The sequence below is a fragment of the Anabrus simplex genome, chromosome 7, assembly GCF_040414725.1.
Source record: "Anabrus simplex isolate iqAnaSimp1 chromosome 7, ASM4041472v1, whole genome shotgun sequence".
Classification (NCBI taxonomy): domain Eukaryota; kingdom Metazoa; phylum Arthropoda; class Insecta; order Orthoptera; family Tettigoniidae; genus Anabrus; species Anabrus simplex.
The window spans coordinates 167,755,521-167,899,699 of NC_090271.1; the positions used below are offsets into that span (position 1 = coordinate 167,755,521).

Below are 144,179 nucleotides of genomic sequence, written 5' to 3' on the forward strand. Positions count from 1 at the left end.
ATATCATGTATTTTGTTTTTGAGGTGCTTATAACTAGATTATTTTTGTTCAGCCCCATATCTTTTTGCATATACTCCATAATCTTTTGTTCGCAACTGCTGTCATAGAATAAAAATATATCATCTGCAAACAGGAATATCTTATCAGTAAACTCAAGATAACCTATATCATTTATAAATATTAGAAACAGTAATGGTCCCAGCACTGACCCTTGTGGACACCATGTTTAGCATTGTGGGCCCTTTAGTCTCATTGATATTAACATATTGCTTCTTATCAGTTGAGTAATTTTAAACCACTCAAAGTCTATTCCTCTAATTCCTGCATTTGCTAGTTTATTAAGTAGTAGGATATGGTTAACTGTGTCAAATGCCTTTGCAAGATCTATGAAAAGTCCTGCTGCTATTTTATTATTATCTAATGCATTATGTATAAGGGACACTATGCCAAATGCAACTGAAAGTGTAGGCCTACTATGTTTGGGTAGGAAGCCATACTGAAATTTGAAGAAAAAATTTGTTTTTATTAGATAATTCAAGACTTGCTTTTTAATTACTACTTCAAGTACTTTTGCTAGTGAAGATACTATACATAATGGCCTGTAATTACTGGGGTCAGATTGTGTTCCTTTCTTAAGAACTGGTACCACTCTTGCAATTTTACATTTATCTGGTATTACTCCTGTTTGCAATGACAAATTAATTATCTCAGTGAGCAAGGGGGCCAGATGATTTACACACCTCTTGAGGAGTATGTTATTTATTCCATCATCTGTGTAGTTATTCTTGTTGGCTAGTGCTTCTATGATTTGTGTAACTTCCTTAACATCTGTCGGCCTAAAGTACAGAGAGTTGCAGAACGTATGATTAGATAGCAAAGATGGGTTACATGGACCAAGATCTTTAACCAAGTTTTCAACTACATTAATGAAAAATATGTTAAAAGTTTTGCAAATATCTTGACTAGAAGTGTGTTAAACATTTTCATACACAAGTTCTATAACTTTTGGTTTACTATTAGTTCTACCAATTATTTGGTTTACTGCCTTCCACATTTCTTTATTAGTATCCCCTTTTCTGATTACATGATTGTAATATGACCGTTTTAGCAATCTTTTCATTTTAATTACGTCTTTGCAACATCTTGTGTACTCTTCGATTATTTCAGTTGAAGGGTTTTTAGCTTTATTTTTTGCGTGTAGGATATGTTTTCTTTTTACCACTTCTAGGAATTTTTGTGCTACCCATGGCTTATGTGTATCTTTTCGTGGTGGTTTTTGCCCAATATTTGAACTAGCTACTCTAAGTCCCTCACTAATAAAAGCACACAGCTTGTAATATGCTTCGTTCACGTCAGTAGATAGATTTGTACCGTACATGTATTTCTAGTGAAAAAATAATTTAGCTTAATGTAATTTATTTTCACGTTTGTTTGTACATTTATGTCATTACTGAATGGAGTACCGGTACTCTCTTTAATTTGTGTTGTTAATTCTAGAATTAGAATATTATGATCACTAAGGTCACTTATTAGATTATATAAATAGTAATCAGCAGTGACAAAGTTTGAGTGTATATGATCAATTAAAGTTGAGGATATGGATGTTATTCTTGTTGGTAGCCTTGTATTGCAGGGGTAAAAATTGTAACAATTCAATGAAGATGTATAGTTCCTATAAATATTGCTATTGCACCAAACAAGTTCAAGGTCTATCATGAAGTTAGTAGTATTACTCTCCTTTGGGTTGTAATATGAAATTACGTTATATCTCCGGGGTTTTTCTAAATACTTCTATTTGGAGAATACTGTGATAACTGTTAATGATCTTAATGACTTTAGTTGTCCATTTTCTTGATACATACACTGACAGTGCCCCTCCAGTACCCTCTCTAGTGTTACGGGCTCCCAAAATTACGCTATTATTTTCATCTTTCGTCTTACCTTCTACCTACGTTTTACATGTGTAGACTCTGTGATATCGTCCGTAGCTACGTTTCGCGAAGGCTTAGCGGAAGCGTAATAGAAGAGTTCACTAGAGCCTACACATAGCGCTGGTGAAAGTTACTCACAATTTTTTAAAATTACATTTCAGTTGTAGTCCGCTTCTGTGGTGTAGTAGTTAGCGTGATTAGCCGCCACTCACGGAGGCCCGAGTTCCATTCCCGGCTCTGCCACGAAATTTGAAAAGTGGCACGAAGGCTGGAACGGGGTCCACTCAGCCTTTGGTCAACTGAATAGAGGTGGATTCGATTCCCACCTCAGCCATCGTTGAAGTGGTTTTCCGTTGTTTCCCACTTCTCCTCCAGGAAAATGCCGGGGTGGTAACTAACTTAAGGACACGGCCAATTCCCTCTTCTTTGCCTTCCCTTCCAATCTTCCCATGCCTTCACAAGGCCCCTGTTCAGCATAGAAGGTGAGGCTGCCTGGGCGAGGTACTAGTCCTCCTCCCCAGTTTTATCCCCGACCCAAAGTCTCACGTTCCAGAATACTGCCCTTGAGACAGTAGAGGTAGGATCCTTCGCTGAGTCCGAGGGAAACCTACCCTGGAGGGTAAACAGATTAAGAAAGAAAGAAAGAAAATATTTCAGTTGTAAATCTCTATTTTTACAGGAAATTAATCAGTGTTCAAAATACATTTTTAATGTTCATCCACTCTGTGACAAGAGACCACCAGCGTTCTAACTCCTCGTTCAGTAATTAAATGATCATTTACATTTTAGCAATATAAATTATTGAAAGTTCACGACTAATACAGCATTGCAACAAAACAACTCCCCACAATACATAAATTAATAGGCCTATAAATGCTACACTGAAATGCGATCGTAGTTCAATCACAAAAAAGAGAGATAAAAGGAACAAACGAACTTAACACCTTACAGCAAGTTTGGCAGAAGACTACCCTTCCATACGTAGTGAAATCGGGATCCCCTATGATCCACCGCTTCAACCAGTAGGACTTCGACTATTTTTCTTTCCAATTTCAATTTTTTGTACGTCACGCCGATACAGATATGTCTTATGGTGTCGATGGGATGGTAAAGGCCTAGGAGTGTGAAGGAAGTGGCCTTGGCCTTAATTAAGGTACAGCCCAGGCATTTGCCTGGTGTGAAAATGAGAAACCACGGAAAACAATCTTCAAGGCTGCCGACAGTGGGGCTCGAACCCACTGTCTCCCGGATGTAAGCTCAAAGCTGCGCGCCCCTAAGCGCACAGCCAACTCGCCCGGTGATTTTTCTTTGGGCATTGCCACAGACACACTTCTTTTTCACAACAAATCACGACACGTTCTGAAGATAAAGCATACGCGTACAACAGTTCACATCGAGAAGGTATAAGGTATATGGGTTGTGCAACGTAGTTAGACGTCGATTGGTTCTCGCATAGTCCTATGTCTTAAAAGGTTGGAGGGGTTGAAGGCTTCGAGGTCAAATTGTTGCTTGTTTTTCCTGACGGAAATTTCCCAAGAACTATTTCTGGTGACTTCCGAGAATTCCCATTTTGGTTCGTGGGGTAAACAGATCTTGAGAAATAAGAAGATAATTCATTCGAGGTCCGCCTATGTGGTGTAGTGGTTAGTGTGATTAGCTGCCACCCCCGAGGACCGGGTTCGATTCCCGGTGCTGCCACGAAATTTGAAAAGCGGTACGAGGGCTGGAACGGTGTCCACTCAGACTCAGGAGGTCAACTGAGGAGAGGTGGGTTCGATTCCCACCTCAGCCATCCTGGAAGTGGTTTTCCGTGGTTTCCCACTTCTCCTCCAGGCAAATGCCGGAATGGTACCTAACTTAAGGCTATTGCCGCTTCCTTCCCTCTTCCTTGTTTATCCCTTCCAATCTTCCCATCCCCCCGCAAAGCCCCTGTTCAGTAATGCAGGTGAGGCCACCTGGGCGAGGTACTCGTCATCCTTCGCAGTTGTAACCCCTGACCCAGAGTCTGCAGCTCCAGGACACTGCCCTTGAGGCGGTAGAGGTGGGATCCCTCGCTGAGTCCGAGGAAAAACCGACTCTGGACGGTAAACAGATAAAGAAGGAGAAGAATTCTGTCGAGCACATCAGTTACAATATAATACACTGGGAGAAACTCGGCTTCTTTAAAATACATTCAAAAGGCATCAAATGGGCAATTATACTCCAAATTGGCACAAATCCGGGAAGGTATATAAGCCCGGGACGCGGGGAGCCTGGCGAGCAGGAGTCTTCTTCTTTGTTCTACACGTCTTGAGATGATTCACCAACCGGAACTGACTTCGTATTACGAAGAACAGAAGAAAGGCAAATCAAAGGAGACTGGATCGTCTTCATCTGCTCCCGCAGGCACCCCTGGGATACCGCATCTCACTCGTTCTCAGCTGGATCTCCTGAAGGCCCAAGCCATGTCGGATCAGAAAACGCAACAGACTCCAGTCCAGCGCATAGAAACACGCCTCTTTCGGCAACCCGAAAAGTGTCCCTCCATATGGGGCGACGAGGACGACCACGGAGGGCCGAAAGTCAGAGTTCCTATCAACTGGCCGGCTCTGGCTCCGGCAACCTACCCCAAGGCTCTACCAGTTCCAGACGATCAGTGGGTCCATCGACTAGCAGAGGCACTTCGACAACTTGTTCCGGTCAATCTACAGGGTCGAGACGAGCATGAAGGACAGGCCCTACTGTGGGCTTTCTCCATGTGGCCAGCCAGGGACGTCGGGCAACGGCAGTTCTTTTACATCAGGGCATCCCTGATCTACGTCGCCCTTACTAAAGGGTGGAATTACGCCGTGAAATTGGACTCCGCCACTAGAGACGAAATCCTGAACCTGCCGCATGGGTTCCAGTTTCAGGTGTCCACCAGATCGCTCAGGATCAGCCGCGGGACGACACATCGTGGCAGGGGCCGCGGCACACCTGGCGCTACGGGAGCTACCTCAGGAGGTGCAACTTAGGAAGGACTGCAGCATCTTTCCTGTCGATGCTGTCCCAAACCTCCGCCAGTGCTCATTAGGATACATCATTTGTACTGTTCTGTTTCTTGTTGGATTGTCTGCCTTATTGTACACTGACTGACAGAGCAAATGCAACACCAGAAGGAGTGGTTCGAAAGGGATGAAAGTTGGGGAAAAAACAGAGACGGCACGGACGAATAATTGATGTTTATTTCAAACCGATATGCAGGTTACACAATGCGCACGGCATCGACTCAGTAGGATGTAGGACCACCGCGAGCGGCGATGCACGCAGAAACACGTCGAGGTACAGAGTCAATAAGAGTGCGGATGGTGTCCTGAGGGATGGTTCTCCATTCTCTGTCAACCATTTGCCACAGTTGGTCGTCCGTACGAGGCTAGGGCAGAGTTTGCAAACGGCGTCCAATGAGATCCCACACGTGTTCGATTGGTGAGAGATCCGGAGAGTACGCTGGCCACGGAAGCATCTGTACACCTCGTAGAGCCTGTTGGGAGATGCGAGCAGTGTGTGGGCGGGCATTATCCTGCTGAAACAGAGCATTGGGCAGCCCCTGAAGGTACGGGAGTGCCACCGGCCGCAGCACATGCTGCACGTGGCGGTGGGCATTTAACGTGCCTTGAATACGCACTAGAGGTGACGTGGAATCATACGCAATAGCGCCCCAAACCATGATGCCGCGTTGTCTAGCGGTAGGGCGCTCAACAGTTACTGCCGGATTTGACCTTTCTCCACGCCGACGCCACACTCGTCTGCGGTGACTATCACTGACAGAACAGAAGCGTGACTCATCGGAGAACACGACGTTCCGCCATTCCCCCATCCAAGTCGCTCTAGCCCGGCACCATGCCAGGCGTGCACGTCTATGCTGTGGAGTCAATGGTAGTCTTCTGAGCGGACGCCGGGAGTGCAGGCCTCCTTCAACCAATCGACGGGAAATTGTTCTGGTCGATATTGAAACAGCCAGGGTGTCTTGCACATGCTGAAGAATGGCGGTTGACGTGGCGTGCGGGGCTGCCACCGCTTGGCGGCGGATGCGCCGATCCTCGCGTGCTGACGTCACTCGGGCTGCGCCTGGACCCCTCGCACGTGCCACATGTCCCTGCGCCAACCATCTTCGCCACAGGCGCTGCACCGTGGACACATCCCTATGGGTATCGGCTGCGATTTGACGAAGCGACCAACCTGCCCTTCTCAGCCCGATCACCATACCCCTCGTAAAGTCGTCTGTCTGCTGGAAATGCCTCCGTTGACGGCGGCCTGGCATTCTTAGCTATACACGTGTCCTGTGGCACACGACAACACGTTCTACAATGACTGTCGGCTGAGAAATCACAGTACGAAGTGGGCCATTCGCCAACGCCGTGTCCCATTTATCGTTCGCTACGTGCGCAGCACAGCGGCGCATTTCACATCATGAGCATACCTCAGTGACGTCAGTCTACCCTGCAATTGGCATAAAGTTCTGACCACTCCTTCTTGGTGTTGCATTTGCCCTGTCAGTCAGTGTATTTCTTTGCGGTCGTCTATGGCCGCATTCAGTGGCTTGTCTTTTCTTGTATTCATTATTATTTGCCTGTGTTATACTGCTTGTTATTACCTCCTATGTATATCTGAAATTAGAATAAAGCACGCGAGGGGCAGCGCCGACTGAGGGCGGAGGTGCCGGATCGGATGGGTTTAGGGAGTAGTCCGGCCGAGTTCGGTTCATCTCTCCTCCTCGGACTGCTCGCTCGCTCCTCTGGCCGCTGCGGCTGCCACCAGTGCTGTCCCTATTACACGCGTCAACCGGGAAGGTATATAAGCCCGGGACGCGGGGAGCCTGGCGAGCAGTCGTTTGGTGGTCGGGGAAGGAGTCTTCTTCTTCAACCAACGAGATCTAGCTTAAAGGACCCTACAATGGATGCATATCTCAAAAGCCTACGTTTCTAAACACAGGAATAAAATAGGCAAATTCCCGTCTCTAGATAACTACTTAAACCCTTTACAAACTCTAGGTGTTGTATAAATAATTGTTTACCACCCTCAACTCAGAAATATTTGGTTGTTTATAAAGTTAAAATTAAACAACTCGATATTTAAGAAGAGTTATACAGCGTGATTCAGCCGGCCCTTCCAATGTAGTTTTATGCAACCCACAATATTCATTCCGCTCTGAAATCATCTGCCCCGCTAGTATGCTCAGAGAACACCACCGGATATCTTGGTATATACCGCCTCACCATGATAGGACGCCGTAATGTTATACTCGTATTAAACACTGGAAGACATGCGTGTACCTTCTAGATCATATGAATCTGACACGCCGGCGAAACACTATATTGATATTGTGACCGCAGTAAACCTAACACTTGCTATAAGCTGCTCAGTGTGCCGTACGGAACCGTACTGTAATTGGTAAAGGCGTGGCGGAGCGGGCTTGAAAGTTAGGCGGGAGGGTCGAGTCCGGGGCGAAGATCACAAATTTTTGAAATATTTGTTTAATACGTACCGCACGCAGTGTAAGTTCAATACTCGCTTTCATGCAATTTTGTGTGTGAATGAATGTTTTGTGACCCTAAGAAGGGCTGATTAGTTATTAGGCCGGACACATACAGACCGGAAATAATAGGAACACAACTGCCCTGACAATGTTTTATCGCAGCAAATGCTCGATGTGATGACCGTTTTGGTTTATGCACATCCTGGTCCGGTGTCTAATAGATCGTCTTGCGCGCTGAAGCATTCCAGGTGCTATTGTTTGGCAGGCGTTCGTGATGAGCTGCCGGAGCTTGTCGGGGTTTACCGACGCTTAAGTGTAAACGACGTTCTTCAAATGTCCCCACAAGGATAATTCTAACGGCATTAAATCCGGTGAACTGGTGGGCCAAGAAACAGGGCCTCCTCGTCCTATCCATTTACCTGGCAGTTGCTCGTTTAGATGGTTACGAACAGGCAAAGTCGAATGTGATAGAGCTCCATCCTGTTGCAACCACCTCGTCAAACGATCGTGCAAGGGCACATCCTCCAGCAGCTGTGGGAGTTCCTGACGCAGAAAGTGCAGGTAGCGTGGGCCAGTCCAATGGCCCTCAAAGAAATAAGGTCCAATCAGGCGATCCCCCAAAATTCCACACCAAATATTCACTCCCCATCGTACTTGATGGGCCGCCTGTTGCACCTAGTGAGGATTGCCTGGACTCCAATAGTGCATGTTGAGGCGATTGACGTTCCCATTATTGTGGAAGCGCCATTCGTCCGAGAACGAGATAAGCGACACGAATGCTGCATCATTGTCCAACCTGCCTAATAGCCACCGACAAAACTCCATTCGAGCTTCGAAATCCCGGCCATGGAGCTCTTGGTGTAGCTCAAGATGGTATGGGTGAAATTTATATTCGTGCAGTATTCGCCAGATGGACGGCTGGCTGGTGTTAATCTGTCGTGAACCGAGCTCGATAGCTGCAGTCGCTTAAGTGCAGCCAGTATCCAGTAATCGGGAGATAGTGGGTTCGAGCCCCACTGTCGGCAGCCCTGAAGATGGTTTTCCGTGATTTTCCCATTTTCACACCAGGCGAATGCCGGGGCTGTACCTTAATTAAGGCCACGGCCGTTTCCTTCCACTTCCTAGGCCTTTCCTATCTCATTGTCGCCAAAGACCTATCTGTGTCGGTGCGACGTAAAACACATAGCAAAAAAAAAAAATCTGTCGTGCAATCGCCATTGTACTGATGTGTGGACTATTCCGAGCTGCCTCCAGAACGGCCTCTTCTATTTCACCCGATGTAACGGGCCTATCGCGGACTGGTGGCTGATTAGAAATCACGCCTGTTGTACTTAGGCGTCTTTCAAAAACGGCGGAATGTCGTAGCAGCCGGGTGTCGTCTGTCGAGATACCGTTCCTGGTACAGACGTAGTGCCTCGCACGCGTTTTGTCTTGCTTCCCCATAAATGAGGAGCATATCAACGTATTTCTCTGTGGTAAACATGCCGAATGACAACAGAGATTACAGTACATTCAGATCCTCGGAGTAGCCTATGCGCAGGGCACAAGATGAATAATAGCGTAATTCTACTGTTTGAAAGTGGCAAACGTCATCATACCGATGCAAAAATTCTTTAACGATGCAGGATTCGAATCGCCGCTGGCACATTCAGTCGATTACTAGGCGAACGCCTAACCACATCCGCTACGCTACACTGCTGGAAACACGCTGGTAGTACGACGAGAGCAGAGTACATACGCCATCCGGTTCGGTGTTCAAGACATTAATTACTACACTGTTCTTCTTCTTCTTTTTTATCTGTTTACCCTCAGCGAGGGATCCCACCTCTACCACCTCAAATATTCACTCCCCATCGTACATGATGGGCTACCTGTCGCAGTGTCCTGGAGCTTCAGACTCTGTGTCTGGGGATACAACTGAGAAGGATGACCAGTAGCTCGCCCAGGCGACCTCGCCTGCTATGCTGAACAGGGCCCTTGCGGGGGGATGGAAAGATTGGAGGGATAGACAAGGAAGAGGGAAGGAATCGGCCGTGGCCTTAAGTTAGGTACCATCCCGGCATTTGCCTGGAGGAGAAGTGGGAAACCACGGGAAACCAAGGGAAACCAATGGCTGAGGTGGAATCGAACCCACTTCTACTCAGTTGACCTCATGAGGCTGAGTGGACCCCGTTCCAGCCCTTGTACCACTTTTCAAATTTTGTGGCAGAGCCGGGAATCGAACCCGGGCCTGCAGGGTAGCAGACACTAACCACTACACCACAGAGGTGGACCTACTACAATGTTACCCAGTTTTATGTATTAATTCCCCTCTTGTCCGCCTCTGTGGTGTAGTGGTTAGCGTGATTAGCTGCCACCCCCGGAGGTCCGGGTTCGATTCCCGGCTCTGCCACGAAATTTGAAAAGTGGTACGAGGGCTGGAACGGGGTCCACTCAGCCTCGGGAGATCAACTGAGTAGAGATGGGTTCGATTCCCACCTCATCCATCCTGGAAGTGGTTTTCCGTGGTTTCCCACTTCTCCTCCAGGCGAATGCCGGGATGGTTCCTAACTTAAGGCCACGGCCGCTTCCTTCCCTCTTCCTTGCCTATCCCTTCCAATCTTCCCATCCCTCCACAAGGCCCCTGTTCAGCATAGCAGGTGAGGCCGCCTGGGTGAGGTACTGTCATACTCCCCAGTTGTATCCCCCGACCAAGAGTCTGAAGCTCCAGGACACTGCCCTTGAGGCGGTAGAGGTGGGATCCCTCGCTAAGTCCGAGGGAAAAACCGAACCTGGAGGGTAAACAGATGATAATGATGATGATGATGATGATGATGATGAATTCCCCTCTTCGTTACACCCGGTCACGAGGCACGACACATTAACATAGTTGGTAAAAGAATGTTGCTACATGACTGCAAGGCGTCATGTTTTGCAAAAGGATGATATAACATTTCGCTCGTGTTCACAATCGTGTGCAAAATGTGCTAACTGTGCATTAGTACCATACAGTACGCCTGCAGGGGAATAGCACCCCTAGAAAGACGCGTACGTTAGTTGGGCTGCAGCGTACGATATTGGAAGGGGCTGCTGAATCACACTGCAATACTCCGTAATGTGTTAAGTAAGCTAGTTAACTTGTAGATTATTTTATTATCAGGGAAGTTAATTAGCGATATCAGTAAAAACATTTGGTCACCAGAGGAAAGAAAATATGGTAAGATGTTCAACACATAATCTCTTGCCCAATGCAAACTTTTAAAGCCGAGAGTACTTCCAGGAAATAGTAAAATATAAGTTTAGAAAGGAACAGCACAGGAAATGGTAGATGAAGATAGAATTTATATATACATGACAAATATTTTATTGCATTCACAGAATAAATTACATAATGAATAAATAAATAAATAATTAAACTTAACATCTAAATTCAATAAATAAGACAAATATACAGTCAGAGTGTAACGTCAGTTCTACATTTCATACACAGCAAGTTGGTCAAGTGCGGTCCGAGTCACGGACCAAAAACATGTAATCGCAAAGTCATGTCACTCCACACGCTAACCTTTGTAAGTATACCCCAGAACATCTGCCGTCAAGCGCGGCGTCCTCTTTATTACAACCACCCATTAACATACCCATACCAGAACATAAGATTTAGAGGGGTTATGGCGGGTAAAGGAAAACAAGCAATGAGGAGATGATCTGGCCTTTGCCAACCGTAATGTTTAGATACAATTTACTAAAGCAAGAGGTTTTATTGAGAATGTGAACGGTGCAATGAGGGAAAGGCAATTTCTCCCATAATGCTGCTCGACTTGTTCATCGTGGGAGAGTAGAGAAATGAAACAAATAACGAAATTATACGTAGAATCTTCTTGTATCAATGGTCGAATACTTCAGTTCTTTGGACATATTGCGAGACGACCTGGAGAAAATCTATAGAAATCTTGGAAGGGAAGGTTAAAGGCAGTAGACCATAGGTAGGGGTATTAATTTTTCGCATCAACGATAAACGCGACAAAAAAATTAAGCAATTTTCAGATATCTCGGCGAATCATATGATTCTGATTAAGAAAATAATTATTTTATTTTTGCGAATTACTGCGAATTAAAACAATAAGGCAAGTTTAAAGCGAAATATATATATATATATATTGCAATAAGTGTGAAAGTGCTGCGAGATGGAAAATAATGAACTCGTATTCCTATATTACTTATGTGAAGAGAAATGGAAGACATAATAGGGATTTGGAATTCGACAGAAGTACCTGTATTAAAATTCTAGGAAATCTCTTACTGGTAGGGCCATATAAGGTGAAAGGGTAATTTATTTTGTAATTTTGGTTTGGACTGTAATAAAGGAATAATTAAGCATTCGTTGCTATTTATGTATCTATCTTTCACATAAATAATTCACTAATTAAATGAATGAAATTTTTAGGACTAATTTTAGAAAATGTTTAAACAGAAATTCAACCTATGACGCAAGCCCTATTTCGCGAAATAATGCGAAAAACTGTTCCCTTTTTTGCGAAATAATGCGAAAATTTGCTCCCGTTTTCGCGAAATAGTGCAAAAAATTGTTCCCGTTTTTTGCGAAATAATGAGAAAAATTGTTTCTATTTCGCGAAATGCTAGATAAATTAATGTGAAAAAAAATCATGTCTCCAACCATGGGGAAGGACTGCAACCAGACAGATGGAACAAGTGAAGACTATCACCGGTGTCCTGAGGAAAACCGAGGATCGCACGGGATGGCGACGCTACGGGAGAGATGTCACCGGAAAAGAAAAAAGCCAGTGGGAACACGACTCTCAGAAATTAATAAATCGATTAGTGATGATGACGCAGAATATAGAAAGACAAGGAAGTACTGCCCTCCAAGAAAACAATAAAACTCCATTACCTCCGTCTCATTATGAAGAACAGAAGGTGATATCAGCTACTTCAACCCATTCTGCAAAGGGAGATACCAGCTACTGCAAGGGAAGATTACCAGGAAGGAGAAGTGTTGAGAGAAGGATCTCCTGGTTAAAAACTATGAGAACGTAGACATCGTAAACAACCACGGCGTCATTAAGAGCAGCGGTGCACATGAAGGACACAGCTATACTGGATGATGGTTGCCAACATCTGAAACGGGTAGGAACCAGGGGAAGAAGAGAAATGAAAATGGTGGTGGAAGAGACTGATTTTTTCTTTTGCTACTTGTTTATTGTTTAACGTCACACGAACACATCAAAGGTTTTTGGCGACGGAGGGATGGGAAAGGGCTAGGATTGCGAAGGTAGCGGCCGTGGCCTTAATTAAAGCTGCCCACGGTGGGATTCGAACCCACTATCTTCCAAACGCAAGCTCACAGCTGCGTAGCACTAACCGCATGCCAAACTCGCTCGTGTAAGAAATTATCAGAAGAGCTGAGAAATGATGCTATCATTACAATTCCCTTTACACCACAGCACCTCGTTTCACATTTGGAAATATTCGACGGACCCTTATGAATTCCATCTCAAGTAAAAAAGAAAAGCCATCGTCCCGGTGTGCTGCAGTTCTTTCCAGGCACACCCTCAATAGAGGTGAAGTGGGAGTATAATTTTAACCACACACAAACACTGCTACCATTCTTAAATATCTGGCAGTACCCGCAAACGAACCCGGGCTTCCGAGGACGGCAGGTAATAACGCTAACAATTACACTACGGAGAAGGACTGAACTCAAGGGAAAATGAGTTTTCAGTCTTTTCTATCGCGTTGGTGGACTAGTCCCAAAAATGTCATTACTGCCACTCTCTATAGTCCAAGATGTATTGATCGCTGAGTCTCTTTAGATCAGTACTGGGTTAAAGGTCTTGGTCTGGCAAGACAACTGCTGCCTAGCTAGATGGCCTACAGATATTGGAGTATCACGTGGTCAGCGTGACGGTTTTCAATTTGTAATGCTTGACTTTCATGACCGGGTCCGCTGCTGTTCATGTCAGATAGCTCCTCACAATCAGTTGAGTTTACGGGGCTTACTGAACACGTTCCAACCCTTGAACGATCCGAGGATCGTACCTGCAAATACATAAGCCCTATACCATGGTGCTGGCATAAGTCGAAATATCAGAGAAGTAGGTTGGAATTTTGTTTTCGAAATAGTTACAAAGATTTCGAAAATTCTAACGATATGTATTCTTATAATGACAATGAAGTATTTTGATATAACTTTTACTTAATATGAACTACAGTATTTTATTTTATTGTTAGATTCTCACGCCATATTCTTTGTCTCACATTTCTGATTTCTGTAGTATTTTAGAAGTGTTTATATTTTCTGGGAACCTTTTCTATATTGATCCTTTTGACATTTAACATTACAGAGCGAGTTGGCTGTGCGGTTAGGGTCGCGCAGCGGTGAGCTTGCATTAGGGAGATAGTGGGTTTGAACCCTACTGTCGGCAGCCTTGAAGATGGTTTTCCGTGGTTTCCCCCATTTTCACAACAAGCAAATTCTGGGACTGTACCTTAACTAAGACCATGGTCGCTTCCTTCCCACACCTAGCCCTATCCTATCCCATCGTCACCACAAGACCTATCTGAGTAGGTGCGACGTAAAGCAAATAGTAAAATAATAATAACAATAACAATAATAATAATAATAATAATAATAATAATAATAATAATAATAATAATAATAATTTGATACTATGGACCTCCGTGTTAACAATAGGTATAGTATTTTGGTCAGAGTAAGTTGTGAAAGAGTTTGTTTCTTCGTTCTGATGCGATTTGGTTATTTTATTACTACGGGAGTGATCTTCCGGAATACGAATACAATTATATTCAAGTGACACATTTCGAAGTGACCTTTTCCCCAAACGATATTTTCATTGTTACTTGAAAATGTGAGTCCTCACAGGAAACATGTCACGTTAAGATGGAACCAATAGCTAGGAACGGGGTCGAATCGCCTGGACATTCTATACTCAACGTGAATAGCATGACGTGAAGATAGCTCGTATGGAACGAGATGGAAAATAGCGCATGCGTAATGCTTATGTTAATAAAGTACGAGCGCTCGTGTGTGTAACCGACACTTAGTCGTGACACCGGACTGGAACGATATTCGCATACCATGTGGCACTTAGTGGCCCTAACCTTCCTCTCTAGTGGTAGAGGGGCAGAGAAGGAAGTGGCGATCCCGAAGGTGGCATTTATACGCTTATTACTATGAATGTAGCGCTACATTTAGTAAACAATATTCTACCTGAAAGTTTGAAACACGAAAATGAACACTGTAAGGCAGCACGATCATTACTGGACCCGAGTATTTTAAAAACAAAAATAAAATAAATTAAAAATCAAACGTGTAGGCAACGCGGTATTTCGCTCGCCAAATTCCGTCCGAAAACTACCCTATAGGCAGCGTGCATAGTATTTAGCGAGCCCGAACGTTTGAAAAAAATATCCAATTCAAGAGTATGGGTCAACGTGGTGTTTAACTGGCCAAACTTCACCCATTGGTGTTTTATAACAACCCTTTACATGAATAGCGTAAGCAACGCAATTGTTGGCTTGCCCGAAAGTTTGAAAATTAAACAAAGTGTTCGAATTAACAGTGTGATTCAGTGCGGAATTACCAAGTCTCACAGTTTGAAAAACAAAAATATATCATATATTTCGAATCAAGAATGTGGGGAAGTGTGATGTTTACCAAGACCGCAATTTTGTAAAGAAAAAAGAAAATATCCCCCGAGTCAAAGTTTTAGGTAGCATAATGTTTAGCAGGCCTGAAAGTTTGAAAAGCGCAAAGAATATATACTCTGAGTTGAGGATGAGGCAGCACAGTGTTTGGAAAGGGCGAAAGTTTGAAAAGCAAATCATCATTGCGCCTCGAAATACCGTTAGGTGACAATGCTGAAGGGAGAAATACTGTCCCGCAGCACATGTATTACAGTTCATGCAATACTGAACCGTAGATGACAGTATCTTTATGGTCAGAGTTCTAAGCTGAAATATTATCACATAGCGGTTTTCTTTCGGCGCAACGATGAAATAAGCAATAATCTCTTCGATCTGAGTATCCAGATAGTATCCAGATAGCATATAAATAAATAAATAAATAAATAAATAAATAAATAAATAAATAAATAAATAAATAAATGGCTCAGAAAAATGGGCGAAATTTTCTCCCTGTAAGCACAGCTCTCTCTAATCAGGCTATATGAAGTTAGACTGACGGAAACTAGGTACTAGAAAACAAAATTAGGGACTTATTTTCAGATCATTTACATTCAGCATATATGAAATTTAGCTTCCAACTCGAATTATTCCTGCTCCATTTACTCTTCAGAACGGAGGTGTTGTATATGCCTACATGAGATGGCTAAAATTGGGATCTATCCTTCAGATAATGAATAGTGTGGTTGATCGCTGTTACTAGTCGGTGAGAGAGCTTTAACATGGGAGCCACAACTGCCCTTGACGAAGATTTGAAGACAGATAGGTAGACTTATATACGTTACAGTAAAATCATGTGAATGGGTTAGAAGAGAGTCCAGGGAAGTGCAGGAAGAGCACTTCGACTAAGTTTTGAGATTCCAGTGTGAAACGTTTAACAGCTTAGCCTATATGAACTCATTCTTAATAATCAACCAGAATGGATTAATGAGGCAGGAATTCTAACAGAGTGCTCTCTGAAGGGCAAAGTACGCTTTGAGCCCTGGGGAGCACCCGACAGCGGGAGAAACAGCTTCTGGCACTATTTGCCCAAGTTTCGTTTAAAGGTAGAAAGCATCTGAACTAACATTGTTGAAAACAGCTGCGCTTCATCTAGTTCACGGCCCCATACAATTTTGCAGTGGCTGGATTGCATTTATATTGTGCTTTTCTGACTAATACTTTCTCATTTGTGCTTTATACCAGTCCATTGCATAGACATGATATATACTTTTAAATAGATACATAATTATCCCAGTAAGGATTTAACTGGAAAGGAATACATCCACGATACCAATACTATTAGTAAATGGGACGAATGAGCAAAACCAGTGCGTTTCATTCTTAGCTACGATACATGCAGATCAATTGCATTTTGATCCACAGTGTAACTAAAAGAACTTCGTACATTTCTTTGGGATTTTTAAAAGAAAAAGACACGTGTGTGTTGTAGTTAAAATGGTATCAGTTTCCTTTCTGAAAAAGACAGAATTAAACTGATATAGTGAGATTTCTCCTCACCACAAGGGTTCAAATCGCTCTTCGCACCGTATATGCCAGTTGAGACTTCGTGAATTATGGGATCCGGAATTCGTAGACTGATGAAAAGTAGGGCCGTTGTACGATGATGATGAAGAACATGATATGTGTATCCATATTTGTAGTTATGGATATGGCTATTTCTTCCGGAAAATGGTCAAGTAATAGTCCAAATTCAACCCTGTTCCGGTCCCCTCAATTTGGCGGTTATCCCGTATGAGACAAGTGTGCTGTACATAACATCGATTCGTGTCGGCCGTACCAAACTATTATCTCTTTGCGGTAACTTTTAAACTGAAAGTTGAAGGGCATTGTTCTTGATGCCTCAATCTTCATAGCTTGAGACGGCGAGCCTGCACTAGTTTGTTGATCTCGTTGTAAGTCTTGATCATGGGTGTTGAGCCGTTGCTCCCTACCACACAGCCGGGGTGCAGCGTGAAGCAGTCACGGCCATCCTGGCCGTCCTTGGCGGCTTTCATGTAGCGGAAGAATCTCAGGATTTCAGGATTGTCCGAAGAGGGCTTACGTAGTTCGTTCAGCTCCCTGCAACAGATGTAAGACAAGTTGTCAAAACTAAGTTCGTTGTTCAGAGTTACTTGAAAAATGAATTAAATCAATCATTCGTACTTAAGAACTGCTCTGGATATTGCGAAGAGAAAGCTCATACAGGACAGGCTTCATAAATAATAATAATAATAAGAAGAAGAAGAAGCAGAAGAAGAAGAAGAAGAAGTCTTAGGAGGCAGAATGACGGCACACCCTTCTGAAAAGAGAATCTTCGACGTGCTAGGAAACCCATCGACTCAGGTCTCTGACGTGTAAGAACTCTTCAGATTCCAATGGGTTGTGTCCAGTATCGAAATAAAACCTCCCACTTACGCGTGTTCTAATATTAGACGTCTCCAAACTGATATATGCACAATTAATGATACCATCAATAAGATATATTATCATTTGATCTGTTTTCTGAATAAAAGTACGATATAAATAAAATGATGATTTTGTCAACACTTCAATTTTAGCCTCATACTTCGTTTTTTTAAAATCTCGGGTTGGTTCACAGCAGTCCAAATTAGGATGATTTAATTTTTTGCCTGTCTGCCTGCTTGCTTCTTAAGATATCACGGGAAGCACAACAAAATTTCTCGAAGTTCGGTATTTATGTTAAGTAGTAGTCGGATTAATTGGTACGCAGTGGCATAGGAATATTAAGGGGTCCAAGACTGGAAATGTCAAATTTCTCCGATAACATTAGATGTATCGAAAATCTGTTCGTAATCAATCAATCAATCAATCAATCAATCAATCAATCAATGATCTGCATTCAGGTAAGTCGCCCAGGTGGCAGATTCCATATCTGTTGTTTACATAGTATTTTCTTAAATAATTGCAAGAATTCGCCACCTGATGATGAAGCGAAGTCTCTGAAACGTGTTGTGGAGTAAAACATTTTATAAAAATTGTGACTGGTAACACTCTTAATTATTCATACAGTATTAATTCACAGTCACGGACAAGGCCTGCATAAAATTATGGTTAGGTTTAAGAAACGGTACAATTTTACCGTACCCCGTACGATATTATTAATAATTTGTTTTCCACGAATGTAGATTTTTGTCATGTCCATCAACAGCAAGGATCGCTGACTTGGAAATATTGTTCAGTTGTCACAGTAACGAAGCTACTGGCGGTGGCGGTGATTGTTCTTATAAGTTACAAAATGCGTGTTCATTAGAGCCTACTCATCAGGAAGATGACCATCCAAATGGGAAGAAAAATACGAAGGAACGATCACTCGAGGAATGAAGGAAAGGGTGAGGGGGACGGGGTTGAAATCCTATGCTCCAATGCCTTAATATCGCTGAACTAGAAGAAAACAAAATGCGAAGTACCACAACGTCCTAAGCCCCTGAAACTTATCAACAATAAGATTACACTGGCTACTGTTGTTCGTTGAGGTGCGCTCTGTTTTTTATTCAGCCACTCATCTCCGCTAGATTTCATTCATTACTCCTGCAATTTCAGAAAATTAACGCGTCCACGAAGGGCACGCAACAGTTAGTCCATCTATAAAAATCAACCCCACCTACAGTCTGACTTGCCCTGTCCTGAGAATGGTTTACTGTAGTTTCCCATTTTAATTTCCAGGCAAATGCCGGGGTAGTTCCTATTCATTGGCCACAACCGATTCTCTCAACCCCCTTACCCAATTTCATTCATCATCTTTCGTTTCATCTTCATTAGTTCCTCAACTGAGGTTGGTGACAGGAAGGGCATCCGGCCGTAAAATCATACCATATACATTAATCTCACTTCATCCCTGACCCTGTAGCCTATCAGGAAACGGGATTAAGGGGTAGAGATTCATTATTATTATTATTATTATTATTATTATTATTATTATTATTATTATTATTATTATTAGAGCCCGGATGTTTATGCATTGATAGGTTAGAATGCAAACTTACTGAAGCGAGTAGCAGTAATATAGTCTACCTTCACAGCGACTATGCTTTGGGGTTTGTATAAGCATTAGGGGTACGGCCCATCAGAACCCCCATAATTTCTGTTACTCTTGCTACATTATGGAATAGCGGGTGGCCGACATTTCCTACAATCTAACCTGTTTACTGCATAAAAATCCGGGCTTTAGTAGTAGTAGTAGTAGTAGTAGTAGTAGTAGTAGTAGTAGTAGTAGTAGTAGTAGTAGTAGTAGTAGTAGTAGTAGTAGTAGTAGTAGTAGTAGTAGTAGTAGTAGTAGTAGTAGTAGTAGTAGTAGTAGTAGTAGTAGTAGTAGTAGTAGTAGTAGTAGTAGTAGTAGTAGTAGTAGTAGTAGTAGTAGTAGTAGTAGTAGTAGTAGTAGTAGTAGTAGTAGTAGTAGTAGTAGTAGTAGTAGTAGTAGTAGTAGTAGTAGTAGTAGTAGTAGTAGTAGTAGTAGTAGTAGTAGTAGTAGTAGTAGTAGTAGTAGTAGTAGTAGTAGTAGTAGTAGTAGTAGTAGTAGTAGTAGTAGTAGTAGTAGTAGTAGTAGTAGTAGTAGTAGTAGTAGTAGTAGTAGTAGTAGTAGTAGTAGTAGTAGTAGTAGTAGTAGTAGTAGTAGTAGTAGTAGTAGTAGTAGTAGTAGTAGTAGTAGTAGTAGTAGTATCTAACTGTTTAATGTCGCTCTAACAGGGATGATCAGGTTGGATTCACGGCCTTGAAGCAATCATCACGTTGAGTACCAAGAGCTGTGCAATGGTGCAAATTGACTAGTACGTTCCGACGCTGAGGCAGACTGTGTTGTTGATATTAGAGCACATAACGAAATACAGACAGGTACTCCGCGCGATTCGTATTATATTATATTATATTATATTATATTATATTATATTATATTATATTATATTATATTATATTATATTATATTATATTATATTATATTATATTATATTATATTATATTATATTATATTATATTATATTATATTCCGAGCTTCCAACCTGGTCAACCCTGCAAGCACATACATATCTTCGGTGACGATGGGAAGAAAAGGGGTTGGACTGAAAAGATAGCGGCTATGGCCTTAATTATGGTTCAGTGACGTTACAGACCCATCATTTGGAAGTTAAAGTTGTCATCACATTTCCGGACAGGGTATGGTGGACCACCTATTCATCTCCTGAATGCAAACTTACAGCTAAACGATTCAGAGCGCTTAGTAGTCGTGACTAAAATACGTGATCCCTGGATATTTGGGCACTGTTTCTTACTGTATTATTTAAAAAACGAGATTTCTACTTTCGGAGGTGCACACGGCCTTGAGGTTCACTCAGCCTACACCAAAAATGAGTATTAGGTTAATTCCTTGGGTGCAAAGGCGGCCCGGCGTGGAGCTAATCCCACCAAGTCCCGAGGTTCCGGATATTGGAAGCCTTTACCTTCCACCCTTCCCAGGGCCTTCATAGCCTATACGGTGATGACTTTGCTTCTTGTTTTTCTTTCTTTTCTTTTTTCCTTTTGCTGTATGACAATGCACGATCACTTATTGCTGCTGGTGGTGGTGATAACTGTTTTCTTTTTTTCTAGTGGTTTACGTCGCACTAACACGAGGGAATGGGAAATGGCTAGAGTTGGGAAGATAACGAGCGTGTCCTTAACTGAGATGCAGTCTCAACATTTTCCTGGCATGAAAATTAGAAACCACGGGAATCTTCAGAGCTGTCGACGGTGCGATTCGAACCAATCATCTCTCCAACGCAAGCTCACAGCTACGTTACCCGGACCTCGTGACAACTAGATCGGTAATTATTGTTTTAAGGGGAGTTACAACTAGGCTACCATTCCTTCCCAGCGCATTGCTCTGGTGACACAACACTATCCTGCTATGTCACCTTGTCATTATTTTCCCTATACCAGTTGGACAGAATGCGGGAACAAAGGTGTCAAAGATATTGTAGCTTTAGAAAAGACAGTAAGAAATGAGCTGAAAGACATACCGGAAACAGCTTTATCAGCCTGCTTTCAAAATCTTCCGATACGTTGGCAGCAGTATATCGTTTGCGGAGGAAACCAGTAGCGGTTCGCGAGTTGAAGCAGGGAGTCTGCGACAACCCCCCACCCCGCGCAAAATAAATAAATAAATAAATAAATAAATAAATAAATAAATAAATAAATAAATAAATAAATAAATAAATAAATAAATAAATAAATAAATAAATAAATAAATAAATAAATAAATAAATAAATAAATAAATAAATAAATAAATAAATAAATAAATAAATAAATAAATAAATAAATATTGAATTCACGTAAATAAAAACCAACCTAAGATAGTTTAAAGTTGTTTGAAATTATATTTTAAACAGTATGCAAGTCAAGTCCAATATTCCACGTCCATGTTGTCATATAGTAAGATACTAATTAAATATGAAATATTTTTTAACGTCACAGAGCAATAGCTAATTTTAACAAATACTTGTGAACACATAATTCGCCCTCCTACTTGAAAGAGAATCATGGAATTCATGTACTGGGGGTAGAATGAGATATTTGTAACGAGAAACACACAGGCATTATTTTAATTGTATCATTACTTCCTTTTCGGCTGTGTCAGTGAACCAGACTTCTGAAGAAGGCTACAATGAGCTTCTGAATCTGAAAATAGAGATGCACTTCGATTTGAAACTTGCTGTAGTCAAGCATAAATTCTTTTTGGTTGTCAAGGCAACCAACCGTAAACATACAACTCCATCGCGGTTGTAGAAAAAGTAAGCAGGAAGTTCTAAGAATACAATACTCTCCTCCTATCAGTATCCCCGCCAGCCTTAGAGGTTCCCACTGAACATAATGCGGAACGAAAAATGCTAAGTTTTAACATATTTCTAATACAGATATTTGGACAGTGGAATAAAAAGTTTAAAAATAATGTGGAACCAAATTTTGTACTTAAATATTTATAATTAGGTGAAGTGGCACTTCATTAGCTGCACTCCAGTGGCCGCCACTGTAGGAAACTACTTTAAAAGGGACAAGGTCCATAATCGTAAGTTGAGTACTTTATTGCTCATAGTGTCGTACTGAGATGTTATGGCAAAGCTTTTGCGTAGTATGTGATATTCTGAGTGTTTTCTACAATACAATTACTGGAATTCGTTCAGACACGAGTTGTTAGTGATAGTAATGGTGGCCACTTGTTCGATCCTTCGAAGAATTAAAATATCGGTTAAATAAATTGAAGGGTCATTAAAGGTAGAAAAATACCCGATCATACTCTGACCATCTATGACTTTATAGCAACAGACCACTTAAAACAAAAACAATCCAGTCGCTAGCTTAAAACTCAATCAAGAATTAGCACTCAAGGCCTCAGTAGGCCAGTAGGCTAAATTTCACACGGTCCAGGCCCTTCCTGAACCAACGAAACGGCGCTGAGAGGAAAATATAAGGCATCCAAGACCATGTGAGTTAGAACAAGAATTCACCAAAAGAGGTTTTATAGGAAGGTAAAAGAGAAGCCTTAGACAAGTGAAATAATGCCAGATTAAGCAGGTAACCTGTAGTCATCACGCTACACTGAACAGTTATGAATGAGTCCCTGGTGGGGACTGCTTCTTTAAAACGTTCCAGTAAATCTACAACCACACGGTTTCTCTTCCATCTTGTAGACAAAATAGAATGTTATAACTGACAGGCAAGCAGCCTAAATAGCGTCAAAGCAAAGTGCCTGCACACGATAGCTGAGGCCATACGAATATTACCTTGATCATTGGAGGCAGATCACTAAGTGAAAAAGAAAGGGAAATCCTTAGGAAAATCTGCGACCCAATATGCATAGAAGGAGTGTGGATGAAAAGTAGGTCTCCTGAATTATACCAGCATTCTGATAACATATAAGACATTATAAGAAAAAGACGACTGAAATTGTATGGCCATATTCATAGAATGGACTGTGAAAGACTTATTAAAAATACATTTAATTATGCTTCCTTACTAAAAGTTAAAAGCCTCCGTGGCTCAGACGGCAGCGTGTCGGCCTCTCACCACTGGACACCGTGGTACAAATCCCGGTCACACCATGTGAGATTTGTGCTCGACAAAACGGAGGTGGAACAGGTTTTTCTCTGGGTACTCCGGTTTTCCCTGTCATCTTTCATTCCAGCAACACTCTCCGTTCTCATTTCATAACATCTAACAGTCATTAATAAATCACCTTGGGAGTGGCGACCCCATTGTAATAATAGCCTATATATGGTTCATTCATTTCATCCCTGACCCGGTCAAGGACTGGAAAACAGGTTATGTAGGTTTTCATTTTCATTTTCACTAAAAGTTAAGTCTACCTCCGTAGCGTAAAGGTTAGTGTTATTAGCTGCCGTGTTTGGGGGTCCGGGTTCGATTCGCGGTAATGCCAGAAATTTAAGAATGGCAGGAGTGCTGGTATGTGGCGCTGAAATGGTACATGCAGCTCACCCTCATTGGAGCTGTACCTGAAAAGAGCTGCACCACCTCAGGATGAGACATGAGTTTACTTTACTAAAGGTCAAGAAAAACTGGATAATCGAAATTGGATAAGACCTTCAAGAAATCAGCATAACAGGTAAAATTATATGGGACAAGCCTAGCTTTAGAATGTTGGTGAACAAACATTATTTTTCTGAAAACCCCACGATGAAAACCACTACTGCATGAATGGAAGAAAAACAGCGAGAGGATGAACAAATTCTGGGAAGAGAAGAAAGTAAATTCATCTAATGAATCTCTTGCTTTCAAACACTATTAAATTCCATTCGACAGATCTGAATTCGAACTGACTACAATGCGCAGAAGAAACGATCGTCAAACCATGCGGCAGACTTTGTGATTAGTGTTGGTGGTTTATGTCGAGCCTTTAACATGTTTTAGAGAGATAAGTCTGCGACACAGATCAACAATTTGAGTGACGATGGTACCACCTGACGTCAACACCGTCCCATGGATAATTTCATTGCGCATAATGTGAATTTGTTTCGTGAGTATGGAGAAAGTGTGTACAAATTGCTATCCTTCAATCGAGGAAAATTCACCACAACTGGTATCAGGATATGAACCAGTGTGCTGCAGGAGCTCTCAGTCTAGCGATTGCCCTCCGACAGAAGTAGTCTACAGCCTACCTACACAGATCCGAAATATACACTGGACTGCTATGATGATTTGAGAATACACAATAAATTAGGTCCTCTGACGTTCGCGAAAGTTGGCGAGTCTTAAGTAGAACGTTCTGTGACATAGATCCGTGTTTACCAAACACTTTGTTAGCGAGTGCCACATAGTAAATTTCTTGGAACCTCATGATCTCATCATGCTGCCCTACCCATAGTAGTACTTTTCTAGACAAATTTTCTATGACAAGCTACACCATGCGATATTGACCCAGGAATCATTAGTCAATAGAGAAGGGATAGAATTCTGGTTATGCCAAATTCCAGCACCGTTCCTGAGACTTTTGTTTCCAGGATTCGTCTACTGTGTTGGAAAACACTGTGATCGTATCTTTATTTCCAGCTCACCGACACTCCATAATTCTAGACTTAAGTAATTAGTGACATATATACGACATTTACACACCCTAAGCACGCATGATTGATGCCTGTAGGATACTAGCGCTCTAAATGAAGCGGCAGATATAATAAAAACAACTTTAAATCCAATATCCTCTAAATTTCTGTACTGTACCGCAATTGAGTGACTAGGTGATTTGGTACCTTAAAGAACCCTTTTTCGGAGATAAATTCTGGTACTCCAATGTCTCTTAAAATATTGGGTGGTTACTGTTAAACTTTTTCTGTTTAACCTACTCTGGACAAGACGTTATTCATAATATGCATACCAAAGTCGGTAGGAAGAATGTAAAGATTATGGGCTACAAGATTTGTTTGGTTCACTGTACCTGAAAGAACAGGTTTATCACCTGCGCCGATCTGAAAAGAAACACGTCAATAAAAGTATCAGACATACCAAACGAGTTGCTTCGTACAGCCGAGCAACAAGCTTTCAGAGTGTCCTGGTCACAGGTGAATACCATTCCGAGCATACTGTGAGGTTTAATTGACGCTATGTTAAAAAATAAATAAAAAACAGTGTTTCATTAGAATGGCTTAATCATTGTTTCTCCTCCCTTGGCAATGTTCATGTTAAGTTTTCTGTTCATACTATCGCTCGTTAGGTAGGGAAAGTTTAATTGTAACTACCCGGTATATGACAGCCGAAGGGATATTAAACATTATTATTATTATTATTATTATTATTATTATTATTATTATTATTATTATTATTATTATTATTATTATTATTATTATTATTATTATTATTGACGACCTGGAAAATGTTGAAAGACGTATCCTCCGGAAAATTCATGGGCTATGAGTGCTACCGGATGGAACCTACCGACTAAAAGCGAACTCTGAACTGTACCAATAGTTGGAAACGGCTGACACTAGCACGCGACGCAGGCGGCTAAAGTTTTACGGGTACCTTCTGAGAATGGACAACGAGCAGGCTTACGAAGAAGATCGTCTCACTCATCAAAAGCTACAAGCTTGTGGCTAAATGAAGTAAAAAGAGACTTAGCAGCTGGGATTTCTGGCACTGATGTCTTAGACCGCCCTATTTTGTAAATTGGTTAATTCGTGGTCTCCTCTACCAAAGGTTGTTAAATCTCGCAAACCTCTTTCACAGGAAAGAAAGGAAAAACTAATAGCAGAACTCGAGGTAATGGGAACGAAAGTAAGTATCCAAAAATAATTAGTCATAAGTGCTCCCTAGTGGGCTTAAATCACTAATAATTAAATAAATAAATATTACTATTGGTATTATTTGTCTTTCTTTGCTGGATACTGGTCGCTTAAGTGCGGCCAGTATCCAGTATTCGGGAGATAGTAGGTTCGAACCCCACTATCGGCAGCCCTGAAGATGGTTTTCCGTGGTTTCCCATTTTCACACCAGGCGAATGCTGGGGCTGTACCTTAATTAAGGCCACGGCCGCTTCCTTCCCACTCCTAGCCATTTCCTGTCCCATCGTCGCCATAAGACCTATCTGTGTCGGTGCGACGTAAAGCAACTAGCAAAAAAAAAAAATTCTTTCTTTGCACACCTGGTGTGAAAATGGAAAACCACGAAAAACCATCTTCAGGGCTGCCGATAGTGGGGTTCGAATCCACTATCTCCCGGATGCAAGCTCACAGGTGCGTGCCCGTAACCGCACGGCCAACTCGCCCGGTTGTATTATTATTAATATTAGTAGTACTATTAATATTATTACTGGTATCTATTTAGGGGGCTGTCTAGCCGATTCAGTCGAAAGGACGTCGATTCGATTTCCCGTCAAGAAGTTGAGGAGGCAAATGGCCTAGAGGTTTACTCAGCCTATACCAGACATGAGTGCCGGTTAATTCCTGGGGCAAAGATTGCAGGCGTTAAGCTATCCCACTGTCTTAAGTACCGAGGATACAGATGGTGGAAGCGTTACCTTCCGCTTCTCCAAGAGCCTTCAGGCTTGCTTAGTGGTTTTTATAATTTACGTTGACAGTAAATGACTTGCATTGAAATGAATCTTTGACGTTCATATAAAGAATCACAATGAGGAAGCCTTTAAAAGAGGGCTTATATGTTACACTCATACAAATACAGTAGAGACAATACGCGACACTCAGCGAGATATCGAGGGACAGCTATTAGAGCTCTCTCTAGTGGGTAGACCTGAGAACTACTGATTCTGTCATAAGAGAACGTGTATTTGTGGGTGAAGTTTTTGGTGTTATTTATGCATTTCCAGTGAGTTGACATAATTAAATAGTAGCGTGTGTCATTCCTTCATATCTCCTCTCAACATGAGGAGAAAGGTATGTGCTGTGTTTGGCTGCAATGACTATGAAGTAGAGAAGAATCCGCGGCCTTTCTTTCGCCTCCCTCGTGACAAGAAAATGTAAGTAATATTGTGTTTGCATATATATTCATCCAGTGACAAAGAGAATTTTATAGTACTTCATAATCTTCTGACCTGTTCGACCCATATTTTAACTGGCTTAAAATATAATACGCATATTTTATTGTATAGTGCAGCAGTTAACCTTCAATACCGATGTGTTGTTGTAGGTGTGATATGTGGGTTTTGAAATGTCACAGAAGTGATTTGGTTAAGGTGTACAAGAAAGGAGGGACGTTACGCTTATATAAGAATTATAAGATTTGTTCAGATCATTTCCAGGCCAGCGACTTCAGAAATCCTCGACTATACAGCCAAGGGTATGTTACCTCTTTACTGTAATTGTACGTAAATATTCCTCAAAGCATCACTATCGACAACATTTTCATACTTTTCTTTCTTTTATCCCTCTTCTCAAATTAAAACCGGAATTTTATAGATTTCCTTTCTGTTAGTAGGCTTCATGTTAAGAGGAAAATTGTGCCGATATTTTTAATGACAAGTGTCTTAATGTCATGATACAATGTTTTTTAAATGAGAAAAAAGACAAATCTAACCGTAAAAGTTCAGGGAGGAATGCTAAAGCAAAAAAAGTAATGCATAAATGAAAGATCAAGCCACTTCACAGCAGTCCATTTCACATCTTGTTTATACGTCTAATTTCAGTCTTTAAATAATAACCTTCTAAATAATTCTTCATTCATTTATCCAGAATTGTTTTAGCAACTTCGAAGTTAATATCTCAATAATACTTTCTTTCTAGATGTAATTTATTTATCCATTTTCGTATATGCATTTCCATTGATATTTGAATTTAGCGCGACTTTTCAGGTCAAGTCACTAGGAACGCCACCGTCGATTTGTCTCCCATTTTAACAAGGCTAAATCCGTAAGTGTCGCGTATTTTCTCTTCTGTATTTGACTCATACAATCAACTGAAATAAAAATTGCAACGCACTAATTGGTGGATTTAATGTTTTAATTTCATTAGTCAATACTAATACATTTGACATCTTTCTCCTCCTCCTATGCTTTTCTTTATCATTCTTTCCTTTATTATTTTCAAATATATTTTATTCTTCACTCATTCGCTGAATATATCCAAACGCTTTCTCCATACGACCACACGACACTTCATCAGGCTTCTGGGCCGAGCAGCGGACGCTTGGTAGTCTGTGACCGTTCAGGGCTGTTACGTGATAGGTTTTGGTTTGGTTTACCTCATCATAGTTTCTTTTCCATATTAACTTCTCCTGATTCATTTTTTCTCTAGGCTGTGTCTTTATATCTTACCCTAATTTCTACAAAATTACTTTCAGATATTAAATGAATAAAATGTCCGGTGAAAATTGTGGAATTCTCAATTGTCACAGTGGTGGTGGTGGTTGTGGACAGAGATGTTAAGATGGTTCTGTGTATTGTACTTCGAGTCTCGAGAATAAATTCTTAAATACCAGGCTGAATGGTTGACACGGTAAATCGCTAGCCTTCTGTACCCAGGTTTGCGGGTTCGATCCTGGTTCAGTCCAGTAGTATTTAAAGGTGCTCAAATTCGTCTTATAGCGATGATGATATGAAAGGGCTAAGAATGGGAAGGAAGAGGCCGTGGTCTTAATTAAGGTACAGGCCCAGCATTTGCCTGGTGTGAAAATGGGAAACCACGGAAAACAATCTTCAGGGCTGCCGACAGTAGGGTTCGAACCCACTATCTCCCGAATGCAAGCTTACTGCTGCGCGACCCTAACCACACGGCCAACTCACTTGGTTGTAAAAATAAAAAACCCTACTATTTTGGTATATTCATAAGCGTACGTACTAGTGAAATAGGTTTGAAGAGCGTAAACTTATGTTCGTGGTGTTAAGATCTCATGTTCGGTATAAGTACTTGACGTAACTTTAAAATAGAACTATCGGTATATTTCTACAGTGCGTATTGTTTCGTGGTGATGTGACCGTCAGACCCCTTTGTTATTTCCTGGAAGGGATGAGTGAGTCAGGCTGGAGAGCTACCGGTCAGCCTGAGGGCAAGTGACCACCTCGGCTTCTATTGTCTGTTTCGTCTGATGTCCCCGTGAATATTCTGAAAAGCGAAACTAGAACAGTCGTATTCTAGCCACACCGTGAAGATGCTAGTACTTCATCACCAGACATATAAAGGCAGGCTCGCCGCAAACAGGAGTTGTTGGCGTTATGTTGTGTTACCGTCTTGTCAAGTGATGCAGTGTGTAGTTTATTGTATAGAGCAGTCTCGTGAGTTGACTGGGTTAGTTATCAGTCATGTTTGCAGTCGAGCCAAGTGCACCGTCGTCGTGCGTTGTGATAGCCAACGGGCGAGCATTCGAACCTGACTAATTGGAACTGCTGTGTGAAATGACTGTAGTGCGTGCAAAGCGATACGAAAGTTAAAGTTGAAACCTGCCAATCAAGGTTGCGGAAGGATCGCCCGTTCCAGATAAAGACTGCCAGCTGAAGACCCACTGCGAGGACAAGAGGCTTTTGTAAATAGTAATTAACTGAGTGTTGCCATTCATTGTGGAGTATAATTGTGTGTATATTTACATATCTCTGTGAACGTGTACTGATTGGGTTATCCTAAATTAAATATAAAACAGCCACTGTTTTATTCGTAACGATTTGCAAGGCCATTCTACGTCATCATCAGCCATCCGAGCCATTGTAAAGTTGTTAGTTTTCCTTTTTTTACATATTTTTTAAATTTTTACAATTTGCTTTTCGGCGCACCGACACGGATAAGTCTTACGGCGACGATAGGAGTATAATTTGTTGTTCAATTGCAAGAATCTTCCGGCTAGCTTTTATTTGCTATTACTAACAAAAACCCGTTTTCATTCCTCCTCTGAAGGGGGAGGCGGACCTCTCAGACAGTAATGCCGTCTCTCAGGCTGGGAGATTTGTTACAGTGAAGGAGATGCAGGGAGAAGGTGAGGGAGTTGACGGCCGTGGCCTGAACTTGGAACTCTCCCGGCATTCGCCTTAGTGCAGGAGAATGGAAAACCACGGAAAACCATTCTCAGGACAGCCGACGGTTGGGGCCAGCCCTGTCCCGTCTCCCGAATGCAGAGGCGTAGAGCCACGGTAGAGCCGTGGCCACCCCTTCTCTACTCGGTTGGCCGGACGGAGTGCAGAGCTGTTGGGCCAAGGACCAGCCGTGGCCATGTGTGGGCAGAGACCCACTCTGCATCCACCGATTTTGATTTGCCCCGCAAGATATAGGTAATCCTCAACAGAGCGCATACTAACCATGGGAGATGCGGATCAATGATGTTTAAGCGGGGTATGAGACCTTCTCCAGCCTGTGACTGTGATGCAGTTAAGCAGGGCATTCATTGGATCAACACAGGACTTCGTGAAGGCTTCCACTGGGGCCATACGATGGCTAGAAATGTTAGATCTAATTCTTTGAACACCCTTGTACTTGCATGATTGTTTCAGCTGTTATAATGTGTATATTTTATAGTTATAATGTATATTAGTGCTTACTGGTATGTATGTTGTCTTGTGTACTGTACGATACGCTGCTGTTAATCATAATAATAATAACTCCGAGCCGCCAAACTATTTTTTAGCAACTAATTGAAGACCTCCCCGAAATAAGGATGTAACCAACAAATTTTTGAAAAGTGAGATTTCAGTGGTGTATCATCACGCTTCTATGCTATGGTGTCATCTTATGTCTTACATTTGAACTTCAAACTGGTTTTGAGCCAGCAGAGCTTTGTCCACCGTGGTAAATGCCGTGTGGCCCCCGGAGAGGCCTGGTGCAGGTCTTTCGATTTGACTCCCGTAGACGACCTGCGCGTCCTGATGAGGATGGCATTATGATGAAGACGGCACATACACTCAGTCCCCGTGCCAGGAGAATTAACCACTTATGGTTAAAATTCCCGACGCTGTCGGGAATTGCACCCGGGACCCCTGTGACAAAAGGCCAGCATGCTAACGATTTAGCCATGGAGCCGTGGTGTAAGGATGGAACATCAGTGAAGATGGTGGACTGTATTAGTTAATCACCAGGTGTAACAGATCGTTTAAATAAATTCCATAGACTAAATCACATCTATATTTTGAAAGATTTTCGTGGCATTTTCATTGTTATTGTTGTTACTTTTATTATTACACTAATATAATTTGCTATAATTTGTGTTCCAAGTACATGCACACGATTTCTGTTAAACACGAGTATAAGACATACTTGCAGATTATTTTCCATCGTGTCACTTCCAATTCACACATTATTTGTAAAACCTTAAATTATAACAATAAAATATGGATTTTAATCGATGACTCATTTGTACACTTGCATATGTAACTGGTTCAAGTAGTGATACCATGAAATGAACCCCTCTCCTGAAAAGTTACTGATCTGTAAGTTACATCCTTATTCCGGGGAGGTCTTCAATTATATCACTACTATTGATTTTACGGCGACATGTTTATTACTATTAAACGTAGGATACGTTAAATAATTATTTCCCCAAGTTTCATTGAAATCTATCAGGTTCAACCCAATGCTCCAGCATTTCTTTAGAAATGAACGTCGGTGACAGACGGCTTTCTTTCCCCAGTACAATGCACCTTTATGGAGGAGCCTGGAGCAGATAACCTACGACCGTGGCCGCGACCTTGAACACTTCACACGAGAGACCATGACGGCGAAAGTGAGGGACCAACAGGCAGGCGGGCAATCCGAAGGAAGGCCCCATACTACCGGCCTACATTCCTAAGCGTCTTGTTCCGGCCGAGTTGGGTACCGGTTGAACAAGTAGGCCGGGCCGCCTATTGCGTCATCAGGCCCACTTATACCGTACAGTCGCAGTCACGAACAACTGAACACAACAATCAATGAACCAAGACTTCAACATAATGCTCTATACATTTTGAAAATGAAACCTGCCGATAAGGAATACATACGGATAGAGCCCAGAGCAGAATTTAGCGCCATTACAACATCATTACGACAGGAAGTGTGCAGAAGAGAGGGTGACCCTTGAATATGATTGAATATGACTATTCGAGGTTTTGGTTGCTATTTTACTACATTTGAACGGTAGCTGTCAAATCTCAAGGTTACAAGATAGAACTCGGCACAGCTGAGTGGCATTTAAACTTAAATACGACGGCCCCGTATGAGTAAATTTGCTGGCACAACTCATATTCAGAACAAAATTCCAGCAACGTCGCTTTTCTTCAAATCATTATTAACTGAGGGAACATTAGCATGTAATTATTATTAGTATTGTAAATTAAGGAAGACTTCTAAATTTTGTTTTAGACATTATTGTTTCATGTTCCACTATCTACCATACATTAATTTATAGTTTACAAAAAACGCGGAGGCACCGGAATTTTGTCTCGCAGGAATTCTTCCACATGCCGGTAAATCTACCAATTTCTCTACTGAACAACTCAGCTCTGTGTATAAGTGTACAGTTGCGAGATTTTCTGATCACTAAGGGACACCTCCAGATACGTCCCTTATTTTCAGAATTAAATTAGGGAGACTTGCTATATATTTCCTCGTTGTTCACCCAGGCATAGGTCCGTTAAAGATTCTCTATTTTTGAATCGCCACCATCTCATTTTTCTTATACTACTTCTGTGTGTGTGTGTGTGTGTGTGTGTGTGTGTGTGTGTGTGTGTGTGTGTGTGTGTGTCTAAAGCTCAGTTTGCAAGCCTCTGTGCATTAAAAACATTAGAAACTGTGTATAATCATCGTCACTCTGCTCTCCCTCTGCTTCTCTTACCCTCTATTACAGAGTCTATTATTCATCTGAGTAACCTAGGTATCCTGCTCCATTCGTCTAGTATGACCCCCAGCGTCGCAGCCTGTTTTAGACCAACTTCATTCATCGAGTTCATTCCTAACCTATGTTTCCTCATTCCGATTATCCTCCTGTCATTACTCCCACGTGTTTGTACAAGCAATGATTTTCACTGCTTTCGTATCTGTTACTTCCAACTTATGAGTAATATATAACCTGAGTTCATCCAGCTTTCACATCTGTATAGCAGAATCGGTCTGAAAACAGAATGATTTGAAGACGGTTTCGTCGAGAGGTCACTTCTTTCTTCCAGAAGAGCATCGATTGCAACTGAGAGCTCACTGCATTAGCTTTGCTAGACCTCGATGCATTTCAATAATAATAATAATAATAATAATAATAATAATAATAATAATAATAATAATAATAATAATAATAATAATAATAATAATAATAATAATGCCTGTTAGGTCATTAGCCTCGAGGCTGATTGGATCATCACCAGAGTTTATATGGTTATACGTGGTGGTGGTGATGGTACAATTGGGCAACCATCCACTCTTAACACTAATCAGAAAAAGTAAAAAAAGTAAGTTCCGATCTTTTAAAGAATAAAGGTATCGGCAATAGAAGGGAAAGGGCCACGAAGGCCATAAAAATGAAGGACATCTTAGGTCCAGCAAACCTGATATCGCCGGGGTCGGAAAAGAACACACGTTGACCAAGGGAGATCCGACAGGAGTGATCGAGGAGCGTGGCACAACTAAACTAAAGCAATGGCAGGCTCAGAAAGAAAACTGTTGTTGCCGACCCACAGTCCCAAGACCAGAGCCCCTTGTACGCCTTTTAGTCCATAATATATATAATATAATTATATGTATATATATAATATACCAACCTCACCCACAGGGGTTACTGCTATAGAGAAAACGCAAAAACAAAAACAAAAAAAGATGGAGGGGCCAAAATGAGGCGTACTAGGCAAGATGCTGAGTGAGGTAGTTCACCATTGCTTTCATCACTGAGACAGAAAGTGCTATCGCTGCACATCGGACCCTATGGGTAACACCTTTCATAACACTGAGATGCACTAGTCCTGATCCGAATGTCATTATTGAACACCACCCACACCTCATCAACTTCCATACTGTCACAGCCTTGGTTGAGACTGGGACTTCGGGGAAGCTACACTTTGTTCTGGCCTGTGCCAAGAGACAGATACAAAAGTGCAGTATTCCATATGAAATGGTGTATGGCTTTTAGTGCCGGAAGTGTCCGAAGATAAGTTCGGCTCGCCAGGTGCAGGTCTTTTGATTTGACTCCCGTAGGCGACCCGCACGTCGTGATGAGGATGGAATGATGATGAAAACGACACATACACCCAGCCCCAGTGCCAACGAAATTAACCAATGATGGTTAAAATTCGCGACCCTGCCTGGAATCGACCCCAGGACTCCTGTGAACAAAGGCCAGTAGGCTAACCATTTAGCCATCGAGCCGGACAGTATTCCATAACGAAATGGCAACAGGCGGAATAACAATAACAATACCTGGTATATTTTCTGTGTTAGTCGTCATGGATTCATGTCTCGTTAATGAGGAGCTTCTTTTAAATGCTAGACTACAACCAATACATCCTGCCCTTCGTGCGTCATTGTCAGTGATATCACCAACTTTCACCACGTTTACAGTTCTGCCGGTAACCAGGAACTCATTGGGGCGAGTGTAGGGGTCACGGATACGACATTGCTTTCACTGCCAAGGTGCTCCTTTTCATCTTTCGTCTATACCAAGAAATGGAAGTCGAGTGCAGAAGAGTGGTCGGTGTCTTATGCTTCGACTCTCGGATTCCGGATTCGATTACCGGCTGAGTCGTGGTGTCTCAATTGTAAACGATTAAGTTCCTTACCTCCGGTTCTAGGTGTTTGTGGTGTTCCCAACAGCTCGTAACTCGCAAAAATCTATCTTGTACCGCAATAACACTTCGCCACAACAGACGCCGGCCACCCCCATTGGAGGGTCTGTCTTACAAGGACTACTTACGGCTGTAATAACCACACGAAATTGTTATTGAAAGTCAAAGTGTAGCGATCTATAAAGTAGGTACAAACATGAAACATGAGGTACTTCCAAGTGCTCTGGAAAATTATAAATTGGTACCGGCACCAGAGTCCTTATGCCTACAAGATCCCTGGAACAATCGAAAATTCCGAAAACTTCCCGAGCTGAAGAGGTTCGAAAATGAGACACAGAATCAAAACATAATAAACGTTGTTTTTATCCAGTGGAATATTTTTCGAAAGATATAGGATGTATGTTTTGGAACGAAACCTGTTGCCGCTTAAAGTAATACAATTTTGAATAAATCTAGGGGAAATGTTTGAATGCATTTTGGCCCGCTCAGGCGGTAGAGCGCTGGCCTTATGAGTCCAACTCAGCAGGTTCCATCCTGGCTACCGAGAGAGTTAGCCGTGCGGTTAGAGTCGCACAGCTATGAGCTTGCATTCCGAAGATAGGGTAGTGGGTTCGAATTCCATCGTCGGCAGCCCTGAAGATGGTTTTTCCATGGCTTCCCATTTACACACCAGGAAAAAAGCTGGGGCTGTACCTTTATTAAGGCGGAGGCCGACAACTTCCCACCCTTGCGTCACACAAATGTAGAGCTTAGCCCCATAGCCGTAGCGTGTTAACATGTGCGGCCATTCTCCAAGAATGGCTGAAGAAGGTATCGTTAAAGGGGTGGGGGAGGTGGGAGGGGGGTTGAAAACCGAGACGTCGAATGCTGAACCGGAAGAAAACAGAACGTGATATCCTAAGCCAATAATAACATTACACTGACTGACTATTTCAGTTGTGTTTGTGATACGGATGAGTGAAAATATTCTGGTCCACTATTTTCGAAATAGTGGTTCAACTCCACATAAAAACCAAGGACTAGGGGAACTGCCCTGCTTATTGGCCATGGCCACTTCCAGTTCTTAGTCCAACCTGTTGTACTTCGCTTGGAACAGGAAGGGAGAACGAGGAAGTTCGATACCCCTCGGCTACGGCCAGGTGTAAGGCATCCACAAAAAATAAATTACCGAATCACTAGTGTATTGTGTACGAACTGCCTGAGATGATCAGCTATTTGACGATGGCCCATGGTTTAATCTCACCTCTGGCATGAATATTTGAACTAGATCTCGCCTGTCTTCCGCACTACGGTGACTGTAGGCAAACCTGCAACTCCAACCAAATGTGGTACACATATGACTGACTTAATTCTATCTGGAGAAAAATACCGTGGGAGTAACACACCCCAAGGGTGGAGAGGGGAGGGAGTGACATGTAAAAATAATGGACAACGACCTATATTAGTGTTGAATCCATAGTTTTTGGGGTTGCTGAGTTGAATAGTTAGTGACACTCTGGATTATATTTAAGTCCAAGTTCAGCCACATTCTGCATGGAGGTGAGAAAAGAAAATGTCCAAAATGACCGTGCTTATGTATGTTTAAATGTTCCAGCATAGTTCTCAACCAAAGTTGGTACATATATCACTTACTCTCTGGAAAAAATCTGCAGATATAAGACACCCGTATCATCCCAAGGCTGGAGGTTGGGAGGGAGTGACGTGTAATAATAATCGAAAAAGGCCAATAGTAGTGTGGAATATATACTTTTCGGTCACTGTGATGAATAGTGACTCCCCGGGTGCCATTTCAGTCTCCATCGGCATGGGTGTGAAAAGGGATGAAAAACGCCCAAAATGACAGAGATCTGGATGTACGTGTATATGTTCCAGCATAGCTCTCACCTAAACTTAGAACACATACCATTTACAATCTGGAGAAGAAACACTGTGGACTAAGGCATCCCTTTATGGGTTGCGAGGGAGTGAAATAAAAGAAATATCGAAAACGACCTATGGTAGGGTCAAATCCATACTTTTCGGGGTCGCGGAAATGAACTGTGACAATCTGGGTTGTTGTTGTTGTTTTTTGTTTTTTTTTTGCTTTACGTCGCACCGACATAGATACGTCTTATGGCGACGATGGGATAGCAAAGGCCTGGGAGGTGGAAGGAAGCGGCCGTGGCCTTGATTCAGGCACAGCCCCGGCATTTGCCTGGTACGAAAACGGGAAACCACGGAAAACCATCTTCAGGGCTGCCGACAGTGGGGTTCGAACCCACTATCTCCCGATTACTGGATACTGGCCGGACTTAAGCGACTGCAGCTATCGAGCTCGGTTGGATGCTTTTTAAGTCTAAGTTCACCCTCCATCGCTGTGGGAGGTCAGAAGGGGTGAAAAAGAAAAATGTCCAAAATTACCGAGATTAGTGTTGAATCCACAGTTTTCGGGTTCGCTGGGCTGATAGGCGACAGCCCCAATGACAGTTGAAACCTTGTACATCATATACTGTATACAGCGCGACGTGTAAATTCGTACAGTAATCACTTTATTTTTTATTTTTTGAAAACAATAAAAAATGTACCCAGGTAGAGCATGGAGCAATTTCATATCAAGACACGTTGTCTGGCCTATTATAAACGTATGCTTCGGAGCAGCACGGGTTCTCTGGTCATAATTTATTATTATTATTATTATTATTATTATTATTATTATTATTCTTCTTTCTTCGTTATGCCCGTTTACAGAGCGCGTTGGAACTTGTTAGCTTGATGATGGTTTTCCTTTCTTCTTCTCCTCCCAAAATCTCTTCATGAACTCGCTGTGCTGTTTCTTGCGTTCTTCCGTTCATTGTTTCCCTGTGGTTCTTTTAGGCTTTTCCGTGAACGTGTGCTTTGCAACCAGATTCCCAAAAGCCTTGCGATCCCTGATATCTTCTGTGATCTTCATTTCTTTTAAGTCCTGCTTTATTTCCTCAAACCAGCTTATTTTGACCTTCTTTGAATTAATTATACCAAGCAATCTTTTTACATATCTAGTGTCGTCCATTCTACAGATGTGGCCATAGAATTTCAATCGTCTCCTGCGTACGGTATCGGTGAACTTGTCGATTGCTTTGTACAAATCTACAGTTTTCCTTTTGATCCATATACCATTTACATGAACGGGGCCATATATTTTCCTCAGAATTTTTCGTTCTTGTTTTTCAATTTCATCAATTTTAGAGTGGCCTCCTAGAGATGTGTTCTCTGAGGCATACAAGGCTTCCGGAAGAACAACAGTCTTGTAATGCCGAAGTTTTGCATTTCGTGACATCACTCTTTTATTGTAGTGGTTCCATGTTATTCGGTATGCTTTCAGGAGTTTGGTGGCTCTTTCTAAATTAGTTTTCCTGTCCAATCCGGATGGTACAATGATTTCTCCTAGATATTTGAAGGAAGGGACCTGTGTGATTATTCCATAATTTGTCTGTAGTGGGGATCTTTGGATATTCTGGTGTCCATTAGCCATGATATGAGTCTTCTCATACGATATTTGGAGGCCTGTCTTTGATGCTATCTCATGCAACTTCTCTATGGCATACCTGGTTTCTTCACTAGTCTTGGTAAAGATAGCTAGGTTATCAGCAAAAGCTAGGCACTTCACGTTAATTCTTTGTCCCCGAGTACCAATGTTTATACCTTCGATTTCTTTTCCCCATTCCCTGATGACTTTGTCTAACACTAAGTTAAAAAGGATTGGGGAGAGGCCATCTCCTTATCGAACTCCTGTATGCACTTCAAAAGGCTCTGATAGTTCACCTAGAAACTTCACTTGAGATGTTGTGTCTGTGGGCGGATTAATTCTGTGGTCTTCTTGTCCACACTGAGCTTTCCTAGGATGTCTATTATTATTATTATTATTATTATTATTATTATTATTATTATTATTATTATTATTATTATTATCGTCATCTACTTTAAGTCGATAAGTAAATTCCCAGCACTGGTAATACTAGAGATCTGAAACATTCTCATCAGTTTGTAGATATCGTTTTTATATAACGTCAGGTCCTGTGTGGTGTGTTTTGCCAATAAAATGGGTCAGTGCAATCTACTTATATAAACTCTGCCCGATATATTGAAAAGACACCGGTCTGAGTATCTCAGGTGGTACAGCGCTGGCCTTCTGAGCTCAAGTTGGCAGGTTCGATTCCGCCTCAGTCCGGTGGTATTTGAAGGTGCTCAGATACGTCAGCCTCGTGCCGGTAGATTTACTGGCACGTTAAAGAACACCTGCGGGAAAACATTCCGGCACCTCGGCGTCTCCAAAAATCGTAAAAGCATTTAGTGGGATGAAAAACAAATAACATTGTTATGCATTATTGTTGAAAAAATGTTCAATCTATTTGTCGATCAGTTAATCAGCTAACTCTCAGATGAATCTGTGCAGGACTGGTCACGCCAACGGGAACGTCCCTGGAGACATTGTATTACATGGATTCGTATAATAGATTTCATGAAGCAAAGATAAAATCGTAAATTTGTAACAACAAAACTTCAAGTCACAGGTTACGCTACCGTCTATTTTTGTTAATTGCTTTACGTCGCACCGACACAGACAGGTCTTATGGCGACGATGGGACAGGAAGGGGCTAGGAGTGGAAGGAAGGGACCATGGCCTTAATTAAGGTACAGCCCCAGCATTTGTCTGGTGAAAATGGGAAACCACGGAAAACCATCTTCAGGGCTACCGACAGTGGGGTTCGAACCCACTATCTCCCGAATACTGAATAGTGGCCGCACTTAAGCGACTGCAGTTATCGAGCTTGGTCGCTACCGCCTTAACAGAATGTTAACACATTACTACTTGAAGCAGGTGATAGCGCTAATAGCGACGCCACGCGGTACATAGCGGAGGTCCCTGGAACTATGCCAGCTGCCATACGGTACCTAGCTGCGTACTACGATGTAGGGAAATCGGCAAACCTATTAAAACTAGCTTTTTTCCCCGAGGATTTCCAGGTTGTATACTTTAAAATGAGGAGCGTTGGACTGAAATCCGCTTAACTGTTTTCTCACTATTCCCATTACCGTAAACTAATTTAAAAATTATATATAAATGAGATACAGTGTGTTGTATTTAGAGGCCGATGTCCTGCTAGATCCCTGTGTGTGATTTAATTCGGTAGGGTGTGCTGAAGGGTAAGCAATCCTAAAATTAATGAATAGCTTCCAACGTAACATTTCCGCAGAATTGTTCAGTTCACACAGCCTCAAGCGGTATTCCACAAAATGCTGCTACATCTACTTTTGCCGAGGGGTAGAGGAAGCTTATTTGTAATACTTGCTGTAGGCAATGTCCCGTCATCTATTGCACTCAGTGATTTGAAACGTGCGTGCATATCGTCGGAAGTAAGTAAAACTCTTGCATGCATGCATGTTCCTTTCATTGGGCATATATTTATTTGGCCCACTCTGTATAACCTTAATACTGAAGCTAATTATTCAGAGAATGTGTAAGTTCTTATACCCATTTCTAAAGAGAAACCCGATATTTGCTAGTTAGTAATTACGAAGCACGCACATCTCTTCTAATCACGAAATTACACGTAGTGAGCCATAAATGACAGGTTCTGTCTTCATGTTTTGAGGGTACGATATATTCTACTTAATAGCAGTCCAGTGCACTTTGACTGCATAAGGTACATCTCTTACTTCCTCTTAACACCCCCTGTGGGTCCGTGGTAGAGTGTCGGCCTCCGGATCCCAAGATAGCGGGTTCAAACCCGGCAGAGGTAGTCGGATTTTTGAAGGGCGGAAAAAAGTCCATTCGACACTCCATGTCGTACGATGTCGGCATGTAAAAGATCTCTGGTGATACATTTGGTATTTACCCGACAAAATTAATTAAATCTCAGCCATAGACGCCCAAGAGAGATCCGGTTTACTCTAGGTCCGCTAGATGGCAGACAGAGTAAACCGGAACGTCGAAATTGACGAGCAGACAGCCAGATGGCGTCAAATCGAAATGTCTGCAAACGGTAGCTGAGGCCATACGATTATTATTATTATTATTATTATTATTATTATTAACACCCACGGTATCCACTGCCTGTCGTAAGAGGCGACTAATAGAGGCCCCAGCGGCTCTGAACTGTGGAGCGTGGGTTGGCGACTACGGAGCCCTCAACGGAGTCCTGGTATTGCTTTCAGTTACTTGTGCCCGGCTCCTCACGTTTATGTATCCTATTCGACCTCCCTTGATCAACTCTTATTCTTTTCCGACGCTGACGGTATTAGGTATCGAGGCCTAGGGAGTCTTTCATATTCGCGCCCTTCGTGGCCCTTGTATTTCTTTGGCCGATACCTTCATTTTTCGAAGTGTCAGATCCCTTCGATTTTCCCTTTCCTTAGTGTGTTTTTTTTTTTACAATTTGTTTTACGTCGCACCGACACAGATAGGTCTTATGGCGACGATGGGATAGGGAAGCCTAGGATTGGGAAAGAAGCGGCCGTGACCTTAATTAAGATACAAACCCAGGATTTGCCAGGTGTGAAAACGGGAAACCACGGAAAACCATCTTCAGGGCTGCCGACTGTGGGACTCGAACCCACTATCTCCCGGATGCAAGCTCACAGCTGGGCGCCCCTAACCGCACGGCCAACTCGCCCGGTCCGATTAGTGTTACATAAAGGATGGTTGCCTAGTTGTACTTCCTCTTAAAACGATAATCACCACCACCACACTTCCTCTTCTTATCGAAATTGAACTAACTCCTCATTGTCCATCATCAACATAGTTCTTTATTACCGCAAACAAATTAACTCGTTTGAAACGCCGTAATTATTTAAATACTTGAGATTAACAACATATACATTATGTTAAATATTGTAGTTTATGCGCCTTTGCTTAGCATAGGATGCAGACTAATATTGTACCTGCAATTTCACCCATCAATGATAGGTGGCCATCTTCATTACGTTTAAGGGATTGGTGGAGCACTCGGTATAATATGGTACATACAGTATTCGGTTCTTTTTGTTTTGTTTTGTTTCGTTTCGTTTCGTTTCGTTTCGTTTCGTTTCGTTTCGTTTCGTTTCGTTTCGTTTCGTTTCGTTTCGTTTCGTTTCGTTTCGTTTCGTTTCGTTTCGTTTCGTTTCGTTTCGTTTCGTTTCGTTTCGTTTCGTTTCGTTTCGTTTTGTTTTGTTTTGTTTTGTTTTGTTTTGTTTTGTTTTGTTTTTACATCGCATCGGCACAGAAATGTCTTATGGCGACGATGGGATAGGAAAGACCTAGGAATTGGAAGGAAGCGGCCGTGGCCTTAATTAAGGTACAGCCCCGTCATTTGCCTGGTGTGAAAATGGGAAACCATGGAAAACCATCTTCAGGGCTGCCGACAGTGGGGTTCGAACCCACTATCTCCCGATTACTGGATACTGGCCGCACTTAAGCGACTGCAGCTATCGAGCTCGGTACAGACAGGTCTTATGGAGACGATGGGACAGGAAAGGCCTAGGAATGGGAAGGAAGCGGCTGTGGCCTTAATTAAGGTACAGCCCCAGGATTTGCCTGGTGTGAAGATGGAAAACCACGGAAAAACATCTTCAGGGCTGCCGACGATGGGATTCGAATCCACTATCTCCCGGATGTGAGCTTACATCTGCGCGCCCCTAATCGCACGGCCAACTCGCCCGGTGGTACATATTCGAATCGTTAAAGTGATATAATTAAAAAGTAATTAATATTAAATCTATGTCCGACTCGTTGGCTGAATGGTCAGCGTACTGGCCTTCGGTTCAGAGGGTCCCGGGTTCGATTCCCGGCCGGGTCGGGGATTTTAACCTTAATTGGTTAATTCCAATGGCCCGGGGGCTGGGTGTTTGTGCTGTCCCCAACATCCCTGCAACTCACACACCACACATAACACTATCCTCCACCACAATAACACGCAGTTACCTACCCATGGCAGATGCCGCCCACCCTCATCGGAGGGTCTGCCTTACAAGGGCTGCACCCGGCTAGAAATAGCCATACGAAATTATAATTATAATTATAATTATTATTAAATCTATTGCTATTCATCTTGATTTTGTAAAAACATATTTAATTATATTTGGAATATTTGCTTTACAACATCAATTCTTATTTAAAGGAATTAATAGCTGATTAAAGGACAATTATAAGAGCACCGTAAGTGAATAGTTACCAATAAATCAATAACATTCTTTCCTAGTGGTTTAACTTCGCACTTACAAGTGCGGACTTTCCGTGACACTGGGACGGCAAAGGCGTAGGACTATGAAGGTAGCACCAGAGACTTTAATTAAGATACTGTCCCGTCATTTTCATGGTGTGAAATGTGAAACTATGACTGTTGAGTTCGAATCCACCATTTCCAGAATGTAACCTTAGTGGTAGAAACACTGACAACAATACCAGAACTGTATATTGTGCCCAGAGAACTAACTTGGAAATTACAGTAAGAACCACGGCGAGAGTCCGAAAAATCGGCGTTGTCCCAGTCCTCTCATGGCTATATAGTTAGGTAACAGATTTTGTTGTAGAGTCATCGGTTCACTGGCTGGTTTGATGCAGCCCTCCATGTCACCCTATCCTAAGCTAACATTTTCATTTCTATGTAACTACTACATATTTCATCTAGACTAACCTGTTTGTCATATTCATGTCTTGGTCTACCTCTACCGTTCTTACCGCCTACACTTTCCTTAAAAATTAACAAGTCCTGGGTGACTTAAGATGTGTCCCATCATTCTATCTCGTCTCCTGGTCAAATTTCGCGAAATCGTTCTCTTCTCACCAATTTGATTAAATATCTCTTCATTCTAGATTCGATTTACCAATCTAACCTTCGGCAATCTTCTGTAAAGCCACATTTGAAATGCTTCTAGTTTCTGAGCTAGTAATTGTCCATTTTCCACTTCTATGCAGTGCCATGCTCCAGACGCAAATCTTTAAAATCATGTTTCAACGTTCCACCTAGTTTCTAGTGACTTAAACCAAGTAACAGTATTCATCTACTTCCTATAATACTTAATTTCGTAATGTAATATTTCCTTGATCATGTAACTCCACTACTTTTGGTTTGAGTTTATTGATAATTGGTTTGCTCCGTTTCATTCAGCTGATCAACCACTGAGAGGAAGGACGAAGCAGGAGCGTGTCTGAAGAAAGTGACCGGGCTAACGGGACCGAGGATGTGGCACACATTCCCAGGGATCGCCCTCCTTCCACACATGAGACATGTCCAGAGCACCCATGTGAAGTCTCGCCTACAGCACTACTCTAAACACCTTTAGCACCTCAAGATTTACTTTCTTGATCATAGTAAGACCGTGCTGTAATAACTTGGAGTTTATTATGTGGCGGACACGGATTTTGTCGACTTTCGCGAGGTGATCTGCATACGTACACACTAAATGCTCCTTCTTCCCAAACTTTTTCATATGTATCTGGCGTTGGCACTGTGGGGGGATTACGCGGAGCTATATGGCAGAATTCCCTCTCTGATGCCAACCTTATATTCACGGATTACAACTTATAATGTACAGAGATTCAATTCTTATAAAATAATTTTATTAATAGGTCCAACTGTTCAATACCATCGTGTTGATTACAATAAAAGTTCTTTAAAACACCAGGACATGTTTCAGCCTATCTTATTTCGCCATCTTCAGCTATAAACAAAATGGATATGAACACTTTAAAAAAATGAAATATCTTTACTAAATACATGTAATAAACATATTAACACTACATATTGATTTTGCACTGAAATGAGTGTCCATTTTTTTTCGGACGTTGCTTTACTGATTTATGAGATAGAAAATGTTCTAGACATAATAATAATAATAATAATAATAATAATAATAATAATAATAATAATAATAATAATAATAATAATAATAATAATTTCAGTTTATCGAAACGAATTTATGATTAAATAAAATTTAGAAAATACCTGGAGAATAAAACAGTTAACAACATTAAGTACCTGTACCCTGATCCTTTTAAAACCTGTCAATGACGGGTGTGTGCAGCTAAACACGAATGTAATAAAATAAATGCACCCTTCTATTCAAACCCATACCGGTACGTGTTTATTTTTTAACGTACTCTTTTTACGTCTCGATGCGGTCGCTGGAACATCCAGACTCAATTTAGGTTTTGGCCGAGTATTCAAGGTCGACGTCGTTCCTATCGCCTCGTACTGGCCCTACTGAAAACTCACATGACGTCGTCGGGATTAGATTCCGGGACTCTGGGGTTGAGAACTGTGTGGCTAGACCACCGAGTCAGTGTCCCCAGCCGTTGCAACCTTTTCGTCAATAAAAAAAAAAAATGTCTTTGCTCACGAAGACCCACATGACCATACTCACATTGTATAGGACATACAGTTCACGACATCGCAAAGTACAAGTATAGCAATGTAGAGTACGTAAATTAATGAAGTAAGATCCGAGGGCAGTGAATATATCACTGCATGCTTATATTAATTTGCGTATATTTTTCAAATTATGAAAGCCCACATGATGTGTCTGCCATTACTTGTTCTGTTTTAATAAACGTTAAGACTAAAAAAATATTACATTCTTACAAGGTTACAATGCTAGTGGCTTTACGTGGTTTCCCACTTTCACACCAGGCAAATGCTGGGGCTGTACCTTAATTATGGCCACAGCCGTTATCTTCCCAATTCTAGCTCTTTCCCAACCTTCCGTGGCCGAAAACCTTCGATGTGTTACTGTGACGTTAAATAAGTAGCAAAGGGCTCACTTGATGGTGAAAGGCTTTATATTCCACTCTTGTAAGGCATTTCATGGCTCTACAGTGCTAGCTTATTTCTTTGTATGAACTATACTGTATATTGCAGTAGAGACGTGGTTACCTGTCTACTTATTCAGACGGATAACGTCAATTACGAATCACAGACCAGTGTTCACAATGGGGGATAGTTATTGCTACTAGTTCCTTACTCACCTTGATTGGCATTCTCCGAATTAGGTGAAATGCTCAGAGTTCCAGTCTGGTTTGAGGTAAGGACGAGTTCGACAGCCGTAGTGGAAGGACGTGTTCCTCCCGCTCGCTCTCTCTCTCCTTGCCAGGCGCTCTGTACTTTCCCAGTACTAGTCAGGCAGCTGTACTTGTTAGTACATCTTCGAAAGAGCATTGTCTGAGCTGAGCACTTCTCAGTGCTCGCTCTTTCTCTTTCAGAGTTTGTTACAGGAGGACCAGGATGGACAACCAGGCGGATACGATGACGACCCAGGAACGGGCGGTGGCGATCGGGCACTTGCTCCGAGATCTCTTCACCGGCATGACACCGACACCGGAGAGCAACACGGAGCCGCAGACGCTGGAACCTGTGCCGGAGACCCCGGCACCCGAGCCGGAGCTGCCACAGGAGGACCCGGAGATCGAGGTGGAGACGGAGCCTTACAGGGACGGGTGTGACCCCCCTAACGGCTTCTTCTTCTCCGAAGGCTACACCGACCCGGCGCACGAAGCGCTGCTCGTGTACTACAGGCCGGGGCGCCCTGTAACTTCTGAACGGGGCCTCGTCCTGGACAGAATGCGGCGCCCTCGCCGAGGAGGCAGGATCATCTCGACAACCATGGCCGTCGAGAGCTTCCTACCAGGAGGCCTCATCATCAGGCATCACGACCAGGAGCGGATGCGCGACGCAGAGAGGGAGCTTTCTTCTCTGTTCCAGGTCATCCGTCTACCAGGGAGGGACGGAGTGCCAGGGATGAACACCGGCGCAGTCAGGGCCGCGACGGAGACCAGGGAGACGCCGAGGAGGTTAAGGAATAGGGCGGTTAATACCGACCTAGTCCTGGCCACCCAGCCGGCGACCAGCGACGCCACCACGGAGATGGGGCATGACGCCCCTTGGCGTCGCGACTGTGCGACTTCTGTGGAGGAGGACGCCCCCTGGCGTTCTGAGGTTGCTGTCCAGGCCCAGCCTGACAGCACGTCTGTCGAGCTGCAGACCTCGATGTGCGCCCCACAGGACAGGGAACGCAGTCAAGCGTTAGCAGCGACCGACGCCGCCACCGCCAGCCAGGAGAAGGAAGAAGACGGCGACGCAGCGGAACCATCAGCTACCCTGGGGTCACCAGGCCGGGAGGAGGGCCACCAGGACGAGGCCTCTTCCCCCGCCGAGAAGCAACCCCCGGGAAGAAGAAGAAGACGACGCCGCACCAGGAAGCAGAAGGCGTCGCTGGCTCACCAGGAGAGGACCGCCAAGCCGCAACCCAGGACTGCTCCCAGGACAGCAGTCAACCGAGGAGCCAATCAGGAGAGGACCTCAGCGGGTAGCGGCAGTCAGGTGAGAGTAAAACGTCCCCCTCAGCAGCTCTTGCAGTGTTTCCGCTGTCTGAGGTGGGGCCACCGTCAAGTTAGCTGTGGACTCCAAGTGAAGTGCAACCGCTGTGGTGGTGATCACCACTACACGGCCTGCGCAACACTTAAGGAGGCGCCGGTGTGCGCCAATTGCGCGGGGGGCCACCCGGCCTCCCACCGCAGTTGCCCAGTCTACAGGGCCATGGCGCGGGCAGAGAGGAGGGAGGCCCGGCGCCATGACCCACCCCATTCCAGGAGGCCCCCGCCTCGGCGGGCTTGGCCTCATTCTCCGGGATCGGAGACTGGGTACGAGGTACCCCAAGGAGGTGGAGTCGTGCGACAGGCCCTAGTGGTACTTGACGCATGGCTCCGCAGCCGGCAAGGACCGCGCTAGTCCCAGCAGTGCCCAGACGGACTGATCCCCAGGCGATGGAATGGCGAGGAATTGGTTTATGTTTTGTGCATGTTACCTGTTCCTAACTAACACAACCTCTGGTCTTTTTCCAGCCCACATCCTTGCATGTGCTATCACAAGATGTCAGGTTTTACATGTAGGCTCTTTCTTCTTTCTGCCTATGTGGTTTTTCCCTGACCCTTCAATACCATACCTTAACACTATCCAACCAACACAAACTTTGCCGTGGTAGCGAGTCTGACTCGGAAACCGGCAGATACTCCTTGTATCACTTCCCACTCTTCCCTGCTATCTCTTTCTTCTTCTTAGAAATAATAGCATGTCGGAGGCCATGTAGATTGAGTCGTTGGTCACGCGGGGGGAGCGGGCTTCGGGGGCCCCCCCGAAGAAAAAAAAACTGGTTTGAGGTACGGCTGAATGTGGGGCGAGTCGTCTCACTCACCCGGTAGCGTGTGCGTTCGTGCTGTACGTACAGTACATAGTGGAACAATGCATTATAGAAGTGAATGGTAGGCCTACCATTTTTATAGAACATTGCGTAGGTTTATAAAGTGTAATTCGAATATTCCATTAGGATACATAGCGAGGGTAGCGAGCTTCCTGCCCCACATGCCCTATTGGAATCTACACCATCCATGTCAGATGTCTCACAAGCGGTGGTAAGTGCTATGTGTTATAACCAGACATGGGATTTATATGCTGTATAAATCACCAATATAAGCATGAAGCTATGCTGCAAAATTGGTGAAATATGCAGTAAAATATGTACTTATTTTCATGGTATTAAACAATTGTATGAAGTCTAAACGTAACATTCCTTTACTAGACACACACGATTCACCCTTACCAATAGATAAAATCATGATTATGAATAAACAACTGAATGGAAAACGAAAAAATCACACTACTTATAGCTGCAGGTTATTCCCCTAGAACAAACTACCCGTGCATAGTTCGTGAGACGTATCACTCTATCAGTGTTGACTGTTAAAACAATATGCACACTTCTCCATGATAAATGATAATTAGTAAGGTTGTAAGAATCGTCGGTAGATGCAGAGTGGGTCTGGACCCATAAGTAGCCACGGCAGGTCCGTGGTCCAACAGCTCTTCACTCTGACCGGCCAAACGAGCAGAGGAGAGGTGGCCATGGTTCTACCATGGCTCTACGCCTCTGCATTCGGGAGACGGGACAGGGCTGGACCTCACGGCTGGCCCCAGCCGTCGGCTGTCCTGAGAATGATTTTTCGTGGTTTCCATTCTCCTGCACTAAGACAAATGCCGGGACAGTTCCTGGTATAGGCCACGGCCGCCAGCCCCTTCACCCTCTCCGTGCATCTCCTTCACCATAACAAATCTCCCGGCCTGAGAAACGGCGTCCCCGTCTAAGAGGCCCGCCTCCCCTTTCAGGGCAGGAATGAAAACAATTCAGTAGTAGTAGTAGTAGTAGTAAGAAAACCGAGTAAAAACACAAACGTGAAGAAACACATGTAAATACACCTTCCTATTCAATTTACACTACACATCCTACTTTCCCTGTCCACGATTTGCTTTGCAGTACATTCCGGTACATTATCAGTACCAGCCAAATATTTGTCGTAGCCCTGATTTAATTTAAAGACATCAGATATTTCGTTTGCAAACGGAATCCGATGTTTCCTGGGATACCTTCTATCTCACGCTTCACGTTCTCCATAATGTCCAGCGAATTACCAATATCCAATCCACGTGTTTCTAGCTTCTTGATTGATTCTGGTATGATTTGGAAATTTGTCTTGATAAGTGCTAGTTTCCTTTGAACCGTTTCATTGCCGAAAGAGTTCACGGTGTCAGTTACTTTACATGTTGCGGAAGACTGCTTGTAAAACACGTTAAAATAAAGGTAGAAAACATGCACAATAAATCCAAATCCAAAGTTTGGAATGTAAGCATTAATCTCAAATACAGTATATGCAAATATGCATATTCCTATATGCACTATTAAACTTAATAATTCGTCCGATGTCTAGTTATAAGAGACTCTGACATGACCGGGGAAAGACAGCGCTCTTTCAATGACGATAAATTCGTGTATAATGCTAGCTCGCTCTGGTACCAAGCTCCAAATACCAACTAATCGGGAGTTAAGAGACAAAATCTCTCAACTCACAACGCCCTTCCTAGCCATTGTTTTCTTGAAATGGAAATGGCCTATGCCTATTAGTGCCGGGAGTGTCCGAGAACAGGTTCGGCTCGCCAGATGCAGGTCTTTTGATTTGACGCTCGTAGGCGATCTGCACGTCCTGATGAGAATGAAATGATGATGAAGACGACACATACAGTACACCCAGCCCCAGTGTGAGCGGAATTCACGAATTATGGTTAAAATTCCAGAACTCGCCGGGAATCGAACCCAGGATCCTGTGACCAAAGTCCAGCACGCTAACCATTTAGCGTCCTGAAATCAGCCAGTTATATGGGCTGATATAGCTTTGTCTGAGATTATTTTCTTTAAGACTGGTCACACCTCTCAACCATATGCAGTTCATCAGAACAGTGTTCGTTGTGTTCATTTTCCTATGTTAAAGTGTAAAGTAAAATAAACGTTAAATACGTACTTTAAATGCGTAGAAAGATCATGCAAATATATATTCCTACAATGCGGTACGGTAAGGTTCATTTTCCTTTATGGTTAACCATAGAAAAATGAACACAACAAACGTTGTTCTGATGAACTACATATCCATACGTGGCTGGGATGTGTCTTAAGGGAAATAATGGTTAGGAAGAGCATTGTGAGGTGAGAGATTTTGTCTCTCAACCCCCGTAATGTGACTAATGAAACAGTAGGAGATCCAGTAGGCAACGCACACAATATTGAAGATAACAGTGCAGACTCTTCTAGTAAATAATCGTGTGAACCAGTGCGAGTGTTAAATAGCTCAAGAGTTAATAAAACAAATTCTAATCCAGAATATCTTACTCAAAACAACAGCTATACTCCATTCTCATGCGTATTAATAAGAGTATTAATAAGCAAGTAGGATTACTTCATCCGCTGGCTTTCTGTAAGCATTTTATAGCAAATATAATAATTTGAGAAGTAATATATTCAATATAACAGCCATTGGTAGAAACCGAATCCGCATAGAACTGATATCAGATGCTCTGGCAAAAATAATTGTAGCACTCGACTTCTTCGAATCTTAAAGTCTGGAAACGTAGATACTGTACATCAGTTCTTAACTGCCCGTCAAGGTATAATAAGAAACATGGATATTTCGCTTTCGATAATTGAACTAATGGAATGTATTCAGTCAGAAATCAGGGTAGTCAACTTGAGTCGTTTTACCAGAAGAATGATAATTCAGAACAAACTGATATAGGAAGAATTCCCGGTATGCCAAGTAACTTTCAGGGAAAGCAGTTGCCAGCATACGTATCTACTACCTGACGTACCCGTGCTACGCTACGGGATTCTCAGAAAGACTGTGGTTTCTCTAACTATAGTACAGTTAACTTAGGCCATTAAAAAGAACGTCATTAGGAATGTAGGGATTACAAGCAATGTTATCATACAAAATACTCGCTCAAATGAAAAACCGCATTTATTCTCACTTTTAACGAACAGCACTATGATGCCGATCTAACAGTCCAAAGTTCCAGTGCTGGAATGGCCAGGCCGCAGGCAGCCGTGAACACTCCTCTTCCATTGTTCCGTTAAATATACACACTGCTCATTCCAATCAGTGCCTCAGGGTAGGGACTGAATAGCTCGAATGCTATGATGAACCAGTTTGTTACGTACCAGCAGTATCAGAAATGTTATGAACCAGAGGAATGGCATGCTTAAGAAGAAAGTTATCTAACTCCCCAGTTACTTCCCGCCAATATTCAGGCAGACTGTTATATTCGGTACGGCCGGGCAAGTTGGCCGTGCGGTTAGGGGCTTGCAGCTGTGAGTTTGCATCCGAGAGGTAGTGGGTTCGAAAACCACTGTCGACAGCCCTGAAGATGGTTTTCCCTGGTCTCCCATTTTCACACCAGACAAATGCCGGGGCTGTACCATAATTAACGCCAGGGCTGCTTCCTTTCCACTCCTAGCTCTTTCCTACGCCATCGTCGCCGTAATACCTATCTGTGTCGGTGCGACGTAAAGCAAATTTAAAAAAATCCCTCAGTATACAGAAGCAATGCCTTGCCTGGCAGGACCTAGTGTTTACAGTGCACTATGTCTTCTGGTATAGGCTAGAGCAATTTTGTTACTTTCATTGATCTGTCTCTGTCTTATCCTTGGCTTAGACAATATGAAAGTGACTGAGGTATAAGCGATGCTGGTAATGCCATTCCTAGTGCAGCCAGTCCCTGCTATGAATGGTGTGAAAATGTTGCTCACAGGGTCGGTTGGTGCATGCATTTCAATGGGCTTGGCAGACTCATATGTAATACTAACTTCTGACACGGTGAGGAAAGCAACGGGAAACTACCTCACTCCTCATTTCCCTAGTACGCCTCTTCAGTGATGCCTAGGCCATCTATGGCAGCTGTTGGCAGAGCTGTTGAGGATCCAACCAGCCTTAGGGCTGAAGACTGAACATACAGCAGCAATCCCATCTATCGGACATGACTGGCAACAGAAGACACAACAAACAATGGTCAATGTAAGGTTATTGTTGTTCAATGTTATGAGCTGTACTGTATTGTAGGCCTTCATATTTAGTTTTCTTTCAACTCTGTGATATTAGGGCGTCTTACGAAATTATAGCGAAGACTGTGGTTCCTTATTCCCCGACTTTTCATTATATTCTGTTTACCCATTTTCTCGGTACTTGGCGCTGATATGGACTTAGCAACAAAAATCCAAACAATTCAATTCAATTCAATTCAATTCAATTCAATTCAATTCAATTCAAACACTCAATCAATTCAATCACTACTGATCTGCATTTAGGGCAGTCGTCCAGGTGGCAGATTCCCTATCTGTTGTTTTCCTAGACTTTTCTTAAATGATTGCAAATAAATTTGAAATTTATTGAACATCTCCCTTGGTAAGTTATTCCAATCCCTAACTCCCCTTCCTATAAACGAATATTTGCCCCAATTTGTCCTCTTGAATTCCAACTTTATCTTCATATAGTGATCTTTCCTACTTTTAATGGCATCACCCAAACTTATTCGTCTACTGATGTCCTCCCACGCCATCTCTCCACTGACAGTTCGGAACATATCACTTAGTCGAGCAGCTCGTCTCCTTTCTCCCAAGTCTTCCCAGCCCAAACATTGCAACATTTTTGTAACGCTACTCTTTTGTCGGAAATCGCCCAGAACAAATCGAGCTGCTTTTCTTTGGATTTTTTCCAGTTCCTGAATCAAGTAATTCTGGTGAGGGTCCCATACACTGGAACCATACTCTAGTTGGGGTCTCACCAGAGGCAAATATGCTCTCCTTTACATCCTTACTACAACCCCTAAATACCCTCATAACCATGTGCAGAGATTTGTACTCCTTATTTACAATCATATTTATGTGATTACCCCAATGAAGATCTTTCCTTATATTAATACCTAGGTATTTACAATGATCCCCAAAGGAAGCCTTCACCCCATCAACGCAGTAATTAAAAGTGAGAGGCCTTTTCCTATTTGTGAAACTCACAACCTGACTTTTATCCCCGTTTATCATCACACCATTGTCTACTGACCATCTCACAACATTATCGAGGTCATTTTGCAGTTGCTCACAATCTTGTAACTTATTTATTACTCTGTACAGAATAACATCATCTGCGGAAAGCGTTATCTCTGATTAAACTTCTTTACACATATCATTGATATATATAAGAAAAGATAAAGCTACTCTAATTCTCTGAGTTCTATTTTCTAGAAACAGAGCCACCCATTCAGTCACTCTTTTGTCAAGTCCAATTGCACTCATTTTTGCCAGTAGTCTCCCATGATCTACCCTATCAAATGCCTTAGACAGGTCAATCGCGATACAGTCCAATTGACCTCCTGAATCCAGGATATCTGCTATATCTTGCTGGAATCCTACAAGTTGAGCTTCAGTGGAATAAGCTTTCCTAAACCCAAACTGCCTTGTATCAAACCAGTTATTAATTTCACAAACATGTCTTATATAATCAGAAAGAATGCTTTCCCAAAGCTTACATGCAATGCATGTCAAACTGACTGGCCTGTAATTTTCAGCTTTATATCTATCAACCTTTCCTTTATACTGTATACAGGGGCTACAATAGCAACTCTCCATTCATTTGGTAAAGTTACATCATGCAAACAATAATCAGACAAGTAGCCTACTTCAGATATGGTACTATATCCCAACCCATTGTCCTTAGTATATCCCCCGAAACCTTATCAATTCCAGCTGCTTTTCTAGTTTTCAACTTTTGTATCTTACTGTAAATGTCATTGCTGTCATAGGTAAATTTTAATACTTCTTTAGTATTAGTCACCTCCTCTATCTAGACATTATCCTTGTAATCAACAATCTTTACATACTGCTGACTGAATACTTCTGCCTTTTGACGATCCTCGCATACACACTCCCCTTGTTCATAATTATACCTGGAATGCCCTTCTTGGAACCTGTTTCTGCCTTAAAGTACCTATACATACTCCTCCATTTTTCACTAAAATTTGTATGGTTACCACTTATGCTTGCCATCATGTTATCCTTAGCTGACTTCTTTGCTAGATTCAATTTCCTAGTAAGTTCCTTCAATTTATCCTTACTTCCACAGCCATTTCTAACTCTATTTCTTTCCAACCTGCACCTCCTTCAAATCTCTTTACTTCCCTGTTATAATATGATGGATCTTTACCATTCCTTACCACCTTTAAAGGTACAAACCTCTTTTCACATTCCTCCACAACTGCTTTAAACCCATCCCAGATTCTGTTTACATTTTTATTTAACGTTTTCCACCGATCATAGTTACTTTTCGAAAACAGCCTCCTGCCTGCTTTATCAGCCATATGATACTACCTAATAGTCCTACTTTTAAGACTTTCATTTCTATCACATTTATTTTTAACTACGACAAAAACAGCTTCATGATCTCTAATACTATCTATTACTTCGGTTTCTCTATAGAGCTCATCTGGTTTTACCAGCACCACATCCAGGATATTCTTCCCTCAAGTTGGTTCCATCACTTCCTGAATCAGGTGCCCTTCCCATATTAACTTATTTGTCATTTGTTGGTCATGCTTCCTGTCGTTCTCATTACCTTCCCTATTGATATTTGGTAAATTGAGAATGAATATCTCTGTTATCATAGGCGGTACGGTAAAATGTATAAGACATAAATGATCGGAAATTTAATACTATATAACTTAAGTAATGTAGTATTTGTCGATAGGACCACTAATAACACAAATATTTGAGAATTAAATTTTAGGCCTTCCCCTAAACTACCATCTTTCAGCGTGAATAAGATTATTTATGGCCTAGATTGTAACAACTTATTTCCCGACTTTGAATGCCGATTTTCATTAAGATAGGACCACTAATAACATAAATATTTGAAAATTAAATTTTAGGCCTTGCACTAAACTACCATTTCTCTCAGCGTGACTAAGATGATTTATGGCCTAGATTGTAGCGAATTATTCCCAGACACTACATACCGATTTTAATTAAATTGTCTCAGCCGTTTTCTCGTGATGCGTGTACAGACAGACAGACAGACAGACAGACAGACAGAAATTACGGAAAATTAAAAAGTGCATTTCCTTGCTACTATGGGCACGATATGATCGCGTTGTTTTTGAGGTTATGTCATGAAATGTGCACTGTATATAGACATTTATATCAGTTCAGTTAATGTAAATGCCTCTAAATTAATATTATAATTTATTCTTACCTGTCTATATAAATTGTAATCTACAATTGTGAAACACGCTGTAACTTCCAGAATGGCAATAGGCACGAGAACTATTGAGAATATTCTGTACATGATAACCTATGTACGGTACTAGACACTCTAGAATTTTTACGAAGATATATTTTGTAATGTAACTTTCTAGAAGCCTGGGCAGGCACATGTATAAGGGGACGATCTTGACGGTAAAAGTTAGTTGTTCTTTAGTGGAGTTATGGTGTAGGAAGTATATATCCCGGACTGACATGCAATATTTGCAGTCTCCATATTGAAATACGCACTCATCTGGTTTTAACTGTGTTTCAAAGTTGTAACCTCCATATTGAAATGTTGGCAGTTGTTTTTAATAATGGCGTCTTTGTTGATATTCTCGAAGTGAAGTGTTTTGATACTGTGATTAAGGTTGTGTGTGTGTTAATTTGTGAATATATGTGAATAAAAATAACTGTACCAATTGACAGCATCTCGTGTGCGTCTTTGTGGATACGTTAAAGTTTCTTTCTTTAGCTGGTACTAACAAGCCAGCCTTAAGGCACGTAATCATTTAGCAACACCGCCTAGCAAAGGCCATTACAATTCCCTGGCGAAGCGATCTGATTGGCTAACTTCAACAGCTGATAGCACGACAACTCTGTGAGATAACGATTTTTAAAAAAATATATATTTCTCAGTATGACCATTCGTCTAACCATCAAATACCCGGTTCGTGTTGTTTGCGACCACCCTGTATGCTGCCCTCCGTAGACTGCTCGGGTAAGACAATCCTTGATCGTCGTTTGCATTCTGGTTTATTCTAGACTATTAATGCATGAAAGTCCTGGCCTTACAAAATCTTGGTGTGATATTCTTTTACAGGCATAAGCAAATTCCTTGTTTTTTTTTTGTTTTTTTTTTTAATTTTCAACTTCTTCAAGTCGGAATAACAACTGTGTCAAAAGAAGTTTACAATTCTCAATATAAAATAAATGTAGCTGGCTCTATGATGTACACGTGAACTGCCAATAAAGAATTTAAAAAAAATCCTCTCTTACCTACTAAGCTGTGCTGACACGAGGTTGCTGTAGGGCGCGAACTTGGCGGGGTTCTTGTACATGGCACAAACCAGCCTCTCCCGACACGCCTCGCTGTCGTAGCCAAGCTGCTTGAAGATGCTGTCCAAACGAGACAGGAGAGGCGAATAGAAAGGGTCGTAGTTGGTGAGCAACATGGAGGACGAGGGGATGTTCTGGAACACCTTGTAGTCCTGCTGTTTGTGTCGCGTATAGTAGTTCTCTGCGCGCACGGGCGACACGTAGCTCACCTTAGGAGCCGCCACTGGGCTCTGGTACCTGTAAACACAACCACAGCTAAAGTACTCGTCACGTAAAGCCGTGCAAATTTATTTATTTATTTATTTATTTATTTATTTATTTATTTATTTATTTATTTGCCCTGTGTTATATGGCGGGACTCAGGCTATGAAGCCTGCTATTCTGTCCGACCATACATACACCTACATGAAGAGTTAAATATACACTAAATTATCTACAGTTTAATATCTTAAAGTATCAATCAAGTGTTTTAATTAACCAAATAACTTAGCTATGATCTAATCCTACTATATTATAAGAAATTATTATTATTTATTTATTAACCAGGTTTGACAGAGTTTCTTAAAGCGGAGGTGGTTTGACACGCTCCTAATTTCAGCAGGTAGCGAATTCCAAATTCGGCTGGCGGCGACTACAAATGATCTACTGTAGCCAGTTGAACGGTGAATGGGAATGCTTAGTACTGAGGTGGATGATGATTTGGTAGGAATACTAGAAGGTGATGCTAGGTAATGGAATTGTGTGGCAAGGGGGTGTTTAAGGTTCAGTATACGATGTAACAGGGAAACAGTGTGTAAATTTCGTCGCTCTCTTAAGCGTAGCCATGAAAGTCTATCAAATACGGGGGAAATATGGCTCAACCTTGGTATATCTGAAATAAATCGAACACATGTGTTAGGTTTTTTTGCTATTTGCTTTACGTCGCACCGACACAGATATGAAATGTGAAATGTCGTATGGCTTTTAGTGCCGGGATATCCCAGGACGGGTTCGGCTCGCCAGGTGCAGGTCTTTCTATTTGACTCCCGTAGGCGGCCTGCGCGTCGTGATGAGGATGAAATGATGATGAAGACAACACATACAACCAGCCCCCGTGTCGTAGGAATTAACCAATTAAGGTTAAAATCCCCGACCCGGCCGGGAATCGAACCCGGGACCCTCTGAACCGAAGGTCAGTACGCTGACCGTTCAGCCAACGAGTCGGACGACACAGATATGTCTTATGGCGACAATGGGATAGGAAACGTCTAGGAATTGGAAGGAAGCGGCCATGGCCTTAATTAAGGTACAGGCCCGGCATTTGCCTGGTGTGAAAATGGGAAACCACGGAAAACCATCTTCAGGGCTGCCCACAGTGGGGCTCGAACACACATGTGTTATGTGCCTTTTGGAGCTTGATGGAAAGTGAGGCGTTCGGGTTACTGTATACTACGTCACAGTAGTCGAATATTGGCATTACCATACTTTGGATAAGCAGTTTTCGTACATTTTGGAGGAGTAAATCTCTGAGTTTCTTAAGGGAATATAAGGAATAAAACACTCGCTGACATATACCTGTTACATGATCGTTCCAACTAAGGACATCCCTAAGTTTTTAACTGTGTCTTTGAATTGTAACTGAGTGCCTCTTATTATTACTGAGTGGGTATGCACGTCTGTAAGTCTTGCGTGGGTTTTTTGGTTAGCTAAAAGAATACATTGCGATTTTTGGGCATTGATTTTTAGTACATAGTCATCGGCCCACCTACATATTCCTAGGTCGCCGCCCTATTCTCTTTTTTCTTTAATGGCTCATCACTGCTGCCAACTTGACTAGGTATTGAAATTACGAGACATAACCATCAACAAACTAACCTCAGTGCACGTAACTTATTAATAATGGAGGTTCTCTTACCCAAATAAATGACCAATCAAGACATTCATAATTATGTCGGTTTTCAAGCTCAATGAGGAATTAAGGAAATACACACTCTTTCTCACCATCACTTAATTTAATGTTGTATATTTCTGCCTTTATTTTGATATACACTTTACTATAACCGTATTCCTCAGTGTTTGCCTGGTGTAAATAATTCAGCTCCCTTCCTGATATATGAAGCCTCCGTGGCTCAGGCGACAGCGCGCCGGCCTCTCATCTCTGGATACCGTGGTTCAAATCCCGTTCACTTCATGTGAGATTTGTACTGGACAAAGTGGAGGCAGGTCAGGGTTTTCTCCGGGTACTCCGGTATTCCCTGTCATCTTTCATTCCAACAACACTCTCCAATAACATTTCATCTGTCAGTCACTTATCATTGCCCCAGAGGAGTGCGACAGGCTTCGGCAGCCGACACATTGCCTATCCTAGCCGCTAGATGGGGGCTTCATTCATTCCATTCCTGACCCGGTCAAATGACTGGAAACAGGCTGTGGATTTTCATTTTCTTGAAATGTCCTATTGCTTGTCGGACTTACTGAATACACGTCTGCAAACCGTACGAAAAGTCGGGACAAGCTTAGGTTAGTTGATAACGAAATTCCCTTCCATTTCAACTGAACTGATCTTTATGGAGGAAGTAATGTTTATTTCCTTTTCGGAGGAGTTCTTGCAGATTAGTCTTGCTTCTTATAACGTACATCCTAATTGCTTCCTGCACATAAGAATTGGAGGAAATAAGACCGTATTATTAAAATGCTGCCACAATAATTCTACTTATCTAAAAAAAAAGTCATCTCCGTACAGGCCATGAAGGCCCTTGGAGGGCTATCCGTAACCTCGGCACTTGATAGGGTAGAGTGGTTACGCTCGGCCGCCTTTGCCCCCAGGAATCAACCTAGTAGGGCCTACTCATTTTTGGTGTAGGCTGAGTGAACCTCAGGGCCTTAAATTTTACGACTTCCTGACGGGGATTCGAACCCACGTTCTTCCGGGCAAACCGAGCACGCCTTTACCGCCTCGGCCAGGCAGCCCATATTCTGTTTATAGCTGGGGACAAAACATGACGACCTCGCCTCACACCACTACCCTCCAGCGGCAGCCCGGTGGCTATTAGGGGCTAATAGGATTTACTACATCTGCCGTAGTCAGAGTTGCCAAATCGTCTACTTCATTAGCACCAAACGAGCGAGAGCAGGAATAAAGCATTTTAAAGGAATTTATTTGTCATTTCGATGTAAACTGAATTATTATTATTATTATTATTATTATTATTATTATTATTATTATTATTATTATTATTATTATTATTATTATTATTATTATTATTATGTGCGTATGGACCCAATGGATCACGCAAAGCTCTAACGATTCTGTTTTCTGAGTTGCCAAACAGCTCCCATCCTTTCTCCGTGGATCCTTTTTCGTTCTTCTGTCCACTTTGCTCCGGTGTCAGTTGAGTCCATATGGGCTTTTTCCAGATCCATTATTATTATTATTATTATTATTATTATTATTATTATTATTATTATTATTATTATTATTATTATTATTCTGTTTACCCTCCAGGGTCGGCTTTTCCCTCGGACTCAGCGAGGGATCTCACCTCTACCGCCTCAAGGGCAGTGTCCTGGAGCTTCAGACGTTGGGTCGGGGATACAACTGGGGAGAATGACCAGTACCTCGCCCAGGCGGCCTCAACTGCTATGCTGAACAGGGGCCTTGTGGAGGGATGGGAAGATTGGATTGGACACGCAAGGAAGAGGGAAGGAAGCGGTCGTGGCCTTAAGTTAGGTACCATCCCAGCATTTGCCTGGAGGTGAAGTGGTAAACCACGGAAAACCACTTCCAGGATGGCTGAGGTGGGAAACGAACCCATCTCTACTCAGTTGACCTCCCGAGGCTGAGTGGACCCCGTTCCAGCCCTCGTACCACTTTTCAAATTTCGTGGCAGAGCCGGGAATCGAACCCGGACCTCCGGGGGTGGCAGCTAATGATTTCTCAGCGAGACATCAGGTTCACGTTTGTGCATCCCTGCTTTTAAAATTTAGTTCTGGAAATTCGAACTTAAAAAAAAAAATCGGGATTCGAGGCAAACTAGTTCATTCTCGGCCCACGCTACGATTATCGTGTTCCTTCGCGAACTGAATCACTCGATTTTTCTTTTTAAGTTTTCATTCCGTATCCTGAAGGGGTACGGCGAATCAGTTAGAGGCTGATGTCCTTTCTCTAGCCAGAAGATGTGTGATGGTGATTTGAGGTGCGGTGAAGGGTGAGACGGGATCGGCTGTGAACATGCACGTATTTTGAACTGTATCTCGACCATTGGTCCGATTGAAAGTCTGAATACAATTTAAATTTAAATCAGCGCATGAGATTAATATTGACTTTAAGACGATGGCATTTTTGGACTGTACTAATGTCGGGCTGAGTGGCTCAGACGGTTGAGGCGCTGGCCTTCTGATCCCAACTTGGCAGGTTCGATCCTGTCTCAGTCCGGTGGTATTTGAAGATGCTCAAATACACCAGCCTTTTGACGGTAGATTTACTGGCACGTAAAATAAATTCTGTGGGATTAAATTCCGGCACCTCGGCGTCTCCGAAAACCGTAAAGTAGTTAATGAGACGTAAAGGCATTATTATTATTATTATTATTATTATTATTATTATTATTATTATTATTATTATTATTATTATTATTATTATTATTATTATTATTATTATTATTATTATTATTATTTGGATCTACTACTTCTGGATAGCGCTTGCTCAAAACCATAATATTCTATGTCCACTCGGAATTATCACACACTGAGAACTGTCTATTTCTTGGTTTGGGTAATTCTGCTTTTTATATTAATTTTGTTTCGTCTATCTGCTGCAATTTTGCTCCCTGCATATGTAAAAGTTTTCATGTGTTTTAGTGGAATCCCTCTAAATTGAATATTGATGTTCTTCAGCTGGCGATCACATACCGTTATTTCTGCGTCTTTTTAAAGTTAATCTTAATTTTTTTTGTTTTTTGTTTGCTATTTGCTTTACGTCCCACCGACACAGATAGGTCTTATGGCGACGATGGGACTGGAAAGGCCTAGGAATGGGAAGGAAGCTGCCGTGGCCTTAATTAAGGTACACCCCAGCATTTGCCTGGTGCCACGGAAAACCATCTTCAGGGCTGCCGACAGTGGGGTTCGAACCCACTATCTCCCGGATGCGAGCTCACAGCTGTACGCTCCTAACCGCATGGCCAACTTGCCCGGTTTAACTTTTGTTGTTCAAGACTAAACACAGAACTACATACTTAGAAGCGGAACTCGACGTAGATTTAACTGGCTGAGTAGGCCTGGGGATCGGTCTTACTTTCAGAGTATAAACGGTTATCAAAGGCATGGCTATGTAAATACTTTTAGGTGTTCATTGTGGCGCCACCACGAATGTCGTTCGTAACAAACCTGACTATGTACAGTGCACCTGTCCAGTCGTTGTATGGAATCCTTTTCTGACATAACTATGTAGATCTTCATGTAGATGACAGTGGAGAAGTCCGCTGACACAGATACAGGGTCTCCCCATCCACGGCGTAGTGGACTAGTTTAAGTGACACCGAACACTTTCAGCCCAGGGTCTCGAGTAGGAGTTCAACGACCCATTTGAACATAATGTGGAGTAGTCCATGATTACAGGATCATTGTGGAGGATAAAAGTGTATATCTGGTTTACCTTCTGGGTAGGACAACCTAACCTATAGCAGCCTCAGTGGATCAGTGGTCTGTCTGCCTGCCTGTCTGTCTGTCTGTCTGTCTGTCTGTCTGTCTACCAAGTCATCAGCCTGGAGGCTGATGGGATCCTCAAAGGGAACCATCAGAGGTTATGTGGTTATAGGGAAACCGCAAGAACCGATGGCGGCGCCAAAATGAGGTGTATACTAGGCAAGGTGAGGAGTGAGGTAGTGTGTCGTTACTTTCCACACTGGACCGGAAAGTGCTGTTACACTACAACTGACCCTAAGACTTTTCATAACACTCGGACGCACTAGTCGTACTTCAAATGTCATTATTTAGGGTACTTTACAAAGTCTACTTCATAGACGCTACTTTCTCTAAAGTCGACTTTGGCTGAAGTAGACTTTGCAAAATCGAGATTTTATGAACTGTATTTGAGGTTGGCAATGATAATTTCTGTAATAATAATAGAAAACAAGATAAGAACGGCCTCTGTCAAGTACTTTTAGTTCTTTCTGATCAGGCCTAACGTATCGTAATTTTTGGTGTTTATATTTTCTCAACCATAGAAGAAAATGAAAAGATTTTCTGCTTGTGAAAACTAGAAAAACTGAGGTCTTTTCCTGGCAATCAGTACAGATACCGTCCGGCTCCATGGCTAAATGGTTAGCGTGCTGGCCTTTGGTCACAGGGGTCCCGAGTTCGATTCCCGGCAGTGTCGGGAATTTTAACCATCATTGGTTAATTTCCTTGGCACGGAGGCTGGGTGAATGTGTTGTCTTCATCATCATTTCATCCTTATCACGACGCGCAGGTCGCCTACGGGAGTCAAATAAAAAAGACCTGCACCTGGCAAGCCGAACCCGTCCTGGGATATCCCGTCACTAAAATCCATACGACATTTCATTTTTTCAGTACAGATACCCTTCTAATAGTCTGCTGACAGTTGGCTGGCTTACACTACGTAAGCCAGCAGAAACTAGCTGAAAATTGCCTATAAAAATAAAATTAGGCCTATAACTAGAACATTTATTCATTTATTCATTTAACATACCCTCAGTAAGTTACGTGTGAATGCATTACAATCTATACGGTATATTTAAAGAGTTTACTAAAAATAGCTTTGGCAAATCCGTCCGTCCGTCCGTTCTACTGGACCGATTTGCTTCAGTTCTGTTTTATTCCCTCGGGAATTTTGTTTTTTGCTATTTGTTTTACGTCGCACCAACATAGATATGTCTATGGTAACGATGGGATAGGAAAGGCCTAGAAATGGGAAGGAAGTGGCCGTGGCCTTAATTAAGGTGTGAAAATGGGAAACCACGGAAAACCATCTTCAGGGCTGCCGACAGTCGGGTTCGAACTGGATGCAAGCTCACAGCTGCGCGCTCCTAACCACATGGCCAACTCGCCCGGTCTCTCCCGGGAATTACCTGCCGGTGAGACATTGATAGGTATCTATGTTCATCCAACTTTGAGTAATCATCAAATCAAATCATTAAATGATCACTCCAATAATTGCAGGCGAAGGCCTCCTCTATCCCGCAATACATTCTGTACTTAGCAGGTTGCTAAGCGACTAACACTTTCACTTTGGTATATTTGACGTTAATAGACTCAAAAACTACTGGACCGATTTCGCTGAAATTTTCACAATTTGTTCTTATTACATTTGAAAGGGATTATGAAGTGGTTTGAACGAAATCGGTAAGGTAGTTTTATTATTATGAGTAATTTTATGAATTTTTTTTTAAATTGCAAAGCCGCACCAAGATTGGATCGACTTGATGGACAGATTGTTGCTAGGCGACAGCAGCTTACGTTATACCATGATAGTCCGCTAAATGAAATGGCGTATGGTTTTTAGTGCCGGGAGTGCCCGAGGACATGTTCGGCTCGCCACGTGCAGGTCTTGTGATTTGACACCCGTAGGCGACCTGCACGTCGTGATGAGGATAATATTTGCTGTATATAGGAGGATGAAAACACGCCTCATTGACTTACAAAAGTACCTTTCTTGATAGGAGGTGCATTCTTATGCCTATTATTTTGAAATAGCAATCCAACATGCCGTGATCGAAATGTACTTTCATGTCATAGTACCAACATTGATAGGTCTGCCCATTTTGAAGAATATAGCTGTGTATTAGACGTGTAAAATATTTAAGAAACTTTTAAAAATATAGAATATCAACAATGGAATGGCAAGAGTTATCAGCCCCCTCCTAACGAAGAGCAACTGGAGGTTCCCAACGAGCAAAGGCGAGTCTATGTAATCTATAGGTCTATAGGTGGGTATGTAGGTAGGTATGTATGTATTGCATCTCCTCCTATACCATTCGAGCGATTTCAACCAAACTTGGTACACTTATAACTTAGTATCAGGAAAAAACCTCGTGGGGGAAAGACACCACAAGCACCCTTAAAGGGGGGGCCTTGGGGGACGAGTTAAAAAAATAATCGAAAATAGTGTTGAATTCATAGTTTTCGGGGTCGCTGAGATAAATAGTGACACGCCGGATTTTAAAGTCCAATTTCAATCCCCTTCGGGGCTGGAGCGAGGGGGAGTGAGAAATAATAATAATAATAATAATAATAATAATAATAATAATAATAATAATAATAATAATAATAATAATATTTATAAGAAGAAGAAGAATAGAAAGTAGAGTCGAATTCATAATTTTTAGTGTGGCTGAGATGAATAGTGATACTCCGGAATTTGTTGAAGTCCAAGTTCATCTCCCTTTGGGGTGGTAGGGACGAGGGGGGAATGATATATAAAAATAATCGGAAATAGTGTTGAATCCATAGTTTAAGGGGTTGCTGAGATGAATAGTGACACTCGGGATTTTTTTAAGTCCATATTCAGCACCCTTAGCGGGGAGGGGGGCGAGGGGGAGGGAGATATAAACATATTAATAATAGAAAATAGAAGTCGAATCCATAGTTTCGGGGTCACTGAGATGAATAGTGACACTCCGTAATTTTTGAAAGTCCAAGTTCATCACCCTTTGGGGGTGGGGGGCGAGGGGTAATGAGATATAAAAATAATCGGTAATAGTGCCAAATCCACAATTTTCGGGGTCGCTGAAATGTACAGTGACGCTCCGAATTTTTTAAAGTCCAAGTTGGGGTGAGGGACGAGGGGAGAGTGAGATATAAAAATAATCGGAAATAGTATCGATTCCATAGTTTTCGGGGTCGCTGAGATGAATAGTGACACTCCGGATTTTTTTAAAGTTCATATTCAGCACCCTAAGTGGGGGGGGGGGACGAGGCGGGAGTGAGATATAATAATTATAGTAATAGAAAATATAAGTCGAATCCATAGTTTTCGGGGTCGCTGAGATGAATAGTGGCACTCCGGAATTTTTTAAATTCAAAGTTCATCACCCTTTGGGATGGGGGGCGAGGGGTAATGAGATATAGTGTTCGGCGTTGCTGAGATGTATAGTGACACTCCGGATTTTTAAAAGTCCATGTTCAGCATTAAGAGATAAGAATTTCGTAGTGTTCCCTATTGAAGCGAGTTCAGCAACCTTTGGGTGGGGGGGGGGGGGGGTGAGTGAGACATAAAATTAATCGAAAATAGTGTCGAATCCATACTTTTCGGGATGGCTGAAATGAATAGTGACACTCCGGATGTCGTTTAAGTCCATGTTGAGCCACAGTAAGCAGGGTTGTGAGAAGGGGTGAAGAAAAGAAAATGTGCAAATGACCGAGATTTTGGGTGTTTGTATGCATATTCCAGCATAGTGTCAACTAAACTTGGTACATTACTAAATTTATTTTAAAAAATTCACACTATCTGCAAAAAATACTGCAGGGGCAAGACACCCCTAGAAGACCTAGGGAAGGGGGCGAAATATAATTATAACTAAAAACGACCGATATTAGTGTTAAATCCATAGTTTTCTGAACTACGGGAGAGATTTCAGCCAAACTTGGTACATTTATGACTTACTATCGTGAGACAAACTGCGAGGAGGTATGGTAGTCCTAGCACGCTAGAGGTGGAGTGGGAAGGGCTGAGATGTAAAAATAATCGAAAATAGTGTGGAGTAGTGAGACGAATATTGATACTCCGGGCGTCGTTCTGTGTATGTTTCTTCCAACATAGCCCTCATACAAAATTGGTACACATATGACTTACTATCTGAAAAAAAATACTATTGGGTAAAACACCAGTAGCACTCCTCGTGGAGGTGGTGAAATATAAAAATAAACGAAAATGACTGATATTAATGTTTACGAGTTCGCTGAGTTGAACTGTGACACTCTGGATGGATAAGTCATACTTCACCACAATTGGTATGGAGGTTGAGAAGGGGTGAAAATGAATGTAAAAATAACCGTCAAACATTTAAAAATAATAGAAAATAATCGATATTAATGTCGAATTCATTGTTGTGACTCCCTGAATATCGTTTAAGTCGACGTTCAGCCTCCATTGGGACGGTACACTGAAAGGGGTTTTGTAGTGTATAGTATAAAATGACCGAGATTAGTGGTGAATCCACTGCGTTTGGGGTCTCAAGGCTTATTGATGAGAGTCTCAATGACTGTTGAAATCGTGTAGATCATATCTATACCGTGACTGATAAATACATGAAGTTATCACTTATTATCTTTTTGAAAGGATCAAATACTTCCCAATCAATTCGAGCTTCCACAAGGATAAAATTGTACCCAAAAATGAAATCATTTAAAACTTGAAATCAAACACATCTAAATAACTCTAAAACTCTATAATAGATGGTAAAAGTCCATATCCCAGAAAGGAATTCTATAAAAATTCACTTTAACATAACTAACTGGTGATACTAATCTTAAAAGTAAACATCCTAATCCAACCGGGCTACGCCGGGTAGTCAGCTAGTATAGTATAGAGTTCAATTCGGAAATATTTTTTTTTCGAGAGGAGAGGTGAAAAGAAGAGATAGGATAAGGTAATAAAGGAGGAGGATTAGTAGATAAGAGAAGATTAAAAGAACTGAACGTTAAAAGAAAATGGGAAAAGATAGGATAGGGAAATAAAGGAGGGGTTTTTAGAGTGGGTTAGGAGGATGGATTATTGGAGGTAGAAAACGTGGCTCGGAAGTGTGTAAGGCATGGGAAATTGAATTCGTGTTTTTAAATTTAGCATTTTTGAGAAGGATTAGGAAGTCGAAAAGAATATTGGGTTTTTCAGATATGTCGTTTAAATTGAAATTAGGGTTGAAGTATTGGTCAAGGTGAATAAAACGATTTTCAGTAGTGTTTAGAAGGGGGCGTTTGTTAATGATTTTAAGTATTGTTATGTCTTTTTCAATATTGGTGAAATTATGTTTGGAGTCTCGTATGTGTTGTCCTATAACAGAGAATCTGTTGTATTTAATGGCGTTGATATGTTCGGAGTATCTGATATTAAAGTTGCGTCCAGTTTGACTGATGTACGAGGAGCTGCAGTTGTTACATTTGAATCTGTATACTCCAGATTTAGAAAAAACACTGGATTTATTTTGTGATGTAGAGTTGTGTAATATATCAAAAGGCTCCCTGGTCGCCAACCCACGCTTCCAAGTTCTTGTATAAGCTTCACAGAAATTGTGAAAGTATGTGATGGAGAGTTAAAAAAGGTTAACTGTTATATTAATATGAGATGTAGCTCGTGGGGGAAGATTTTATATAGCAATGTAAGGTAGTATTTAGAATTTATGGGACATGCATGTGGACTCTCGGGTGGATGAAAGCCTCGATACGGCCTGTATATCACGAAGGAAGTTCTCTGAATAACTGGAAATGATATTACGATGCAGTTTTTGGAAGCTTGACATGTCGGATTTGTTTCTAAGGAAACGTATAATCTCATTATTGTCACAAAAAACGTATTAATATATGAGAAAGTGGCAGCTTCTCATACATGCGACACATAGTAATCACTGATCATTGAGCGTGATGCACCATCTCCAGGACTGAGGTAGAAACATTACTACAGAATTTGATATCCTTAAAGGAAAAAGTGTCCAGAACAGAATGCGAGGGCAGAAGTTTCACAGCCCAATTCAACAATCCGCCGTAAGGAAACAATATAATATACGAGAGAAACTGAGTTCTATTTTCTTACGACCTTATTCCTTAGTGTAATATACCTATATAAGTTCTGGTAGGAAATAATGGAATTGGGAGAAGCTTTCATTCTGCTCCATAATCGCAACACATTCGGTGCACAGTCAACAATAAGATGCGACAGAAACATACTATTGTTGAACAGGTCGCTTACTGTGCAGTCCGCATTCAGTTCATATAAGAAGGATAAGAAAAGTTGTCGCTATTCCCCGTTCACCCAGCACGCGTCCGTAAGGATTTCGGGGGCAATCAAGCGTGCTGACTCTCTGGATGGTTGCCACGGGTGATGGCGGGGAGGGGCCATCACTACGGGGAAGCCTGCTGCGATCGCAGTTGGTACTACCCCACTGTACTTGTTAATATCGTCGGGGTGACAGTCGAACTCGACACGAGGTACTGCTCCTCAGAACAGGTGTTTTCTCTGTTTGGGGATTCAGTCCCGAGTGTCGGAAACGACTGAAACTTCGGAGATATTAACAAATACGCGGGATGAGGTGCGCGTCCGAAAGGATTCCGGGGGCGACAAAGCGCATCGACTTTCTGGATGGTCGCCACGGGTGATGGCGGGGAGGAGCCATCACCTCTACGAAAGCTTCCTGCGTTAGGTCAAGGAGGCATGGTGGAGAAGTTCTACCCACTATCTGACAAGAAAGAAGAAACGTGCGGTGAATCGACAAAATGACGCATGTTCAGTTGATGTGAAGAGTTTCAATTGTAAAATGTTGGTATCAATGGATGGTAATAAAATCTATGTATGGATGATTTTGTATATCCCTATGATATTCGCTAAATAAAATTCATCATCACTGTTCTTAACTGCAGTATTTTTTAATATTCAATCAAATAAAGAAGGCTAAATGTATTTACACTGATGGGTTATTGAAAAGCTCACACCCATAGTATTAACGGGAGATTAAAGATAAGATAATACACACCTTCCATAATTTCGGAAATCACAGAGCCGGGAGATGGTATTGATTATTTTAATCTTAATTTTCGATACATGCAGTTTACAAAAATGATTATAGTATAATTGAAAAACGTGCACTAAAAGCACAAACAAAGAATAACCTGTCCGGAAATATGATGAATAAAAATTTAATACAAGTATTTGTGAGTAATTTAGAAGTTGAACAGAAAATAGAATGGCCTAAGAAGTGTGTTAGAAATATTATTGTAAGAAATGGAACTTCTCGGACATGCTATCGAGGAAACATGGCACCCGCCCCAAAGAGGTCAGCACAGTAGTTATCCTCAGTCCCTCCATATGTCCGACTCCTGAGATGAATATTAATATTGACTCTCGAAAGAAAAAAAAAAAAACGTGCAGATTAATATAACTATTACGATAAAATTATTATATGCTTTATCTATAATCTACGTACCTAATTGCTCTACTCTTCAACGGAGTTATATTTTCTAGTAGATACATATAAATGAATGTTTGTATGTCACAAATGGACTCAAAACCTACTAGACCGAAATGTCACAATGTTTTCATATTACTCTTGGGAGGGTTTAGGAATTCATTTGAACGAAATGCGATGGGTAGTATTTTTGTAATGAGTAATTTTATGTAATTAATTTAAATGCAAACCCGCACCAAGATCGGATCGACTTGATCGACAGACTGTCGCTAGGCCACAGCAGTTTAAGCTAAATGAAATGAAATGAAATGGCGTATGGCTTTTAGTGCCGGGAGTGTCCGAAGACACATTTGGCTCGCCAGGTGCAGGTGTTATGATTTGGCTCCCGTAGGCGACCTGCGCTTCGTGATGACGATGCAATGATGATGCTGACAACACATACACCCAGCTCCAGTGCCAGCGAAATTAACCAATGATGGTTAAAATTCCCGACCCTGCCGGGTATCGAACCCGGGACCCCTGTGATCAAATGGCTAATCATTTAAGCCATGGAGCCGGACAGTTTACGCTATATCATGATAGTTCGGTGAGAAATGCTGTACATAGGAGGATGGGAACACTCCACCAAGCTTTATAAAGTACATTTCTTGCTAGGAGGATCATAACCGTGCCTGTTATTTGGAAATAGCAACCTAATATGCGGCGATGGAGATGTACTGTACTTTCATGTCATAAGACCAACTCTGATAGGTCTGCCCAGTTTGAAGTATATAGCTGCGTATTAGATGTGAAAAAATGAGGGTAATTGTAGCCTATCTCAAAACTGAAGGTCACAGGCATGAAAATTGGTACTTGGAATCTCCGTTAAAAAACGAAAGATGTATTCTTTTGTTTTAGGAAAATCTACTTAAGGGGGTGCGTGAAAAGAAGTGAAAAAGAAGTTGAATTCTTTTTATGAGGATAAGTATATCTCAAAAAATGAAGATGTTATAGACGTGAAAATTGGTACTGGAATCTCCTTTGAAAATAAAGAAACAAGCATATTCTTTTTTTTTAGGAAGATCCACTTAAGGAATGGGGGAAGGATGTGACGAAAAGGAGGAATGTGTTGAATTATTTTTATGGGGAAACTTATAAAACTCATGTTACAGATATGGAAATTGTTATTTGGAATTTTCTAAAACAATGTATTATTTTTCGACTTGAGAGTGGGCTGTTTCTCACATGGACAGTTCCATGTCGCAAGATCCAATGCCACACGCGGTTTTTAAATGGCTACTGGGGTAAATGAACCTCACTTTCCCGGTGAGTTTTTGTGCCTTAGGAAGTTTCAGAAAATCTCTTAGTGCAGTAGCGAGGAATGATTACTTTTATCAAAGTACGAAATTAACGCGAGCAAAGCCGCGGGTAACAGCTAGTATATATATAAATAAAGTTGTAGGGGATCCGCTGTCTGTAATTTCGTTTGTTTTGCCAAATTTAGGTCAACTCAAGACCGAATCGGTGGTTTTTATTTTTCGTGTTTGTTTGTCTGTTTGTCCGTTTGTCTGTTTGTCTGTTCCACCATCACGGTGAAACGGCTGGGTGGATCTTGACCAAACGTCATATTTAGTGTATAGCCTACTCATCCCGGGGAAGGTTTTGATATGCAAATCATTTTAAAATCTTTGAATAGACGGGGGGTTTATAGGAAACCCAGAACGGTTTTCTTCCATTTTCTCTTATACTATTGATTTCTGTAAACTCCGTGGACTGTATGTGAAACAACTCTTCATTATGAACAACTTTTGTTACGTTCATAATTTACCTTACTCTTCAAATGACGGAGAAAATTACTATTTTCTGTGGGTAAAATGCACTGTATTGACTGATCGACAGACCGACAACGAAACTACAGGTTACCATGGCTACGTCTCTGACTGCTTGCCAGCAGGGAAGTAACATATTACCATTTTCGTCATCATTCCTGTAAATTCGTGGTTGTTCCTTGGGTAGAAAGCAAGAGAGACGTCAATCGGCCATTCTGCGGGATACTGGCGGAATATCGTTGGAGGTTATAACCCTCCTCGAATAGCTAAAGTAATAACACCATTATTCATCTTCTTATCTGTTTACCTAAGAATCCCTGCGCCTAAATTTCTCCTCTGTTACCGCTTTCTTATATCCATAACGTATACCATCATAGTTTATTGAGGGACATTTGATTTTCCAATACATCCACTTGGTATTTACATATTTGTCCTATCCGGCTGACGTCAGTTATAATCCCATTTTCTATTAATTTCAACTTTCTCAACTGTATTACTTTCTTCCTAAATTACTCCGTATATATGCGAGTGCTAATCCTGAAACCTGGACACTCTTTTCTTTAACGAAATATTCCAAGATATGCAAATGTATAACTTTTGGCCCCGGAAAATATCGGAATATGGATGCAATTTTAACGACGGTGCAGATCTTCGTTTCGGAATAATTGGTGACTAAACGGTAATTGTATCAAAAAAGAGAAAGCACAATCGGGTTTCAACTTGGAGTGATCTACAACTTTGGCTCTATGACTTGTTGTCGTATCTCTGTCCCTTATACGTTAAATAGAACTGCATTTCTCGAGTTCAAGTTACTTTTGTACTTTTTACATGTATAATATGTTATCGTTTGGCACACTTATAGGAAAGATGCAATCATGACATTGGGCACAGACATTGACATGACCAGTTGCCAAATGTTCGCCAAATTTTATGATTCCAGTGTCACATGAGTATCAGAAAAATAAAGTAGTATGTGAAAACTGTACCAAATTTTACCCTGTTTAATGACTTTCAGATTACGAGATGACATGTGGTCAGTGACGAGTCCTCTCTGCCATGATTCTTGGCTTTATAGACGAGGGCTGTTGTTTTAGAAATAGCCCCTCAATTGCAGCAATAATAATAATAATAATAATAATAATAATAATAATAATAATAATAATAATAATAATAATAATAATAATAATAATAATAATAATAATAATAGTTTTACGTCTGGCGAACTACATTTACAGTTTTCGGAGACGCCAAGATGCCGGAAGTTTGTACTGAAGGAGTTCTTTTCCGTGCTGGTAAATCTACCCACATAAGGCTGGCGTCTTTGAGCATCAAATACTACTGGACTGAGCCAGGATCGAACCCGCCTACTTGAGCTCAGAAGGCCAGCGCTCTACCGTCCCAGCTACTCAGACCGTCCTCCTCAATTGTTCCCAAGTAGACCGAGTTCCAGATAAAAATCCTTAGCATGACTGGGAATCGAACCTCAGGCTGCCGCTAGATCGTGAGTCCGGTATGAATGACATAAAATGTATTTTAATTTAATAAAAGCATGGATAGGGCACATCATTTTTCAGTGTAAATTAAATTAACTACCGATTAATGTTAGTCGAACGGAATCTGTATTTTGACTTGACGTAGTTCATTTATGAAAACAGTTGCTCACACAAATTAGAAGTAAAAAGCAAAGCCATCTCCGTACAGGCCATAAAAGCCCTGGGAGGGATGGAAGGTAAGGCTGGTGTGAGCCTACCACCATCCGTAACCTCGGCACTTGATGGGGGTAGAGTGGTTAGCTCTATGCCCGGCCATCTTTGCCCCCAGGAATTAACCTTGTACTGACTTTTGGTGTAGGCTGAGTGAACCTCAGGGCCATATGCACCTCCGACAGTGGAAATCTCGTTTCATAAATTTTTCGACTCCCTGACTGGGAATCGAACCCACGTCCTTCCGTGTGAACCGCCTTTACAGCCACTCAAATTAGAAGTAAACATAGCCGAAATGTTTACCTGGAATTAATCTTCATTTCATGTGCTTAGCGACTGAAAAATGTTTCAGTAAATCTACACCAACTTTACCTTGGCAGATGTTAAAGAACGCATCGTTTTGCACATATATTAATTCGAGCTGCAAATCCAGTAATTCAACATAATTCTTCTTCTCCCGAGCGAGTTGTCTGCGTGGTTTGAGGCGTGCTGCATGGCAGATAATTGGTTCTAACCCCACTATCGGTAGTCCTGAAGATGGTTTTCCGAGGTTTTCAATTTTCACAGCAGGCTGTATCTTAATTAAAACCTCGTTCTCTTCCTTCCCAGTCCTATTCCATCGTCGTCATAAGACCTTCTGAGTCGGTGCAAAGTAAAACCAATAGCAAAATAACCTCCTCCTTCTTCTTCTTCTTCTTCTTCTTCTTTGCGTTATTCTCGCACTGCAGCGGGGTTCGTATGTCCAGTCTAACTTATTTCCGCCATAACAATCAGCCATACTCACTAAGACCAGAGCTCCGCAAATTCAGAAACCAGTTTCAGTAATTCAGTATAACTTTCAAATTACAGAAAGAAATTCATTCATCTTGTTTGATATAAAGTCTTGCTTACTTACATTTACAACACGAAAGTGTGAGGAACGAATGAAGACTGAGCTCGCACACAGCCCTCTCTCTTAGTTTGCGCGAAGGTCAGGGAAGTTTTGTGGTTCGTGAATCACTATCTGCCTGTACTAGGTTAATTATTACTTTAGACACACTGTATGAAGAAAAAGTGTAACTTACTTGTTGGATGAGGAGGTCGCCGGGACGTAGACGGCGCCCGGCATGAGCGGCGCCTTATACCCCGGGTCGGGGTATGTGAAGGTTCCAGAGTACTGTGACTCCGAACCCGCAGCGTCATCTTGCATGTTGTCCTTGAAGTCGAAGTCGTCCACAGCGTTGGTGTGGCCGCTGCCCGAAGAGCCTGACGCCGACGCGAACGTGGAGACGCCCTTACCCACAAGCTTGCCCAGTCCACCCAGAATACTGGGCAAGAACATGGCAATCAGCACAGACTTGACGATCTGTCCACCAATGATGAGCGGCAGTAGCAGCTTCTTCAGCCCGAAGGCGAGGAAGCCCAGCCCGAAGCCCGTGAGGAAGGAGCTCTTACCGGCCACTACTGCAAAACAAGACAGAGGATGAGTTAACATGACTTCCGAGTTGGCTACAAGTTAATATCTTTCTACCTGCTCTTAAGAGGGCTGAGTTGATTCTACATTTGTTTTTTCCACCCTTTCGGATGAAAGGTACGATTACTCTGTTTCTTTCTTTCTTTCTTTCTTAATCTGTTTACCATCCAGGGTTCGTTTTCCCCCGGACATAGCGTGGGATCCCACCTCTAACTCCTTAAAGGTAGTGTCCTGGAGCGTGAGACTTTGGGTCTAGAATAAAACTGGGTAGGGGGACCAGTACCTCGCCCAGGCGGACTCACCTACTATGTTGAACAGGAGTCTTGTGGGAGATGGAAAGATCGGAAAGGATAAACAAGGAAAAGCGGCCGTGGGCCTAAGGTAGGTACCATCCCGATATTTGCGTGGAGGGGAAGTGGGAAACCATGGAAAAATACTTCTAGGATGGCTGAGGAGGGAATCGAACCCCTCCTCCCTCTACTCATTTGACCTCCCACTTTTTTTTTTCAAATTTCGTGGCAGAGCCGGAAATCGAACCCGGGCCTCCGGGGATGACAGGTACTCACACTAACCACTACAGCACATAGGTGGACTACGATTCCTCATAATATCTCGCGAGTGCAGAAGACACATAGGTGTAGTGCATTTAGGCGTAGCCTACTTGATCAATTTTCAAACAAATTTAGCATTATCGGCTATCCTCTACTTAATTCTGTTTAGCGAATAAAACCATAGTCCGCCTCTGTGGTGTAGTGGTTAGTGTAACTAGTTGCCACCCCCGGAGGCCCGTGTTCGATTCCCGGCTCTGCCAGGAAATTTGATAAGTGGTACGAGGGCTGGAACGGGGTCCACTCAGCCTCGGGAGGTCAACTGAGTAGAGGTGGGTTCGATTCCCACCACAGCCATCCTCGAAGTGGTTTTCCGTGATTTCCCACTTATCCTCCAGGTAAATGCCGGGGTGGTACCTAACTTCCTTCCCTCGTCCTTGTCTATCCCTTCTAATCTTCCCATCCCCCAACAACGCGCCTGTTCACCATAGCAGGTGAGGCCGCCTGGGCGAGTTACTGGTCATTCTCCCCAGTTGTATCCCCGACCCAATGTCTCACGCTCCAGGACAGAGGTGGGATCCCTCGCTGAGTCCGAGGGAAAAGCCGACCCTGGATGGTAAACTGATTAAGAAGAAGAAGAATAAAACCATGCTAAAGTTATTTAAATAAATCGTAAACGTGTATTGTGATTATAAATAATAAACAAGTTGAAATGTTCATACAGTTTTATTTGTTCATTTAAATATTTAGGTCCTCAACTTTTAACAATGTCAAAATGTTATTGAACAATGGTGAATAACGTAAGAAGTAAAAGATGTATGATTTACATTGTACATCCATGTTATTACTAGGGCTCGGATGTTTAGGAAAACTGATATATTTTCTTTGTCTCCATTTTATTACCTGATTGGATTTTGGTGCAAATCAGGTGATTATCGTCACAATTAAGTGACTTTTATTTGTCATATAAATGCATATTTTGGCTATTTTTTGTCATAATGTCATATTTTGAGTTATTTTCGTAGGAACGTCATATTTCATATTTGGGCGGTTTGACGATAGCTGTAGCTGTGCAAAATCATCGTCAACTTTCCAAACGAGAACTAGCATTCACAAAACTGCTTTTTCGTATCACATCTGTAGTTAATACAAGTGGAATACTCTGCCGCTTCTATCAAGATTGCGCAGGAATTGTTTTCCTACAGTTTGTCGGAAAGTCTGGCATATATTAAGTCGAACTTTTGAATTATATCGAGTGCAATTACTCTTTTAGAAACTGGTAACTTAGAAAACCATGCAAGTATTGAAAATGTGAGAAGTGTTGAACTTTCAGCACAACAATCACATGGCGTCAGTGTAAAATGGAAACTTTAAAATGTGCTTAATCGAAGTGTGTGCAAGATAAATGATGTTCTTAGAGGAGAAGGTACAAGTACATTTCAAGATGAGTGATACTCGACAGTAGTGACGTGGTGCTCAATTTAAACGCATTTGAGTAATATTAATGCAATCTGGGGTTAAACGTTCCAAATATTTTTAAAAAATAGATTGATTTCTAGTTTTCTCGTATTTTAAACCAACAATGAAGGGTGCAAACATGTTTTGACATTCAACATGTTGTGTGATCTGATGATCTTAGCGAACTTAGCACTTTATAGGTATGTATTGACAAATGTTTGATGAGTAAACCGAGGACAATAGCCTGTGAATAACTGCTAAACATGTATATTCAGAAAATTAATATGAAAGTAAGAATAAACAATTTAGTTAACAAATATGTATCAAAGGAATTGCCGTTTCGATTTATAACTTATTTTAAAATGGCCATATTTAGCTCAATCATTTTTGGGTCATATTTTGCAATTTTACGTCATATTTTGTTGCTTTTGAGGTCATATTTGCTTGCTTATTTGGGCTATTTTTAGGTCTTAAACATCCGAGCCCCAGTTATTACATATGTTAAATCTGTAGACGTTCTATTCAGTGTAGTCAGAAACCAGAGTGAAATTGAAACGTTTTCGTAGAAACTCTAGCAACCTTAAATTTGTCGACTCTTTCTTCTGGTTTGGTGATATTGAGCCTTTCTTTCTTTCTTTCTTTCTTTCTTTCTTTCTTTCTTTCTTTCTTTCTTTCTTTCTTTCCTTCTTTACCGAGCGAGTTGGCCGTGCGGTTAGGGGCGTGCGGCTGTGAACTGCATCCGGGAGATAGTGGGTTCGAACCGCACTGTCGGCAGCCCTGAAGATGGTTTCCCGTGGTTTCCCATTTTCACACCAGACAAATGCTGGGGCTGTACCTTAATGAAGGCCACGGCCGCTTCCTTCTTACCCCCAGCCCTTTCCTGTCCCATCGTCGACATGTAAGACCTATCTGTGTTGGTGCGACGTAAAGTAACTTGTAAAAATAGTATCTTGTATTTAAAAAAAACATGGAAATTGCATTCTTTACACGTGTTAGATAGAACTGATATTTGCGGAGATTACTGGACGTTTGTGAAAATGGTATAATCGCAATTATCTCTGTCATAATTCCTCGCGAAGTAAAAAAAAAAAAAAAAAGAACAGCAGAAATTGTATTTTGCACAACTTTTACCATATTTTTTCGATGAATATTAACAAAGAAAGTGGACATTTGTCGTTTTGACCCTTCAGTACATGTACACACTGTATACTGATGAAATAGTATAGGCCTATAACCTACTACAAACACTACTTATCCCTGGTATTAAATACCGACGTCTATTTAGCCGTTTCCCATAATGTGATAGACAGACAAAAATTAAACAACAAATTCCCAATCTTTGTATACCTAATCCGAAATAAGTTCGAAGTATGAGACAACAATTTGCAGAGTACGTATTTCATTTTGTAGTAGATTGAAGTAGCAAGTCTCCAGCACAGAGCCTGACTTATAAGGGCTGTTCCAGGCTTCAATAGTCGTACCAAATTATTATTAAGGAGAACCTGGTTTCCACACAGCAGTTTGCTGAATACGAACAGAGAGAGTTATTACAGAACAAAGTAATGTTCTCGTTGGTCTTGTTGCGTGCTTCTGATAACATCTGTGAACTTGATGAACCTGTGCACCACTTCCCAGAGCAGAGTGTGAAATGTGTCACTATTAACTAAATTAGCTTCTCAGTAACTGGCTGATTAAATTGATTCTAGGTGACATCATTTTTTATAACTTCTGAAAGACGTAATTGTAGTTGATGCTCAGAAGACTCTCATTAGGTTTGCCATGCGTACCGTAAAACCGGAACTGTTCACATGTTATTCCCTTCTTATTCTCCTTGGCTTTTTCCTTATTATTTGGGATCGGCGCTAATGTGGATTAAGCCCACTTTTACGGTCGTTGCCCTCCTTGGCGCCATTTCCATAGGGAGGAATATATTCACTATTGCGTGTTTCTGTGGTGGTTGGTTGTGTTATATGTAGACGTGTATTAAAGCGATCACAAACACCCAGATCCCGAGCTATAGGAATTAACAAGGCGTGGCCAAAATCTCCTGACTGGCCGGGAACTAAACCCCGGACTCTTCGAACCGAAAGCTACTACGTTCACCATTCAGCCAAGGAGCTGGACAGAACTGCCCCGATCTAAAGGGCCAAATTTACTGTCCTGACAAGATGTCCAGAAAAATGTCAAAACCGAGCAAGTTGGCCGTGAGGTTTGGGGCGCGAGGCTGTGAGCTTGCATTTGGGAAATAGTGGGTTCAAACGCCACTGTCGGCCGCCCTGAAGATGGTTTTCCGTGGTTTCCCATTTTCACACCAGGCAAATGCTTAAAGGCCACGACCGCTTCCTTCCCACCCCTAGTCCTTTCCTGTCTCATCGTCACCGAAAACTTAATGTGATTTTTTTTTTGCTTGGGGCTTTACGTCGCACCGACACAGTTAGGTCTTATGGCGACGATGGGATAGGAAAGGTCTAGGAGTTGGAAGGAAGCAGCCGTGGCCTTAATTAAGGTACAACCCCAGGATTTGCCTGGTGTGAAAATGGGAAACCACGGAAAACCATCTTCAGGGCTGTCGACAGTGGGATTCGAACCCACGATCTCCCGGATGCTTAATGTGAATTTATGCAAAGTTAAACCACTAGCGAAAAATCCCATTTCAAGATCTGCAAAGCACAATGTTACAATTATCGTTGAAAGCGCACACAACGTCTGCGGTGCGAGCAGCGAAATAAGAAGATAATCTACAGGAAACACTATTTACGTTTCAAGAAGTGTTTATCGTCAACGTTCACAAAATGATCAGGGTAAACTTTTAACTTGCACCGTGAGCAGCGGATGAAGAAAGTTCATTCCATCTAAAACGAAAGCGAATTCCTTCGATGTGGTGAACCATTCAGGATGATCATATTTGTATACCATACCGGTAGTAATTCGATATACATTCTTCAGGAGTTTACACATCTAATGGTTTAAAGTCTCCAAATTGGTGATTTGACGTGACAGATGATCGGAGGTTCAACATGACGTTTATACAGCGTTATTCAGAATGAATGCGACAACGCTTAGTATGTTGTGCGGAACGGCTAATTGATCATTTTCAAGAGTGGGTCCATATTCAAAATTCATGCTTTGGGCTCTCTGTCATATCGAATGCGTTTTCAATTATTTTGAGGCCATTTATTGACAATATGTTACGACATTTTCCCAAAGAAAGAACATTTTCAAACTTCTTCGCATCACAATTTCCTCAGATGGTTCCTATTTTTGTTATTTTGACAAAAGAAAGTAGAACTAATTGAGGTATAACAAACAACACCTCACGCGACGTGCTATCACGCTTGAATCCAGAACTACACTAAAAATGAGTGCAATTGGACTAGACAAATGAGTGACTGAATGGGTTGCTATATTTCTAGAAAATAGAATTAGAGTAGGTGAAGCTTTATCTGACTGTAATAACTAAGAGGGGAATTCCTCAAGGCAGTATTATCGGACCTTTATGTTTTCTTATATATATCAATGACATGTGTAAAGAAGTGAAATCGGAGATAAGGCTATTTGCAGATGATGTTATTCTGTACACAGTAATAAATAAGTTGCAAGATTGTGAGTAACTGCAACATGACCTCGATAATGCTGTACGATGGACAGTAGGCAATGGTATGTTGATAAACGGGGTTAAAAGTCAGGTTGCGAGTTTCACAAATAGGAAAAGTCCTCTCAGTTTTAATTACTGCGTTGATTGGGTGAAAGTTCCTTTTGGAGTTCATTGTAAGTATCTAGGTGTTAATATAAGGAAAGAGCATTTGGGTAATCACCTAAATGGGATTGTAAATAAAGGGTACAGATCTCTGCACATGGTTATGAGGGTGTTTAGGGGTTGTAGTAAGGATGTACAGGAGGGGGCATATAAGTCTCTGGTAAGACCCCAATTAGAGTATGGTTCCAGTGTATGGGACCCTCACCAGGTTTACTTGATTCAAGAACTGGAAAAATTCCAAAGAAAAACAGCTCGATTTGTTCTGGTGATTTCCGACAAAAGAGTAGCGTTACAAGAATGTTACATAGTTTGGGCTGGGAAGACTTGGGAGAAAGAAGACGAGCTGCTCGACTAAGTGGTATGTTCCGAGCTGTGAGCGGAGAGATGGCGTGGAATGAGATTAGTAGACGAATAAGGTTGAGTGGCGTCGTTTAAAGTAGGAAAGATCACAATATGAAGATAAAGTTGGAATATAAAAGGAAAAACTGGGGCAAATATTAATTTATAGGAAGGGGATTTAGGGATTGGAATAACTTACCAAGGGAGATGTTCAATGAATTTCCAATTTCTTTGAAATCATTTAAGAAAAGGCTAGGAAAACAACAGATAGGAAATCTGCCACCAGGGCGACTGTCCTAAATGCAGATCAGGACTGACTGACTGACTGACTGACTGACTGACTGACTGACTGACTGACTGACTGACTGACTGACTGACTGACTGACTGACTGACTGACTGACTGACTGACTGACTGACTGACTGACTGACTGACTGACTGACTGACTGACTGACTGACTGACTGACTGACTGACTGACTGACTGACTGACTGACTGACTGACTGACTGACTGACTGACTGACTGACTGACTGACTGACTGACTGACTGACTGACTGACTGACTGACTGACTGACTGACTGACTGACTGACTGACTGACTGACTGACTGACTGACTGACTGACTGACTGACTGACTGACTGACTGACTGACTGACTGACTGACTGACTGACTGACTGACTGACTGACTGACTGACTGACTGACTGACTGACTGACTGACTGACTGACTGACTGACTGACTGACTGACTGACTGACTGACTGACTGACTGACTGACTGACTGACTGACTGACTGACTGACTGACTGACTGACTGACTGACTGACTGACTGACTGACTGACTGACTGACTGACTGACTGACTGACTGACTGACTGACTGACTGACTGACTGACTGACTGACTGACTGACTGACTGACTGACTGACTGACTGACTGACTGACTGACTGACTGACTGACTGACTGACTGACTGACTGACTGACTGACTGACTGACTGACTGACTGACTGACTGACTGACTGACTGACTGACTGACTGACTGACTGACTGACTGACTGACTGACTGACTGACTGACTGACTGACTGACTGACTGACTGACTGACTGACTGACTGACTGACTGACTGACTGACTGACTGACTGACTGACTGACTGACTGACTGACTGACTGACTGACTGACTGACTGACTGACTGACTGACTGACTGACTGACTGACTGACTGACTGACTGACTGACTGACTGACTGACTGACTGACTGACTGACTGACTGACTGACTGACTGACTGACTGACTGACTGACTGACTGACTGACTGACTGACTGACTGACTGACTGACTGACTGACTGACTGACTGACTGACTGACTGACTGACTGACTGACTGACTGACTGACTGACTGACTGACTGACTGACTGACTGACTGACTGACTGACTGACTGACTGACTGACTGACTGACTGACTGACTCATTCATTCATTCATTCATTCATTCATTCATTCATTCATTCATTCATTGATGTTAGCCGGGCGTCATGGCGATTTTATTACCTCAAGATGGAGGCGCTGTCGCATCACCCGATGACGCCATACCGAGGTCAGACTCTGCTGCTAGATAAATTGGTCCTTTCTCTCTACAATGAGATGTTGAACACGATCGACGCAATAGTTGCCTAGGCATTATTTCGATTTTTAAACTTTCATGATTTTGTAACACTAACCAGCACACGCATGGCTCTAAAACTATAGCCATATCTTAGTCCCAAAGCAAGCTTGCAGTTTAGAGACCGAATATCATAATCGTAGTCACGGTAACTCCAGTTTCACGTCAGTGTTAAAGTCGTGATTATAGCCATGGTAACTCCAGATTTACGTGATTGTAAATATCGTGATCGTAGTCACGGTAACTCCAGTTTTACGTGGCTGTTAATATCGTGATCGTAGTCACGGTAACTCCAGTTTTACGTGACTGCTAATATCAAAATCACCGTGATAGTAACTCCAGTTTTTCACGATTGAATATCACGATCGTAGCCGCGGTAGTTCCAGATTTTCTTGAAATCCAAACCACAAGGATCTGACTCTTCGTTTCAAAAATCCAGCGTTCATTGATCAAGATTTGAACTGCAACCACTTGTTAACAAGCCAGTATTTATGTCACCTGGCTATCATGCACTTGAAGGAAGTCAACCACGCCAGGCTGAAGTGATAGAAGCGCTGTGTTCTGAGTTCAAATTGTTGGGTCCGATTCCGATTCAGTGCGGTGGTGTGTGAAGGTGGTGAAATACATCAGGCTCTTGTCGGTAGATTTACCGGCATGTAAATGAACTCCTGAGGGACAATGTTCTAACACCTCAGCGGCTCCTAAAACCGTAAACGTAGTTAGTAAGACGTTAAACTTGTAACATTTTATGACGTCAACCATTCTTCAATAAGCTTTGGATTTACTGACTTGGTATTGGGAAGCATGAATAATTTTTGGTGCTGAATCATTCCTAAAGACTTGTAGTATATCCGTCCAATGCGTACGACTTCCATTGCTTCCGGATCCAACACGAGTTTACTATCGGCATTTTCTGCTTTCTCCGGGTGCTAAAGGTTATACTAGAGTCATGCTACTGTGGGCTCCAACGAAGTAGGTTTTACATCTGGAACTGTGAGGGAATCCAAATGGAACACATTATGGTTATACTAGACAAGGTGAAAGTGTGCACATAAAATATACGACCTTGTAGAGATGCTAAATGTGAGAAAAGACGTCATGTTACCAAGTGGGTTAATGAAGACGTCGAGTGCGAAAGCTTGTTTGGAACACGGCTTTACATGAAGCTGAACACAACAGGTTAGGTGTTCATTGAGGTACTACGCATTTCTGTGAATTGTGCGGGGCGTCCTTTAGAGCCAATTGCTTGAGTGAGGTATAGCAATCTTCGGACTTAATTCCGAAATAATTATTATAATTATAGACAGGAGAAAATTGAAAATGCTGGGGCTGTACATCAATTAAGGCCACGGCCGCTTCCTTCCCAGTCCTAGCCCTTTTCCTGTCCCATCGTCGCCATAAGACATATCTGTGTCGGTGCGACGTAAAGCCAATAGCAAAAAAAGAAAATCTTATTCTGAATCCTGGATGGATAAAGAAAGTGTTTTAAGTCTTAATCCTCAACATCTTCTGCCTACAATGACGCATGGAAGAAATTTGTATGTTTGAGGTATACATATGTAGAAGTTTAGAAAATTTAATTCACGAAATTTGTAATTATGAAGTGAATTATGAAGTAGTTAGAGGAAATGTGTCTTAAAGTTCGGAAGGAACAGTACGTTATAATTATTTATTTGCCGTATGGCTTTTAGTACCGGGATTATCCGAGGGCAAGTTCGGGTCGTCTGGTGCAGGTTTTTCTATTTGACACACATAGGCGACCTCCGCGTCTGGATGTCGGGATGATGATGATGTAGGCAAAGGTTGAAACCCAGTGTCGGCACATAGCCTACTCCTGTCGAATAACACCAAGAGGTCTGCTCAAGGTTGAACGTCGCCATCCGACTGACGCGTCACTATCAACAGCGCCATATGTCCTCACTCCATCTGAACAATGCGGAGATGTTTGGAATTGAATCCAGGCTTTTGGTACTCAATCTAGTGATTATAAATTGTAGGCTATACCACTACCTCTCCTTCCCTGCCGGGCAACATTCTGATGGTGAATGTCTTTTTTTTTTTCCCTCACCAACGGGACTCAAACCAGCTAATCACGGTGTCGGGCTATACGGTATAGACTTCACGCCTTGACGATCATGGCCACCAGGCGGAGAAATTTAGTGATGCAGGTAATTATCCACAGAAGGTCCGGTTCCATGGATAAATGGTTAGCGTGCTGGCCTTTAGTCACAGGGGTCCCGGGTTCGATCCCCAGCAGGGTCGGGAATTTTAACCATCATTGGTTAATTTCGCTGGCGCGGGGGCTGGGTGTATGTGTCGTCTTCATCATCATTTCATCCTCATCACGACGCAAAGGTCGCCTACGGGAGTCAAATAAAAAGACCTACACCTGGCGAGCCGAACGTCCTCGAACACTCCCAGCACTAAAAGTCATACGCCATTTTATTTCTCATCCACAGAAAGCAGCATTGCCACTTCTGAGACACTTTTTCACGTAAATCGCCCTCTAAAACTCTTCCATAAAGTATGCGTGTAATCGTCGAGGCCTCTTTATTGGTGTACATGGTGAAGTCATTCGAGTTTCGCCATGACAATGGACTTCCTACCAGCTCAAGAGATGACATCGCCACTATTGTCCTTAAGAGATCATATCAGATTTTATTCCATAATCTGAGTGCCCATTCACAAGTGGCGTGTCACTGACATACATAAATACTGCACTTACCATTACTTTACCACTGTTATAGGAGAGTATACTCATATAGAGTCCGTAAGGCGGTGGGGATACCCGCAACACAAGTGCCTTCAGACCTTTGCTCCCTTATTTACGAAAACACTACCTTTGCTGGCGATACCTATTATTCGCAGTGCACCATGTCTTCTGTTACTTTCATTTTTCTGTCTGTCTCAGTCTCAACCTTGGTTTTGACAACGTGAAAGTGGTTGAGTTCCGAGCAATGCTAATAATGCCGTTTCTTATGCAGCCAGTTCTGGAGTGAAAATGTCGCTCATAACGTCGATTGATGGGTACATTTCAGTGGACTTGGCAGACTGATACGTAATAGCAACCTCTGCTCGGTGAAGAAAGCAACGGGAAACTACCTCACTCCTCATTCCCTTGCATGCCTCTTTAGTGACACGTAGGCCATTTATGATAGCGGTGCTGTTGATGAGCCGATCACCCTTCGGGCTGACTACTCAACATTGTGCATTACTAAGGTAATCCTATGAGATACTATTTAATATTGACTGGAAGGTTACATTTTGGAGGGTTACCAAGCTGGATCAGTAAAGACGTCCTACGTTTATCAGGAAGCACGCGGTTTCAGTTCCCGGATAGGTAGTCGAGAAATTTAGAAACCTGATTTCTAGTTAAGCCCTGGAGTTCACTCGGCGCTAGGTTATTTTGTGTCTGTTGAGTGGGGAGGTGGAGGGCGAAGGAAGTTCACCACGCTTAGCGCTAACCATTATATTCCACTTACGAGGGAAACCCGCTAAGTACAACAACCCGATTTCCCAGAAACTTCGCTTAGCGAAAGAAAGGCCGTTTCTGAAAGGAATGACTGTAGAAATTTCCGACGTGCTTTACGTGAACTTTTAGAGCGGAACAATTTCAACCGACGCGGTGGTGCAGCGACTATCGCCGCGGCTTCACACTTTCGCGCCCCGTGTTCAAATCTCGAGGAATTTGTTTGTTTGTTTGTTTGTTTGTTTGTTTTATCTATTTATGTCCAATGACGACGACTGCACGAATGTTTCTTGTCAAGTTAGTGGATGCAGGGACGTTATGTTGATTGTAAAGTTACAACTGGGTTTCACTCTAAATGTTATTTATCACATATATATAAGAGCCTCCGTGGCTCAGGCGGCAGCGCGGCGACCTCTCACCACTGGGTTCCGTGGCTCATATCCCGGTCACTCCAAGTGAGATTTGTGCTGGACGAAGCGGAGGCGGGACAGGTTTTTGTCTGGATACTCCGGTTTTGTCCTGTCATCTTTCATTCCAGCAACACTCTCCAATATCATTTCATTTCATCTGTCATCATTTCATCATTGCCCCAGAGGAGTGCGACAGGCTTCACAGCCGGCACAATTCCTATCCTCGCCGTTAGATGGGGGCTTCATTCATTCCATCGCTGACCCGGTCGAATGACTGGAAACAGGCCGTGGAGTTCCATATATATATAGTATTTGTTAGAAATTACAGTATTTTGTACGTTCATTCTTATATTAACGCTTCAGGGAGATACGGTACATTCACCGATCGTAGAAACATTCGAAACAGACATTTCGCACACCACGACCATCGCGCTAAGGCAGGTTTGTCACAGTTACATTTCCAGGTGGGAATGTCACTCGGGAAAGAAACGTCGTTATCATTGCTGAAGATTTCACTATTTCGCAATAATTTTGCGACAAACTCCGCATAACGGATCATTTTCTAAAAACTTACACTTGCAATTGATTCTAAATGAATGCGTGGATTTTTATTTAATCGCGTCTAGTCGTGATATCCCTTTTCTGTGCAATGAGTGTACGACACTTGATGTTTTAAAATTCATTGACCAGACAGAACATTATTGGACGAAAAAGGAAAACGATGTTTCAAAATACATTGAACAAAACCATTCGTGTAGTAATCGTCAATGGAGCAAAGTAAATAAATGAAACCAAAACGAAGTTCATTGTGATTTGAACACGGGGTGCAAAAGTGTGAGGTCGTGGCGAAATCCACTGTGCCACCGCGTCAGTTGACCTTGCTACACTCTAAAAGGCAGGTAAAGCACGTCGCACACTTCGACCGTCATTTTCTCGGAAACGATCGAATGTCTACGAATAAGCCGAACCCCCTTTCACCGAGCAAAGTTTCTGGTAAATCGGGTTGTAACACTTGACAGGTTCCCCTCGTCAGTGGCATTCAACAGCTTCGGAGGCTTTCATGGCCTGTTTTCACTTGGAAGGTTATATTTAGCAAATTTGCATGTTGTTCTTTAATAATAATGATAATAAGAAGAAGAATTAAAGAAAAATTAAGGAACAGTAAGAGCAACATTGTCCACCTCTGTAGTGTAGTGGTTAGTGTGATTAGCTGCCATCCCTGGAGGCCAAGGTTCGGTTCCCGGTTCTGCCACGAAATTTGAAAAGTGGTACGAGGGCTGGAGCGGGATCCACTCAGCCTAGGGAGGTCAATTCAGTAGAGGGGGTTTTGATTCCCTCTTCAGCCATCCTCAAAGTGTTTTTCCACTTCTCCTCCAGGCAAATGCCGCTTCATTCCCTCTTCCTCGTCTATCCCTTTCAATCTTTCCCTCCTCCACAAGGCCCCTGTTCAGCATAGCAGGTGAGGCCGCATGGGTGGGGTACTGGTCCTCCTCCCTAGTTGTATCCCCAACCAAAGCTCACGTTCCAGGAGAAAGAAAGAAAGAAAGAAAGAAAGAAAGAAAGAGCAACATTGGATGAATCACAGAAATCAAGGAAGATAATGAGGAAACCAGACATTACAATAGAATATTTTTTAAAAGAAACAAAACCTTGTGAATCAAGAAACTCACAAACAAACCAGACTACAAATCAAGATCAATAGACGGACACTGGGACGGGTGATTTCAGACGAAGAAAGATCCGAGAGAATGAAGACGTACTGGGCTGACAGAATAATTTAAAAAAGAACCTTTTTATAAGATTTATTAAAGTTGTCCAATGAAGGTCGTAAATTGTAAATAAATAACTAAATAATAAAGCGTGACTGTGTTGTTTTTCGTGATCATAGCCACGAGGTCCGACTCGTTGGCTGAATGGTCAGCATACTGGCCTTCGGTTCAGAGGGTCCTGGGTTCGATTCCCGGCCGGGTCGGGGATTTTAACCTTAATTGGTTAATTCCAATGGCACGGGGGCTGGGTGTATGTGTTGTCTTCATCGTCATTTCATCCTCATCACGACGCGCAGGTCGCCTACGGGCGTCAAATAGAAAGACCTGCATCTGGCGAGTCGAACCCGTCCTGGGATATCCCGGCACTAAAAGCCATACGACATTCCATTTCATAGCCACGAGACTTCCAGTTATGTGGAAGCCGATCCACAGGGACATGGACTTTCATTTTAAAAATCTCATTCTGTGATGGGTTTCATTTTCGCAATGTTGAACACAGAAATTCCTAACCACCACCACCACCCTCTGCGTCCAAATGAAAACGGAGGTCAAGTAGAAGCGCCAGTTTTACGAATGATAGATCCATCTCCTACAGGGGTGATAGCCTCATAGTCAAGCTTCCTGAACCAACAATTCTGCACGTCATACTAGACAATCACAATGGACATTGCAAGTTCTTGGTTCGCTTCCCGAAGGACTCGCTCTAATTACGAGAGCTCAGTGACACAGCACTCCTGCAAGGGAGACTTATGTTTTACAAGGATTCTTTTTTTAAGAGACTTGAGTTCATTCCCTAACGGTACAAGTGTCTGGTCTGGTCCTTTCTCATGAAGGGAAAGTCAGCACGATATTGCACACTGTTCACATCTAAGTAGTGCACCGTGTCACCTGCGACCTTAAAGCCAAGACGACTCGTAAAACATTCTACAAACACTACCAGGCTCTCTTCTCTATGTACATCAGTCCTACTGCTATTAGTTTCCCTGGTACAATAGGACTTGTCTTTTCACGTAAAGTAAAAGGAAGACTACAGAAAACAAACTAAGGTTCATATTCGTTTGTAATTCGGAGAACTGATCATTGGAATGCAGTCAGTCTTAAGAGCCTTTCCCCGAAAATATTAAATGTTTAGAGAAAATGCTTCAATTTCCCGAAAGCTTTGTATAGGCCTACATTTTCGTTCAATGTTGTAATTTCTTGTACTTGGGTAGTAGAATAACTAATCATAAGGCTAAATCTTACATCAAATTTTTTAAATTTTGTAAAATTTGTGTACACTTTATGCATTGTTTCTGTAACCTTGTCATTGTATGTTTTGTAAGCTTTTATAAGTTTATGGCTGATGATGATGCACACCAGCATCGAAATCGGTCCTAAGAATAATAAAATGTTATAAATTATTTTATAACATTGTCTGGTATTGAATAGGTGGACCTTTCTTGTTCCCACTAGAAGTAAAGAAAACATAAAATATAGACTAGCACAAGCAAGGAAGGATTTTCTTAGGAAAATAAATTTGCTCACTTCGAACATTGATTTAGGAATTAGGAAGACGTTTTTTAAGACTTTCTTCTGGAGCGTGACATTGTATGGAAGTGAAACATGGCCGATAACTCGCTCAGAAAGACAGAGAATAGAAGCTTTTGAAATGTGGTGTTACAGAAGAATGCTGAAGATGAGATGGGTAGATCGAATCACAAATGAAGAGATACTGAATCAAATTGGTAAAAGCAGAATGATTTGGCGAAATTTGACCAGGAGAAGAGACAGAATTATAGGGCACATCTTAAGATACCCAGGTCTTATTCAGTTACTTTTTGAGGGAAGAATAGGTGGTAAAAACGACAGGGGCAGACCATTGTATGAATATGACACACGTAGTAATAGCAGTAGTAGTAGTAGTAGTAGTAGTAGTTGTTGTTGTTGTTTAAGTGCGGCCAGTATCCAGTATTCGGGAGATAGTAGGTTCGAACCACACTGTAGGCAGCTCTGAATATGGTTTTCCGTGGTTTCCCATTTTTACACCAGGCAAATACTGGGGTTGTACCTTAATTAAGACCACGGCCGCTTCCTTCCCACTCCCAGCCCTTTTCTGTCCCATCGTCGCCATAAGACCTATCTGTGTCGGTGCGACAAAAAGCTAATTGTAAAAAAATAGGATGTAGTAGTTACGTAGAAATGAAAAGGTTTACACAGGATAGGGTGGTATGGAGAGCTGCATCAAACCAGTCTATGGCCTGATGACCCAAACAACAACACGTTGTAATTAAAATGTTAAGTCAATAGTAAATCAGTATTTAAGTTATGTTAGATAATATGCAATTGCATTGTAATTATTATACCACATTATTTGTAACGAAATGTTTTAATTATATTCTGTAAATCTTGGGCGAATTACTGTACAGCCGAGTTGCAATTATTATGTTACGCTACTTGTAATTGGACGTTTTAAGTTATATTTTTGTCGATTTTGTGTGAATTCCCATGCGTTTGATTGTAGTTATATTTCGCTACTCGTATGTAACTTTTTATTTTTATGTATTACGAGTAATCAAAAATGGCTTTTGTAGTCATTATAGGTGAAATACTTGTAAACATTCTGGTAAGAGGAATATTGGGGCTCTATAATCTTTTCCCACTTTCGCTGTTAAATTGAGAAATACAGCATCAAAAACTTAAAATTACAAAATTCGGTTATACTTTCCTTTAAATTAAAAACTAGGCGGAGGTAGCGACAAATGCCTGAATGTTTTTGTCTGAAGGCTCAACTCACCTGGCTTGAAAAAGCTGGGCACCCAGTTACGAGCGGAAGACATAAGTCTCGGCAGCTGTACGGCGAGTACATAGTCCTTGTTGTCGACCTGCCGTATCTTCACCCCGTCCATAAGCTCGCAGTCCACGGGACTACTCTCCAGACAGCTGGCCGTCGCATTGGTCTCGGCAGTGGTGGCGCACACCACCATCAGAGACAAGAAGAGAAGCGCTGTTTTCAGCATCGTAGAGCGATCCTCGTCAACACATCGCACCTAAAATAATAATAATAATAATAATAATAATAATAATAATAATAATAATAATAATAATAATAATAATAATAATAATAATAATAATAATAATAATAATAATAATAATAAAATAATAATAATAATAATAATAATAATAATAATAATAATAAAAGGGAAAGGAAGATCTTGCACAGAACAAATCCTTAATCTTAAAAACTAGCCTACTAATAAGCAAAACCAGACAAACTGTCATTACTTTTGTAGATTTCAAAAAAGCATATGACTCTATAGACCGCTAAACACTTTTCAATACTCTATAAGAATTTCAAGTGGATAAAAAAAACAAGGGCATTAATCAGACAAACATTAACTGGCACTACTTCAAAAGTTAAATTACTAGGGGAAGGATACGTCTCAAAACTCACGGGTTAAAATTAGTAACAAATAGTATCAAAACCGGGCGAGTTGGCCGTACGGTTATGAGCGCGCAGCTGTGAGCTTGCATCCGGGAGACAGTGGGTTCTAACCCCACTGCCGGCAGCCCTGAAGATGGTTTTCCGTGGTTTCCCCATTTTACACCAGGAAAATGCTGGGGCTGAACCTTAATTAAGGCCACGGCCGCTTCCTTTCCATTCCTAGGCCTTTCCTATCCCATCGTCGCCATAAGACCTATCTGTGTCGGAGCGACGTAAAACAAATAGCAACAAAAAAAGTGTCAAAACTCACGACAACAAACGAGTAGATAAAGTAAACATTCTAATGAGTCTCAAAATTCACGACTCCGGGCAGCAGGTGCTTGCGATGACCGCAGGAGCGATGAAGTGCGCGGTGACTCACGCTTCCCGTTTTAGTCGCGTCTTACGACAGGCAGGGGACACTGTGGATGTTATTCTGCCACCCCAACCCACTGGTGAAAGTAATGGTTGGTGAATGGAAGAGACCGAGGTGTATTTATTATCTTATAATTATAAAAAGGAAGTGTTTGTCTGTGTGTCTGTGCGCGATGCCCAGCAAAATCTACAGCACGCAGAGATCTGAAATTTTGAACGTAGGTAGAGGGAAAGGGGTCCAAATGCACCTCGAAGCCGGAATTTTCATTTTCGCTTTCGTTGGCGAGTTATGAACGAAAACCCATCGGAAAACGTGCATTGGGATATGACAATCCAACGTGCTGTCACCAAGATTAAATGCATAGAGTCGCTGTCGCTAGGCAACGTACATAAGATAGGTAGAGAACACAATATTCAAGGAGCCATTTTACGTCCAGGGCGTAGGAAACCGTTCTTGGTCTTATATGGTGTGAGGGCATATGACGCTGTTGATGGTGATTCGTCCGTCGGATGGGGACGTAAAGTCTTGAGCTATTCGAGAGGAGTGGGCTATGTGCCAGCGCCGGGTTTCATCCTCTTCATTCTTACTATCATATACAGTATAATGTCATTCATTTCATCTCATTAACTCATCTGATTAGGTTGATGTCATGAAAGGCATCCGGTCGTAAAAATTCGCTACGAAGATTCATCTCACTTCATACCCAAACCCCGTAGAGAAAGGGGGCAGGGGTTGGACACTTATACTGTACATTTAGAGGAAACATATATGACACAATATAGACGATAATAATAATAAACAAGGAATAATACATATATCAGGCAGGATGCCATTGTAAGTCCGTGGATAGGAAGCCATTTTCCTTCAATCCATGATGTCTGTCTATCTGTCTGTGTCCATGTGTGCGATGCCCAGCCAAATCCACGGCAAACAAAGATCTAAAATGTTTGTCATAGGTGGGCACAGGTTTTCACCTAAGACGCATGGCTGTGTCTGAGAGCAATTCTTGCACCAAGACATGAAGCTGTCAACGTCATCAACAAGCAACACTCACAAGAATTACCCGGTTTCCTATAAATTGAAAAGTCTATCGACACGACATGTCATACAGATGAGGCTGTCAACTACACGACAGAGATTTTGAACAATTTGGAGTCACCTGGAGTACCCTCGAACATCTTGGGGTGGACGATTGTGGCACCGATTATCCTTCTCAGGAATATGAATCCTTCCCTCTGCAATGAACACGGCTCTGAAACTGATGGCGAATATTATTGAAGCCACCATCATGACTGAGCATGCCGCGGGCGAAGTAGTATTCCTCGGACTGTTAGTCCATTGAGTAGGAAGCCATTTTCGGTCCGCGGCACGAGAAGCCATCAGCCCGTGTATATTCCAAAGTGTTTGTGTGTATGTATGCGAAGCCCAGTCAAATCTACGACACACAGAGATCTGAAATTTTGACATAGGACAATCGCTTAAAGTTGTAGGACTCCATCTTCGAAAACGGTGTTTTTGCCATTGTCAACTGTACGTGGATTGTTCAAGAGTTCGAAAGGCAAACACAATACAGTATACATCTTACCTCCAATGGAAGTACATTAATATAGTTTATTCCGAAGCTCTAAGGAAACAATATATTTTGTATTATATAACATGGTCTTTTACATGGTTTTAATATTATTTGTACCATCCATCAACCCGGTATCTTAAGCATTGAAAGTAACAATATAATAAAAATAAAATAATGTATTTCATGCAATTTACGTCAAAAAGATGTTAGTTAATAAATATAATGCTTTAATTTGCTTTAAATAAAGAGTTTAGAAACATCTAACGGTTGAATTACTAAACGCGGGCAAAGCCGCGGGCACATGCTAGTTATTATTAAAATATTTTGCTGTTGTCTTCAAGCTAATATAATGCATGTTTTCCCTTTCACATAAATTTATAATAATGACCTGTGGCCTCCGGAGAGGTCTGGTGCAGGTCTTTAGAGTTGACGCCGTACAGGTGACCTGCACGTTTGTGAGGATGAGCCCTACCTAAGATGAAGTCTGATGCTGAAAACGGCACGAACACCCAGTCCCCGAACCATAGGAATTAACTAATTAAAGTTAAAATCTCCAACCCGACCGGAAATCGAACCCTGGATCCCCTGGACCGCTTGGACCAAAGGCCAGCATGCTGACCATTTATGCATGCAGCCCGACGACATAAAATTAAAGTAGACATATTGCCCGCTGCTAGTTAAAAGGAACTGTCAGTTGGTAGTACTAGGGTTTAGTTCCGTTATGCGGCCAGAAGGCGGCATTTACTTAAATAAGGAATTATATTTAGAAATATTAAAAATCAAGACAGTTAATTCACTCATTTAGTTTCAACACTTGGAGATTAATTTGAAAAAAATGCGTATTTCTATTTTTCGTAAGAGTCCATCTATTCGCTTATTTCAATCGATTTTCTATCCGACACACTTAAACCGAAATAATATTCATGACGCATCCGATTATTCTGCGCGGTATAACTGAATTATATTCGAAACTCGTTCGATTGTTTGAATTGATTATTCATTGGATTATTTAAGTAATCGGATTGAAGTTATTCGGTTATTAAAGGCATTCCATTATCCCCTCACTAATAGGGTGGACATTTATCCATTCAAAGAAGAACTGGCCCTGATCGTGAATTTTGAGACTGGCCGAGGTAGAGAAACTTACTCTTACTAACCCTCTCCCTAGAATTCATGAGTTTTGAGACGACGCGTAGGCGAAATATCTGATCCTTTTACTATTAACACCAGGGTCCGTCAAGGAGACGGATTATCTCCGTTACTGTTCAGTCTCGTACCTGAGAAAGTAATCAGGACCTGGGAAAGGGAAATTAAAGGAATAACCTTTGGCAGACTACTTAAAGACAGGATTCACTTGCACTGTCTGGCCTTTGCGGATGGCATAACAATCCTTTCCAATAACAGGCAAGAAGCGATTCATTCCATTGAAAAATGACATGAAATTGCCATCAAAATGGGACTTCAAATCTCGTATGAGAAAACTCAATACATGGAAGGAGCTTCACGATATTTAGATGGACAACCTATGGTAACTAAATTTGGCAAAATCTTTCAGGTGAACCAATTCAGATATTTGGGAGAAATTAGCCCTCTGGTTTAAACTGCGAAGCAAATAAAGAAAGAATTTCCAAGTTACAGAAAGCTTACAGGATCACTTGGAGCAGGTACAATAAAAAAATCAATATCTCGGAAAGCAAAACTTAGGCACTATAATACAGTAATCAAACCTCAAGCGTTGTATGATTCAGAAATCTTGATCATTGGTGACGGGTCTCTAACCAAAGACGCAGAGAAAGAGGAAAGGAAAATTTTAAGAACAATTTTCGGCCCAGTTTGTATAGAGGGATTATTGAGGAAAAAAATCATCCCAGGAAATATATTGTCATTCTGAAAAAATATCTCAGGCTTTTCAGAAAAGACGACTGAAATTGTATGGACACATTATCAGAATGAACAGTAACAGACTAACTAAAAGAATTCTCAACCTGGCCCTTTCATGTAAAACCAAGAACAGCTGGCTTCGTGAAATTGAAAAGGATCTACAGGAAACCAACATATCAGAAGACATGATACAGGACAGCTGTAAATTCAGAACCAAAATCGACAATCACCCGTTTGAAGACAAACCCAACACCAGAGCCACTGTTACTTGGACAGAAGAACGGAGGAAGCTCAGCGAGAGGAAGAAAATATTTTTGGAGGAGAAGAAGGCCAACACATCAGCTAAGCTGCTTCAATCGAGCTCCTAGGTAGGGCATAACGATGTAGAAAAATATAAATAATAATAAACAGATAATTTTATGGGAGAGATCTTAGGTGAATTTAAAACTGGTGTCCGGCAGGAAGATGGACTTTCCTTGATTCTTTTTAACCGCGTCCAAGAGAAGGTAATAACAGTATAGGAAGAGAAACAAAAAGAAAGTTTCTTCAGTAACATAACTGAGCATACAAAATTAATGGTCAGCCACGTTTACAAGACCAAGAGTGGCAGCCATTTGATGAGGATAACAGACAGAACAATTTTCGGACGATTGATAAAAAAATTCCAAAGATTTCCAGGAGAAGAAAAGGAAAGGAGGTAATTTCTGACCGGAAGAAAGGAAGAAACAGCAAAGTGAAACGATGAAGAGCTATTCAAATAGCAAGAAAGGAAATGCTAAGATAAATGTATAGGGTTACTTTGTACGGGTCTTAGATGATCAGATTAGGTAACAAGAAGAATAGACGACTAGTTCTACTCTCGTCTCGACTTTGGACCGGTTAACCGCACAGACAGGTGTATCCTCCCTACTGAACCCTAGTTCAGTCAGGTTCTACAACAATAACAAGAAGCTTCAGCAGTTTTGATGTGCAAGCATTTCCACAAAGTAAAGCTTTCTTCAGATATGATGACCTTCATGTCCTCCAAAGACATCGCTATACTCGCCAACGAGTGAATCCTATGAAGATGTTGAGTTCGTTGCCATACCCCCGAACTGTTTGGTATGAAAGTCAAAGTCCAAATTATGACACTGAAAGGTATATTTTCAGTAATTTTAGTCTTATCCACACGAAATTCGTGTAGCACTCACCGGCTTTAGGCGTATCCTAAGTAAAAAAAGGGCATGAGGGGCGTGAAAAGTTGGAAGTTAACAAGGGTAGACCAAGGAAGGTAGAATAGGAAAAGATGGACATTGGCACAAACAGGAAGAAATGCCAGCTGTTTCCAAAATTAGAGCCCATGAGGATTCTCTTACGACAGGTAGGGAATATTGTGCATTCATTCTACCTCCTCCACCCACGGGAAGGGGGTGTACTTGTTGTGAAAATAGGGAACAAGTGTTCCTACTATTGTTTCTGACATGATGTACATATGCGTATGGAAGACGAAGGGTAGTGCCACCTGTACAATAGAACTTGCCGGGCTGAGTGGCTCAGACGGTTAAGGCGCTGGCCTTCTAACCCCAACTTGGCAGGTTCAATCCTGGCTCAGTCCGGTGGTATTTGAAGGTGCTCAAATACGACAGCCCCGTGTCGGTAGATTAACTGGCACGTAAAAGAACTGCGGGACTAAATTCCGGCACCTCGGCGTAGTTAGTGGGACGTAAAACAAATAACATTATTATTAATACAATAGAACTTGGTTATAACGACAACCAAGAGATTTGATAAATTATGACGCTGTAACCGAGATTCATGCTATCAGTCGAGCAAACTGTATAGAACAAAACCTAATTAGGCTTATTTTAGATTTAATTTTAAGCCTAACATTAAAGTGCAAGATTGAAATACTTGTACAAAAAGACAGTATTCAATTCATAAAAGAGACAGAGAGAGACAGAGAGAGAGAGAGAGAGAGAGAGAGAGAGAGAGAGAGAGAGAGTGTGTGTGTGTGTGTGTGTGTGTGTGTGTGTGTGTGTGTGTGTGTGTGTGTGTGTGTGTGAGGGGGGACTTGCCTGCATCAATGTCTGAAAGTAGATGGCAGAAGGGGAGAGTATGGAATTTCTCTGAACTCCAACCTCAACTTACGAATCTTCAAGTGACAATTGGTTCCTAAGACAATCCTAATGCAAATTGAGGTTTAAAATAACGTTATATGTGAGGTAGTATTTATTTGTCATATTAAACAAGCTTGAAAAACACTCTCTTTCTGAAAAATATGTTGGCACCACAGAATACCTGATGTTATAGACGAGGTGTCTCTGAAACCGATGTCACTATAACAAAGTTCATACACAAGTTATCCATCTCTCCTTTCACAGAAACATGAACGTTATCTATCATTTATACTCATTCGTAACATTGTATGTCTCCTTGGTTAAGTGGTCAGCGTCTTGGTTTTGTGTCCTCAGGACTCCGCGTTTGATTCTTAAATGGTTGGTGTCCTTGGTTTGGAGAATGGGAGTATGTGGTATCCCCAACATTCTTTCAACTCACACACCACACACAACACTATCCACCATCGCTGCAACACGCACCCAGCATCGTCAGAGGTTCTGCATTAAAAAGGCTGCACCAGGCCACAAGAAATTAAATTCGTAATATTATTTTGAAAGGGAAATCATTTATGCAGTAAGGATGTTTAACACAGTTTGTCCGTAATCCTATTATGTGAAGTATATTTAAATGCGAATGATGATATTGCTTTTAATATCACCTGCAACACCATCGGAAAATTTTTGGCAATCGGTGTTTATTTGTCTCATGATTTGCGTTTCTTGGTTTATGAATAAGTACTCTACGAATATCCTATTGATTATATTCTGTGTGGCCAATCTATCCATGCCCTTTACTGTTTCCACCGCTTGACATGGTCGCTTGCAGTACATTCAGGAACCACACAAGTCATATTCGTAGCAAACTGCTTATTTACTGTTAACCTATTAAAGCTACTTTCAAATTAATTAATCATTATACTGTCCACGTGACAAATTTTATATACAGCATGAATAAGAAATTTCACTTATGGCTCAATATCCCAAGGTTATAGTTACAGTTACTCCCATAAATATTCGGCCACTGATAAAATCCGCGAAAAAGTGATGACAATAACGCAACCATGAGCAGGGTGTGAAACCAAGTGTGTCTAAGTAATGGAACTACATGTGGTTGCTTATGCCGAAGAGGAATCAGGGAGCTTTGATTTACATTATGCTGTAAAAGAAAGGATATTGCTCACATGGGTGAAATGACATACCTCAAATATATTCGGTCACCTGGAAAGGCCAGGATTGCCGCTGTGTTCATTGACAGAGACAGGGCAGATAGAGTTGCAAAACTTTTAGTTCAGAAATGCGGTGCCGCAAGAGACGTCGTGCCGAAGTCATTCGCTGCAGTGTTGCGGACAGGTATCAAATAGGGCGCAAAAGACAACACAATACTGCGTTTGAAGAACGCCAGTGCGAGATATTCCATCATGCTCGAGGTAAATCGCATAGAAGGATATCGCAGATGCTTAACATAGCAGAATAATAGTTGGAGACATAATCAGACGATTCAAAAATGAAGACAGAATTGATTCAGTTCCTCACACAGGCAGACCAAGAAGGCTGACAGAATGACAGGAGCGGTTTGTGCTTCGGAATGGGAAACGAAATCCAAAAATTAGTGCTCAGAAAGTGGTAGCAGCTGTCTTAGAGGAGTGTAGAAAGAATGTGAGTACTGCAACCGTGCGAAGAGCACTGCGAAGGAATGAGTTACTTGGGAGAAGACCTAGGAGGAACCCATTCATTAGCGCAGTATATGAAAAGAAGCGGTTAGAGTTCACAAAACCTACGTAAGCAAACCCAGTGCTTGGTGAGAGGATGTGTTATTTGTTGATGAGTCAAAGTTCAACGCGTTTGGGTCCGATGGAAAGCAATTGGTATGACCGAAACGTCACGAGGAACTGAAAACAAGCAATTTACAAAGAACGGTAAAACATGAAAGAGAAAGTGAAATGGTGTGGGGATGTGTTGCATCGAAAGGGGTTGGTGCATTGAGTTTCACTGAACATATTTTTACAAAAGAGGGCTATTTGGCTATCCTCAAAAACAATTTGCGACAATCTGCGGAACAACTTGGTACACAGCGTACTTTCAAGTTCTACCAAGATAATGACCCCAAGCACAAGTCGTAACTTATCAGGGAGTGGCTGCTGTACAACTGCCCGAGGGTTTTGTAGATTCCACCACAATCACCCGACCTGAACCCCATCGAGAATGTGTGGAGTCAAGTGAAGACAGCTCAGCAATTGCGGTCGCCAAGTTCCCTCACAGACTTGAAGAGGAGACTGCTACAAAAATGGGCGATATTAAGCCCTGATTATATCAAAAAAGTTATCGCCAGTATGCCGAATCGACTGTAAGAGGTCATAAAACATCAAGGTGGACCTAGAAAGTACTGAATGTGTAACAGAGTTGTGAATTATGCGAGTTTATGTTGCTTTTTTGTACAGTGGCCGAATATTTTTGAGGTGGCACGGGAATTACTGCTTTTATTTAAATGTACGACAGATGGCGTACTAATGACTGCCAGAAGAGTTTGACTTACATCACAATGTGTCTATAACGTTATATTATGTTTTCCTACATGTTTCTTTGTATTGTGCATGATCATTATAGTGTAATAATTATTATCCAATAAAAGTGTGTCAAAAATTAAAGTGACCGAATATTTATGGGAGTAACTGTATGTCTATATTGCAGAAAAGCATGTACTTGCCCCGAGACTCTCATAAGTGGTCATCCTCCTTGATATGCCTGCCTAAAACAATTACCGCCACCGCCACTGTGACAAAAGACAAAGACTGGTACCTCACCTCCCTTTCATCCGTCAATAGACTATTACTGTAACTATTAGATCAGAGAATCGGTCAAGAAGAATTCCAAATTAAAGGAAGTCTAACTTTGTGAATTTTTTTCTTTTTGGAAATATTGTTTAAGAATGCCAATTTGTGTAGGTAAGTAGAGTGGTGATGACCTTTGAAGGGCGGAGTGTATCCTCTGGAGCGTGCCCTACCATCAGCTACTTGCTCCACTGGTTACATGTCCTTTGAGACCCAGGTCACGGGCAGCACTACAAAGAGTCACGGTGTCTGGGTCAACGCCTATCATTTACTACATATACCTCCATCGTAATCTCGTTTAACTCGTGCTTTGTAAGCCGACGGAATTCCATTGAAAAAAATATGTACCGACACTTTGGAGTAGTGCCCCACATTTAAATTTCTGTTCTAACATACTGTTAGTAGCCAGGGTTTTTGGCCGTGTAGAAAGGTAAGCAACTGGTGACGTTGCACGTCGCGATGTACTCATTTTATGGTGACAGAGCAGTACTGTTCAAAGTAGTGTTCACAAGCAATATATCGTACGCCTGACCACACTCCAACACGATGTTTTCCGAACTGCGAATAGACACGCTGACGCAAGCAGGTAGAGACTGCCCCTCTCTCCTCGCACCCGGGCCTCTGGGGGTGGCAGCTAATCACACTACCCACTACACCACACCCCTCTAGCACGGCCACGGAACCCAGCAACTGACAGTAATGGCTGGATATCTTCATGTTTACAGTATGTGGTGAATCTGCTACGTCTTATCTGATTTTCTTCATGCTGTTTCTCAATTTGTCGAGATTTCGACCATGCCACATGAGTCTATCTCTGAAGAGACAAAGTCGACTTATAGCTCACTGCTGTCTGTCTCCGAAAGCTTGAGATTCGACTATTGTAAACACAACCTAGCCATGTGCGTATAGTGCTACTGACTTCTACGAAAACATTCATTATCTTACCCTGCACTGCTTTGCACAATATTGTACTGCAATTTTCCAGATCACTTTGAAACAAAAATGAATCTAACAAACATATACTATTGAACACGTTTTATTAGTTTTACGGAGACTCCAGTAAATCACACGACTGAACCACTCATGAGGAAACGTTGTGTGGATAGGGCGGTACTTGCGCGGGGGCTATTGTAGGTCGTTACTGTGTGCCCCCCCCCCCCCGTCTTCTACAGCTTCACAGTCACTGTAACGAATTTCTTCAAGAACACGAATTTATTTAAATAAATATAACATGATCATGATTAATAAAAGTGAAAATAATATTCTCGCCTCTGTGGTGTAGTGGGTAGTGTGATTAGCTGCCACCCCCAGAGGCCCGGGTTCGATTCCCGGCTCTGCCACGAAATTTGGAAAGTGGTACGAGGGCTAAAACGGGGTCCACTCAGCCTCGGGGGGTCAACTGAGTAGACATAGGTTCGATTCCCACTTCAGTCATCCTCGAAATGGTTTTCCGTCGTTTCCCACTTCTCCTCCAGGCAAATGCCGGAATGGTACCACGGCCGCTTCCTTCCTTCCTTATCTATCCCTTCCAATCTTCCCATCCCCCACCAAGGTCCCTGTTCAGTATAGCAGATGAGGCCACCTGGGCGAGGCACTGGTCATCCTCCCCAGTTGTATCCCCTCCCCAATGTCTCATGCTCCAGGACACTGCCCTTGAGGTGGTAGAGGTGTGATCCCTCGCTGAGTCCGAGGGAAAAGCCAACCCTGGAGGGTAAATAAATTAAGAACGAAAGAAAGAAAGAAAATATTCTTCGTGCACGTTATTTGCACTCACTATCAACTACATTCAAATAATGTTTACATTACCTCACTTGAGAGGGTATGTAATTCAGTGTCAGCGAATCTTTTATCCATCTTCCTCAGACCCTTCTTCTAACTTGACCGTATCTCAAGCTTTCTAGGATACAAAGAAGTGGCATTTCACCACTCTGATTGGAATAGTCGGTAAGAGGGAAGGTACAGTGCGCCTTCTGGACTCGTGACCTGTGAGGGGTGCTGAGGTATAAATAATAATAATAATAATAATAATAATAATAATAATAATAATAATAATAATACGCTTTTAACTTTCCATCTGATATCTGAATATCCCTTAAGAGATGACGGAGTGCCGGAAAAGGCTTTCTTTCACGTGTCAGTGAAGATATTGACACGGACTAATTGCATTCAAGGAGTCTTAAATGGCAGCGGACTGCGTCAGGTTTGGTCGCGCAACTTTTCAGCATGGGGGACGAGCACTTACATCTCCGGTCAGGGCAGTGGTGGCGGTGGTGGTGATCATTGTTTTAAGAGGAAGTACAACTTGGCTACCATCATCTCTTAATACAAATCAGAAATGAAATGAAATGGCGTATGGCTTTTAGTGCCGGGAGTGTCCGAGGACATGTTCGGCTCGCCAGGTGCAGGTCTTTCGATTTGACACCCGTAGGTGACCTGCGCGTCGTGATGAGGATGAAATGATGATGAAGACGTCACATACACCCAGTCCCAGTGCCAGCGAAATTAACCAATTATGGTTAAAATTCCCGACCCTGCCGGGAATCGAACCCAGTACCCCTGTGACCAAAGGCCAGCACGCTAACCATTTAGCCATGGAACCGGACACTAATAAGAAAAGATGGAACAGTTTCCATCTTTCGAAGAATAAAGGACCAACAAAAGGAAAAGGGGGGCCACGCAGGGCACGAAAATGAGACTCCCTAGGCCTCGCAAACCTAATTCCGTCGGGATCGGAAGAGAGGAAGAGTTGACCAAGGGAGTTCATACAGGAAAGATGAAATTTAGGAGCCTGACATAAGTTTTTTTAATTTGCCAGGGGCTTTACGTCGCACCGACACAGATAGGTCTTATGGCGACGATGGGATAGGAAAGGCCTAGGAGTTGGAATGAAGCGGCCGTGGCCTTAATTAAGGTACAGCCCCAGCATTTGCCTGGTGTGAAAATGGGAAACCACGGAAAACCATCTTCAGGGCTGCCGATAGTGGGATTCGAACCTACTATCTCCCGGATGCAAGCTCACAGCCGCGCGCCTCTACACGCACGGCCAACTCGCCCGGTCCTGACATAAGTAACGCCGGACTCAGCTAGGGGTGTCGTGATCACCATCCCACGCTCCCAGATCGAGAGCCCTGGGGTCCTCCTTTTAGTCACATCTTACAACGGGATGATGTATGCGGTCGGGGTGTGTAAGATAAGGATCCACTATATTTACTTCCGGTACAAGAGATAAGATTAGGTAGTTAACGCTGCACCTCGACCGCTGTCTATCTGAGAGAAAATCTGCCGTCGAGAAGTACCTTACATTATTCTTTTATATAGGCTAACCAAGTTGACTGGAAAATAAGTGAAAAATGAAAACCTACAACCTGTTTTCCAGTCATTGACCGGGTCAGGGATGTAATGAATGAAACATATAGAGGCTGTTATTACAATGAGGTTGCCACTCCCAAGGTGATTTATTAATGAGTGATAAATGCTATGAAATGATAATGGAGAGTGTTGCTGGAATGAAAGATGACAGGGAAAACCGGAGTACCCGGAGAAAAACCTGTCCCGCCTCCGCTTTGTCCAGCACAAATCTCACATGGAGTGGAAAATAAGTATCAGTCTTAATATTTTCGTCACTGCTGGAAATCGAACATCGGCCTTCCAAGCAAAGCAACACGTTTGTAACCGTAAGCCATGGGAGTTACAGTATTAACGTCACAGGATTATAAACTACAACATCCTCAGTGTTTCACGGGAACACGAACCACAGGCGGATCTCGTATATATTGGCGATGATTCGAACTGCGTCGGTGAGAAACTCAGCCTTACACACGCATTACTCTGCCATTCAGTAGGCCTGCAGTAAAACGGAACGCCGAAATTGATGAGCAAGCAGCCAGATAGCGTCCAATTAAAATGACTGCACACGATAGCTGAGGATATAGATTATTATTATTATTATTATTATTATTATTATTATTATTATTATTATTATTATTATTATTATTATTATTATTATTATTATTCAGGTCACAAATTGTAAAGCAAGGAAAGTTGTTACTAAATTTGTAAATTTAAAGTTACAAAGCTGTGGCAGTACAATTAAATTATTCTGGTATCGTCTGCGAAAATACTATATTTTTCATTACTACGTTATAAGGAAGGGTTTAAGGGGAATATGCGTTGAAATGGTCATTTTGTTGAAATTTTTCAATTTTTGTTTTTATGCAGAGACATTATTTGGAATTTGCTGATTAATTCGGTGTATGATTTATTACATTTGGTTGACTGGAAGTATATTTTATTTTATTTAATTTAATTAGTTGCATAGGACATTTTTAGGATTTCATAAACCATTGGTCAGTCAAAAAAAATGTATCTCAAGAACCATAAGGCCTAGAAGGCTGTGGTTTGATTGAAATTCTAATGGAAACCTTGCTGTGTAAGTTGGTAGGATTGGCATGAGAGTTGAGATGTTTGTTTAAGTTGTGCATGCTATATTCTGGGTGTGGAGCTAAAGTGCTGGGCGAACTTTCATTCCTAACCTCACTCGCAACCTCTGATAGGCTACACCAGGACAAGTTCTGTAGTACCGATCTAATTTCTTGGACCCTCCTTTTGCTCTTGTCATGATGAAATGTAATAATTAACACACAAGATAAATAGTACTCTAGCACAACAGCACAATTTTTTTTTTTTAAACACGTACAGTTTGTACTTGTGTTCGTTTCTCGCTCCATTCTGGTTTTCGTTTTTGCTGATTTTGCTGCCAAAACTCTGAGGAGGAAGAGGCGTTGGTTCTATTAAAAAGCGAGTTTTAATTTAAATTAATTTTTAACTGCAGTTTCTGAAAAACTCATTTTTTCCAGACAAATAACCCGTTTTCTCAGGAACTATAGAGGATAGACTCTTGTTTTTTTTCACAATTCATTTATAATACCCTTATCATACTATACCTCTACAATGGTAGAGATAACTAGTATATTTGCAGTAAAATGCACAAAAATGTATGGAAAAATTGTAATAAAAACAACAGGAAAAATCTATCCTAGTTTCTAGAATACTGTATGTAGCCTACAGCAATCAAACTAGAGAATTAAGTACATAAAGCACGTATAAGTAACCTTCAAAACTTTCATTAAGTTGCATGAAGTACTTTTTGAGAAAGTGGATCATGAAATTAACAAATTTAATATGAGCGGGATAGGCCATTCAAACTACCCTTAATTCGTTGCCCGTAGCAACCTTAAGAATAGGATTATTCGAAGAAGTATTTTTTTAAACATGGGTACTTAAAACGTTTCAATTCCCTTCTAAAACTATTACAAAGCAAGACAATTGCACTTTTGGACTAACGTACTTACTCATTTCTGATAATGTGTAGCTATTTACTCCAAAATGTTGGCGGAAATGTTCATTTCAGTGATACGTTTACTAGTTACATTTGCGGTTTTAATAAAACGGGTTTTTTTAGTGCTACTACCATCGATAACAACAGACTCCCATTGATGTAATGATATACGAATTTATTTTATGAAAATGCTAGCAAATGTACCCGTGCTTCGCTACGGTATTCTACATCGTATACGGATATCGAAGTAAATTACTGTACATGCAGTGAACACGATATTTTTTAAATTACATGACTCTTAGCGTTATTCAGAAACATCAGGGAGATGTTCCCAAACGTTATTTCCAATGTAAAGTGCGAGTTGCGGAGTTGCGGAGTTGCGATGATAACAACAGTCTCACTTGCCTACTGCCATTCACAATGGGAGGCCCCATTACCTACTGCGTGCTCACAATCGATTTGGGGAGTTCTCGTTACACTTCCAGACAGATTAGAGTTGAGGAGTTTTTATTATAATAGCAGACACCTTCCCTACTGCCAGTCAAAATTGAGTTGTGCTGTTATCATTATAATGAGAGTTGGTGAGTTTCCATTATAATAGCAAGGCCATTATGCCTAATGCCCGTCACATTTTAGATGGGTAAATTTGTTTATAATGGCGGGCACACTTGCCTACTCCCAAACACAATCTGTTAGGGGAGTTTTGAACAAAATTTCATGCTCCCTTGACTTCTTCCAGTAAAATCGAGAAGGGAATTATTAATTACAATGGTAGTCCCTCCTCACTAATGCTAATTACAAAGGAGTTGGGGAAGCATCCCATTCCTACTGCCAGTCAAAGTCTATGTGGAGAGTAATGATTACAATAGCCCACCTGCTGAGAGTCACTATCGATGTAAAATATTAATTATAGTGACAAACATACCCTTTTCTACATCACCACAAATCGTCATCAATGAATATACATATAGATCGACATACGAAGTATGTGCATGCTTAAAATATTGCAAAACTTCATTTACAGATTAACTGCTGCTAAACGATACATCATATCGACAAACGGATTGTACCATAAGACGCCTCATTTAGCGGTCTAAATGACTGGTCTTAAGATATTTTCTTCTGTCTCATCTATTTATGGGTAAAATTGAGTTATAAACGTTGAGTAGAGAGAAATTTGGGTAAGGTTTTCTCACAGTACATTACTTTTGGGTACTAATGTGGCAGCTACAAACATAGAATTTGGCTCACGTATGGATACTGGATGGGCCAATGTTCGTGTAGAATTATATGATTCTATCTTTCGTATAAGTTATTCGAACTACGAATTATACGTGTACAAAGAGCAAAATGGAGGTATAATCGAGAAACAGAGACACATCTAATATGTAGGGAATAATATACGACGAAACGTCATAGTGAACCCATAATTCTACAAGTTTAAGGGTTCAGTAAGACCAAAGTTGTAGATCACTCCAAATTGAACTGAGATTGTGCCATCCGTCTAGTGATACGACTTACCGTTTAGCCTCGAAATATCTCGAAACGAAACGAAGGTCTGCACCGACATTAAAATTACCTCAATTCTCCGATACTTTTCGGGGGTAAAAATTGAAATATTTAAAGATCTTGAAAGCTTTCCGTAGATTACAGGCTAAGACATATAATTTTGCCAAATTACAATTTCCTAGATCGTCTGGCAGATTGTGCCTCAATCTTGCTTTTGGGGGAGGGGTCAGGATTAAAAATGAGGACTTTCAGGAAAATAAAGCTAACAGATATGCAGATGGTCATTATTACACCTGAATACGAAAATTTCGCCGAAATAGTCAATGTACAGACACACGGTCGTTAAGATTTTGTTTATATAGATAAAGAATCTGCTCCTCGTACAACACCTTTTGGGCTATGTACGCGGGAATTAGCCTGAAAAGCCGACCGTTCATGATATCTCCCCTATTAATCCTCCTATCGAAATGATGCACATGAGAAACAAGTTTTAGAAATTGATTTCCATTAAGGATGGTAGATTCCATTCATTTCGGATGTGCATATTTTGTGGGAGAGCAAAATCATGGTTTCCGTTTCGGATAAACCCCCAGTAAATTTAGATATTCAGAAATAATATTGCCCTAAAACCTACTCAAGGAAAGATGGATTCTAAATAACAAGTTTCGTAGAAATATATCCAGTAGTTTTTAAGTTATAAGAACTCAAACAAACAAACAAACAAACGAAGAGACAAACCGACAGAAACCAAAGCTAAAAAATATGCAGATGGTCATTATTACGATTTTACTTATGCAGATATCAAATGATGTATATAAAGATTACTAGTAATGGAAACAAAATTATGTCACATGAGAGTAAAAGGAAAATTTATGCATTCGTGGAAATTCCTAATTTACACTCTTATAACATAAATAACCCTTAAACAAGTTGACGCAGTCCAAATCGGAAAACATATCAAACAACGTACTGCATTTAACAAAACAAATGTTAATTCTGTCCGGCTCCATGGCTAAATGGTTAGCGTGCTGGCCTTTGATCACAGGGGTCCCAGGTTCGATTCACGGCAGGGTCGGGAATTTTAACCATAATTGGTTGATTTCGCTGGCACGGGGGGCTGGGTGTATGTGTCGTCTTCATCATAATTTCATCCTCATTACAACGCGCAGGTCGCCTAAGGGAGTCAATTCAAAAAACCTGCATCTGGCGAGCCGAACATGTCCTCGGACACTCCCGGCACTAAAAGCCATACACCATTTCATTTCAAAGTTAATTCTAAAGAAGTTAACGTATTTCTAATGACAAAATCATTTTTCTTAATGCTCGTAGTCCTGATCCAATGGCGGCTGGGCTTGTTGTAAGTTCCTAGAGGTGCGGTCACCGATGGAACGTGTATCGTTTGGTTCAATAGTGTATTATGTCTTTATTGCTGCTTCCGTTAAGCAATTGACCCCCTTCCCCTACAACGAGGCCACATCCTCACCAGCCTACCGTTGTGTCCAAATTTAATCATGATCAAGCCAGGTATTTCCTCACCATCGTTGACACCGAATTTCCAACTTACTGTAGAGTCCAAACCGGATGTGTCCTCGCTTCTCGATACACCTGACAGCAAGTCATTATGATTTTAACAACATTTATCACGACTGTTTGGACATACAAGGAAGTAACATCGAGCTCAAGCTGTTTTCCACCTGAGGTGACAAAATCATGAACTCTTATTCTAGAGCTTATGAAATAATAATAATAATAATAATAATAATAATAATAATAATAATAATAATAATAATAATAATAATAATAAAAATAATAATAATAATAATAATACCTTGGCGAATGGGTTGAATCCAACAATTCTGGGAAGTTCACCGTCTTAATACGTGTCAACAAGTTTGAAACAGCCTTCCGACTCACTCAAAATATACACAACAAGAATTCTATCTCTCGAAATGCAAAAATTAGACATTATCAAACTGTAATTAGACTTGAAGCATTATATGCAGCAGAGTGTTTAGCAGATAGCCTCCTTGAAAAACTGGCAATTATGGAAAGGAGGATTATCCAAAAAAAATATTGGTCCCACCCTCAAAGATGGTGTTGACAGACTTCGGACTAACTTAGAAACAGGCCTATACACCCACACCGAAAAGATATCAAGCGTAATTCGAAGAAGAAGGATAACTTTTTTACACTCACCTCTTTAGATTGCCAGCTAATAATTTCGTGTGGCTATTTCGTGTGGCTATTTCTAGCCGAGTGCAGCCCTTGTAAGGCAGACCCTCCGATGAGGGTGGGCGGCATCTGCCACGTGTAGGTAACTGCGTGTTATCGTGGTGGAGAATAGTGTTATGTGTGGTGTGTGTGAGTTGCAGGGATGTTGGGGACAGCACAAACACCCAGCCCCCGGGCCACTGGAATTAACCAATTAAGGTTAAAATCCCCGACCCGGTCGGGAATCGAACCCGGGACCCTCTGAACCGAAGGCCAGTACGCTGACCATTCAGCCAACGAGTCGGACGATTGCCAGCTGAAAGAGCCTGTAAACGTTTGTTTTCCTATTTCAGAAGTCTGAAAACGATTACTCCTTGATTAGTGGAGATCGATGAGGATCGTTTGAAGCATGGAATCACAGAAACACATTCAACTCTGAGCACCACTCAAATACAAACTTGTTCATCAAGAAGAAGTCCCAACTCGACTGAAGCACGCCCATTCTTATGCATGGAAGGAAGCACACTCCGAACGGATGAAAACCTGGTGGACCGGCAAGAAGACGGCTCCTTTGCTGAATGGTCAGCGTCGCGGTCTTCGTTTTAGAGCGCCACGAGTTCGATTCCCGACCAAGTCGTGGATTTTAGCAGCATCTGGCTGAAAAATGAATGAAATGACGTATGGCTTTTAGTGCCGGGAGTGTCCGAGGACAAGTTCGGCTCCCCAGATGCAGGTAATTTGATTTGACTCCTGTAGGCGACCTGCGCGTCGTGATGAGAATGAAATTCTGATGAAGACGACACATACACCCAGCCCCCGTGCCAGCGAAATTAACCAATTATGGTTAAAATTCCCGATCCTGCAGGGAATCGAACCCGGGACCATGTGGCCAAAGGCCAGCACGCTAACCATTTAGACATGAAGCCGGACAGCATCTGGTTAATTCAGTACTTTCCAAACGGGTTTCGCGACACCGCAATAGTGTATACATCCCTCCACATACGGTTAGTGTTAGCAAGGACATGCCTACGTAAAACTTGGCCAAGCCCAGAAACACGTGCTGAGTCCAACAAAATGGGAAAAGGTCAGGGACAATAATAATAATAATAATAATAATAATAATAATAATAATAATAATAATAATAATAATAATAATAATATGGGAAATCATTGAAAACTATCTTTTGAGTTGCCGACGGTGTGTTTTGAACCTATAATCTCCTAAATGCATGATTTGTCAATGTAGCGCCATGACGAAATGAACATCTAAAAATCTTGCAATAGCAAAACAAGCTAATTGTAAATGTAAGTGACTGTTGATATCCAGATTATAGTCATGAAAACTCTATGTAGTTTTACGCGGAATCCGAATCACGAAGATCGCTCATCCATTGGCTGAGATTGGAATCGCGGCTCTCTAGATGAGAAGCCAACAACAATGTCACTCGGCTATTAGGCCCCTATATTGCAATAGCAAAGGGGAACGTCTGCAGTATGTATCAACATCTGCGGATACCACGTATGAAAAGGCTAAATAAGATTACCAACTGCCTGAAGAGAATGTGGTAAAACACAGAACTACTGAATCATCGGTTTATTACATTTTAAATTCTACGAGCAGCACGAATTCAGCCTCACCGGTACGCGTCTTTCTTCATGCCCATGCATCTTGTACAACGGCTCGCTAAGCCACATTACACCAACTTTCTTGAGAGAGAGATAGGAAGCAATTAGCCTCACCCTCTAAACGATTAGAGGATCTGGATCTTAGAAGTGTTCATAAAAGTCGTCGAAGAACTTACTCGATCGCCGGCCTAAGTTATAATGTACGTGACAGATTACCACGACTGGCTAACGTTGGAAAACGTTGCTGTAACCGTGAACTTCTGTTACAAATTGAATTCCACAACAGCTTTTAACGATTAACATCCATAGGAGAGTCCGGCCGCGTTCCGAAGAGTTTCACAATCAGGACGTAGGCAGCTGGCAACATTCCACCGCGAGGTGCTAACCGGCCTGGCTACGTTCGGTACTCACATGGCACTTCCTTGGCTTTACGAAACTTACAACTTGAGATTTACCAGAGAGAAGTTAATGTTAGCCACCTTAGGGTAGCTATAATCCAAACGTCCAAAAAAAGGACGTGATTTACTTATTAGTATGGTCGATATAAGGTAGCATTTATCATAAGAAAATAACATTAACATGTTAGTAGGCTAATACTTCATTTAATGAAGAGAAATATTACTGTGTACATATAATGCATTCAGCATGTCTACATCGCCCGTACTTCTCAGAGACAGGAACAGAAGAGAGGAACTTAACGAGCCCATGAAACTCACTGCAGCTTGAAATATTGTATTTTTAGATGTTAGTGTTAAACTGGTCCTCTCTTCTGTTCACTGGGCAGGCATAAGAGAATATACCATTCTACATTCGCATTATGCCTAGAAACAGAAAAAATAAAACCGTACAGTTTTGAGCAGTTCAGAACAATGTTCCCCAGATACACAATAATTGCAATATCGCTACAGTGATGACAAATAGTAACCAGTACCTTCATGATAAAACCATACTTTGTTCATGATATCTGAAGTTGACTTAACTTCTAGTAAACTACAGTATAATATCGAGAGTTTCTTTGCCTTTTCGATCCGACGTTCTCCTTAATCTATAAAATCGCTCGTGCAATCCGTACCGAACTCGATAGCTGCAGTCGCTTATAACCCGAAGGCTTGCAGGTCATCACGACGAATCCTCTCGGCTTTCTAGATCGGGATATATCTATATGTGAAATTTAATTCACATGCACCAAGTCGTTCGAAGAAGATAGTTTTACAAACATCCAAACAGATTTACACATTTACTGTGTTAATAAGAATGTGTGTGGTATTAAATTTTTAATTTTGCCCCTACCAGAAAAAAACAATTCCGGATACAAGTGTGTCGAAAACAATAGGCAAATAGGCATTCAAATCACGAAAGAAAAGCCAATGAAAGTTGTAGTTCCTTTGATGGTGGCTATGGTTGCCATGTGTCACGGATTTCACTATTTTTTTGTTTTGCTATTTGTTTTACGTTGCACCGACACAGATAGGTCTTATGGCGACGATGGGATAGGAAAGGCCTAGGAATAGGAAGGAAGCGGACGTGGCCATAATTAAGGTACAGCCCCAGCATTTACCTGGTGTGAAAATGGGAAACCACGGAAAATCATCTTCAGGGCTGCCGACAGTGGGGTTCGAACCCACTATCTCCCGAATACTGGATACTGACCGCACTTAAGCAGCGGTCGCTTGGAAGGCCATGGCCCTTCAGGTCTGCTGCGCTATGGGCCTTGGTTTGGTTTGGTTATATAGGCCCATACAGAGTATCTGGGATAACATATAGGCTACTTACTATTACGCTGCTTTTAAGAGGAGCATGCAGGTAAAAAAAAAAAAAAAGTTAAGCAAGTCAGACGAAAATGTAACCTTGGAGTCCTAAAAAGCGAGTACGCTGCGTAAAGGATTAGTCCTTCAAAAAAATGTGTATTTTCTTCTTTGTTGCTATTTAATGAAGGGTCTAGCGTTATCCACAACAAATTTCTCTACGCATTCTGCACACGTTAGTGTCAGACACTTGTCCCAACCAGTATGCTTGAATTATTTTCTCCAAATGTCGAAAACGACAGTAGCACCACGCGGGTGAAGTTACCGGGTAATATAATAAAATATCGTACATAATCTTTGAGTCAGGATGCATTTCTAAGTTTATTAACAAAAATCACGTTTGTTCTGAAATTGATCATTTTGTTTGATTTAAAAACCTCTCGGTGTCATATAAAAATATTAGAGACCACTGATTCAGTTTATATCTTGTCTGTCTGTGTGTGTGTTTATTTGTTCGAGTATTAAGCGAAAATGTCAGGGTATACTTTTATATAGTCTTTTTTACAAGTTGCTTTACGTCACACCGACGCAGGAGTGGGAAGGAAGCCGCCGTGGCGCAACCCCAGCACTTGCCTGGTGTGAAAATGGGAAACCACGGAAACCCATCTTCAGGTCTGCCGACAGTGAGGTTCAAACCCACTCTCTACCGAATGCAAGCTCACAGCTGCCCGCCCCTAACCACACAGCAATCTAGCTCGGTATATAGACAGAATTAATGTAGATACTGGACCAATTAGCATTACGATACTCGATTTCTTGCTGATATTTTGAAAATGGTTAGTTTTATTTATGAAAAATGAAACGGCGTATGGCTTTTAGTCCCGGGAGTGTCTGAGGATAAGTTCGGCTCTTTTGATGTGACGCCCGCAGGCGGCCTGCGCGTCGTGGTGGTGGTGGTGGTGGTGGTGGTGATGATGATGATAACATGATGATGAAGACGATACATACACCCAGCCCCCGTGCCAGCGGAATTAACCAATTATGATTAAAATTCTCGAACCTGCCGGGAATCGAAGCCGGGACCCCTGTAACCAAACACCAGCGCGCTTACCATTTAGCCACGGAGCCGGACAGCTTAATTTATAATATTCTTAAATAAAACTTGCTTTAAATTTCATTTTGAACATTTTATATCATAACAGATTTTTGGTGGAGTCAGTCCTGATTGGCTTTATTGCTAATCAACTAGGAAATGGTACCGCTGTCTGTTTTGAATCTGAGATCTTACGTTCCGAAGGCCGAGACTCAACTACTAATTCTCAGGGTAAGCCTCTGGAACTAGTCAGTACAGTAAGGTGATTTTTTTTTTTTTTTTTTTTTTTTTTGCTACTTGCTTTACGTCGCACCGACACAGATAGGTCTTATGGCGACGATGGGACAAGGAAGGACTAGGAGTGGGAAGGAAACGGCCGTGGCCTTAATTAAGGTTCAGCCCCAGCATTTGCCTGGTGTGAAAATGGGAAACCACGGAAAACCATTTTCAGGGCTGCCGACAGTGGGATTTGAACCCACTATCTCCCGAATACTGCATACTGGCCGCACTTAAGCGACTGCAGCTATCGAGCTCGGTCAGTACAGTAGTAGACTCGGTCCGTGTCCTGAGTTGGAGCAGCTCTTTTCTGGCACACCCCCAATGGAGGTTAGTTGCATGTACCATTTTTAGCCATATACCAGCCCTTGTGCCATTCTTAAATCTCCAGTAGTACCGGGAATCGAACACGAGTCACCGAGGACGGCAGGTAATAGTGCTAACGATTACGCTACATCGACCGACTTCTTATTAACTGACGGGTGCTCCGTCTCTCCTGGCTGGACTGAGCGGCTCCGGCAGTAGACACTGGCCTTCTGAGCCCCAGTTGACAGGTATTTGAAACTTCTCAAATATGCCACCCTCGTGTCGGTACAACTCCTGCAGGACAAAAATTCCGGTACCTCGGCATCTCCATAAAAGTAGTTAGTGGGACACACAAAGAGTAATAGTATACGTTTCTTCTCCTTTCACTTGAATCCTCTAGATGGGTACTGCAGCTAGTCTCGAAATTAAGTACTAAAATACCCAAGTTGGAATAAAAACCATGTTATTTATTTCTGTAAAATGCACCAAAGAAATTGAAACAAACTGTGATGAATTTCGAAGCATCTTCATAAACCTGAACAATATTTTCGTTCAACTACAAAGCAAAATTAAATACAAATAAAGTAGTCTAAATACAAGAAATTATACTATTGTAACATCTACAAAGATAATTACTTTAATTAAACAACCAGCAAATAATTAGTAAAACATACAAAAAATCATTTTTTAAGTTTCGATTAAGGACGCCACTACAAAATGGATCACTGAAAATGATCCTTCTAAATTGTGTGACTATAATGCAGGCTATCATAAATTTCACACTTCTATAACAATAATAATAATAATAATATTTGTTTTACGTCCCACTAACTACTTTTTACGGTTTTCGGAGACGCCGAGGTGCCGGAATTTAATCCCGCAGGAGGTATTTTACGTGCCAGTAAATCTACTGACATGAGGCTGACGTATTTGAGCACCTTCAAATACCACCGGACTAAGCCAGGATCGAACCGGGCAAGTTGGGATCAGAAGGCCAGCGCCTCAACCGTCTGAGCCACCCAGCCCGGCACACTTCTATAACAATATCCTTACTTATTCATATTCAAAAGCTTTTGGACACCAATGCAATGGGCACATTCCATAATACAGGGAAGCCAAAGTGATCGTGACAGCGGCATTCGGCAGTTATCCTGAAAATTATTCTTTCAGATTTAAATAAATAATAAATATACAGTATATTTGTGTTAGTTTAACAATTTGTTTTACGTCGCACTGACACAGACAGGTCAAATAGCGATAGTGGGATAGGAAAGGGCTAGGAATGGAAAGGGAACGACCGTGGCCGGCAGGGGAGTTCGAACCCACTATTTCCCGAATGCAATATTTGATAACTACGTGACCCAAACCGCGCAGTCACATTTTCCTTGTATGTGTATGTATATATGTTGGGTATTCAGCCCGAAGGCTGGTTCGATCCTCCACAGCTATACCAACAGCTGGCCTAGGCATCACTGAAGAGGCGAACTAGGGAAACTGGAGTGAGGTAGTTTCCCGTTGCTTTCTTCATCGAGCCAGAAGTTGCTCACATATCAGTCTGCCAAGCCCACTGAAATGCACGCATCAACTGACCCTATGAGTGATATTTTCATACCATTTATAACAGGGACTGGCTGCATAAAGAATGATATTACTAGCATCGCTCATACCTCAGTTACCTTCGTATTGTCAAAGCCAAGGATGAGACAGACAGGTCAACGAAAGTAACAAATTTATTCTAGCCCATACCAGAAGATATCCTGCACGATAAACACTACATCTCGCTAGCAAGGTCATATAATCTCGTTACAAAATAAATAAATAAATAAATAAATAAATAAATAAATAAATAAATAAATAAATAAATAAATAAATAAATAATGTAACGTCCCACCGACTATTTTTACGATTTTTGGAGACGCCGAGATGCCGGAATTTGTCCCTCGGGAGTTCTTTTACGTGCCGGTAAATCTACCGACACGAGGCTGGCGTAATTTCAGCACCTTCAAATACCACCGGACTGAGCCACTCAGCCCGGCAAATAAAAATAAATAAATAAATAAATAAATAAATAAATAAATAAATAAATAAAATAGGCGTTATAAAAAGCCGGCCCCGTGGTGTATGGGTAGCGTGCCTGCCTCTTACCCGGAGGCGCCGGGTTCGATTCCCGGCCAGGTTGGGATTTTTTACCTGGATTTGAGGGCTGGTTCGGGATCCACTCAGCCTACTTGATTACAATTGAGGAGCTATCTGACGGTGAGATAGTGGGCCCGGTCTAGAAAGCCAAGAAAAACGGCCGAGAGGATTCTTCGTGCTGACCACACGACACCTCGAAAACTGCAGGCCTTCGGGCTGAGCAGCGGTCCTTTGGTAGGTCAAGGCCCTTCAGGGCTGTAGTACCATGGGGTTAGGTTACTTTATGAAGCACTTGCAACTTTCGTGACCTCCAAGTGGGATGGGTTCCATCTTCCCCGTGAGCTACGCGGGACGGTATCTTAACCACGTTACTGCTGGCATGGCCCCACTTCTCGTTTGACTGTGGGTTACATTGCACTTACTCTAGCTTTCACCTCACCAAAACTCGGTCATCTAGTTGAGCTTCTTTCTTCCTTCCTGACAGTAAACCTTGCTATCTCCAGCATGCTGTGCATTTAAGACTTTTACCAATTGACACTTTATATGGAGCTAGATGACTGTCGCTACAATAACACTTTTATTTTCTAACTAGCATTTGTACCCGTTCTTCGCACGGGAATTTGCAGTGGATTACATGTTTCCTTCAGGAATTTATGAAAAGTAACATGGCTCTATTAACACGTTTAACGAGACATGTTAAAATGTTATTTTCCTACGAACGCGCGTGGCAGTAACATGAAATATGATGATGAACAAAGTTGAGAGAGAATGAGAATAATTTCCGAATTAATTATACGGTACAGTTCCTGGTCCGAAGTTGTGCGAAATTCTCCGTGGATCTCAGGTTGCATGTTATATTTCTGACCAATGGCGAGGCGCTCTGACGTTGATGATGCCTCCCTTAATATCTGCCGTATCGGAAAAAGTAAAATGGCTCTTTAGTTTTTCCCGTTGCCCACCTTAAAGTGACATGCACATGTCCCATGGGACTTCGACTAAAAATCCAATTTTTCGTAAACATCTGCGTTAATTAATATCCGTCGTACGATGAATACGTACATGACACAAAGGAACGGAAATAACATATTCTGAAAAGTTTGTTATATACAGTCTTTTGACAGACTTAACGTTAACGAAAATATTTGAGAATAATCTTCCTATAAACACCAACTAATACAAACTCCATGTGATTACCATGCCATCATATGCACCTGATAACACATTCCTGAGAGAGTAGATTTGGTTGAAATAAGTCCAGCAGTTTTCCACCTTTAGGAATATACAAACAGATAGATAACCATACAGACAGACAGACAGACAGACAGACAGACAGACAGACAGACAGACAGACAGACAGACAGACAGACAGACAGACAGACATCGAAGGGAAAAGTTCTACCTCATGCATCCTCGGTTTTCAGTTACATTAAGTGGGGTTAATTTTCAAGCCAAGCGAAATATTTTCTCCTGTTATGATGATGATGATGCTTGTTGTTTAAAGGGGCCTAACATCGAAGGGTCATCGGCCCCTTCTCCAGTTATGGAACACAAATTATTTGAAGGGGCGTTTCACATATAGTCTACATATTTACATATAATCAATAGTGTAAGAAAAAAAAACAACTCTTCTGGTCTTCCTATAAACCCCCAGTCTGTTCAATGATTTTTAAAGTATATGCATGTAGAAACCTACTCCTGGATGAGTAGACTCTAAATATGAAGTTTGGTCGAGATGTGATCAATAGTGTAAGAGAAAATTGAAAAATCTCTTCTGATCTCTCTATAAACCCACAGTCTGCTCAGCGATTTTCAAATGATATGTATATCGAAACCTGCTCCTGGATGAGTAGACTCTAAATATGAAGTTTGGTCGAGATATAATAAATAGTGTGAAAGAAAACTAAATAAAACCTCCCCTGGTTCTCCTATAAACACCCAGTCTCTACAATGACTTTTAAGTGATACACATATCGAAACCTGCTACTAGATGAGTAGACTCAAAGTATAAGTTTGGTGGTTCTTATAATCATTAGTGTACGATAAAATTGAAAAAATTAAAAAAACTTATGGTCTTCGTATAAACCCCCAGTCTATTCAGTGATTTTTAAATTATGTGCATATCGAAACCTGCTCCTGGATGAGTAGACTCTAAACATGAAGTTTGGTCGAGATATAATCAATAGTGTAAAATAAAACTGAAAAACTCTTCTGGCTTTCCTATAAATCTCCAGTCTGTTCAGTGATTTTTAAATGATATGCATATCGAAACCTGCTTCTGGATGAGTAGACTCTAAATATGAATTGTGAGATATAATCAACAGTGTAAATGAAAACTGAAAAAAAAATCTTCTAATTTTCGTATAAACCCCCAGTCTATTCAGTGATTTTTAAATAATATTCTTATCGAAGCCAGCTCCTGGATGACTACTCTCGAAATATAAAGTTTGGTCGAGATCTATTCAGCTGTTTACTCGTGATGGTGGAACAATAGGATCGCATAGCTGTGAGCTTGCAATCGGGAGATTGTGCGTTTGAATCCCACAATCGGCAGTCCTGAAAATGGTTTTCCGTGGTTTCCCATTTCCACAGTAGGCAATTTCTGGATCTACACCTTAATTGCGGCCACGGCCGCTACATTCTTGCGTCACTGAGAACCTTCGATGTGTTAGTGCGACATTAAACCACTACCGGTAACAAAAAAAAAAAAAAAAAAGCTCATATGCCATGCTGCTTAGCTAGGAACGAACATCTCCAATTATACGCTAGTCTCTGGTTTACAACATAATGCTTGCTCCTTGTTTTTTATTCTTTAGTCTTCCTCTGCCAACTATAATCTCGTAACTGTCTCGCGTTAAGTGTATTTAATTAATTTGTTGTTGGCACTACAACTCACTGTATGACATCATATTCTACTTCTTGGATGTACTTGTAATAAGCAATTTCATATTATTTCCTTCTCTTATTCTGTTCAGCTCATTTTCTCATAGAATCCACTCGCTTTTCCAAGCTAAAGCATTATTGCTTTCCAATAGTGGGCTATCAAAATTATGTTGACTGTTTAGTCCTCAGTTCGAAGACTGTTTGGATCGCCAACAACTCCACCAGCAGCCGTCACTACACAGGCGTACTGTGGAAATAAGGCGTAAGGAAGTTTGCTGTTATGAAACCAAGCTCTGCAGTCGGAAGACGAGTGGGTTCGAACTCCACCGTCGGCTGAGCCATTGTTCGCGTAGAATTTGATGATCCTATCTTTCGGATAAGTGAATCAAACTACCAATTACACGTGTAAAAAGTGCAAAATTTACGTACAATCAAGAAATAGAGGCAAATTTAACGTATAAGGGATAGAGATACTACAAAAAGTCATAGGACCAAAGTTGTAGATCACTCTAAATGAACTGAGAATGTGCCATCCGTTTTGTGATAGGACATACCGTTTATCCACCAAATACCTCGAAAAGAAAGCCTGAACCGTTAATTAAAATTGCATCCATATTTAAAAAAATTTCGGGGGTAAAAATGAAAAAAAATTAACACCTCATAATTTTTCCGTCGGTTAAGAGCTAAAAGCTATAATTTTGCCAAATTTCAATTTCAATTTTCTAGCTCGTCTGCCTGATTGTGCTGCCATCTTGATTTGAGGGAGGGGGTTAAAATTAGGACTTTCAGGAAACTTTTATGCCCATGAAACCTATAGGTTATCGTTTTGGATAAAGATGTCCGACTGCGTTCTTATGCATATTTGAAACTCCCAGCGTGTCCCCCTCGGAGAATTTTGAGAATTTTCGATTTTTCTAGGGATCCTGACGTCACCAGCTTCTCTGGTACCAAGTTTTTAGTTTCTAAGATGCAGGAAAGTGCCTCATTAATTCACGTCTATTTTAATTTTTATACCTTCCATTTATTAATATAGATTATATTTCATCCCCTTCCCTAGGGGTTGTAGGGGTGTCTTGCCCCGACAATATATTTTCCAGATAGTAGGTAATATTTGTACGCCTCCCACCCCCAAAGCGGGCGGAACTTGTACTTTAAAAATATCTGGAGTATCACTATTCATCTTAGCAACCCCCAAAAGTATGGATTCGACACTATTTTCGATTATTTTTTTATATCACTAACACCTCGTCCCCCTCCCCCATCCCAAGAATCCGGAGTGTTACTATTCATCTCAGCGACCCCGAAATCAATGGATTCGACACTATTTTTTTGATTATATCTATATATCACTCCCCCTCACCCCTCATCACGAAGGGGGCTGAAATTGTACTTTTAAAAAGTCCGGAGTGTCACTATTTATCTCAGCGAACCCGAAAACTATATATTCGACACTATTTTCGATTAATTTTATATAAAGTCCCCCTGACCTGCTAGTGATCTCTTACCCTCACAGTGCTCGTCTCCAGATAGTAAATTATGAGTGTACAAACTTTCGTTGATTTTGCTCCAGTGGTTTAGGAGGAGATGTGTCATTTACATACATACATACATACATACATACATACATACATACATACATACATACATTTTTATATACGTAGGTTGAGTCATAAGTCATGGCAACTATTTTTTTCTCGCGAACAGGAGACAACACGGAAAATCTAAGATATGCATTTGGAAACGTACGGTATATACTTGCGTATGATGCCACTATACCGCTTTTCACGAGAGTTTAATCCTGATGTAAACAAATAGGCGGAGCACCTAGCCTTTGCACTTGGACATACACGTAATTGATTGGAGAAGCAACCGTCGCACTCACTCGACTGTATGCGAGCTCGAAGAAAAGTAGTACGTCGCATTATTTTTATTTTGTTTTAGTTTATTACATTTAGAGAGTTTGGAAGAGTACGTAATCAAATGAAAGTATGGTTGTCATGAATCCCGGTATGTATACAAGTACAGTATATGCTTTTTAAAATAAAAGAGTGATTAAATAGCGAGAAATGAAGGCACAAGGCGTGGTGTAATGCAGTAAGTCTTCTCGTACTGAGGGAAAGTCCCAAGCTGTACAGCGTGGAGATAAGATGTTGCATCTTGCAGCAGCAGTCAGTGTCAGTATTCATAGTGACAGAAATGGAGCAAGAGGTAGGGCCATCGCGTGTAGTGAAACAAAAAAGAGGAAAACCGCTCAGAAGTGACCATAGGCAGTGCATTGTGAATGTGTTAAATAAACTAAGTGAACAGAATCCAGGTTTAGTCGTTTATTCAGAAGTTCAGTTCTTCGCACTGTTATCGTATGCGATTCGCAGCCTTGTACGTCCGAACACGAGACGTTCACGGGGTGGAAGTCGGTACATCACGCTCAGCCAATCACAACTCTTTCTTTGGCGGAGGCGTGGACATACCGTGTTTACATCAGGATTAAACTCTCGTGAAAAGACATATAGATGGTGTGTGTAAACAACAGTATGGGTCTAAGCCTGCCCCCAAGTTCAGTGTGTGAGTGAGAGCGTCACAAAATGGAAGTCAACAAGCAGGAGCAACAATCGTATATTAAAATAGCAGTTCCCCGCGGCAGAAATGCATGCCAATGCCACGCAGAGCTGCGGGAAGCATTAGGTGTGCATGCCATGCCCTATAGAACAGTGGCGAGATGGGTAGAGACGTTCAAACGGGGTAGAATATTAACTGCCGATTTGCCTCGCCCAGGCCGTCCAGTGTCCATGGACAAGGATGTGCGGATAACGGTGATCGATCAGTGTTTACATGAGGACAGGCGCTGGACTCTAGCGGAATTGCACGAACATACAGCAATAGCAGCGGCAACAATATGGCGCTTTTTACACAAGGACCTACAGATGCGTAAACTTTGTGCAAAGTGGGTGCCACGTCACTTAACTGAGATACAGAAGTGGACTCGTTACGAAACATGTCGCATCAATCTGGAGAGGTTTCAGCAAGAAGGACAAGCAATGTTGAATCGCATTATTGCAGTCGATGAAACATGGGCACGTGCTTATGAACCTGAAATGAAGAGACAGTCAAGTGAATGGCGTCGTCAGGGGTCACCACGGAGACACAAGGTTCGACAAAATCAGTCGGCCTATAAGGTTATGGTAATCCTGGAATACGATGTTCAAGGTGTTCTTGTGTGTGGGGCACACTGTCCATGCAGAGTATTAAATTCCTTTTTCTTCTACCAATTGCGCCGTGCAGTGCGAACCAAACGTCCAGATCTGTTGGACAACGCCATAATCCTACACGTTAATGCGACAGCTCACACAGCAGCCATCGTTCAGCGTCGCTTACAACGGTGGGGATGGGAGGTTCTTCCACACCCGCCTTATTCGCCTGATCTGAGCCCATGTGACTGTGATCTAATCCCCAAAGTCAAGAATCCATTACATAGACAACGGTTTACTAATAAAGAGAACATCGTAACAACATTTCGGAGAGACGCGTCACACGTTAGTGATACACATGCAGCGAATGGTATTCAGCGCCAGCCCCACGGCTGGCAACGCATAGTGGAAACCTTGGGTGATTATTTCGAAGGTCTGTAACCAGTGGAGACCTGTCCTTTGTACGTAGTCTTGTGTATTTGATGTCTATACCATAATAAAACAATGTTTACCAATGGTCTGTGTTCTGTCACTTTCCTACGAGATTCTCCTGAAGTCAGAATTTGTCTTCAGGCACTATTCATAAGTTCATGCCCTATATTTCCAAATGCATACCTTAGATTTTCCGTGTTGTCTCTTATTCGCGAGAAAAAATAGTTGCCATGACATGACTCGACCCTCGTATGTAATAGATTAGCCTCTGTGTCGGTGGGCCTTAAGCCCATTTAGGTTCTCTTCCTTCCGGAAATTTCTATAATGACTACTGGTGTTTCGCTTCCTTGCCTTTTGTTAATGGCCTACTACGTGTAACCTTTCCTTTTTATCCTTAAGGCCATGTAGTATGGTAATTAAAATCAAAATCAAAATCAAAATCTCTTTATTTGCAAATGAGGCGTCTACCTCGGTGGCAAATGGTACACTAAAATACATTATTGTCAAGCACTAAATTTTAAATTAACAAGAGACAAAGAAAATTTTCCTAGAATACAATATTATACAATTTACGCTAATAATTTGTTCTATTAAACACATACATCATCCTTAATAAATTTATAATTGTTTACAAAATTCTACTTATAATATCTTACAAACATATCAACTCATATACAGTAATGTGAAATTACTTCTAATAATAATATACGACTGGTATAAGATTAAAATTAACATTGAATTTATTTACATATTTATATTTTACCCATTTTGGAACCTAAGTAGCATAACGACCTGCTGCGTCTTAACCAGAGCCCCTTTTGCCACCACTTTTCAGAGTTCCTGAAGGGCCTTCACAGCTACCGTAGCGGTCCCAGGGCCCTCGAAGTCCCCACTGTACTTCACCCCTACAGGCAGTCCCCTACTTGGGCTGTCCAAACTCCATAGACCAGGGGATGGAATTAATTTAATCACACACATTTTTTATTTACAATATCCTGCACTGGTCGAATGCCCTCTAACATTTCATTTATTTTCTCTGTTGTTTATTCTCTTCTTGAATATCTGTACAGATTTTGGAAAAGGATCAAACACTACCCCTGGTAAACTGTTCCACTCCTTCACGCCCTTCCTAATGAATGAAAATTTACCCCAATCGCTTCTGCTAAAATTCCTTCTAATTTTGTACTTGTGGTCAGTTCTACCAATATAATTATTTTCCAACTGAAGCCTTTCACGGATATCTCTCCATGCTTCTTCTCCTCTATAGGCTCTATATCATCCTATAAGTCTAGTTTTCTCCCTTCTCTTACTTAAAGTTTCCCACTCAAGTTCCTTTAACATTTCTGATACACTACTCTTTCTCCGGAAATCCCCTGTTACAAACCTTGCTGCTTTCCTCTGCACACCATCTAGTTCTTTTATTAGGTAATTATGTCCCTGTGTATTCTTAATTATTCTTAGGGTAATTGTGTTTGGTTCCCCTTGAGTACAGCGATTAATATTATTGTGGAGCATTGCAATTGATAAACCCACTATGGGGCAACAGTGTATGAACACTTTGCAGTGGGGTCACCCTATGGGCTTTCTAGTGTATTTATGTGTGTCAAAAGCAACTGATTGCCTGTTCGAGGCCAGACTCTTGTATTTTGGACCTGAGACTCCGAAGTGTACCTGCTCGGAGCAATCCTTGCTCTCTTTCCCTAAACTGTACCCGTCAGGAGCAAATATTCTCTTTCGTATGTAATTTAACGACTGGGAGTTTATCCCAAGTTATTTTGTACCTGATTTTGGACTTCTAAGTCCAAGGCTTTGTTAGATCTGTCGAGCTCGTTGTTAACATTTTCTTCAATTGCTCTTTGTTATTCTATTACATTTTCTATCTCTCAAATTTAAGAAAGGAAATTTAAAGAAACAAATTTGTTATACTAATAGTTGCTCAAAGTAATCTCCTGTCCAGCCATTCAATAAAGGCGCTTCCTATTTCTCTGTGAACTACAAAAACCCCGAAATTATTATTATTATTATTATTATTATTATTATTGTTATTATTATTTTGCTAGTGGCTTTACGTCGCACCGACACGGATAGGTTGTATCCGGGAGATAGTAGGTTCGAATCCCACTATCGGCAGCCCTGAAGATGGTTTTCCGTGGTTTCCCATTTTCACACCAGGCAAATGCTGGGGATGTACCTTAATTAAGGCCACGGCCGCTTCCTTCCAACTCCTAGGTCTTTCCTATCCCATCGTCGCTATAAGACCTATCTGTGTCGGTGCGACGTAAAGCCGCTAGCAAAAAAAAAAAAGACAGGGATAGGTCTTATGGCGACTATGGGATAGGAAAGGCCTAGGAGTGGAAGGAAGTGGAAGGTACAGCCCCAGCATTTGCCTGGTGTGAAAATGGGAAACCACGGAAAACCATCTTCAGGGCTGCCGACAGTGGGATTCGAACCCACTGTCTCCCGCATGCAGGCTCACAGCCACGCGCCTCTAACAGCACGGCCATCTCTTCCGGTATTATTATTATTACTATTATTATTATTACTATTATTATTATTATCATATACGGTACCTTTCCTGGCAGGACCTAGTGTTTACACGGCACTATGTATTATTATTATTATTATTATTATTATTAGTAGTAGTAGTAGTAGTAGTAGTAGTAGTAGTAGTAGTAGTAGTTTAACAAGAAAGGTGGGTTTAATATGCTTAAAACGAAAGAAATAGTCATGCATATCTCTCTCTCTCTCTCTCTCTCTCTCTCACCAAGTATTCCATTAACAACCTGTATTAAGTTATTTGACAAAAGTAAACAATCTAGCACACCTCCAGGACAAAGGTCAATGCCTTGGTCCCGGCGCTGCCTTGTCGTTGCGAAATGCGCCGATCTCACCTTCTAATGAACAACACAGATCTGACAGGTAACGGTTGAATAAAATCCTGCTCCACGTATATGTAAGAAGGGCATTGGAGCAGGAGACCGGACTATGTCGTAACTGAGGAACCTAAGATACAGTATTTGTTCCTTTAATGAATTCTTCTCATTTGAACAAGTGTACGCAACACAAGGTCAATGTGACCTTGTCACACCTTTTCCAAAGTCTTTGATATATCCGAGGTTGAGCTCCTGATACCTGTGAGATGTTCAAGAAATTGACAGCCGAGATCGCGTCGTGAGACATGATATTTAAATAACAGCCGCCTGTGTTGCTTGAGTGGTGCAATTATATGTGACATCAACCATGGGTCTATATTATCTGTGATTAGTACCGTTATAGGAGGAACACCATGAGTCTGCGTTACCCGTGATTAGTACCATTATGAGGGGCTGGTGACCTCTGATTTTGGACCTCTTTTTGTCAACAGGCATCGTCTCAGGAAAGAACGCATTGTGAATTGGATCCACTGATTGTTTTGGATTCATGGTTATTTTTTCATCACCATTTGTTTTATATTTTAGTCAGTGGATACATTTTGAAGTTTTAATTATTGTCTCATTTTCTTGCACCTCGTACCACTAGGGGACGATGACCCCTTTAAACAACAATAATCATCATCAATAACAGGTAATAAACTTTCCGCGGATTATCCCAGGTATTTCTGGGGTCACTGGAGCCACCCAGGCGGATTTTAGTTTTGACCGGGATTTAAGACCGGATGCCCTTCCTGACGCCACGGGACTCTTGAGGTGAAAATCCCGAACCAGGATTGGCCGGGATTCTAACCTCAGCCTTCCGGGTGGGAAGCCAGCAGCTAAGCCACTGAGCTGATCACGCCTCCTAAATAACAGCCATGTTTAAACAAACTATTTATGTTAATCCAGCAGTTGAGCTTATTTAGACTCGCGTTCCGAACAGGTGCGTGTAAATTGCCTCCAAAGGAACAGTTTGCCTTCTTATAAGTACGTGCATTGCCTCCCTGTCCATTAGAGATGGTGTACATAAATTTTCTCTGATCTCGAATCTTCAAATCCAGCCCTGAGCGCATCTCATACAATTTTACTTGTTCGTCGAACAAAACGACGTCGTGACGAGTAACGTTTCAATATTACTACGAGGGTATGTACGTAATGTCCATCATTCAGTGCGTGACGTCTGTTAAGTGTTCGGTCGAAATGAGCATGGAATCTGTACTGAGAGGAAAAGGTAAACAGATAGCCTATACAGTACATCATTGATGGAATAAATTTGTTTTATTTTTATAAAATAAGATGCTTGCACTAGTTTTGAGTGTTTGGAAACGCATTTTTTTTAATAGATATTTTGGGCAAGTCGATATGCTGTCTCCACTTTTTGACACATTTTGTCCAACCTTTGTACAGTTTCTCTACGGGCTCGGGTATGAGGTGAGATGAATCTATCGTGGTGGGTTTTTATGAACGGATGCCCTTTCTGACGTCAACCTGATCAGAGGAGTCAATGAGATGAAATGAATGACGTGATATATCATAGTAAGAAGGGAGAGGGTGAAACCCGGTGCCGGCACGTAGCCTACTCCTGTCGAATGGCACCAAGGCGTCTGCTCAAGAATTAGCGTCTCCATCCGACGGACGAATCACCATCAACAGCGTCATATGCCTTCACCCCATATGAAGACTTCGGAGAGGTTTGGGATTTAATCCAGGCTTTTGGCACGCAATCTAGTGATTATAAATTGTAAACCACCACCTCCCCTACCCTGCCGGCCAACATTCTGATGGTGAAAATGTTTTCGAGCAACGGGACTCGAACCGGCTAACCACGGTATCAGACCGTTTAGACGTCAACACCTTAATGATCATTGCCACCAGACGTGCTACATTATTATTATTATTATTATTATTATTATTATTATTATTATTATTATTATTATTATTATTATTATTGTACCAGGGGCACACCTTCCTCGGCTGCTTAAACTGCGCGCTTTCTCCAAGGCCATTTATGTAAAAAAAAAAAAAAAGCCTTGAACTTGTGAACTCCCAGAAACTTTAGTATTCTACAGTTAGATGTCTCTACCATCTGTTTATTTGTGCTCCCTCTCGCGGGATAAACTCTAATTATTTCATAGAGTAATCTTTATTTTTGAAGTTTGTATACCTGGTTCTGGTTCTGAGGATTGTTTTTTCTTTAATGCACCGAAGTTGTCAACACTTCAGCTGGTTCCTCCTCGATTGTAATCAACTTATCAAATACTTGGAAATATTGTCTCTAGCCAATTAAAGCCGGGGGTGTGTATAGGAATCCAGCCTATCAGTAAAGAGTTCTGGAATCTTCCCCTTGTAGTACTATAAAAGCAGGGCACGTTAGGACTGTATTGTCTGAACTGTTCAAGTGTGAGGAGGGTGACTTGACGTGAGCCAGGAGGCAGAGGCAAGGCCTGCGTGAGGAAGGCCCAGCGACACAAGGTAATGGCAGAATTTTTATAGACACGTGATAGCTCCCGCGGATAGTTTGAGAGAAAGGTTTCAATATCTTTTATTTAATGTAAATTTCTAAATCTGGTGGTTTAAATATAGAATTTTCGGCAGGTTTGAGGACTCTGTTCTATTCCCTACTAGTAAATATGTAATGTAAGGAGAAAAAAGGGTGATGACACTCAGTTGTTTCCCATTCAACCTTGCATAGGGCGACCAAAGTTTTCAAAACCTCTACATTTTATAAATCTTGAAAATGAAAAATGAAAACCTACAACCTGTTTTCCAGTCATTGACCGGGTCAGGGATGTAATGAATGAAACATATTCTTTCTTTCTTAATCTGTTTATTGTCCAGTGTTGGCTTTTCCCTCGGACTTAGCGAAGGATCCCACCTCTACCGCCTCAAGGGCAGTGTCCTGGAGCTTCAGACATCGGATCGGGGGATACAACTGGGGAGAATGATCAGTACCTCGCCCAGGCGGCCTCACCTGCTATACTGAACAGGGGCCTTGGGGGGGGGGATGGGAAGATTGGAAGGGATAGACAAGGAAGAGGAAAGGAAGCGGCCGTGGCCTGAAGTTAGGTATCATCCCGGCATTTGCCTGGAGGAGAAGTGGGAAACCACGGAAAACCACTTCCCGGATGGCTGAGGTGGGAATCGAACCCACCTCTACTCAGTTGACCTCCCGAGGCTGAGTGGACCCCGTTCCAGCCCTCGTACCACTTTTCAAATTTCGTGGCAGAGCCGGGAATCGAACCCGGGCCTCCGGGGGTGGCAGCTAATCACACTAACCACTACACCACAGAGGCGGACAATGAAACATATATAGGCTGTTATTACAGTGGGGTCGCCACTCCCAAGGTGATTGAGTGATAAATGCTATGAAATGAGAATGGAGAGTGTTGCTGGAATGAAAGATGACAGGGAAAACCGGAGTACCCGGAGAAAAACCTGTCCCGCCTCCGCTTTGTCCAGCACAAATCTCCCATGGAGTCACCCGGATTTGAACAACGGTATCCAGCGGTGAGAGGCCGACGCGCTGCCGTCTAAGCCACGGAGGCTCTTTTATAAATATTGTTTGGCATTAATGTTTTTCATTTAGTCACCCCGGTATAGTATAGGATTAGCCTCTGTATCTTTGGGCCATAAGCCTACTTAGGGTTTTAACAATTTCTAGAAGGAGTACAGGTGTTTCGCCTCCTTGCATATTGTTTATGGCCGCTTATGTACAGCCATTTCTTTTGTCATTAAAGCCATTTAGTATGGACAATTATGCCCCTGTATATTTATTTCAGAGTCTAAATTTTTCCTTATGTTAGTTTCATTTGGGAACCGACTATTGTGCAATGGATAAGCCTACATTGGGGCAACGGTGCATGAACACCTTCATGTGAGTTGGAATTTTTATTGCGCCACAAGAAACCGATGCCTCCGCGAGGCTAGACTATGGTATTGTGGAGCTCAGACTCCTGAGTAGTGCAACTTCTGGGAACAAATCCTGCTTTTATAAAATGTTGTACCTGTCAAGAGCAATAAGGCTCTTTTCTATGAAAATTTACTGCCTGTTAATTATAACAAGTTTTTGTACCTGATGATCGGACTTCTAAGTGTCCCTTATATTGTTAGAGCTGACGAGCTGAGTAATAATCTGTTCTATTGGCTTGTTCTTCTTTCAGATTCTCTATTGGTCAATTTTTAAGAAAAAACAAAAGGAAAGAAATAAAATTTTAAAGATTTTTTATCTTAAAAGTTGCTTTAATAAATTTCTTGTCCAGCCATTCAACCCAGACGCTTTAACTATGGTACAATCCCAGCATTTGCCTGGTGTGAAAATGGGGAAGATCATCTTCAGGGCTGCTGACAGTGGGGTTCGAACCCGCTATCTCCCGAACGCAAGCTGACAGCTATGTGACCCAAATCGCGCAGCTAGTTCCTCGGTCACTATCTATGTCGTTTCCATGTAATAACGTGGGCTTTTCAATCGGTCGAACACTAGAGAACTTTTCAAATAAGTTTCGAGTCCCGGTCGTGCCATTTGGGCTTGTCACTTGAACTGGTACGCCTTTCAAAGAAGGTACTTAGTAGTGACAGGTCCTCTAACAATATCGCCGAATTAGCAAATAAAGAATTTTAACCTGCTAAAGGAGAAGTGATTCTGCATTATCCAAAATGTGTCTTCTCCATCGGGGTACATTGCCAGTTAAGGGCATTAAGATATATTTTGCTCTACGGCTAAGAAAACCTTAAACGGCAATGTAAGAATACTCCTTAAACAGGGTTGATAAAACTGATCGTAGAAGCAAAATGGAAGAGAAATGTGGACGTAGGCAGAGAAGATTGCGGTTCAACATGAACGATACGGTGATCCTGATATAAGAAATACAAAATAGGTATAGTTATTATATAATGTTCAATAGCCTTCTGTGAGGAGAAGGCACCAGAGGAAGGTCCGCCTCCATGGCTAAATGGTTAGCGTGCTGGCCTTTGGTCCAGTGGGTCCCGGGTTCGATTCTCGGCCGGGTCGGGTATTTTAACCTTAATTGGTTAATTGCAATGGCTCGGGGGCTGGGTGTGTGTAGCGTATTCAACATTAGAAATCATCCTAGGTAGGGCCCTCATCTTTACAGACATGCAGGTCGCCTAATAGGCCGTCTACAAGAAAAAGACCCGCACCAGGCCTCTCCAGAGGCCATACGCCATTATTACCAGAGGAAGAAGAAGAACAGTAAGTAAAATCACAAACTAATAACTTCGAGTGTTTAGATAATTGACGATAAATACACAATGCAATGGGAAAGAATTTTCTCTTTCTTTTTCTGCTTGTCATTTAATCGCGCTTATACATGTGTTTTGGCGATACTGGGATAGGAAAAGGGCTAAGGCAACGAAGGAAGTGGTCGTGGTCTTAATTGATGGACTGCCCCAACATTTGCCTTTATGAAAATGGAGGAAACTCGAAAAGCTAACTTCAGGGCTCCCGATGATAGTAATCGAACCCACCATCTTCCGAATGCAGGTTTACAACTCGGTGGTGATGACCATCCGCTCTTAAAACTAACCAGAAGAAACTCTTCCATAGCATGAAACAAATTTACTCTATCAGAGTACTCGTTTATATCTTATTGAATTAAACGTTGAAATATGTTACTTATCATGTAGGCTACATACGACTGAGCACTCGCTAAGCCTGAACACCACTACCTCATACGGCACGAAGTTCAAGTAGCATTTGAGGCCATGACTAACATAGTGTCCTCCAGCGTTCTTTTGGCATGTAAATGTAGATCTCTGGTCCTTCATCTGGTGCTTGCCAGGTCAAGTTTGAAACGTGCTGGAATCCTCTCGTGACTTATCGGTGACGTTCGCTATTTCACAGAAGTGATGACATGATTACTTAGGATGTAGCACATAAACATATTCATTCCTCGTCAAAAGTAAGCTGAATATGAATTTGGTATGGTATCACTGGAAATTTGAGCTCCGAAACTCCTTGGTTTCTTCACCTAGAGAAGGTGCACCATTAACAGAGGACGCTTCATATTACAAGAATCATTACCAAGGAACAGTAAAATATTCATCGATATGTTCATATGATTGAAATGTCGTCACTCCTATGCCAAAACCCCGAAAGTTTGCTATTCGTTTTACGTCGCACCGACACAGATAAGTCTCATGGCGACGATGGGATAAGAAAGGCCTAGGAATGGGAAGGAAGCGGCCGTGGCCCTAAGTAAGGTACAGCCCCAACACTTGCCTGGTGTGAAAATGGGAAACAATGGAAAACCATCTTCAGGGCTGTCGACAGTGGGGTTCGAATCCACTACCTCCCGGATGTGAGCTCACCGCTGCGCGGTCCTAACCGCACGGCCAACAGCCCGGTAAACTCCAAAAGTGACAAAGCTCTTCCTATCCGTTATTTCCCTTAAGACTGGTCACGCCTCCCAGCCACATGTTGATAATCATGTAGTCCATCAGAACAATTTTCGTTTGAGTTCATTTCCCTATGCGAATGTGTAAAGGAAAATGAACCTTAAATACCGTATACCATACTCTAGGAGCGGGTAAATATGGCAAGCAAACATAATTCCTACAGTACGGTTCAGTAAGGTTCATTTTCCTTTACACTTTAGCATAGGAAAATGAACTCAACGAAATTTGTTTTGATGGACTGCATATCAGTATGTGGCTTGGGGGAGTGACCAGTCTTCAGGGAAATAATGGATAGGAAAAGCATTATCACATTCGCGGTATTGTCATAAGAGCGACGATTATGCACTTTTAAGTACAAAACTTCCTCAATTGTTCTCCCATAACACAGAACATCGTATTTTTAACTAAATCCTGATTAATCTTGAATACTTAATTATCTAAAATGGCGGCGTGATAGTCGAATGACACAGCCGTTGGGTTCTTACCGAGGTAATCACGGTCAGAATTCCGGCCAATGCGTGTGAGATTTTTTAAAATTAAACCACGTCCCTGTGATTCGAATTCCAAGTAAAATGGGATGTATCATGACGATGATCACGACATCAACAGTCACGTAAAACGATACGATTTTCTCTTTCAAGAGGAGTCGTAAATGAAAAGTTGCGATTTTTCACCAAAAAAACTAATTTTAACCTTAAAAAGTCTTCCAATTCTTCCTGTTTCAAATCCCATTATCGGTTTTCCCTAACACGATTTTTAAAGCTCTAAATGCCGGATTTAATGGATAGCGGTATGGCGTACATACAGCAAGCTCACATCCCTTTCTCTCGCGCTGTCAAACAACATTAGCTTCAAAGTTCTTTCGGAATAGCATTTCAATAATACCGCTGGAATGTATTCACCTTGTAGTAGGCTTAGGCAGTGCGTAAGAGGAGAAAGACATCTCAGGGAGTAATTTACAGTCCAGGGCAGTTTTAAAGCAAGTATGTTTCTTAAAACTTTCAATGGCTTTTTTCCTACCCTAAAATGTTTTCAACATTTTGCCGTGCATAAAATGCTCCTTGCGACACTCCGTATCAGATTAATCTGAAAGTTTCAGAGAATGTTTCAATGTGCGCAGGAATTAAAAGTACGGTAGTTCTGCATTCTACGCTGAAGAAAATGGAAATTGCAACACCCGGAAGGAGTGGTGCTACATTCCTGCAATTGAACATGCAGGACGAGTGTGCGATTGTGCTTCGATGATTACACTTTCAGGTCCCTCTGACCGCAAGTTTGGACAACAATCAATACAAGACATGCCCATCACGAGCTGCAATACATTGATGAATTCGTCGAGGCATGGAGTCAACAAGGCCCTGGATCGCTTCCTAAGGAATTGTGGCCCATGCTTGCTGCACTGCACGGGTCAGTTGTCCCTGAGTTGTGGGTGGCTGAGCAGGGTTGGCCAGTTGTCGACCCATCATGTCCCACACATGTTCAATAGGACTGAGGTCCGGGGATCTGGCGGGCCATTCTAAGGTTGTGATGTCGTGGAGAGCTTCTCTGGAGATGCGTGCAGTGTGAACCCGGGCATTGTCCTGCTGAAACAACCCATTAGCAATGTTCGCCATCATAGGGACAACCACTGGATTGAGTACCCTATCAACGTACTGTCGAGCAGTCATAGTGCCCTCAACAAGCACTAATTGTGATTTCACATTAAAGCCAATAGCTCCCCAGACCATAATGCTTGGTGTTGGTCCTGTGTGCCTCTCGACAATAAGATCTGGGCGGCCTCTCTCCCCGGTACGTCGGCGCACACGATTCCGGCGATCACTGCGGGCAAGACAGAAGCGCGATTCATCACTAAAGACGACCCTATGCCATTCGTCGACCCACGTCGATCTTTCGACACCAGGCCAGCCTTACACGTCGCTGTTATGGGGTCAATGGAACACCTTCCGCAGGGACACGGGCTCGTAAGCCAGCTGCACGCAGGCGATTACCAACTGTTTGTTGTGTAACGTGGGGTGCCACAGCTACTCGAATTTTCGCAGCTGTTGCATGGGGTTCCATCCGGGCCATCCGAATGATGCGGGATCCTCTTTCACAGTTGTCTGTCACGCTGGGCCTGTGTGTACGAGTGTACGAGTGTGGGTACCTTCATTTGACCACTGCTGCCATACACGTTGTACCGTAGATGCCTGTCGGCCAACACGTGCAGCGACAGTCCTTAGCGATAATCCAGCCTCACACAGCCCAATTATCCGAGCTCTCTCAAACGGCGACAGTTGTTGATAGCGTGCTCTTCTCTGTTGACGGGGCATGTTTGACGGGGAACACTTCACTGCACAGACTGCAAGTCAACTACGTTACACAAGAGTCCGTATACTGGAGTTGATTCCTCCGCGACCAATCACGTGGTGAGACCTGTAGCAACAATCCAATGGGTCTGAAACTTTGATCGTTTACATACCTTCATGGCATCGTTCCATATCTTGAAAATCAACACAAACGACCAATACCTTCATGGTGTTGCAATTTCCATTTTCTTAAGTGTATTATCAGTTGAAAGAAGTACCTTCGTATTTTGACATAAATATGTCTTATGGTTGGCGCCCATCCGAAAATTTTTGTAATGTGACGCGACAGAATGTGTAATGGAAGTGTAACCATAGCAACCGTGCGGGAAGTGGTGTAGGGTATGGATAGATGGTCAGACAATGTTACCTAGCAACTGTGCAGGCTATGAGCTTATGACTGGTTGCCATTTGAAATTAGCAGCCGTTGGTGGGTGGCCACGACCGGAAGTCATATTTATGATCCTTTGCTTTTCGCAAAGAGAAAAGTGGTTTCTTTTTGCTCCTAAAATAGCACAAAACTACATTTTTGTCCATTGAATGAATAATGACAATTTTAAAAGATACCCGGAGTTGTTCTTAAATATTTTTGACAAGTTTGACAAATTCAAGCTGAAAACAATGAGAACTGCGCCACACGGGAGCATTTTACATTCAACATACACAAATAAAAATGATTTGTCAATAAGTGTGCAACAAATCAACAATCAACTCCAGATTTTGTGTGGGGCTGTATATTATTAATATGTGCTTGTGTTTCAAATTTGGTTTTAAAAAGTGATAAATTGTAGAAGTTCAAAATTAAAGTCATGACTCCCCTTAAGTGAAATATTCCAATGTAATGTTAATATACGGTTGAAAAGCTCTCTCTTGTTACAAAAAGCGCCATCGCGTATTTTGCGATCATCTCTCTGGAATGACTAACACCAAGTATACCATGCTGAATTCTTAATCTTCACAGGACTTGGAAACAGTGGCGGTGCGTTCTATATGTTCAGTGGTTCAGTGAACCCCCTAGAAATAGATAAGTCTATGTAAAATGGTTTATTACAGCCTGTTCCTTTAATAAGCTCTGTATATCCACGCGCACAGCGGTATTTTTGACATCAACACTCTGTTACTCTTCGTAACCAGCGAAGAGGTTCAATTTCTGGACTACGGGAGCGGGGCCGTGAGACGTAAGGAGGGTGCACAACGCGAGGGGCTGTGAGGAGCAGGGAAAACATAGCCCAGGAATCGCTGGCGACTGGACCAGCGATAGACACGAGTTACATCGAGCAGTTCCGAAATGAGCCGAAGCACTGTCGGAGCGCGCGCTTCAAGTTTGCCGTATGTGCTAGGTTTTGGAATTGTTTTTAATTTGACGATTTTGAAATTCTGATGTAATTAACCTCAATGAGCCAGGATATTTTGGTAACTACATTTTGTATAGCATCAACAGGTGTAGCTAGCCTAAGTTTATGTAATTAATGAAACGTTTCATTAGTAAGTGGTGATGGTGATTATTGTTTTAAGAGGAAGTACAACTAGGCAACCATCCTCTATATAACACTAATCAGAGGAAAAGTAGAAGGGATCCTACCCTTCGAAAATGAAGGTGTCGGCCAAAGAAAGACAAAGGCCACGAAGGGTGTGAAAATGAAACTCCCCCTGGGCCTCGAGTGCTCTAATACCGTCGGAGTCGGAAAAGAACAAGACTTGATCAAGGGAGGTCTGATAGGATAGATGAAAGTGTGAGGCCTGGTGCAAGTAAGTGGAAGCAATGCCAGGACTCAGATAAGGGCCCCATGGTCGCCAACTCACGCTGCCAAGTTGAGAGCCCCTGGAGCTTTTCATTAGTAATACGTATTTTATGAAAAGTAAACAGAAAAATACGTCAATACATAAACAACAGTAGTCTGCCTAATACGTTCTTGAAGAAGTTATTTGTACGCAAGCAACGTCTCCAAAATCAGAGGAAATTGGATCAGCTATAAGTAATTGCACCTCATATTCTCTGTCTTACATCTTCATTGCTTTGGTAACTTCTTCGAGCTGTAGCCGTGTTCTTTCAAACGAAAGTCGCGTTTCTAATCAAGTAATGTCACTATTTTACATCTATATAAACATCACGAAACAATAAATCTCAGCACGTTATTTTCAACAGAAGTGAACCCCCCGACGCTTTTTCCACGCGCCGCCACTGCTTGGAAATATACTACTCCATTGCCAACTGCAGTGAAGGAGAATCTGACTGATACCTCTGAGGCAGGAGTTCAAGAAAGAAGTAAGCTCAGGACCTGGGTACACAGGATAAAGGATCTTTCTCAAAGAGTGATAAGAACTGGCGCAAAGAGGTCCCGGGGACGAAGATGTGACTTTTTCATCAAGATGAAAAAGTACTGAAAATGCAGGAAGACTAATAATTGTTAACTATGGTCCTAAGTGGAACATATATAAAAATAATAATAAATATTATTATTATTGTTGTTGTCCGCCTCTGTGGTGTAGTGGTTAGCGTGATTAGCTGCCACCCCCGGAGGCCCGGGTTCGATTCCCGGCTCTGCCACGAAATTTGAAAAGTGGTACGAGGGCTGGAACGGGGTCCACTCAGCCTCGGGAGGTCAACTGAGTAGAGGTGGGTTCGATTCCCACCTCAACCATCCTGGAAGTGGTTTTCCGTGGTTTCCCACTTCTCCTCCAGGCGAATGCCGGGATGGTACCTCACTTAAGGCCACGGCCGCTTCCTTCCCTCTTCCTTGCCTATCCCTTCCAATCTTCCCATCCCTCCACAAGGCCCCTGTTCAGCATAGCAGGTGAGGCCGCCTGGGCGAGGTACTGGTCATACTCCCCAGTTGTATCCCCCGACCAAGAGTCTGAAGCTCCAGAACACTGCCCTTGCGGCGGTAGAGGTGGGATCCCTCGCTAAGTCCGGGGGAAAAACCGAACCTGGAGGGTAAACAGATGATGATGATTATTGTTGTTGTTGTTGTTGTTTGAGTCATCAGAGCACTGATTTGATGCAGCCCTCCACGCCACCTCTATCGTGTGCTAATCTTTTCATTTATACATAACTGCTGCATCTTACATCTGTTTTTTATTATTATTATTATTATTATTATTATTATTATTATTATTATTATTATTATTATTATTATTATTATTATTACGAGTCATAGTACGTGCTACCGCCCACCAGCACAAAGATCAAAGAACATGAAAACTTACGTACAGTGACGTTCACTGGAACAACGTTAAGATGTTATCGCTTAGTTTATAGAATATCTCTCACCGGGCGAGTTGGCCGTGCGCGTAGAGGCGCGCGGCTGTGAGCTTGCATCCGGGAGATAGTAGGTTCGAATCCCACTATCGGCAGCCCTGAAGATGGTTTTCCGTGGTTTCCCATTTTCACACCAGGCAAATGCTGGGGCTGTACCTTAATTAAGGCCACGGTCGCTTCCTTCCAACTCCTAGGCCTTTGCTATCCCATCGTCGCCATAAGACCTATCTGTGTCGGTGCGACGTAAATCCCCTAGCAAAAAAAAAAAAGAATATCTCTGCCATTTGTGGATGAATCGCAGTATCTCTTATTTAAATCGAAAGAAAAGAAAATTCACTCTTAGATGGTGTGTTTCGATGCCCAATACTCACGACGAATTTCATAATCGATCCGGTTTCCGTAACCTTGCAAGACGTGATACCGACTTGAAAGTATCGAATTGCCATCATAACATTTTTACAGATCATAGTTCAAATATATTGAGGCTTGGAATGTGTAATTAGTTCGAAGATTTTAGCAGGTCTGCAGGCCACATGAAACATGCAAGTAAAAATTGCCGATCATGAGGTAAGAGAAACAACATTCCTTCAATATGTTATTTGATTTCTGAGATGTTTAACACTTTAGCCCTTTCCTAATAATGTCTCTCCCGCTTATTTTAGGAGCCATCTTCCAGGACTTGGCGAAGGTAGAAGAATATAGTTAATGGACAGCAGTTTGCACGAGTGACTAAATTTATTGCATTTATAAGGAAACCTCAAATCTTTCGATTTTATGACTAAATGCACGCTATATAACATATAGTTATCTATATACATTTTAAAATAAAGTCGCGTAGGTGTACATATGTGCTTGTGCAGTTTAATCTCGAGAAGCACCTTATGCCCTTTGATGCAGATTTCGTGTAGAGCAGTGGTCCGCAAACATTTTATGCGGCGCAACCCTTCTGGAACATAAAATTGCATGAGCCCCCCTTTATTCTTCCTTGCTCCACACTACTCGTACTATGCAAAAAAAAGAAAAAATCATCTTGAGCTCTTCCGTTTGAGCCTGTCTAAATAGTAATAATAATAGCAACACAATTGCTTTGTTGCTAGCTTCTCATCCGAACAGCAGGGCTTCGAGTAACTGTGACACGGGATTGAGGTTTTCACATGAAAAATCATGTGGACTGAGGAAGGGCACGCGAATGTATTTTTATGCGTGCCCTTGAAACAAAGCTCTGGATTCGTCAAAGAAAATATCAAATTCAGAACTTTCAATTACACTAAAACTAAATATTATCCTTAAATCACATCAAGTTTCAACAGTTTTATACAAAATAATCCTGTATTTATATTGCTTTAGGGTATCGAAGATTTACTACTACAATTAACTTGGAAATTTTAATGGTTGCATATACATGAGCAAATTGTTAACTTCACTTCAGAAACTTTGTCATTAATTAGTTCTTCACTAGTTCACACATATGTTGCTTTTTTCAGTTATAATGTTTTATCATTTGAAAGCTTATGACTTATGAAAATTCCAAAAATTCGAAATGGTAATATATAAAAATAAAATCCTTAATAACACTTACATGTGAATTAAGAGTCACATCATAACCGCGCCCCATTCTATTATTCTCTGCGCCGGGGCGGGTCACTGCTGTAGAGCATTTATCGAGAAGCCTCGGGTACATAAAACATTAATCTATGACAATACGGAGCCAAGTATTAGTGTTATAGATAAGGATGTCAAAGAAGGCGACCATCCGAGCTCATTCTTGGCTTCGCTTCCTACACCATCAACGATAGATCCCAAGTATGTGTGGAAGAATTGTTAAGCAGAAAATAGTCCCCAAAAAATATCCGATACGGTATATATCTATCGGTAAAAGGTACCCCAAATAAGCGTTTTAATATTATAATTTGTAATAAAAAACCTTAAACAACATTTTGAGAATACTCATCAATCGTTTTCATAAAGTTGTTTGTTTACCTCAATAATCTTCTTGAGATTAAAAAAAATATCCTTTATAGTATATAATTTTCACGAATGGTTTAGGAGATATTATTGTCTTTGGCGGTTTCTCACTTCAATCGCAAAGCGGGATGGTATCTAGGGTACAGGGCCGCCCTCAGCCCCGGTTGATGGTTGATTATATCCCACAATCAGACACACTGTGACTCAACCATCTCAAATGATACACAACGTAACCTTTAGCGTTTTCTTCTGAGAACATGAGTGACTGAGATGTCCTAATCTGAACTACAAATATCTACCACGAGCAAAGGGTAAAAAACTGATTTCTTGAAGAATAATTGGTTACGGGTCTAAGGAAAACTATAAATGTATCCTGGGGTTTAGGGCATTCTTTACTTTTGTGGCTAAATGTATGCTGCGGAAACATTCAAGTCAACTCGGAATGTCCGTTTCGACTAGATAGACAAATTAGTGCTAGACAACAATTCTCTGTCTTCAGGTCTCAGCCCTATGTTCGAAGATATTCCAGTTCTTACTCGCGTGAAATAATTGTTTACGGGTTGCGATTGAAATTAAACAATCTATATTATGTTAGGATAGTGGTTCCCAGAATTCTGACACTCATGGCTCTCTTTCCCTGCTGATCATATATTGTCGGCACCCTCATGGCGTATAAGTCAGCGTATTCCGATTCGTGTGTCACTACATTAGGTACAGAAATTAATTACAAGTGAAGAATAAATTTCGTAGTTATTCCGTGCTGACTTAACGGTTTTCAAATTCAATTCATAGAAGAATATATGTATTTTGGACCACCTTTTCAATAAAATTACAGTGCAAAATACTAAAAACTAAATAGTTTGTACACTCATAAAAACCGGGCGAGTTGGCCGTGCTGTGAGCTTGCATCTGGGAGACAGTGGGTTCGAATCCCACTGTCGGCAGCCCTGAAGATGGTTTTCCGTGGTTTCCCATTTTCAAACCAGGCAAATGCTGGGGGCTGTAACTTAATTAAGGCCACGGCCGCTTCTTTTCCATTCCTAGGCCTTTTCCATCTCATCGTTGCCGTAAGACCTGTCTGTGTCGGTGCGACGTAAAGCAAATAAAAAAATCTAGTGAGACTAGGACACGTTTCAACCCCACATGGGTCGTCTTCAGCATGGAAACAAGTCAGCTTAAAATATCCGAGGTGAGAAATATGGATGAAAACTGATAGATGGAACGTTTAATGTGTCACATTATTCTTTACTGTTAAGCACTTCCTTGTCCGGTTCCATGGCTAAATGGTTAACGTGCTGGCCTTTGGTCCAAAGAGGCCCGGGTTCGATTACCGGCCTGTCGGAGTTTTAACCTCCATTGGTTAGTTCCAATGGCTCGGGAACTGTGTGTGTATGTGTGCCGTCTTCGTCATTAGAATTCATCACAGATAGGGCCCCATCCTAATAGACGCACAGGTCGCCTGTACGGTGTCAAATCGAAAGACCTGCACCAGGCCTCTTCGGAGGCCACACGCCATTATTATGGCACCTCCTTTAGTATAAACATAAATAATCTCATTTTATGCAGTTATGTGAAAGATGAGCCATGAGAAGGTTTGTTCATCATCGCAAGTTGTCAATTTTACGCTCATTCTGTCATGAGATTGGTCACGAATATCCTAGTGGCCTGAATATCTCTCCTTCAATTTTTTCATTCTAAGGTCTCTCTACCGTTCTACTCGTCACTGGTATTTCTCGTCTAAGAGAGTGGCAAATATATTTGTTATTTGTTTTACGTCATATCGACTCAGAGAGGGCTTATGGCGGCGATGGAAGAGAAAGGTCTAAGACCGGTAAAAGAGCAGCCGTGACCTTCATTACAGTATAGTCTCACTATTTGTCTACTGTGAACATGGGAGACCATGAAAACCATCCTCAGGGATGCTGCCAGTGGGGTTCGAACCCATTCTCTCCCGAATGCGAACTGAGCGCCTCGAGCGCCGAAGGAGAGAGGGAGCGATTGAGTAGGAAAGGGCAGAGGGAGTGAGATGCATGGACGATACATTTTATGAGATATAGGCTACAAAGAATTCGAGAATTACAAATGTCAGCCTTTAATAAAAAGTAATGCGACAAAATAAAACTGTCCCTTTCTTCTGCGTTTAGTATGGCACTTTACATTTCTCTTTTTAATTTTACTAATTTAGTGATGTCAGGGAACATTGTGCAGAATGAATGCGTAACACTGCTTCCAACGCAACATCGGACAGACATGACTAAGTTTTACTAGGATTCAGGTTCATGACTGAGGGACATGCTCGTAAAGCCATGTAGAGCACGGCCAAGTCGCTTGGTGGTCGAATTGTTTAATGGCTTCACAGTAATTGTTTTACGGACGATGGAAGTTCCATTTAAAAAACACGTATTCTATCCTATATAGCGCCAATGAGCATACTTTTACCTTGCAAAGAAACATTTAAATAGCTCAAATGTCTTTCAATGTCCGCTAAAACGACAAGGTCAGTAATCCAGCGGGTGCATGCAGCCCTGGGCAGGCACGGGACAGCGTTAGGTCTCCCTAGCCCTCAATCGTTGCCTTGGATTGGTCTATAGCTAGAGTCCTGCGCAGATATACAAAATAATATCTGCATCCGCACTTCCTTCACGAGTTGGCCGCGAGGTTAGGGGCGCACGGCTGTCAGCTTGCATCCGGGAGATAGTGGGTTCGAATCCCACTGTCGGCAGCCCTGAAGATGGTTTACCGTCATTTCCCATTTTCACACAAGGCAAATGCTGGGGCATCCGAAAAATGGTTATCTGCGGATACTGTAAATTTTTAACTACAGTATATTACACCCAAGGTATTGAAACGGATAGATCTGTTAACGTAATACAATAGGCCTGACACTTGGCACCAGAACCTCTACTGTCACCGGTTTATGAGGGATTTTCTCTTGCGACAACTACGCAACCCCGAGCCAGCGAAATTAATCAATGATGGTTAAAATCTCCGACCCTGCCGGGAATCGAACGCGGGACCTCTGTGACCAAAGGCCAGCACGCTAAGCACTTAGCCATGGATCCGGACTTTTATGACTGATAATGAATGTATTTCAAGCATGCAACATGTTGTTTTCTTTTGTAGATGCTGAGCGATAAAAAACGAATTTTACTATATTTAAGCTAGAGAGAGGTACCTCCCTAAAAGTTACAAGGACTTGAATGTAATGAAAAGCGACAATTCTTTTTTTTTCCTCCCTCCGCCTCTTGTTCCAGTCGTGCGATTCTTAACTTGGCACCTAGGCCGTTTAATTCATTTTATTCCACCTGTACGTTGAAGGTGGCTAAACAAAACTGAAGAGGATTATTTTTACGAAAGCTGGATTTCACTTCCATCAACAACAAAAAGGACTAATTTAAATTTATACTTAATACACAACGGTCGACAGAAATAACAAGGGCAGAGGTTGCTTCAAGCTCTCACTAAAAATTTGCATATCCTTGTCTCTTCTTAATTCACGGTGTATCATCTAGTAGTGTTGGACAATTAATCTTCTAGTGCACTTATTTATTTTTGTGGTACTGTAGGTTATTTATTGATGTAATTATTATTATTTCTTCGTTGTTGTATAGCAATATTATGTATTTATTTATTTATTTATTTATTTATTTATTTATTTATTTATTTATTTACTAACTGCTGTACCCGTGCTTCGCTACGGAATTCTACATTTTATACAGAATTATAGGTTAGGTAGAGTACACGTTGTGAGCAAGACTATTAAATTGCATAGCTCTTAACGTTACCCTGGAAACGCGACGGAGAAATCACCAAACGTCTTTTCTCATATGAAGACTGCGTTAGGGAATTTTCATTGTAATGGTAGGCCCGCTTGCCTACCATCAGTCACAATCAGGTTGGGTAATTGCATTATAATGGTAGACTCTCACTATCCACCTGCCTTTTTACATCCTCAGAGAGACTGTCTTAGTGGTTTTCCCAACTGAAGTGAACATAGGTCATTACAATGAAGCCAGTAGGAATAGCGCGAGTAAAAGCAATGACTTCATATGAAATACTCTATCAAATGAAAAACCACACATTTTCTCACTTTTAACGAACAGTATTACGCTGCCGATCTAACAGTCCAAAGTTCCAGAGCTGGAATAACCAGGCCGCAGACAACCATGATCCGTGAGCACTCTTAGTTTTTTTTCGGAGGGCGGGGGGGGGGCAGGGTGGTGCTGGTCGAATAGTGCCAGAGTAAATACTATGCCCTTTTACTAATCTGTTTCCTAGGAGTACCCGATGAGTCGGAAAATCTCAATTCACTACACTGGCGGCGGAAAAATCTATCTGAATTGGAGGCAATTTTTTCCTCCAT

General features: G+C 41.8%; 1 protein-coding gene across 1 annotated transcript; it reads right to left on the reverse strand.

The window, feature by feature from the left end:
* Positions 1-16,363: 16,363 nt before the first annotated feature.
* On the reverse strand, positions 16,364-90,969 carry LOC136877761 (uncharacterized). Its single transcript, XM_067151967.2, has 4 exons — positions 90,747-90,969; positions 74,183-74,561; positions 56,433-56,729; positions 16,364-17,187 (listed from the first exon to the last, which is right to left on the reverse strand). The coding sequence occupies exons 1-4, from the start codon at positions 90,967-90,969 to the stop codon at positions 16,977-16,979; spliced, it is 1,110 nt and encodes a 369-aa protein (XP_067008068.2). The 3' UTR covers positions 16,364-16,976.
* Positions 90,970-144,179: the final 53,210 nt, after the last annotated feature.

What these genes read in the sequence shown, in the direction of transcription:
- LOC136877761 (XM_067151967.2), bottom strand. Translation starts at nt 90,969, where the DNA reads ATGCTGAAAACAGCGCTTCTCTTCTTGTCTCTGATGGTGGTGTGCGCC. An exon ending in GCCCAGCTTTTTCAAGCCAG is followed by an intron (nt 74,562 to 90,746) that starts GTGAGTTGAGCC and finishes CTTGTTTTGCAG; the next exon opens with TAGTGGCCGGTAAGAGCTCC. An exon ending in GTGTCAGCACAGCTTAGTAG is followed by an intron (nt 17,188 to 56,432) that starts GTAAGAGAGGAT and finishes CATCTGTTGCAG; the next exon opens with GGAGCTGAACGAACTACGTA.